Source organism: Uloborus diversus, chromosome 10, assembly GCF_026930045.1.
Source record: "Uloborus diversus isolate 005 chromosome 10, Udiv.v.3.1, whole genome shotgun sequence".
Lineage (NCBI taxonomy): Eukaryota > Metazoa > Arthropoda > Arachnida > Araneae > Uloboridae > Uloborus > Uloborus diversus.
The window spans coordinates 132,954,459-133,060,358 of record NC_072740.1 but is presented as its reverse complement, the minus strand read 5'-3'; the positions used below and the strand labels follow the sequence as shown (position 1 = coordinate 133,060,358).

Below are 105,900 nucleotides of genomic sequence, written 5' to 3'. Positions count from 1 at the left end.
CTTAACTTTGCCGGTTGACCCTTTCTTACCTTGTTTTTGATCCAGTTTTTTTCTTTAAAGCATTTTATCACACGTTGCACTATAGAATTGCATACTTTAACTCATTTAGTGATATTTCGAACCAACTTACCGGTACTACGAAGAAAAAAATCGAATTTCGAATGGTGTTTGTTTTTTTTTTCGAATACCAGCCATTTTAAAATTATAAGAACAATATTACGGAATAAATAAACAAAACATTAAAGCCAAATGATTTTTAAGAGTCAACGCAATGCAAAAATAATTTTAAAAAATGACCGTATGACAATTTTAATCTTGAATTTATCCGAAATTATTTCAGTGCTCAATAATTTTTGTGGCGTGTTATTTCTCTGTGTCTTCGTTTTTTGACCCATTTCAAAAAGAAAATAAGTCAATATTTTAAAAAAAATTACTGGGTTTTATTTAGAATGACAAAGATGATCTAAAAAAAATATTGGACTTAGTACTCGAATTCAGTTCCGCATTACTTCGGTTTTTCTGAAAAATTTTAAAGTGTACGAACACTTTTGGGGGCCACTGTATGTCCCAATAGACTAAGGAAAATTATAATGATTGACCACTAGATCATAAGTGGACGAGCATACGTTAGAATCAAAAATAGATAGATTTTTTTTGAACAATAACATTATTTTCAAACAGTTAAGTGGAATACATTCGGGAAAGTATAGAATTTAGTTTTAAAATGTTTTTGTTTTTGCAATAATTGCTGAAATTTTTATTTATACGAAAGTCCACAATTGAGCTCGTAAATGACAGACCACTGGTGTTTTTATCCTATACAAGATTCATCACAGAACTCATATTGTACTTAATTGAGCTACTTACTTAAATGCTATATATGCAATATCCACTATAATATTAAAATCTGTTCGTGTCTGTCTGTCTGTCTGTCTGAAGATCGATCTCCACGAGAACCGCTGCGAATCGAGAGTCGAACGAGATACCGATCAATTCGAAATTTTCCAAAGAAAACAATAGAACCAATCTCGTAATTGTACGACTTTAATTAGCGGAGATATTAATTAAAACGTTAATTAACATAACGTTATTCAGGAATTTTTATTTCTTTCCTGTTGCCATTTTGCGTATGAGCAAATAAAATTCTAATAATTGTTTTAAAAGAGATTTTTTTGGCTGCTGTCCAAATCTTAAAACAACGTTTCCATCCAGAATTTCATTTCAAATTAGTTTGAAATTGGTTGCTCTATTCGGATATAGTCTTTATTTTATCGTCTGTCCTTTTTTTATTTTTTACATTCAACGTTCTTAACTCTTTTCCTCATATAAAAGTTGTTTCTTTAGCTATGTTTATTGATTGTAGTGTAAGTTTATCATTCACCGGCCTCATATTTTGATACATTTAGGATGTGTGACTATTTATGTTTATTTTGTTGAACTTTTCCCCGTTACATGGGTGAGTTTTCGAATTGCAATAACTTTCTTTTTCTTTCCTGTTTCTATTTTTGAAATACAGTTTGTATCGTTAAAAGAACATGTTAAATTAAGATTGTTTGGATTTCTTTAAGTGAAACAGAGTTGAACAAAAAAATTGTTTTTTAGGATTTTAACTAAAGCTATCTTGGCATCTGATGACTTGGTATTTAATTAATGCTTATTGGTATTTATTTAGTCTTGGTGCTTTAGTTTCACATAATCAATCAAAATGTGTGTGTCATTTTATGTAAAAAGATGATCGTAATTGTACATAAATATTTCAGATATAGTCTATCAGATTTAATTCAGTTTAAAGTGACCAGAGATTATAGTTGATAATGCATATATTTTCTTCTTTTGTGCTAATTGAAAATACTCATAACTTGTATCATTGATAACTATGATTAACGTTAAAGAGAATTTTGACAAAAATATGCTCAACTGGTGTTTTACAAACCTTGCATTACGCGTATTTATTTACTTCTTAGCGCTTTAGAAACTGATCTCAGAGTAATACAAAAACATCAATTGGACATCTCTCTCATTTTTTAAGTAGCCCGTGCAACGCCGGGCACGCAGGCTAGTTACTATCTAAAAGATGTTGGATGCAGTTTTGAAATTTGCATTTTGAGAACTGAGTAAGATAGTTTAATCCTCTAGTTACATATAATGCATTTATATTCTTGCTAAAAATATAAGATTTTTAATTTCATACTTGGCCTGTATATGAATTTCTTTTTCATTTTATGCCTTAGTCATCTATAAAAACAGTTACAAGGAGACAAATTGATTAAAATTGAAAATTTATGTAATTGCGTAAAAAAAATCCAAATACAAAAGAACAAGTGCGGATGGATAGGAAATTTCTTAATTTGTATGAATTGAGAGTTAAAATTTCGATTTATTCAAACAATTCAAGATTTTACTTAAAATACACCGCCAGCTCAGTTATTCCATCCGAGGACTGCAGTTTCGTGCTTTTTAGCACTCATCAGCCCGGAATAGGAATCACATGAGCTGGAGGCAAAAAATCTCTTAAGGGAGCCAAGAGAGCCAAACAAACTGGTAGCTAATGGAGAATTAGCAAACTAGATGAGCGACCGCAACAATGGTGCGGTTCAACTCAAAGAGTTAAAGCTAAGGTATTTTGTAGTAAGTTACAAAAGAGTCCCTTAAGAGATTTTTCGCCTCCAGCTCATATGATTCCTATTCCGGGCTGATGAGTGCTATAAAGCACGAAACTGCAGTCCTCGGATGGAATAACTGAGCTGGCGGTGTATTTTAAGTATTTCTGCCTTAGCCCTGGCTTTAGGCGGTAACTTACTACAAAATTCAAGATTTTACCAAGAATTACTACCCACTTAAAAATAAGAATTCATAGTTATTTCTTAGATAATTAAATCCTGTTTTAATTTATTCCTGAGACTAATGCTTGAATGGAAACAGTTTCTTCCCGCATGAAACTGATGTAGGTAATAAAACGTGACATACTTAGTTTAGACGTTTAAGTTGGTTGTATTATGTTTTATGGTGTAACAGCCTTAATCACGGGACGCGGGAGCGTCCCGGCCGCCAAGAAAAACAAACGGCAGCAGCCAACAAAATCAAATCCGCCGCCAAGAAAGACGAAAGAAAATAAACGCGACTAAGTTTACACGACAGAACAAGTTGGGGTTTTCTGGGTTTTTCACCCATCTGTATCTCAGCCCCATGAAGACCCCCGGAGTTGATATTTGGTATACTCAGTCTCTGGTGGCCCCTGACGACGTAAACCAAAATACGATCCCCTGGACCATCAGGGGGAGGAGGAATTTAAGTTAGAAAATCGCTGTTCAAAAAAGTTTTCGCGTTCTTTGACAGGGCTATACAGCCTAGACGAAAAAAGGAATCAAGCTGAAATTTCGCTTCCTTGTGCCCTACTGATGTGCCTTTTGTGCCATTTGACCCCCCTCCCCCCCGCGTTTTTACCCCCATATTGTACCTTCCCGGGGTTCTGTCACAGATCCCCGGGGGGCTGTGGTTATGATTTTTGGTATACATATTCTTGGGGATCATTGAGTACATATACGAAAATTCAACCCCCAGGGACATAATGGGCCGGAGTAATGAAAGTTTCAAAATCACTAATTTCCCCTATTTTTTTATGTACTTACTTTCAGCTCATAGGGTTTGTTAATCTCTGACTGCAACTGCAAGGTTAGAACAGATCTAACAGTTATTCCAAAGTTGTCTTAGAAAATGAAATTCAATCAAGACTAAAACAGATCCAACAGTTGCAACTGGACTTTAAATCGCGGATTTCACAAATTTGCCACAGCGACTGCGCATGCGCGCGGACTTCTCATTGGGCTTTCTGCTTTAAGATTCCATGTTGTTTGTTTATATTTAAGCAGAGAAACAAACTAATGAATGAGATTAGAATGCTGCCCCCCCCCCCCCACCCCCCAGTTTTGCCGATACGAAACTTTCTGCTCACCAAGCAACCACTTCACTTTGAAAAGCTTCCCGCCAAACAGGATAAACAATTTAAAGAATGTATCCATATTTCTGAGGAGTTGAAAGTGGGAGGAGGTTTTAACGGAAGTAGGTGTGATGAAAGAGGAGAACAGGGAGGATGATAGTTTGGCAGATACTTGGCGGGCAAACTAGATATCATAACTTTCTAAGGCTGAGGGTTTTTTGGGTTTAGGATGAAGGACTTCTTTTTTCTGCGGAAAGGTTAAAGGTTTTCTTGGCAGGGAAATTTTTACAACAGGGTTGTTTTTGATGAGATAGGCTATACTGAGCCAAAGACTTTTAAAAAGTTCTAGTGCAACGATACAAAACCTGCGTTCCATGGGCCACATGTGACCTTAGGTGTTACTTGGGCTACATTCGGCAATAGGCACCGGTAGCATCGGTGCCACCGCAAGCGTTCGGAAACGATCGAGTCCCAATACATTTTCAATGGCACGGGTGCGACCGGTGTCTATTTCCGAATGTAGCCCTAAAATCATTTAATGATAAAAATATCACAATAAAAATAAGCAAAAGGTATTAAACACTAAATTATAATTTACGTATATACACTGCTCGACATTGACAATGCAACACCAAGAAGGAGTGGTCAGAACGTGATGAAATTTGAAAAAAAGACAGAGACAGCAAGGAATAATAAATGATCTTAATTTCAAAATGATAGGCAGAATACAGAGCGAGAACGGCGTCGACTCAGTAGGATGTAGGACCACCGCGGACAGCGATACACGAAGAAACACGTCTAGGCATAGAGTCAATAAGGGTGCGGATGGTGTCCACAGGGATGGCTCTCCACTCCCTTTCAACCAATTGCCACAGTTCGTCTTCTGAAAGAGGCAGGGACTGAGTCTGCAAACGGCGTCCAATCACATCCCACACATGTTCGATTGGTGACAGGTCAGGAGAGTATGGATGCCACGAAAGCATCTGTGTGCCTTGGAGAGCATGTTGGCAGTGCGAGCACAGTGTGGTCGGGCGTTATCCTGCTGAAAAATTGCATTAGGTAGCCCTTGAAGGTAAGGGATTGCCACCGGCCGCAACACATTATCCAAGTATCGTTGGGTCGTCATAGTGCCCTAAATATGAACTAGAGGTGATATGGAATTGTACGCAATTGCGCCCCAAACCGTTATGCCACGTTGTGGTCGTTCTGTGCCACGTGTGTGTGTGCCACGTTCTAATCCGGCAGTAACGTTCCACAGTTACTGCCGGATTAGATCTGTCTCCCCGTCGACGCCACACACGTATGCGGCGACTATCACTGGATAAACAGAAGCGGGATTCATCTCAGAACACGACATTTCGCCATTCTGTCATCCACTTCGCTCTAGTCCGGCACCATACTAAACGTTGCTGTCTATGTTGTGGGGTCGATGGCAATCTTCTTAGCGGGGGGCGCCGTGATTGCAGACCACGTGCGACCAAACGACGGGAAATGGTTCTGGTTGACACGGGAACATTCAGGGTATCTTATACCTGCTGCGGAATCGAGGAACAAGTGACTTGTGGGTCTACTACAGCTTGTCGGTGGATGCGACGATCCACGCGTTCTGACGTCACTCTGGCTGCCCCTGCACCCCTCAATCTTGCCACTTTTCGTTGTTCCAACCATCTTCGGCACAGCCGATGCACCGTGCTCGCATCCATGTGGGTATCAGCTGCGATTTGACGTACGGACCAACCTCCCCTTCTCAGTCCCATCACCATACCCCTCGTAAAATCGTCTACCTGCTGGAAGTGCCTTCGTTGACGTCGGCCTGGCATTCTCTCGTGTTACACGTATCCTCCAAGACAAAAACAAAATTTCTTCGATAATTCTCCAGTCAGAAATTACGACACGAATATTGCCCATTCTGTAAATTTCTTCCCTTATTTCTTACTTCACGTGCGTCGGAGAGCTGCGCATTTCACATCATTTACATAACTCAGTAATATACGTCTACTCTAAAATTTGCATACATTTCTCAACACTCCTTCTTGGTGTTGCATTTTCAATGTAGAGCAGTGTACATAAATCTAACGTACTTTTATATTATCTTCAAAAAAAAAAAAGTGACATCTTATTTGCTTCCAATTACATTTGTTAGAATGCATAATGTATGGGATGAATGGAAATACCTCTCTTTCATAGCAAAATAACAGATGAAAGGATGTTTAAAACCACAAATGTTTTAAGTAACATTCTACATAACAAATAAAAGTAGTTGAAACCATTTACCTTCACATTTGTAGATCTGATTTAGCCAAAAATGTGAGATCAGTAAATTTGGTAAATGACTTTTTTCAGTGGCATCCTCAAACGAGTGTGACACTTGCACTGCTGTTTTAAAACATAAAAAGCTCTCCCAAAGGTAGTTTAGAACTAAATTCTATGTTTAATACTATTCTGAAACCTATGCCGATAATGATGATGGTGACTTTTACAGCTGAGACAATTAGTTTTACCGATTAGTATTGAAAATTTATAGTGAAAGGAATTGGAAGGAAAATACAATTAACGTCATTGAGTATTTTATTTGTGCATTTTCTGAAAATAAGAGAATTCAGCTAGTAGAACCATTACGTGTCTTTTGTTGTCTTGTCTCACGTTTGTTGTACCATAAACAAGCGTGTGGGAGCATAAGTAGTTAAGCCAGTGAAATCCAAAGTATTTCTAAAAATTATCTACATAATTCACAATTTAAAATTAATTAACTTATCGCAGCTATAAAAGTGAACCTTCTAAATTATAACATCGTTAGAACTGGTTTTGTGCACGCACTACATCTGCAAAATTTGTATCCAAATTTCAGAATAACCTTAACCGTACCCATTAGTCAGTTGCAATACAAAAGATTCTTTTCGCAACTTTCATCTGTCATCAAGTTTTTCTCCAAACTTTGGATCAGGTGGGGAAACTGAGGGTAAAATTAAGCTTTTAAAGCATCTGCTAAAACCATAGAATACATTTTTTAATGTATTTTATGTACATTGAATTCGTAAAGAACATAGGTTAATTAAAAAGCAGTAGCACTTAACTTTATTGGATTGTATATGCTGAGTGATATATTCGAAACACAAGATTTGATTAGTGTATATTTAGACAAAAACTAGAAAATCGCCCTTCAAGGTGTGACGGTTGAAAATTGCTTCTACTTTTGAATGAAGCAATTGCTTGTTTGGGGATATTCTCTTTGGTAGTTGAAATTTGAACCCTATCTCCAGTGGATTACCCCTAAACTCGAGTAGATGGCGTTCAATGTTGACCACTTTTTAGTTTAATGAAAAATTATCATATAAGCTTTGTGCTACAATATGATTAAGGTGAAAAAACAACGTAAATAAAGCACAAATATTGGAAAAAATACAGCATATAGCTATTTCAAGGCTACAATGGAGCCTCTTCATCAGTGCAAAAAGCTCAACAATACAACCAGAAGTTGCGAGAGAACTGACAACAAACGGGTGGACAACGGTATTTATACCAAAGAGGGCCAACCAATAAGAATACAGGAACAAGACATCAAACAACCAATCAGAGAACGGCATGTACACTCCGTGCTCAAAGCAAGGGGAGAGACAGCCAATCAGAAGCCAGGAGACAAAAAGAGTGCGATACACCAAAGAAACAGGAAAGGCAATTATAGAAATTGCTTCCAAATATCATGAAAAAATGGAGTACTGGAAAAATCATTGACAAGAGAATGAGAATTTTTCCAAATATAGTAAGCTTCCCAGAAATCGAGGTCATAAACCGAAGAGCATTCACAAATAATTTTTGCAGATGAAAAATCAAAACAGTGACCAGAAGTCCAACAATGCTGAGCGATGGAAGAACGAGCAAGTTCTTTATGTTTAACGTAGTTTTCGTGTTCTTTCAGACAGTGCTTGAGAGCACGTTTAGTCTGTCCAACGTCACCAAGTCCACACTTGCAGGAGATGCTATAAATGCCCCAGTTGCTATGGCAATCAATGGGGTCCTTTAAGTTTGTAAATTTTATCTTATTAGCTGGAGAAAAAGCTATATCGAAACCAAATTTCTTCAAAATCTTTGCAACTTGATGACTAACTTTTGGATAGTAAGGCAAAACAATAGTATAGGAAGCATTGGAAGCAGAAACCTTTTCAGAATGAGAGGGCTTAATTAACTTATTATAAATTGAATCAATGATGCTAGGAGAATAACCACGATCGAAAGCCACTGCTTTAAGATAAGAAAGCTCAGCATTTAAAGAATTGGAGGAAGAACAGATGTTCAAAGCACGAAACACAAAAGCCTTGAATGAGGCCAACTTTTGGTTTGGAGGATGAGAAGAACATTTGTGAGGAGGTAGTGTAACAGCAAAAGGCTTACGAAACACCGACGTCATAAATTCATCATTACTTTTAGTAATAAAGACGTCCAAAAATGAAAGAGAACTATCAGTTTCCATTTCAATAGTGAATTGGATGCAAGGATCAATAGAATTTAGAGTAGAAAGTAAAAGTTCATTATCAACATGGTTTTGGTCAAGCAAAACAAAGCAATCGTCAACGTAACGAACATAGAACGAAACATTATGGTTTCAAAAACTTTAGTCTCAAAATAGTGCATATAAATGTCACTTAAAATAGAACTCAAAGGATTACCCATTGCTAAACCTTCAGACATACGAAAGTAAGTACCATTGAACACAAAAGTACTCTACTCAAGACAAACACGAGTAAGTGAAACAAGCTCATCAATCTCAAAAGTAGAAAACTGATGCTCTTGGAGTCGCAATTTAAAACAATCCAATGCCCCAATAACCGGTACATTAGTGAAAAGTGATTTCACGTCAAAAGAAGCCATCGTTAAACCATGAGGCTTAAAATAACGTAACTTCTGAACAAAATGAACTGAATTTCTCACAGTAAAAGAGTTGCTAACTAAAAGAGAGCCATCTATCGGTACATAAAATAATGGAGGCAAGGCACTTAGTATGCAGTCCTCGACATAAATACAGTTGTAGTCAGTTTTGACTCTGAATAGGAATAGGAACCAAAAGAGAGGAGAAGATAGAAATTAAATACTTAGCAAGTTTATATGAAGCAGTACCAATGTTTGAAACAATAGGCCTAAGAGGAATGTCGGGTTTATGGACCTTTGGTAGAGCATAAAACCTGGCACAGTGTGCAACAGAAGAAGTTAAAGACCTTTTTGAAGACTCACTGATGATAGAAGATTTCACAACATTTTTAATAAGATCAACCTCTCTTATACTAGGGTCTTTGTGAAGTGTCACATAAGGACCAACCTCAATTAGCTCATTACATTTATCTAAATATGAACTTTTGTCAAGAATAACAATTTGGCCACCTTTGTCAGCCTTAGTAATAACTAGATCAGGATCAGAACACAAACCTTGGATGGAAGAATTAGCATGCTTGCTAAAAGTATTTGAAGTCAATTTGGAATTAAAATCCACAGTATTGGCAATACTATGCCTAATCGAGTCCATTTGAGAAGCAGTGAGAGCGCTAAATCTAAAGGCTTTCTCAATTGGATCAACCAACTTAGGAAAAGAAGGTTTTGAACAAGAAGCAAAATTGTTATTAAGTTTGAGAGCATTAAGCTGATTTGAAGTCAAGTGTTTGGAAGAAAGATTAAGAACAGCATTCTGATTCACCTGAGGGAAAACATAGGAAACATTATTAGCATTATTTGCGAAAAGAGATTCCAACTTCTTATGAAGAATAGACCTATGCTTAGAAGTAGACTGAAGAACCCTGTTCCAACTTTTACTGTCAATCAAATCAAAATTAGAGATGGAATTAGAAAGTTTGAGATGCAAATAAAACAACTCATTTTCAATAATAGAAATTTTCCTACGAGTTTCCTGAATAAGAGCTCTTAACAGAGCTAACTTGGAGAGGAAAAGCACTTTGATAATTTTAGGAGATGAAGAAAAATTACATTTCAAAGAAATAAACTTGGGAATAATTATCTTTCGTTAAAACAACAAAGAAAGGACAAATGATCCAAAAACCTATACTTCTTCAGTCAAAGACTACAAAACCTGTTCACTTCAGACATAATAAATGCAAAAAATATGATCGAAAGGCCCGTTTAAGCCGAAGTTAAATGAAAAAATTTCATATAAGCTTTGTGCTACAATATGATTAAGGTGAAAAAACAACGTAAATAAAGCACAAATATTGGATTCTAATATTGCTGCTTTTATATATCCAACTGCTTTTATATATACTAATTTAATAACCTCATTTTTGGGCTAGTTAAATCTTAAATATCTCTCTTTTAAAAAGTTAACTTTATACAAGTTGATAGTTTCACCAAATTCTAGTATTCTACCGATATACTAGTTATCGTCATAAGAAACTCCGTAGTACTTTTCAACGGCATATTATTTTTTAAGGTTTACTGATTCATCGAACGAATAGTGTTGTGCATCCTGAATTAAAATGTAACATTGAAAAAAAAAATATTCGAACATTTTTTCAGAATGAATTTTAATTCCAGATATCACCGCAAATGTTTAAATTTCTAAATGATCATTCATGCATTTTCTGAAATATGCTGCAGCAACGCTTGTTGTCACTATCATGAAACATCTTCAAATGTTTTTCAACGAGCTGCCATTACTTCATATTAATAATAGGTGGAGATGTATTTTCTAAAAATAGAGACGTTCTCCTTTCTATTTTCTTAATTCTTTAGCTTGGATTCTTGTGTTGAATGCACATTCAGCAGAATACTCATTTTGCTTTACTCACCTTTTTTTTTAATTTTTAATAATAATTCTTTAAACTGGAAGTATTTTTTTAAACACCTTTAAAAAAGTATTTTTCTAAGTAGACAGAAGGTCTACAATGTAATATTACTGTTTCTTTTCACCCTAAATATTTTAAACCAATATAGAATGCCTACTTATTCAAAATTGTTCATGAAAATGTACATTGAATTAAATTATGTTTTAAATATTAGCAGTCATTTTTAAAATGTTACGTTAGTCACACTAATTATTTTATATCTACTGATACTAAAATAAATATTTTGCACTTTTTAAGTAGACATGACACAGATAAAAGAAAATAAAAAGTTTTGTTTGGTTCAATCATCTGATTTAGTTTTTAAGCAGAAAATAGTGCATTTTCGCGACTAACGTAACGTGAATATTTTCAGTGAAATAACCAAACTAATTAAAATACTTATCTTATAATGTATGCAAAAAGAAGTCAGTTTTATTGGGCCAACATCTAATCTTTTAGAATAAACATAGTTCTTTTAAAAATTTGCAAAAAATTTTACATTACACAAGAAAACTTAGACGCATATTTTTTGCGTATGCTAAGCCTTTTCTACAACCTCTCACGTTAGGAGCCAGAAGAAAAACACCGAATGAAATTTTTGCAAAGTGTTACTGGAATTATATACTATAAAGTATGCTGAATGAAATTATAGGTCACAATTAGGGCTTTGAGGGAAAAAAATTCCGAGGTTGAGGTTGACATTTCTATGGAATGACCCGTTACGTGACAAAAAGTTCTCATGCACAAAAATCTATTCTGTAAGTAAAATATTGTAGTGTAGTTACGATAAAAAAATAAATGCTCTGCTTTTGGAGGAATTTATGACTGTTGAACTTAAATAAGAAACTATGAAGCTTATTCCGCCAACCGCACGGAATCATTCCGCTTCAAATTTGACATCATAACATTTCCATCAACCGACGTAGCATAAAGTTCCGCAAACGAAGACGGTTTGAGGGAGGAGTTATGATGTCATTTCGAAGAGGAAAACTGCGATTTTTCTAGAATACGATCTAATTATCATGCCTCTTGGTGAAGCGTCTTTCAATTCCGAACCAATGGCAATTGGTGAAGTTCTAAACGATCGTGTTTTGCCCAATACATTTTAAATATCTTTGCTAAACTTTCAATACGAATATACACTTTTTGAAAACTTAATGACACAATTAATTTGAAATATACCAGTACAAGCTTCATTAAATAGATATGACGTCTCTAAATCACACCCCCGATAGACGAGTAGAGCCAAGTCACGAAAAGACTGGCGGCGAAAAATAAAGTTACAACTATGGCATCTGGCATCGCGAGGACACACACAAAAAAAAAAATCTTGCTTTAGGATATGAATTAAAATTTTGAAACCAATACCCACGGCTACTTTAAATTATCAAGTTTATCTTTTAAAATAATGGATATTGGTTATCTCCTCTTGAAACATAAAACGTGTCGTCCAAAACAAAAAGCGATTTTCATCATCTTACTTCACCTATGCGGTACAATGACAATAGGGGGTTGGTAAGATACGAACAGCTACAAATAATCATTCAAAATAAAATAAGTTTAAAAATGCGTAAAAACAGATGAAAGTGGTTCGACTAGTATTTTCTTCCGTCTCAAACTCTAAACAACATATTCGGAGCATGTTGTCCACCTTTCTCTGTCGAAAGTAGTTCCCCAGTTGAAAAAAGCTCGGCTGTATGGTTTTAGTGGAATAATTCTAAATTATTAGTTTCTAATGATAGATTCCGTGTGTCTAACAGACTCCCTAAACAGAGGCGGCGATTGGAACTCATAACTGGAAGGGGGGGGGGGGGCAGAAAAGAAACCGAAAAGCCATAGGTTTTTTAGTAGCAGCAAAAAAAAAGGGGGGGGGGGGGATAAAAAGGAAAAAAATTAGAGCTGGTTTTGAGAGCAGATCAGAGGTAATTGATAAAAATCTAACATAACTCACGGTTTTCTTAATTTTTTTATGAGTTATGTACACAATATTTTTCCCAGAAAAAACACTTGACATATGAATTGAGGCAGTGAGAAGCAAAGGAATGTTAGTGGCAACACTAAAAATTTGGAGATAACCAGTACAAATGGTAGGTGAACCTTCCCTCTGTCTTGGGGCTGCCCTAGTAGGTGCTGCTATACAGCACGATTTAGAAAAACTTTTCAATGAAAGCCTACCTACGACCTTATATTTAAACACGTTTTACTCAAAACTTGAAAATGTCCAATTACATCCCTTTGCTTCTCACTGCTTCAATTAGACTTACATTATTTACCCGAAAGTATGTGGAGAAGTCACAAATACTTGTTAATAACGTCATTAATTAAGTATGGCTTGTTAAAGTAAAACAATTGATTTACTAATATCTAAAAACAATGAATCCATAAGCTAAAACTTACTGCTTGTGCTTCATGATGTGTTTTTAATCATTTCTAGTTTTGGTTTCTAAACTAGAAAATTGAAAACAATTATCATAAAAAGTGGGTGGTAGCCCCCCCCCCCCCCAACCCTGCTTTGACAGATTTGATGTCGATGAAAGAGCTTCAGAAATGCTAATTATCTTCATCTCGCACAAAAATAGTCATCTTACCCTCCTTTACCCTATGTAATCCAAACTAAAGCGTTCGCAATGATATCGATAACCACTCCTGTTTGTTGTGGTAAAACTATTTACAACTACTTGTATGCGCGCAGAAGCATTTTCAAGTTATTCATTATGCCATACTTTAAGACATTAAAGATTTTACCTGTTAGCTTTGAAGATTCATATTTTGAACGTTAGCAATAAAACAGGAATAATACCTTCATAACATGAAGCACAATTTTAAAAAAATGCTGTTGTGAAGTCAAACAAGTGTTATACATTTTTCGGTTTAAGAAAATATTAATGTTTCATTAAAACATTCATTTGCCGTAGTGACAGAAACCTATACTATTTTGGTTGGTTTAAATACCTTTCAAAAAAACAGGTGTGTACATTTTCACCTCTTCCCATTAGCTCACCACAATAAAATTCGGCTAAGTATTCCATTCACGTTACGATTTAAGTCTACAAGGTTATTCCAGTTTTTTCTTTTATTCCTCTTGAAAATATGAAGGAACTATCTGCTCCATGTCAAGATATTTTAGTATTGTAACCGTCAAACATTTTCTCTAACACATCCGTTGCTTTTCCATGCATCATCTTACAGGTTGTATGTTTTAAAAATACCATGTCAACACCAACGTTTATGGCAAACATTTACAACTAATGTTAGTAACTGAACTATTGGAAATCACTATAAATGTTTTGAATTTTTACGTTTGACTTTTTACGTTAGTCATTCTGTATATAAACATTTTGAATTCAGAATTAACCCACTTGCATTTGTATAAGTTTTAATTATTTTCTAAAAAAGAACAAAGTGTGATGTTTGCTCATGGATTAAACAGCCCATTTTGCAGAAAATTCAGATGAACAATCAGATTTGCAAGACTTTATACGAATAAAAAACTAAAGTTTAAAAATAAAATATTTAATACAAAAATACAAATGTGATTAATGTATAAAAAAGTACAAACTGAAACATATTCACAATATTACAATGCCGTTGTTAGGATTTAAAATTTTTGGAAACCTGAACATATAAATGAGTATAAACAGTAAACTTACGTACAGTGTTAAAAGTCATTTCAAAATTCATCTCTTCAAGTAAAAACTTTGTGAAAGACATATTATAAATATTCTCTTCATTTCTTTGTACACAGCTCTTATAAACAATTTTATATATAAATCTCCTAAATCCTTCATTAAGTTCTACACGATTCTTTATCTTCAATTTTCTTCAAATGCGCTAAAACTTTCTCCGCACACAACTCAGGATACTTTCGAAACACATAATGAGAACCTTCAGCAAACGAAAGCAAAGTAAGCCAATCCAGTTCCTTTCCTAAAACAGAAAATTTTTAGTAAGTGCTTATTTTTTTAAGTTACATTTTACTACTAACCCCTTATGATAATAATACAATATAACTTACCATCCATACTTATGAAGTATCTAACAGAAAATTACGTCACTTTCACACGCAGAAAATGACGTCAATAATTTTAACCAGACGCTACTGTCTGTAAATTGGTTAAAATCATTAAAAATTATCAGAACTGTTAGTGGTTGTGTGTCAGTTTGTTCAGAGGTTAATGTATTTTTTATTACATTGCATAACATATTCAGGAAAATGCAGTACCTTTTTTCCTTTGCGCTAAATTGATGAATGAAAATTTAGCAATACTATTTTCATTGATTATTAACTTTTTTTTTTAACAATGCTGCTACTACAGATGCAATTTAGAATCACAACTCCTAAAATGCAAAGAGGCGCAAAAGAAGGTATTCTACCGTGCTAAATGCAAAAGTCTTATCTGCATCCGAGTTCGAAATGAGAAATTACCGTTTAGTTGTGTGCATTCATTTAATTGATACGGATGTGACTTTTTCAGAGTTTTTAAAAAAACCATTTCTCAATCACAAATGACCATAAAACTGTGTATTTAGGTAAAATATGTGATAAAGGATCTCTTAGTGACCGTAGCTTAATTTTCATAAAAAGTGCAGATACGACTTTTGCGCTTAGCAAGGCAGTATACAGTGACGTATATCGTTCGTTTGGAAGAACAGTGCCACAATACAAACTTTTAATTTTTTTTTTTCGCTTAAAGGGCTTTAAATGACGTTATCTTTGAGAAATAATGACATTTTTTGTTCCAACATTAACCACTGGAGAGCACAGCAAACTCACTTTTCTTAATGCGAATTGCCTGAAGAGTTCAATTTCAAACGCTTCCCCAGTAAAATTTCATTTCTTCGTATTGTGGCACTCTTCTTTCAAATGTGTGATACATAATTGATTGCGCCCTTTCTTTTGTTTTTGATGTATACCATGGCTGGAAATCTGAAGGATCTGTGAACAGTACGAGGGGCCCCGTACCAACTTCCCCGTATTCATCTTTCGCGGTCCGTCAATACCCTGGATGAGGCATTCTTACATCATGGGTGGGGAGACGGGGGAGTATTGAGATCCACCATGCTCTCCTTGAACTTAACTACAATGGATTTCTTTTCTCTGGGAGTAGTGGTAAAGAATGTTTATTCCAGAAACCCCTTAACAAAACGACAGTTGAAGAATTTCATCGCTGATGCGTTTAAGAAAATTAGTTCTAACCGGAATTAGTGTCGCACTATGTGTGAGTGTCAGGGACAGGTTGCAGAAATACATCAATGCCGAAGGTGGGCATTTTGAACACCTTCGGGACAAAATGTGTTATTATTTGCATATAATTAAACCTGTGATAAAAGTGTAGCTTTATAAGTAATTATCTACTGTCCACCTCTGAGAAGTTGAGCTACGGCCTTGAGCAAATCCATTTCTTTCAAGGGAGAGCAATCAGTAAGAGGAATTGTTAGGCGTAGAGTTGGGCTACCATTGCAACCCTTTTATTGGCGGGAAAATCCTGTACCACTTGCAACTTCTTACCCGAGTTATATTGTTCGCCAAATGGGTAATAACACTGCAAACTAAATTCGACAGTTCTTAAGCCATTTTTCCTCACCCCTATTTTAACAAATGGAATCGTTTAATCGGTCGGGCAGCGAAGCTCAACTTGCCAGAGGTGGACAGTACCTACTTTTGGGCCACCCTGTACTGTTACTGTAACTGTTGTTAAATAAATGCAATTAAAACTAATTTCAATAGTGGAAAAAAGCCTACATACCATTTTTTTTTGGTTTTATATATGAAAGTTTAAACTGTTTCATAAGCAAAAACTGACAAAGTGAGTTACATTACAACAATACTATATATCTTAACCCCCAAATAGAAATATACAATACCAAATTGAAATGTATAATGATAAAAATAATACATAATTTAAATAGCGAAAGCTTTACGTACAGTAAAAAATGGGTGTAACCTTACTCCGTAAATACGGTGGCAGCATTCTGCACTTTGTGTAACCTTATTCCGTCGGCTAGCTTCCTCCATAGCAATGAAGTAACTTAACTGATAAAACTGGTGTAACGTTATGAGCGATGCGTAACGTTACACCAGTTTTATCATTTGAATTACTCCATTACTATGGAGGCAGCTAGTTGCCACCGCTTTTACGGATAAAGGTTACACAAATTTTTTATAGTATAGATAATCCTGAAGAATTAACATATATTAAAAACATTTAATTGCAATGACAAATGTGTCTTTTTCAAAAGGGTCTTAGCTGATGTGGACTTCCTCCTGATAGTGACACTATTGTTTTCAACCCATTTCTTACATATAGCAGCTATATAAATGCGGTTACAGCATTTCGCCTTGAGCTATCTGAACTTATTGCAAACATTTTATATTAATATGAATGCGATACAGCATTTCGCCTTGACATGACAGAACTTATTGCAAACATTTTAAATGAATCTCCTGTGCACCTACAACACAAGTAATTTGTGAAATGCTGTTCTATAGGGTGAGGCATATTAACCGCCTGTAGTTGGAAAGTGCGCTATGTGAGTTGTGGTGGGGCCACGGTGGTGGAAATGGTAGTATACGTGCTACAGTAGTAGAAATGTCAAGGTGTGCTGTGAAGAATTTTCACAAAGGTGGTTTTTTGGTAACTACTCGGCAAGAACTTCTCATTTGATTCCAATTTCGCTAAAAGTTCGTGAGAAAATTTGAATTTTTATTGACTGCGTGCATGTAGTTCCTCTGATCTGAAAAATCAAATATTTTGCTTTTCTATAGATGCAAAATAAAAATAAAGCACTTTTTGAGGACCACACCAACGCTGTGTACACACCCGAAATAAAAGGCTACATTCAAACACTCATTTAAAAATATTGAGCATTAGAACTTAGAAGTTATAACGAAACACCGCAAAAGGAAAAATGTAGCTCATTTATCAAAAATGAATAGAAATATTAGTCAAATGTGTGCAAAAAGATTTTTTTAGAAACAATTTTCCCCAAAAGAATAATTTACTTTAGGATACTTTTGATTTCATGAGCAACCTCATCTCTCACTGAAGGAGAAAGAAGAAAAAATAGATGGCCCCCCCCCCCCTGTGGATTGTTTTTAAAACTATTAAATCCACTAACTGTAGAAGTCGGGAAGAAATTGGATCCAACTAGAAAAAAACTGATGGAAAAGACGGGACCCACAATGGGCAGTCGAATCAGTGCTGATAAAGAACCTCCTCTCGCTAATTCTGTTTTTACTTTATTTGCTGTCTCAAAGAATGAATTATAATATCAGGCAAACAGAATGTTTTCAGACCCTAATATGAAAAATCAAAAGGTATTTTGGGTCAGTTGCGATAAAAGGAAACAAACTATTACTGCACTTGCAGTAATTTTTGAAACTAAACAATGGGTGGGGGAAGACTAGGTACTATGCTAGGTATTAGGACCAAATGCACTATGTTAACCTAAAGTGTTGGGACACTTTCAAAAATTCATATTTGCTCCAGAAAAAAAAAGAGAGTAACTGTTCTGTAATTTTGTCATATAAACGGTACTGCAGCTTACAATTTCAGATAAAAACTAGATCACCCATGCATTTAAGGGACCAGAAAAAAGTTGAAGAACCCCCTTCTGATGTGAAATAATCATTTTTCTTCAACTAAAATGCGTACACACCTTTTCAGAAAACCTATTAAAGTATCTTTGGAATTAAAAACTATTCGCCAACACATAAAAAGATTAACAGTAGCTTTAAACCTCAAAATAATCCTTCAACTTTATAGTTCATCGCTTAACGCGTCAAGGAAACACGCTTCCGTAACCCTACTCTTTAGCGAGTGAAGCATTTTTTTTCTGCAATTTAAACTTTTTCGCCAAACAAACAATACTATAGTATAGTAAAAACGTTATAAACAATCACAATTGAATAATACGACAAATCAAATTATTAACTTAGATAAGTAACTATCTTCATCTATAAGAACAAACGTTGATGAAATAAGTAAAACAAAACCTAATAGAAAAATCCTACAAAATCCAATTATGTACCTTAATAACGAAAAAAAATCATTCAAAATCATTCAAAAATCAGTTCCCTGAAAACAACAGTGTAGCCGACCACGCATCTGAGCCGCTTGGCATGGTTCCTCACAGCTATCGACACTGTCGGTCAACACCCTCTCGATGAGTCAACTTACCCCGCCATCTATTAGGAATTCATAAAAATAAACAATTCATTCAACATTTAATTTGCAATTACAAATATTTCGGTCAATCTGATTTTTTAAAAAATAGCCTATAGCCTTTCTCAATAAATGGACTATTCAATAAAAAAAAAAAAAAACAATTCGAACCAGTAGTTCCTGAGATCAGTGCGTTTAAACAAACTCTCCAGCTTTATATTATTAGTATAGATTTGATGGAATATGAACTTATAAAGCAATTCGTTTCTAAATGCATGTGCGAAAAAGATATAGCAATTCAAAACTTGTCAACATTTCATAGCCAAATAGAGTTGGCATCAGATAAAAGTTCCAGTTGAATATCTTAAAAGCTTAAAAAGATATCAGCGACACATTGGGCAAATTTTCAACACTTGCCTGCAATCGCTCAGTGTTATTCCTGGAAAAAGGTATTTGTGTATGATCAATTACGATTGACGAGGTTGCCGATAGTTTTTTTGTTATTCAACTGGATTATTTAGAAGTTTAGTAGTCAAGTAGATATGGCAACTTTGGATTCCAGTTGAATATCGTAAAAACTTAGAAAGATCTGTGATCTTATGAATTTCATTCATTCTCGAAAACGCAATGAAGCATAACGAATTGTTCACAAATCTGTTTTTTTTAGGAATGACATTGAACGATTGCAAGCAAGTAAACTATCTCTAGCGATTGTCACCTATCCGAAATAAGTAAAATTCGCCTCATTAGGACACCGATATCTTTTTATGATATAAATCTTTAAGTTGCCACAGGAACTTAACTTAGCTACGAAATTTTGAAAGTCTGTTTTCCTTCACGCATGTGCAGCGAGAATATCATTGCTTCAAATGTTCATACTTCAAATTTTATAGAATTTTTATTAAAAATTTGTTTCTTTTGTATGCTGTCAACTTTTCTAAACGTTTATAAGGTATTGCAAATCTGCATGTTATGAACCAAAAACTCGTAAGCAAAATTTTTATTTTCCAACGAAATGCTTATACCTTTATGAATCTAGGTAATACTTCACGCAAATCTAAAATCATTGTGCACAGTTAAGTAATTTCTGAAATTTACCTCATATTCACAGCCATTTACGAGGAAGAGTGTTTAATAAGGATTTTTGGTTTCTTCAATTTGTTACTGTTCTTCTTAGTAAATGAGTGATTTAACGTTTATTAGAAAATGTCGACTGAAGTATAACTTACGTGACAAAGGTTACAGAGCAATTGGTTTATTTCTCAAGAAATTCTTTAAAATGCGATTATTTAAATGTCCAAATATTTTTGGACTTAGTGTGGAAGGGATTTCGACTCTTCTGCATGTTTCAACTATTGCATAGGTGTCATCATCGTTTGAAAATCACACTGCGAGAAAAGTTATTTACTTAAAGTTGAGTTATTTCGCATTTCCCCTTCCACCAAATCTACAAATACAAAATGACATGTTTCAAATAGTTGTACTTTTCACGTGGAAGGTTTATAAAACTATTAACTAAGAGCATATGATTACAAATGTATAATACAAAAACAGAAAAGAGTAAACAGCTGTAAGCTACTAAAAATAACTAAGCTTTAATTAATCAAGTTCAATTTAAAAATTTTGGTGCTTCATGCAAAACATCAGTACTATATATATATACACATATATATACACATATATATACACATATATATATATATATATATACATATATATATATATATACTGCCCATTTCATGTAAAAATTCTTTTCATTCCACCATATTTTATGAACTTTGAAAACACTTCACGCCGCTTAAAAACGATTTGTGCATGAATTGAAAAAAAATTGGATATATTTTATTTACAGCCCCTAAATTGATAATCAAAGTATACTTTTTTTGATACTGTATTTCAGGTAGCGTGAAAAAATATCTTCTTAAGAAAATTGTGTTTTAAAAAAAATACAAAACATGTGTGTTAATATAATGAAACTTTTAGAATTACCTGAAATAAGTACAATTCATTACTTACCAGGTCTTTCAAGTTCTCCATACTTGTCATAAAAGGAGATATTTTCTTGATGAGCATTCAGCAGTTCTACGACTTTATAACTTAATTCTCTTTCCACCACTTTATCATCTTCACTAAAAAAATAGAGGGTGGGGATTTTTCTTTTGGCTATCTCTTGAAACTGTTGCTCTGCCTGCAAAAATTACATTAAAATGGTCAGAATTATAACTCCACCTTGCTTGAATGCACATTAGGTCAAAAACATTTCTTGGAAAAATATGCATTAGTTGTAATTACTCATTTATTCCTACTGCCTTTGTATAACAATTTTTGCAATTATAAAAAAATCTTCAAGAAATGAGACTCGGAAATAAAAGATTAATCAAATTATAATATAATTTTAATGAAAAAATTTGTACTTTTTGAATAACCAATTTATCAAATGAAAATTAACGCACATAATTCTTATTAAGAAATAAGTAAAGCCTAGAATAATTATTACTCTAGACTTTAAAGTGCATAGTGAAATTCAGTGTTTTTGTGACAACGCCATAACTTCATCAATACTTGATCAAATATCATCAGAAAGGCATCATTTTTAAGATTTGGTACAGAAGTGGTGATTTTAATAGGAAGGATAAAGAGCACGATGGACGGCCATAAAAGTTTGAAGATGCCAAATTAGGGGCTTTATTGGATGAAGACTAGTGCCAAACAACTTTACCGATCTCAATTGATGCATTTGAGTCGAGCACTGCAGGAAAAACGGCCACAATACAAAGAGACACACGACAAGGTAATTTTGTAACATAACGTTCGACTACATGTTGCGTAGTCAGTCAAAACATACCTCGACACCTTGAAATGGGCAGTACTACTCCACCCGCTACATAGCCCAGACATTGCCCCCTACTATTTGTTTTTGTCGATTCATACTCTTGAGGATTAGCAGATCAGCACTTCCGCTCTTTTGAAGAAGTCCAAAATTGGATCGATTTGTGGATCAATCAAAAGACGCATCGTTTTTTCGTGATAGCATCCAAAAATAACCAAAGATGGAAAAAGGCCAATGATGGACAACACTTCGAAAACTGAATATGAAACTTTTTTTTTTAACAATAAAGCTAGAAACTTGAGAAAAAAATCCCTTAAAACTTATTTGTACACATATAAAAACATTTCTTTAGGTACCGTTATTTTCGAAACAAAACTTCTTTATGTTTCATATCAAACATTATAAATATTTCACTTTGCTCGACATTCCCCTTCAAAACACTAATATTTTGTATGCCTTTCTTCAAACATTTAGACATATGATTACTTAGTTTCTCCGTTCATGTTAGTTCATGGCTAGATATTGTGTGTTGAATTTCGGTTATGAATCCACCTTTTCAATAACAGTTACTAGCAGACAGTGGGAAAAAAATTCACTCTTTTAAAGAATGTTTTCGCCGATAAGCTCCTTTTAACGTCTTTTAGCTTCTATTTGGTTAGACCTTAAAAAGCCCTTCTGAAGTAAAAATATTTAATCGTTTTATTCGGGAAAAGGGATTTAACTGCTAGTGAAGAAAATGGAAGAGCACGAAAAACAAAATGAAAGAACTACGAGATAGGTTAGATATTGTAAGATAAAACTGTGATATATTAAGTTAACAAGGGAAGTGGTAGGCTATTACATACAGTATTTAACTATAATATCTTTCAGGCAAGAGTTCTTAGTAACAGAGTTCCTAGCGACCGAGTTCCTAGTGACCGAGGAGTACGACCAGTGACCGAGTTGGAGAACTCGTAACCACAGAAAGAAATTGTGTGAACGATCAAAGTCACAAATTATGCAGAAAAATTGTGTGACTTTGATCGTTCGTTATTATACTGTTCGTTACTATTAAAGCAGAAAATGCGGGAAATCTAATGCGTAGATGCGCTTTAGTGTTTCAAGATTGTCGGGAAAAAACGGAGGATTCAACTGCTATCCTTCAGGCGGAAGTTCCTAGTGACCGAGTTCTAAATCAGAGTTCGTTACATCCGAGTTCGTAATGAACGAGCTCGTAATATTCGAGCTCGTAGTGACCAAGGGTGACCGAGGAGTACGACAGTGACCGACTTAGAGAAATCGTAAGCGCAGAAAAAATTGTGTGAATGATCAAAGTCACACAAATTATGCAGAAAAATTGTGACTTTGATCGTTCGTTATTATACTGTACTAGCATTCCCGCACCCGGCATTGCTCGGGTAATGGAATTAGCAGGAGATAACAGTGCTTGGTGCACCTAGTTACAAAAACCCTCTATAATAATTACTTATTACCTATATTTTTTTCTAATTTTGGGGTGTCCCGGGACCCCTGGACTCCTTAAATATATGCTCTTGTCCTTAACCAATCCTTAACTGTCATTAACGATTCTTTTAAAGGATTGTTTTTTTTTTTTTTTTTGCAAACACAGGCCATCCACATTTTATTGTTATAACAATGTTTAAGCAAGAGAACTTCTTTGTATACAACATTTTTTTTCTGGTGCTAAAATGATTAAGCTGTTTGATGAACTGACTCTGGAGCAAGCTACATAAAATTGGCCGTGTGAAAAACATTCTCTTAAATTAATCCCTGCTACTTTATCATTTACTTTTACGATGTGAAATAAAACTTAAATGCTTTATATATTTTATCTGTGGTGATGTTCTCAAAAACTTCGTTTCCAGTTTTGAAAAAGTGAAAGCAAAAGACAGAAACATTATTAAATGACTTGAGAAAAGCCTCGAAGAATCACGTGAGAAACAAAAACAATATCAAATTTAAAATTCGCTATAGACTAAAAGTTGAGATGAAGTACTGAATAATGATTTGAATGGAGGAAAGCCTTCGAAAATAATTTAAATTTCAATTACAGGTTTATCACAGAAATTAAGGGGTTTTAATTAATTTCTCCCGAGCTAATTGATATTTCGAAAAGTCCTTCATTAGTGGATACTTTCGTAATCATGTGGACATGCCTGCCAAATTTCAAGTGAGGCTTCACCGGTATTGGCTATGCGTTGATATGTATATATATATATATAATCTCAGGACATTGATTTTTATATATATAGATTACTATTAAAACAGAAAAGACGGGAAATCTTTTCTGTCTTTATTGTTTCGAGATTGTCAGGAAAAAACGTAGGATTGAAAATAGTTTGTAGTGGCCCGAGTTCGTAGTGACCGGGTAAGACAGAAAAACCGAGTGTGACCGAGTTAGAGAACAACTCTAACCACAGAAAAAAATTGTGTGAACGATCAAAGTCACACAAATTATGCAGAAAAATTGTGTGACTGATCGTTTGTCACCGTCTATTAAAACAGAAAAGACGGGAAATCTAATGCGTAGATGCGTTTTATTATTTCGAGATTGTCGGGAAAAAAGAGGATTGAACTGCTAGTATAGAAAATGGAAGAGCATGAAGCACAAAATGAAAGAGTTACGAGATAATTTTATCTCACAATATCTAACCTGTGATAAATTAGGTTAGCAAGGGAAGTGGTAGGTTATTACAGTGTTTCCTATTAAAACAGAAAATACAGGAAATCTAATGCGTAGACAAATGTGATTTTGTAATACGTAACGCTAAAAGAGAAATGTTGTAAAAATTGATCTTATATTGATAGCAGGTTCTTCGATTCGAAAATCATACTTTATGCAAAACATCATTTATCAGAAAAACTTACTTCCCAAACGCGCGCGAACACCATTGTAATTGCTAGAAGCATTATGCCATCGAAATCATCATCCTTGATTGGTGATCTGAGAATGTATCTCATTATGAATTTTCCTGTTTTTTGAACAAATCGCCTTCCCACTGGATGTAAATAAAGGTAGGAATATAGCCATACCACTGCATATGGCTTCATTGTTCTGCAATATAAAACAAACGATTAATTGGCAATGCTGAAATAAAAAAATATTTTCACTATTGCTATAGTAGATGGAGTTCAAAATAAATAATCGTAAACTAAATATGCTATGTATAGAAAGTTGCAATGCACTTTTCATATAATCTACAGTTTTTTTTCAACGAACTTCACAGAAAAATAATCCTCTCTTGAAGTAAGTGGGCTCACCAAAAAAAAAAAAGAATTTTTTTTAGGTGAATTAAAAAATCAAGTAACAGAAAACTTATGAATCTTTCGTCGGATGAGCGGAGAAGCGAGTTTTTAATTGTCATGACGTCAATAATGTGACATTAAAATCAATCCATATCGTTTCGTTTTCGCGCACTGAAAAATGAAAATGACATGAGGCGAAAAGAAATACGCTGCATTGAAGTTTTATTTTAGCCTAAGAAAAATCAACAGTTGAAGCATTTGTGATGTTACAGGAAGCTTATGGAGGAGTCTGTTTTACTCTAAAGAATGACTCAAAATGTTAAAAGGTAGAGGAAACTGAATTTGAGATAAAGAAGTACCAGGCACTCTTGTAATTTCTGTAACAAAAGAAAACATCAAGACCCAGTGGTCTTGATGTCTGCGGTAAAGTTTGACAATGCAGATGACTTTGAAGCGGAAACACTATTTGTACAGCTCAAATTCAAAATAATAGAATATCAGAACTGTTTGAATAAAACTTGTCCCTGAGTCGGGAAAAATGAACGCATGCAAATTCAAAAAAAAAATAAAACTCGTTATTCATGAATGGGCAAATCAATTTAAATAGTTTTTCAGATATTATTTTAACAATTTATGGATCATTGACACATTGGAAAAATAGATTTTTTATATGGGTCAAAAAATTAGAATAATCTATTCATTCAATGTGAATTTTAAATGTAGCGAAAATATTTGCATACCTGTTACCCTATAGTTTGTCACAAATACGGAGCTTGGTACCCGGATAATTTTACGCTCTTTTAAAAGCCTTTTATTGCTCAAAATGGGTCGCCAAGGTGATAAATAGGAAAAAAAAGTTGCATATTGTACCATTTCTTAAAGTTAGAAAATAAACTATCCAACTCACTTCAAATGAACGTTTTACAATCGATGGTATGTAAGGTTTTAAAGGGATATAGGACTGACCAACTAAGAAGTAACCGAAGTAAACGAGGTAGAAAAATTGTAACATCTGGCAGAGATGAACCAAAATTATAGTAAACTGTCCAAAATAATCGTTGAAAAATGCTTCTTACGTCAATAAGTGTTGGACAGAATATATAGTTATCTTATCCACGCCAACTACACTTGGGCGGTTGCATAAACTGAAGTTTTAATTGCGGATCTACGAAGTAAGACCACAGATAAACATGAAGCAGAAACGTGCACGACTCTACTGAAGCAAAGATAAGCTCATACAGGGGCAACAAGGTTGGAAAAGTTACATTCAGTGATTAATCTTTTTTTGAAATATCTTTCAACCAAAAAAAGGTTTGTTGGGTTTGACGTGTAAAAAGAAAAGCGTATGAGAAATCTTGTGTAAGACGTTCTCTCCACTTAGACACATTCTTCTTGGTTTGTGGGTGCATGAGGGCTGCAGGAATTGGGAAGTTATATATATCATAAAATAAAACAATGCGTGACTTCCGCTGTTTATCAATAATGCTGCATACTTCATCTGAAGTACAGCAGTTACACATTTAGTGACACATTTTATCTTTCAGCAAGATTCTACTCCGTGTCACATCTCTAAATCGACTCGTTGATTTTAAACAGAAAGAGGAATTTCGGTGTTAAACTGGTCAAGCAACTCTACCAATCTCAATATGATCAAGAATTTGTGGTACCGTCAAATCTAAAGAAAGCGGTTCAAGACTTGGTGCCCGCGAACAAATTTGAGTTCGTTGCCGCTTTGAAGAGGGTATGGAAACAGTGTCAGAAACGATTGATGTAAACAGGTGGTAGAACCCGTATGAGAAAGGATTAAAGCATTCAATCCAGTAAAAAATGAAGCATTCTAGTACTGATATTGTTTCTTTTGAAAGTGTTTTCTCCCCCTTTAATTTGAATATTCTAATTTTTTGACTCAATGTAAATCTTCATCACTATAAACTTTTGGATTATTCTGTCTAAGATTATTTTTAATTGAGTATATTTGAAATTAAATGCACACTTTAAGGTCTAAGAAAGGTGGCACGTTCATTTAAATACCTGATTTGCACTTATATTTGGTTAGAATAAACTTTTTTCAAAAAGTGGGAAGTATTCTATTATTTTGAATTTGGGTTGTAGTTTAAGAGCTAGCCCCAAAAAATCGACTTGGCAACCGAACCGGAGAGTTTTGCTTGCAAAAGGCATAATGCATCCCTTAATGTCCCTGCGCATTGTCCGACACTTTTCCGGGGCAGTTAGGCGTGGGTGGACGCGTAAACATGACATTTTGCAATAATTTAAACCCGGTAACCGAACTGCACGACGTTTTGGCAACTGATTCGAAATAGTTTTATAAACACGTAGCAAAATTCTCAGACACCTTTCCGGGGCCGTTAAGCGAGGACGGGCGCGTGAACATGACTTTTTTGCAATCTTTAAAAACCAGTAACCGAACTGCACGACAATTTGGCACAAGACTCAAAATAGTTTTAAAACCGTAATTAAATTGTCAGACACGTTTTCCGGGCCGATCGGACGATGTTTTTTTTCGCCTATCAATTCAACACCGCGCACTGCATTTTTTTAATTTCAAAACCCACAACCGAATTGCACGCCATTTTGGCAACTGATTCAAGAAAGTTTCATAAACGCGTCGCTAAATTGTCAGACGACTTTCCGGGGCCGTTAAACGTGGGCGGGAGCGTGAAATCAATATTTTTGAAATTTTTTTATACCGATAACAAACTATGGACATTAAATTATGATAATTAGTTTTAAAAATAAAATTTAAATATAATTACATTAAAACTGCAATTTTTTCTATACCGATAAACTCTAACGTCATTTTGGCAATTTATTACAAATATTTCTCTCTTTTCTGTTCCATGTTGTGCAGCAGCAGAGTTTTCAGCCTGTGAGCAGAAGGATTATGAAAACGGTTACGGTTAGAATATAAGGAAGCTTCAGTTGCCTCGTGCGGTAATTTTTATTTTAAAAACTGTCTTTTATTAATTCATTTAATCTACATAAAATTTTGGTTGTTTATAGTTGATACCGAAAATGAAGACGACACCTGCAGCAATGACTTAATAGATGAAGAATCGGAAGATTTTGAATGCCAAAATTGTAGATGAAAATATTATTTAATTTTTTTTTTAAATTAACATTTAAAATTAAAAATTTTAATGTAAATATATTTAATTTTTTTTATAACTAATAATAATATAATGACCATAGTTTGTTATCGGTGTAAAAAAAACTGCAAAAATATCGTTTTCGCGCTCCCATCCACGCTTAACGGCCCCGGAAAGTCGTCTGACAATTTAGCGACGCGTTTATGAAACTATTTCGCATCATTTGCCAAAATGTCGTGCAATTCGGTTGTCGGTTTTGCAATTAAAAAATAGCGTGCGCGGTGCTGAATTGATCAAAGAAAAACATATCGTCCGATCGGCCCCGGAAAAGTGTCTGACAATTTGGTTACTCGTTTAAAAAACTATTTTGAATCTTCTGCCAAAATGTCGTGCAGTTCGGTTACCGGTTTTTAAACATTGCAAAAAAGTAATGTTCACGCGCCCATCTTCGCTTAACGGCCCCGGAGAGGTGTCTGACAGTTTTGCTACGCGTTTATTAAACTATTTCGAATCAATTGCCAAAATGTCGAGACAATTTTGCTACGCGTTTATTAAACTATTTCGAATCAATTGCCAAAATGTCGAGCAGTTCGGTTGTCGGTTTTGCAATTAAAACGAGCTGATGTGTGCATCACATGACTTCCTTTTACGCCAATTTAATGATAATAGCGCCTTGGAGTAAGCAAGGAAACACTAAATATCTTCACCTTTAGTTTCGTGCGAACCGAAGCAAAAAAAACGTTTTACACAGATTTATTTCCACATTATTGGCAATTTTAATGTGATTCAGTGGTTAACTCTTTAAATATCCCCAACATTAGCCGAATTAAAACCAGACTTAAAAATTAAAAAAAAAAAAATCGCCAAATTTTTCGCCAAGTTGGCGACAAAGCTTGGCGATATATCGCCAAGTGTTTGACACATTATAACACCACTTGAGTTAGCATTGAAATTAACAATGATTTCCCCCAAAAAGGTGTAAAAGACCCCCTTAGGAACATCCGAATGCAACCAAAAGGGAAGGTGCACAACTAGACCTCACTAGGAGTCTACGTACCAAATTTCACCTTTCTAGGACATACCGCTTTTGAGTTATGCGACATACATACACATATACGCACATCACGAGAAAACTCGTAATTAAATCGGGGATCGTCAAAATGGATATTTCGGGTGTCTGTACTTTCCTAGGCATATATCCACCAGTGTTTCGGGTCGAAAAAATTTAACATTGATTCGGGGGTGAGCAAAATGGAAATTAAGGCCGATTTTTGAGTGAAATTTTTTTTGCGAATACAATACTTCCTTTTTTTGTAAAAGGAAGTAAAAATTGGAGTGCGCGGTGCTGAATTGATGGGCGAAAAAAACATCTTCCGATCGGCCCCGGAAAGGTGTCTGACAATTTGGTTACGGGTTTAAAAAACTATTTTGAATCTTGTGCCAAAATGTCGTGCAGTTCGGTTGCCGGTTTTTAAAGATTGCAAAAAAAGTTATGTTCTCGCGCCCATCCTAGCTTAAAGGCCCCGGAAAGGTGTCTGACAATTTTGCTACATGTTTATAAAACTATTTCAATCAGTTGCCAAAACGTCGTGCCGTTCGGTTACCGGTTTTAAATTATTTCAAAAAGTAATGTTCACGCGTCCACCCACGCCTAACGGCCCCGGAACGGTGTCGGATAATGCGCAGGGACATTAAGGGATGCATTATATGCCTTTTGCAAGCAAAACTCTCCGGTTCGGTTGCCAAGTCGATTTTTTGGGTCTAGCTCTTAAACTATTGTAATAAGTTGTTATTTTGAAATAAATCAGAGCGAGAAGGCGCCTCTTCGCTTTCTGATTGATACTACCTATCACAATTATGTTTCCGCTTCATGGTCATCCACCATTTCTCCGTGGTCATGCTTTAGTAGAAGGTCATTAAATCGCTTTAAAAATGCTGCCGCAAATAATGAACTTTTTATTTGGATCCGCTTGAACTTATGTCCGCATGTGTGTCTGTAACCCGGTAAACCCGGAGTAACAGAGTTCGTAATATCAGAGTTCGTCCTCAGGTCAATATTTGTACCGTTGGATACAGGAGATCAAGGACAAGCCATTCCGCAATGTCTATACCTTAACATTCTGGAGACAAGGGGTCAGACATCCAAAAGTATTAAAATCATGAATTGTCAGCGGTCGCAAACGGAATCGAGTCACCACAGGTAGTGAAAGGAGGCTGGTGAGCGAAGGAAACAGGGTATGGAGCCTCCCTTAGTTTTTCCATTACGTTTCGAAGATAGTTTAGTTGATGCCGAAGGTATACAATAGTATATAAATTCGTCAAAGTTCGTTGATCGAGTACTGTTTTATCTTTTAGGTGAGAAAATATTGTTTTGCGGCTTTTCTTACCATACTAGAGGGCTTCGCCCCCGCTCGCAAAACCCCGTTTTCCACCAGCGGTGGCTCAATAACCGCCTGCGATGAGTTACATCCATGAGAATGTATTTTACGCCTGGCCCTTTTTTTTAAGGTTTGAAGGGGGTGAGACAGAGCGGAATGGCTTCTCCTGAATGTCGTGCATCTAACGGTAACAGCATTGACCAGATATACGTTGGCAATCAGGAGGAGATATGGTTAGAGACACACAGTTTAGCACAGAAATTAATAGTACAGATTTGACTTTCAATAAACAAGAGTAAATGAAAATCTTGTCTACCCAAGACAACCATTAACCCTTTGAACACCAAAGGTGAACCTTCGTCCCAATCGTAACGCATTTCATCTTTAGTTACAAGCTTTTGTTAATGTATAAAATAATCATTGCTAAAAGACCCCGACTGTGATTAGTGTAAATCGATTGCTACGGATAAAACGTAGGAGGCACAATGGTGAAATATACAGCATGTCCCCGTTTTACCTGCAAAACCTCTATTCTCGCAACAGTTGGTTCTACTTATTCCAGTTGCAAAAATTGAGGAGCTAAGGTTGGAAGCGGAAAAGAAAATTAGTGTAAAAATGCGAAATCTAACATTTTATACAGCCTCAATGTCTTTACATTTATGGAAATAAGTGATAAAGACAGTACCGATACAAGAAATTGACATTAGTAAGACCGATATTGACAGAGATCTGAAACGCAGCTTTTGTGACCTATACCACCTTACACTGGCAGTCTACCACATTTTTTGCGAAGCAATCTAGCAGCTAACAAAGGTTGAAAATTGTGTGATTTTTTTTCTTCCTTTTACAAAAAAGGAAGTATTGTATTCGCGAAAAAACTTTCACCCAAAAATCGGCCTTAATTTCCATTTTGCTCACCCCCGAATGAATGATAAGTTTTTTTTTTCGACTTGACCACACGTGGATAAGTGCCTAAGAACGTATAGACACGCGAAATATCCATTTTGACGATTCCCGAGTTAATTACAACGAGTTTTCTCGTGACATCTGTATGTACGTATGAATGTCGCATAACTCAAGAACGGTAAGTCCTAGAAAGTTGAAATTTGGTACGAAGACTCCTAGGGGGGGTCTAGTTGTGCACCTCCCCTTTTGGTTGCATTCGGGTGTTTCTAAATGGGTCTTTTGCCCCTTTTTGAGGGGAAATCATCGTTAATTTCGATGTAAACTCAAGTGGTGTTATAATTTGGCGGACACTTGGCGATATATCGCCAGTCTTTTGGCCGCCAAGTTTTGTCGCCAACTTGGCGATTTTTTTAAAAATCTGGTTTCAATTGGCCGCTGTTGGTGATATTTAGAGATAAAACTATTGAATCACATTAAAATTGCCAATAATGGGGAAGTGACATTAAATTGGAGTAAAAGGAAGTCATGTGATGCACACATCAGCTCGTTTTTTTCTTCTTCAAATCGTAAGAGCTCGCGTAGTTTTTACATTTCATATCATTTTCATCTTTTTTTTTTCAAAGATGTAGCTCTAAAATGGTTTTTGAATCAAGTATATGGAGGCGTAAATCTAACAATTTTTCCTTTTGAGATAGCTACAGATACGACTTTTGTGCTTAGCACGGTGGTGAAATTTAAATACTTAGGCTCAACGCTTCTCACAGAATTAAATACGAAAATATTTCTGGATTTTTAGGTTACAATTTCAAAGCTATATCACGTAATTTTTTACTGTACAATGCATTTCAAATATGAAATAATTTCATATGCTCAGGGAATTTGGGGGGAAAAAATATGATATACAATTTAGTAAAAAAGTTCCTTACACTGTGTTTGTATGTCCTCCTGTGTTGAAAAAAACATCAGCTTTGACTTCCAACTCAGGATCTAATATAAGTCTAAGAGCTGGATATATCGCACTGCTGTGAGCTATTATACAATCCAATCTGCAAAAATAAAAGCACCAAAAAATTTTAACGTTTCAAGGAAGAAAACTAGAATAGCGTAATAAATGTGAAAACAATTGATGCCCTGAAACTTCATAGTAAGACTATCTGTCACAAGACCATAAAAAAGATGAGATAAGTAGTGAAATGATGCCCACTTAAGGGAAAACATAAATAGCTAGTCAAAATTTGTACAAAAAATCAATATTTTTAAAGACGTATAACTCCCTCTTTTAAGAAATTATTTTTACAGTTTATTTCAATACAACATTTGTGCAGGGTAAGGCCCTTCACGGTACAGTACAAGCAAAACTGTTTTTATGCGGCCTTTTTTTATGCGTTTTTTTTTTTTTTTTTGATGCGGTTTATTAAAATTTCAATCAGGGAGGGATGCAATTGACGAAATTATTTTTAAAACGAGTGCGACGCTATATCTTCCAAATGACGAGATAGGCACCCTGATGGGAAGTCACCGTGACCTCCCAAAAATTTCCTTATTCGGGAAATTTTGTCCTACTACTCGGCAAAAATAATCACTTTGATTATTTTGATTTTGTTTAAAGATTCCCATTTTGTAAGTTTTTGGGTTATTTTATGCGGTCCCTATCCACCGCATAAAAACTGGTTTGGGTGTAATTGTTCTCTCAAACTTTGAATAAAGCATTTAAGTACGACAAAAGTAACATACAATGTTGTATGGGCTGTTCACACCACTAACTTCATGCGTGACCACTACATATACCCTTATCCGACACATATCGTGAATACATCACGATATGTATCTTTCTACATATCGTGATAGCAGAACCATGTTTCCTAATCAATTCCAAAATTTCTCAAAATCAGGGAATTTCGACCTCCATATCCAGTCTGATTTTGAATTATCTGGGTGATCATCCTCATCCACACTGTTGCGTCTTATGAATGTCTTCCTTTTAACTGTGATCAGCACATGGAAGCGCCATTACCCTTCATCACCATGTTAGATTACGTAATAGAACTACTTAAGAGATTACATAATAGCTTAGCCTTAAAAAGCACTACAAAAATAAATACAAGCATGGCCGTATAATTAAGTGTAAATTTTTTTAATAGTTGTAATAAGGAAATTAAAGTCTGAAAATAACAGCGCTTACATTTTAGTTAAGTGTTGCATAATTTTATTATAAAACTTTTGAAAACTTGTTTGGAACAAGAACGTGAGGTCACAAAAATGTTACTTCCGACAAAGACAATACCTCCATTGACACTTAAAAATTAGATTTGCTGGGGGGGGGGGGCGAAAGCATATTTTCAATGTTGTTCAATTTGAGAGATATTTGAGTGAGCGAGATTCTCCGTGAAGCGTCAACTTTCCCTTATCTGTGTTTTTGAATGAGCTCTGGCTGCTTTTTCCGTAATATTCATGAGCAACAAAATGTAGTAAAATTCGCTCATCATGATTTTCAAGCGCATGATGCTTGTTTGAAACTTTTTCCTTCTAAGTGATTTAAATATTTTTTTTTTGTTTATTTTTCTTTTCATTTATTTTTTTTTTGTTTAAAAAAACAGAGGGAAAATTTCGTAAAGAAACTACTTTGGTGCCAAGAATGCGAAGTAGGACATTGCTTTTAATCTAATTTTGAGATATGTCATATTAATTGAAATTTCTAACTTTTTTTTTCGTGCAAATTTAGTACTTCTGTTTTTCCATTGGTTTCTATTAAAAATATGCATAAGTAGAAGAAGCGTCCTTAAAAAAACATTTGAGTAATCAGAGTATATATTTGACCAGTGTTGTTTAACCTTTTTGACCCGCGGAACGGCGAAACCTTGAGAAAAAAATTTCCCGAACCGGTAAAGCTTTTTTTTCGGAAAAAAGTTCCGACTCGCAGAGCATCAAAATGTATGAAAAAGTGACGTTTAGACTGGAGAATTTCCCCCTTCCAAAATTTTTTCTTGCAAAAAAATTAATAAACTTTTGATTCGCGGATAGTTGTGGAAAAAGTTAGCTACCCGTTGAGTTTTTTTTCTTTTTTACCAAATAAAGGAATAAGTATAAATAAATCTATATATATAAAAATGGATGTATGTTTGTGGGTATGTGTGTATGTTCCTTATACAAATCCACAGTTTTCGTCGGATTTCTTCCAAATTTGGCACAAAGGTAAATTGTTGCTCAGGAATTTATATAGACGGGTTTTTGGAAATTTAAAAAGACCCAAAGAGGTCTAATTTCATATTTTGAGTCATAAAATTGCTCTTTTCTGCGCGAACGAATTTTTGTAGTTATAAATTTAGTCTAAATGAAAAGCCCGTAAAAAATACCCTAGATGAAGTTTCTTCAAAGATTAACTTTAATCGTTAAATTTGTGAACCTTGGTTCAAAGCAAATGCAAACGGTTATCAACATATAACCACCAGGAGCTATTTCAAATGCAATCAACAGAAAACGTATCCTGAACGATGGCCGTCAATGCCTTTTAGCGATGAGCGTTAAAGCATGTTTGACGAGAAAGCCGTAGATATAAGAAATGATGCTGTACATCGTTTCTTGAACTGCGACCTACGAAGCCAAGGGGTCCATTGATGCTTCTCATAGTTCTACGTAATTTGAATCCTACCGTTAAATTATAATTTTTAAACATTGTGTAATTATAAAACCCACAACAGTAAGGGTTGCGTGTAATTTTCGATCAGTGTTTTTCCCGTTAATAGCAGAGAAAATACAAACATGAGTAAGGTAATAATATTGCATTCAATATTGACGTACAATCTTCGACTGTTTCAGCATTTGACTACTTTTATTAAAACCACGTCTATTTCATCCTTACAACAGAAATTTAATTTAATGTTCTATGATCTTTATGAAACCAATTTGCAATATATAAACTTTCTTTATACTATTCCTTGATTTACGCCGAATCTTTAAGTAATTCGGTTCAACTATAACCGATAACCTAATTCGGTTTAATAGAAGTCGCTCCAGGCTGTCAAAGAACAGGGGTAAAAGTACTAACCTATATATATAAAAATGGATGTATGTTTGCGTGTGTGTTTGTGTATGTTCCTTATACAAATCTAAAGTTTTAGTCAGATTTCTTCCAAATTTGGCACAGAGTTAAATTGTTGCTCAGGAATTCATATAGGCTGGTTTTTGGAATTTAAAAAAGATCCAAAGAGGTTCAAGTTTATATTTTTAATCATAAAATTGCTCTTTTCGACAAGAACGAATTATAGTATAGTTATGAATTTGGTCTGAATGAAAGGCCTCTAAAAAATGACCGAAATGAAGTTTCTTCAAAGTTTAACTGTAATCGTTAAATTTGTGGACCTTGGTTCAAAGCAAATGCTTAGCAACATATAACCACCAGGAGATATTTTAAATGCAATCAACACAAAAAGTATCCTCAGTCATGGCCGTTAATGTCGGTAAGCGACAAGCGTTAGAGCATGTTTGGCAAGAAAGCCGATCGAAGAAGAAATGCTGTCTTTCAATAGTTCTTAAATTGCACCCTGCAAAGATACGGGGACGCATTGAAATCACCGTCGGTTCTACTTCAATTTGCTTGCGCATTTCGCTGATAAGTTTTCAAGTAATAAAACCGTAACAATAAACGAAAATTTGATCTGTATTTTCTATATAACCAGCACAGAAAATACCAAAATGAGATAGGTATTAAAAATGCATTTATTATCGAATTATTCAACAGTTTTAGCATTAGAATACTAAACTTACAATATTAAAACGACATCCTTGCAACGGGAATTTAATTTAATATTGTATTATCCTTAAACAAATCAATATGTATATGTTATTTATACTATTCCGTAATTTACCTAATTCGGTTCACCTAAGTTTAACAGAAACCGCTCCAGGTTATCGAAGATCAGGGGGTTAGAATACTAATATGGTAATGAATTGCAAAATAATCATTTTTGTGCATAGTAGCGTAGACTGAATTTATCTTTCAAGGGGGAGGGGGATAGTCATGGGGTTCATTACATGTACATAAATTACCATTCTAGGATTGCTAATGTGTGGTAAAATAAAAGGATGTGCACCTTTAGACCCGCAAAACCACATGGAAATTTAATACGGCGGAATTCATATAGTTTTGGAAGGGTAAAAGTTTAAAGTTTGAAAAAATGCAAAGAAATATTAATTTAAATTTAAGCTTTTAAAATGCATAAAATGTCTCCAATTTTTTTATGTAAACAAATTTCTTAATCGTTTAAAATTTTATATTACTTTAACGCTCGAAGCAATAGTACACCTGATAAATCATCTTCGCTGACTAGCAATAATTTTAAACCAGTTAGCTGGTATAAGGCAACTTTTGACACGAAGAGATTGCTACTGAAAAGGGCATGATGAAATATTACGCTACATTATAAAGTTTTTTCTTTTTAGTCTTCATCGTGAAGTTAGTTGAGCAAAACTCCATTCCCAGTTACAAGACTCTCAGTTCGATAACTTTTATTGTAAACAATCGAAAAATATTGTAAGTTTGTAACTTCCACTAAGTAATTCAACTGTCATTGAAAAAAAAATGCTGTAAGATAAAAATGGATACGTATCAGTGTAATAGAAGCAACTTTGTTCACAGTGGAGGGATAAGGTAGAACAATTTGTATCTGAGGTATAATCACTAATTGCAATACAATCATTCTTTAAACTTCAAGAAATCAAAATCTCCAGTGAGACTTAAGTTCTGTATCACGATCAATAAGTCAGAAGGGCAGTCAATTAAGTACTTTAAATGCATGTGAAATTTACCTATTTCCCACATAGATAGCTTTAGTTTGCATGCTAAAGGTTGGGTTCACTCAAAATTGTATTCTATTTTTCTGCTGGAAGGGAGACTAAGAATTGTATTTAGGAGCAAGATTTGAGTTAAATTTAGAAAATTTGAATGATTTAACTTTTTAGTATTTGGATTACGTTTCTAAACGTGGAAATACATTTCCTTCGTTTTGAAGCTGCGGATAAGGAGAACAGAATGTGCAACAAGCTTTTGTAAAACAAACAAATGAAATTGTCTATTATACAGTTGTAAGTAGAAACAAGGTTTTTTTTTTCTTTCTTTTAATTTCATGGCCTACAAATAATTCAAAAAAAAAAAAAAAAAAAATGACGTGGATAGTGACCAAAATGTGTTCTTTCTCTATAAGGCAGTTCAATTGACGGGTTTTATATGAAGTACACCGCCAGCTCAGTCAATTCCAGCCGAGGACTGCAGTTTCGTGCTTATTAGCACTCATCAGCCCGGCATAACACTAACTGAGCTGGAGGTGGAAAACCTCTTTTAAGAGGTTTTGTAATGTGCAGGTCATTACAAAATTATCAAAAAAAAAAAAAAAAAAAGTGCGTAAAGGTTCCATTTTTGGGAAAACTTAATGTAGTATACAATAATTAGATTAGTCAAAAATGTTCCATGAAACATTTTAGCTAAAGAACCTTTTTTATGTTGTGTAGATACTCGTATGTAGCGACAACGGCAATCAAATATTAATTGTCTTAGATCTATCTAGATATGGAGCACATCTTATATTTTTGCGTACTTTTCCAAAATACTAATTTTTAGAGTACTAATACCAACAAATACAGATATCACCATGCATCTCTAAAAGTATGATTGTAACAAATATGCCTACTCAACATTCACATCTCTCTGGCAAAAGACTAAACTAATTTAAGACCAAGATTGACTAACCAAATGAACGAGATTTAATTTTCTTTCTAGTTGATAGGCAATCAGCTATAATCTATGAAATTTCTGCGTGTGACCTATTCAAGAGAAACGATCACCAAACATACACATCCAGTCAGCAGTAAATGGTCAAAGCTTTCGCGGAGTGTGTATTTGCGCAGACTGCCGTAAAGCCTTGGTTTCCTAGAAGCGAAATCACCGAGCTTTGACGTCGCTGCTCGGCGTGACGCTGAAATCGAAGTCAAGTGATTCCGACGTGCCACTCACAACGCCGATTTTGCTCGGGCGCGCATGCGCAGAAGAATCAAGTTTTCCTCTCGGCGAGAAGCGACGCCGAAGGTCGGCGATTAGGAAACCAATGCTTTACTTGCTCCGGACGTGCAAGCGCCCATTGACCACACCGATGATTTTGATAGGGCACACATGAGCTCATGCATTGAAACGATTCTTTCGCTGGGCGCATATATGTGCTCATACGCCACACCGGTGAGTATTTCAGAACGCACGTATAAACCCCTTATACCCTCCAACGGTTTTCGAATAACACATATGCGATCATACAGCCAAAGGGTAAACGTATTTCGGTGTCGGCTGCTTGGATACTAAACGTTCAAATTAATAAGATTCTATTATATTGTAAAATGAATTCTGCTTTAGAATGCGATGTTACAATGAACTGCTGTAAAATAAAGTATTGTATTAAGATGCTTACTTTGAAATTTGAAGAGCTTTTAAAAAGTCTTTAAAAACTTGAGCCTTTTCTTCGACTGTGTGACGAAATAGCTGATCTTCTCCAGATAACCCAGGTAAGTATAAGGTTGCTATGAAACACACAATTCGTAAATGTTAGGCCGTAAGCTTTAAAAATATATGTAGAGTTAAACTGTGTTTTTATCAAACTTTCTATTTGGTATAAAATATCTGAAATTTTAGCTTCCAATCAACTTCATAATAAAAAACGTTAAGTCTTTTTTTTTTCAAATTTATAATATTTACAGTTATTAAAATATTGAAAAACAGATATGCAACCAATGTGTTTGATATTTAATTATATTTTTATAAGCTTTTTTAAATAAACATAAATTTTTTGAAACATTAAGCGATAAAAAATATCTTACAAAACAATTTCAACGCGCATTTATCTCATTTTTAGTTCAAGCACACTTTTTGCTTTTAAATTCACAATTATTTGAGTAACATTTCGTCATTCAGCCAATCTGCTCCTAATAAAATCTATTAAGTACTGTTCCAGAGTATTTATTTTTTCTACTCCAAAACCCTATGTTAAATGTTCCAAAATGGAAAATTAACTGCACTCAAAACAGCACTAGTCTTGCCCTTACAAAATATACGACTTACCCAACTTAGTAAAAGGGTTGTTATATTTGCAATTTTTTAAAAAGTTCCTCTGCTCTCTATAATAGAACACTACTTTTTAATACTTTATCTGTGGGGTAAGGTTGAGGAAAAGTGATAGTTAAAACTTTTTTTTTAAGAAAGGATCCTAAAATCAGACTTAAATTCTGTACCTCAAGGCCAGATGGACGTAAGTCCGAAAATTGCTATTTTCCGTGTATTTGTGCATTGTACGTGGACGCTTATTCCGCATCGAGCCATGGGAACGTCATTCTTTTAAAAAAACCTTTATTTTTTTTTTTACCAGGGTTAAAAGAGCGCGTGTCCCATCATTAGCATGCGCCAGAGAAAAGTTTTTCCTCTCTCCTGTAAAATTTCCATATGTGACTTACGTTCTTCTGGCTCTGAGGTACAGAATTAGCTTCAGTAAAACATTTGATGCATATTTAAGTACATTGGATTCATACATATTAAGCATAAAGCAGAACCATTTAATATTGATAAATTAATTTATCTCAAAGATAAAATTAAAAGAGCTTTTTTTGATACCGCTACATTACCCTAAGGTGGGATGAGGGTTAGCTAAAAAACAGCATATTTAACAGAAATATATGCATTTTATTTTTGAAGTAAGAACATAGTCTTGATTATATTTAAAAGTATAAAATGCTCAAAAAAATATATTTACGCATTTGACATTGTCAATCGGATAAGAAAACACTAGAAAATTCTATAAAAATCTACAATTATGCATTCGATTCGAAAAGCTGCCAAATTTTGCCAAGCTAAACGATATTCTTAAATTCATCGCCCTATTTTTTTGGTGCCAAAAATAGCCAACAAAAATTACATCAGCTTAATGTCTCGCCAATAACTTGACAAACTCAAGACCACCATTTTAAATACCGCTAAAACGGAAAAAACAGAAATGTTCAAAAAAGCAAGGTAATTTTAAAGGAATATTAACGGACGTAATGTCAAAGGCAACAAGATAAAAAAGTTCGTGCATAACATTGAAAGATGAACATCTATTTACGAAGTTTAACAGTAGCTTGCAGCACTTTATTAAGCCTAAGCATATCCCCAATTTTCCGCACTTGAAAAAACACCAACTAATAAACAGGATTCCAAATGCTTTTCTTGTAATTCTACATACGTTTGTTCCTCAGATGCTCACAAATCTATACATAAATTGACAGTTTCCCCTAGTTACTAATGATTTTAGAGGAAAGATCTCATCAATAGCTTAATCCTATGTATTACGGGCAATGTGCATCAACAAATATACTCTCTTAAAAAATGCCAGCGATTTTAACTCAGACTGAGTAAATTTTCACTCCTTTCCAGTGTCGAAAACGCACTTTCCTTATAGGAGTGAATTTCATTCCTTTTGCGGAGCGGTTATTTTCACTCCTTTTGGATAAGCTTATTTCACTCCCTTTTGATAAGTGTTTTTCACTCTTTTTAAGACTAAATTAATATCCTAAATGAGTGGTTTGCTTTCTGTTTTGGAAAGCCGCTATCTCACTCTTTTTTTAGAATAAAATAGGTAAAATCATTTCACTCTCCTTTGGTGAAAATTGTTTTTTAAACGTGTTTTTATGTGCTTATGCTGTGTATTTGAATTTAAAACTGTTTTTAAAAACTTATTTCATTTGAAAAAAAAATTAGTTTTTTAAATTAAAAAATGAAAAAAAAAATGTTTTTAGTGTTTCCGAAGAGGATGCACAAGAAGAACTGTATGGCAAATACGAAGAATTTTCTTTTTTATTAAAACTTTAACGGGTAATATTTCTTGAACTACTGGTACATCGTTACAAATCACCCACGTGCAATATTACGTACATTTCCGAATCTAAAGATTGAAATAAAACTAAAAAACCCACACAGTTCCAAATAAATAGATTTAAAATTTTGAAACTCTATATTGATATTCTCGGTGTGCCTTTTAACATTAATAATGTTTTAAAAGTTACATCAGTTCAAATTAATTTAAAAAAGTCACTCATAAATTGTGACAGGATACGTTTGAATTCAATTTTGTTTCTTCGAGGCCATTCATTAATTACGTAAGGACAATTTTGGCAATTTTTGACCTTCCCCTGTCCCCCTATGTAAGGGTATGTAAGACTCCCCCCCCCCCCATCTTAGGTAAGATTCTTTTTTTCTTCACAATAATAATAATAACAAATATTACATCACTGGGATCGTTCTTAAATTAACTATCATTTTTTTTAAATTTTTTTTTTAAGGAATCTAGGACCGAATGTTTTTTGACAAATAATTTTTGTATATGATGCGATAATAATTAAAAATAAAACATGCAAAACACAGTGCGATTATATTTTACACGTTTCATTCTTTGAAACAAAAGTAAAAAACAGCTCATCCTATAATACATACTTTTACCTTCCTGAAGCAAATGAAATATAATATTTGCCAAACCACTTGACCGCGGATTTCTAATATAAAATATGGGCTTGGAAAATATTACGTAAGAATGGATCTACCCCCCTCCCCCTCTCCAAGCAAGGGTATGTAGAGAATTCCCCCCCTCCCCTCAGGACCCTGAATTAATGAATGGCCCGTTACACATATGAATGAGTGTATTATACAAATGAGTTTATGATACTCTTTAAAGTTTATTATACACAAAAACAATGTTTGATTAATTTAAAATATACGCAGTGGTTGGAGCTCCGACCATCGGGAGCGGATTCGGTATCCGACCTATAGATTTGCGCATGGTCGGGTCTGTAACACCTGCCTAAAATATATATACAGTACACACTCACCAAAGATGGTAACGATTGTTTTCAAATGTCATATTTTTGATTCGATGATCGAAATAAAATTGTTGATGAAAGTTTCATTCATTTGGAAGAAAAAGTTACAAAAAGTTCGCCGTAACATTGCACGTGGATGATTTGTATGATATACGAGCAGTTCAAGAAATATTAACAGTTACAAGTTTTAATAAAAAGAAATTTCTTCGCACTTACCATGCAGTTTTTGTGCACTTCCTTCAGAAACCTCATTCGACAACAAATATTGTTAAATTCATTAAATGAAGACATTTAGAATGCGACATCCACTTGTTACTCGCGACCAACGTTGGGTAAGCCTAATGTGGAGGTATAGAAAATTCTCCCTAAACAAAATCACGTGACAGAATCGAACCAATGAAAATGTTTTTGAGTCCTTCTTTTAAAGAATGTTTTTATATTTCGCTCATCAACGGAGTGTTTTCGAATTTCACGCGAATAAAGAAAAGTTTTAGTCTTGGTTTTTCGTAATGCGTCTTTTTTCGATAAAGCTAGTACTCAGAAAGAATGAATGCACCCGCAATAGATTTCACTCTTTTTAAGAGTTATTTTTTCGCTCTTTTGAATTAAGAGTGTAGTTTCTAAACATTTAATTTGCGTCCAGTTTCAAAAATGAAACTTTAAATTTTTCTGTAGTCTAAATGCATAATTCTATAATGAAATTTATAAAATGTCTTAATTTAAAAAGAGAAAATTGATGTCTTTCAATGTACTCCCAACTTTACGCCATACCCTTAATGAAAGATTCAAGTTTTACTATTAGTATTGAAAAATTAACGGAACTAATGTCATATACCCCACCCTTGGCGACTTTTTCCTGTTGGCGCCATGAAAACGATGTATGACGACATATGTCATACATCGTTCTTAGCGATGCTTTTTTTTTAGCGCAACACGAAAAATTCAGATAAAAAACCATGATCAAAGCACTTCCAGAACACAATATATACAAAAACATAAAACCAGAGCAAAAACATCGCGAATATTTGCTTCAAAAATACCAAAAACTAGAAAGTTTTTGTACAAAGAAAAATTACTAGAAGGTATTTAAAATGCTTGAATTAACAAATTACTATCGCAGCTGACCAAAGAAATATGTACCAATTGAAACAAAAGCTGTTTTTCAACATGCATTTCATCGAACAAAAACTTTTCTCATACGCTACTGAAAAAGAGCAAAGCGATTCAATATGCGATGTTTAAAGCGGAAAACATCCCCAAAATATAACTATTTCGGCCAAAAAAAGCGCTTAGTTATTCAAACTTCGATGTGTGAAAAGTGAAAATGTCTCGACAAAACATCCCAAACATAAAATACCATACATTAATTTGCTATCCAGAAATGCTTTCAAAATACCTACCAAAAATATCTACCATATTTTACACAAAATAACACTTTATATTTTTATAAAACGCTAGAGTCAACTTATTTTCAGAAATTCAGTATCTAAAGGAGGCACGTTTATGGAATATGCCTGAATAAAACTTGACATCGATAAGAATTAACTTTTAGAGTAAAATAACAGTACTATTTTTGTAAAATAAATTTACAAACAGTAAAAATGAAGTTAAAAACTACAAGAAACCCTCAAGATTTTCTAAAAACATAAGGAATTTTGGAAGTGAGAGTTTTTTTTTTTTTTTTTTTTTTTTTTCTGAATTCTAAAAAGAGGAACTTACCTTTTTATTGTATAAATCCTCACACTCAATCTGAAACAACATATTAAATGATGGCGCCTTACAGAGACACATCCCAAGTTGGATTTTACTTTTATTTAACGGCCAAAAGTTTGAAGAAACTGCATTCCTAATATGTATTCATCGAAACACTACTGAATTCAAACCAACACAAAATAAGCTTTCCTATAAGGTATATTGCACGAAAAAACAAGAATCTATCTAACGTGAAAGGGCTGCAAGTAAACAAGTTTGAACAGATCTTAGATTGCCTTTAGGTTGCCAAACACAGGTTAATTTCACAAGGGATGCCATGCTTAAAAAATTATCGTCTCATTGGTAAGAAAAAAATAATTCAATTTTGTGCAAGAAATCGGATGTCGCCAAATGGGGGGGGGGGGTATATCGCATCTGTACCCTATCGCTCACTAATAATCCTTGTGAGGAATTTAATGCAAAATTTTCGTTTAAAAGGCAGGTCTCGGTTTAATGTTATATTAAACATGCCAGAACGGTCAACACTAATTTTAAGATGTTGGTGAAAAAAAAATTGAGTATTTTTATTTGATGTTAGAGTCAAAGCAGACAAATCATACTATAAGCTATGCAACCACAAAAAATAATTCAAAGCGCATCGAATTAACTTCGACATAGTTTTCGTCTTCATCACGTGATGAATGAGATTAATCAATTAAATGAAATTTCATCCACACGAGTTGAATACGAAAAAGGTTCGATGAGTTCCGAATATTAATTATTTCACACATTAAGTTGATATTGCTTGTCATTAACATTATCCAATGGAATAATGTTTGAAGTCTCTCAGTAATACTTTGATTCCAAACCAAAAACTTCTGCTTTTTACCATTGAGCAATAAAACTAACTAAAATGCTATAACAGTGGTCTGCCATGGTGTGCTTCAACCGTATAACCCCAAAGATATGGAGCAACCAATGAATTGAATCTTATCTGCGTTTTAAGCACTCTTGCATGCATATTTTAAAACACTATGAAGACTGAAAATTCTTAAGAATGCTTTTAGTTAACTCATTTGCTGCTCAAACCGTAATATAGAGCAAAGTGTAAAATATCAGGAGATATCTTTAGAAAAAACACATGTTTTTGAAGCTCCAGAGTTTACTATATTCTGTTTCAATGCAAAAAAACTTAATTTAACTTCCAGCAGTGCTTAACTTACTGCTGCAGTGCTTAACTTTCATCCAGCAGTGCATCTCAATAGATGATGCGCAGTTTCATATCCCATTAGAAACCTCAACTAGTAAACCAAACGGCAATCTATTCACCCGTGGATTGCTGGCAACTGAGTTGCAAATATTATGACATACAGCATTTTAATCAGTTTTACAGCACGATAGTTTTACAGCCTCATATAGCTAAAGTTGAAGAAAAAAAAATTACCTGGGAATGTTGGCACAATGACACGAAATCCTTTTCGGCTAAGCTCATTAATTAAACGAGTGAAAACTCGATAGTTGCCTGGAATCCCATGAATAAACATAACAGTCTTTGGGGGCTTCTCGGGATTAATGTCAAACCTAAGTCCATGTGTATCAATATATGTTACAGTAGCAAAAACTCCGTGTTGAGGGATGTAAATGAAGCTTTTGTCCTTTCTCCACTTTTCATAAATATGCTGACAAGTATAAACAGTAACTGTCCTTTCTGGAAAATTAAGTTTTTCCTTTTTAGGAGAAACTTTTTCTACCGAAGCGGGGCTGGAACCGACATGCCTGACAAATATCCGCTGATTCCATATGTGTGGAGGGTTAGTTAGTGACCTTGAACATTCTAGAATTGGTGCTGGAGTTTCTGTTGTATTTGGTGAATATCTTCTAAGGTTGAGGAATTTTTGGACCGCACACCGTGATCTCTTCAGCATTCTGAAACCTATGTATTTAAGAAAAACAATGTATTACATACATGTACAAAAAGTTCGTTTAAACAGAGTTGCACTTCATTAATACTAATATGTGCTTATGAATAGCACTAGATGAAACCGTAAATAATTACACTTTCAAAACGTTTATCAAGAGACAACATTTAACTCTCTCATACAAAATGGTTTTTCGTTGTTCAAACCAAATGAAACAGAATTGATTGTGTAAATTATTCAGTCAAAATCAAACGTAACCCTTTACTGGTGAGGTGACTATCTTATACTATTAGAAAGTGAGCGTAGTAATCTGTGTATGTATGTATGTATGCCGTTAACTTCTGCCGAATGCCAGAGTATATACAATCGAATCAGGTATCGATAGATTCGCAATTTTTTAGACAGTGTTTTGGCAGTTTTCGTTTTTCCACGAATTTAATTAGCGGATATACTAATAAAAACTTAAATTCTCAAGGACAGGGAATAGAAGGGTTCTAGAGGCGAGCCGAGTCAAATGTACTGATTACCAGGGTTCGTTGATTTAAATCAGCTTGATTGAAATCATGATTAAAGCCAAGTGATTTAAAAAAATTATTGATTTAAATCAATTGATTTGAATCAAGTGATTTTATCAAAATTATCAATTACAATCAGTTGATTTCATTTTTATAAATTAATTTTGCATTTTTAGAATGTTTTGCTCTTAGTTTAATTATACTGTGTTATACAATCTTAACTTCAAGTGGCAGAACTACATAGATCCCTCTTTCTGTGTGTGTAACAGATTTTCTAACTCTTGCAATATTGCTTTTACTCCAAAAACAGTTCAGAACAAAATAAAAATTAGCAGTTTTTTTTTTTTTTTTCATACACCAAGACTAACATAGTTAAGAAAAGTAATTCTTCAGCATATTATTTTACACTAAAAACGTACATGATGATGGAAGCCTTATCTTTTAGCAAAGCATAAAACAAATCACATTACAGTAAAACCTGTGAAGTTGACCACCCTTGTAAGTTGACCACCTGTCTAAGTTGACCGCTGTATCTAAACATTAAAAGTGTTTAGAAATCTGAAAAATTTATTGAATATTTAGAGAACTTATCCTAATTTTAAGAGTAAGCTGAATGTATTCATTAGTTCAGATTGCTTTATTACCAAGGCTTTTTGCCTTCTTTATCCCAGTTAAACCCCTTTCAGAACTTCTGTTGACTGTAAGCTGATAAACGTAGAAAACTGCCAAATTTTTAGAATTTTTCTTCTAAAAATTATGAAAATTATAATTCTAAGAAATAATGGTACCACTGTTTCCTAGAATTATAGTTGAAGGATTGGTAGTTGTAGCTTGGGGGGGGGGAGAACGTTTAGTTTAATTTGAACCATGCATGCATGCCATGCCACCAATCCATGCATTGGCATTAAAACTGGTCTAGTTATATTATTGAAAAATAGCTATTGCCATGAAATGAAAATAGGTACTTTACGCACAGAAGTAGTAGGGTCTGATTGGGGAAAGTGGTCAATAGGGTTAAGTGGTCATAAATCAAATGAAAAGCGATACATTCAAAATAAATGAAAGAATACGGGCAAATTTTTAATTTGATATCTTCAACAATGAGGAATTCAGTTTTGAACCACAAATTTTAATACTGGCATTACTTTATTTTCTGGAAAAAATATTTTTGTTTACTTATGAAACATTTTGCTGACTACCTAACCGGAACACCTGCCTTGCAGGGACCCCTGGTCAGGGAAATTGAGTTCGGCACAGTAGGCCTTGGCCGGGCTGTCATGCCACAGGGTTTGTGAAATTTTAAAATCTGTACACCTCTTTTAACTTCTTTGTAATTTTTTTTAATTTTTAGACGATTGCTTGTGCGGGTATCTTTAAGGATGTCTCAAGAACACGTCTACGTAAACAGCTAAGCTGGACTCATTTTATGTAATATTTTAGAACTTAAGTAAAATGGGGTAAAGTGTTCCTATATAAGCTAGGCTTAACATATAACTTTCATTTAAAATCATTCAATCTTCACTTATGAGGCAGGTGTCGTTTAAACATTAAGTTTACTAAACATGTACTGTTCGTAAGGTAAAATGAATGAAATACACTGTTAAAAAAACCCTGAAAATTCAGGTAGCTTTCTGACTGATTTTAACAGAACATTTCCGTATTGCTTCAAAACGTATTTTTACTTTACAACGGAAATATCACGGAAGGAAATAACGAAAACGGAATTTTCTCCATTTTTAGGGTTGCCGTTGTGCTGTACTTTGTTATTATTCTGATTAGCCTCCACGTTATGATAAACATCACCTTTCGATAGTTCTTGTTAAATCGCACCGTCACATTTTGCTAATTGGTATCTGAATTGTTATTCTAAATATGCTTTCAAAGACAAACTAGATAGTAGTCGTATGTCGAAATTCACAGAAAATTGAATACTGGCAGGATCAAATAACAGAAAATTGACAAATGAAGTTTTTCAGTGGGAAAAAAAGATGGTATAGTAAATGCAGGAGAACATTTTTTCGTTATGTTAAGGAAATCGTTTAACAAAATAGATAGAAAATCGAGAATGAAATTTCAGTTAAATACGGGAAAGTGAAAAATGGAAAAAATATCGCAATAAAAAAATAAAGAACGTAAATTCTGTTAATTCACAGAAAAATCAAACATTGATAAAAGGAAAAATAAGAAATAGAAATTTCGTTCAGTCACGGAAAATTAATAAACGGAAAAATACAACATTACGGAGAAAAAAGATATGTAACTTCTGTTAAGTCACGAAAAATAATTTAACGAAACGGAATATTTACGGAACTTTGCTGCCGGTACTTTTTCCGTTATTTTCAGGTTTTTTTTTTATACAGTGTACAACTGAACTTAAATTTGATATAGCATAACGAATGAATTAAATCAAAGTTGTAATCCTATAACATTTGAAAAAAAATCAGCATTGTTTCTGCAACCACATATTTCAACTTTTTCTAGTAGAATAATTTATGCGTCCCCCCTCTTCCCGCATCCAAAAAAAACTTTACTTTAAAATATCGGTAAAAAGTAGAAACTTAGAACTAGAAGTATGTCGCATTTATTGAATAAAAGATAAAGCTTGATCATTTTTTCCCTTTTGTCTCTTAATTAAGAAACATTTTTTCAGAATTCTATTTGGGTGTAACATTTTCTTATGTAATTTAGACATTAGACTATCTTTAATGTATTCCTACATAAATAAAACATTGCAAATTATCACATCTTCTCTGATGATGTTGATAAAATCCAGGCGTGAAATATGATTTAATTCTTGGTGAACCAACTTTCGATCATAGTTGACCATCAAAAATTTGTAATTTCTTTAAATAAAGTTAATTTCTTCAAAAGAACTTGGTGTGTTGAGCATTAAAAAATTATGGGTATTTATGATGGTTTTATATCAATATTTTGACCATGGCCACTTTACCCAACCCCAGGTCATTTATACCATATGAAAAAGAAAACGCCATTTAAACTATTTAAATTTTTTTCTTCCAAAAATTCAGCGCAGCGTATTTGTCATTAATGTAAGGTAAAATAACAAAACATTAGAAGTTAAGAAAACAAGTTCTTATAATTATTATTTACTTAATTTGAAAAACCTGGATTTTAGGACCACTTTACCCCACCAGACCATATAAGTACAAACTAATGACATTTAAGACTTACTCTTGCGTGTAATGTAACAAAAGATCAGAATATTTTTCATTACTGTGTTCGAACTTTTTTTTTGGAAAGTTTGCAAAATATTAATGTAAATACATCTAAAGAATGCATTTATAATAAGCACAGAAGTAAATATTGACAATATAAAAGACAAATTAGTTTGTGTTTAATTGATTTTATTTTTTATGTTTATAGGATGTGAAGGGAAAAAAAAATGATTCATGCTGCCTCACAGAATTATTTTTAATTTATCGAACTTTTTTTTTCCCCTAACGTTATTTGTCAATTACATATTTGTCAAAGGGAGGAAGCAATTTCCCTTTCATGCTTTAAAAAAAAGGCCTAGGCAGTACAAGTCTGCTTTCATCTACAGTTTAATTTCAATAAAATTAATCCATAAAAATTAATAATAAATAAAATTTCGCAGAAAGGAGTCATGATAAATGATTGGAATTTTATTCTTTTATGGGTCATTCTCTAGAGAACTTAACTTTTGAAAGCAAATATTTTTCATTTTCGAAACCTTTTGTTTTCTTTTTATTTTTACATGAAAGAGTTACCTACTAGAAGTAACCAGAAACAATGGCCCAGCTAAGTTCCAATTATTTTACTCATAAATAAAAAAAATTAAAAACTGCCTTGTTAACGGAAATTTAAAAAAAAAAGAAAAAAAAATAATGTTTCAAAATCGAAGCCATAATATCAAAGCAGTAATTTTGTTAATTGTGCAAACAATCAGCTATTTTAATGATTAGTAGGAATGTAATATTAAGCTCTCTTAATTAAAGTACGGCTTAATTAGTAGTTTCAAATGTATATTAACAAATAGTATTTAGTAAATTTGAGTATATACTGGCAATTTATAATTTTGGTAGAATGCCTATTATTGATGTATTTCCTCTCCATCACTTATTTTCACCTCAGAAATAATGACATTGATAAGGTCTGTCACGGAGGTGAGATTCACGGAAATGAGGAATTTTCCATTAATATAGGCCTAATAGATACAGTTTTCAGGGATTTTTTTTTTCTTCGTTGCTACAATCTGCACATGTTAAGCTTATAAAAACATGTTCACTTTTATTACATTGGCAAAATCTATCTTCTCGTTTTTCCACAAGTCTCGCAACTTCTTTATGGCTGAAAATAAACAAGGGGACTCCTTTGTATCATGAAAAATAAAATTTGATGTCATTACTGCCACGTGTGAATGAGGAATGGCATTTTGCGTTTAGGTAACGGAGGTGAGAATTTGTGACATAACTCCTTGTCCTACTAAAACGAACTAAAACACATTAAAAAAATAAATATACTTAAACAATTAGTATTTGAGACACTTGTGAAAGGAATAATCAATAAATAAGTATATACTTTTAATTAAACAAGTTATTAAGCAACATAGTCACACCATGACATGCCACGGAGGTGAGAATTCACATGTTGTGAACCAAAAATATACTAAAATAAAAATTAAAAAATTTTTGGTTGGTTTAAATAGATATATTTTTGATGAAATTAAAAATCATTGTTAAATAAATTGTTCCTTAAAATTTGTACTGTAAAAGCCGTGCGACAGAAAAGTTACACTTTTTGAAGAATGACCCTTATACGTATGGAAAAAAAAGTGTTGGTAATAATGGTTGATCCATTGATTAATTGCTGTCGAAAATATTTTGTGACGCATGACAGCATTTAGCTTGTGCCAGGAACTTAAACAAGAAAGGCACATGATGTAAACACGTGATGAAACAAAAATAATTAGTTTCGCTTTCCTTACGAGAAGCATTCGACTGCAAAATTGAGGTCAAATCTCATTTCCTTTCGCCTTTAAGGGAAAAGTTAAGCTTTGTTTAAATTAGAAAAAGGAAAAGTGTTCACAAATTATTCCCCTCAGGAATAGTATAGTTAGAAGTAGTTATCGCAAAATGAACCTATTTCAAAGTTTAACTAAATACGCAAACTATTACTCATAATGAGGTTAATCGTCACAAAAACACTTGACTACATCTCTTTTCAAAATATTTTTTTGAAATTTTTTGCGCAATAAGGAGCACATACCATACTAAAAACTGTAAATAATTATACTACATAATTTATTTCGGGATCACTGGGAGCTTTTTTTTCAAAATGTTACTCACAAATCGATGCATAAAAATCATAAATAGCTCTATGAAAAGTAAAAGTTGCAAAGCAGTAGTTTGGTACTAGAGATGAGACGATAAGCAAGTTGCCCGATTACTAATTAATCGGAGGCTTATAATCGGCTGATTAATCTGCAGGGCCTATTAATGGTCATAATTGTTTCTAATACTACAACTTCTCAGTCTTTATTTTTAAATAATATTTAGAAATTCTGTGAGCAACTTTTAATATTTTTGTTAATAAAGTTCCATTATGATAACGACATAAAGTTACGACGTGAAAATTCAAATATTTAGTAGCCTTGTATTCAGCAGACTCGTAACCAATTAGCTATTTCTTTTTTGTTATTACTGAACACCTAGTCCAAGACTAATACTTAATGAAAATATGGGTATTTTAAATCCCCAAGCTAAAGTTAAAGCGTAGAAAAAAGTATTAATATGTGAAGCATGTTGCAAGTTGCAACATTGAAAATGCGCAATCAAATTCAAAACAGAAAAAATAAATAAAAACTACTACTTCAACCATCAATTTCTGTAAAAAAAATAATGTACATGATTTTTATTTTAATAAAATGAGTGAAGTAATGAAATGAAGTAAAGAATTGTTTAGTGCAGGAGGAAATTTTTCAGAAGCAAGAAATAGTTTTATAACCTGACAATCCTGAAATACTTTTCTTTTTGCATAATAATTTAAAAGTACCCGGATTTAGTTCTTCATAATAGTGTTGCGTAAACCAGCTGTGAGGATTACCTTCAATAGTTCATCTAGTTTCACGCAAAGTTGTAATATTTGTCCTTATTTTAGGTAGTACTCTTTCATGCTACATGTTATATTTATGTAGCAAAAAAAGCATTTATTGTTATTAAATTTACTCATCTTGGTATATTTTTCAAAGAATACTTACAGATTATTAAACGTATCTTTAAAATGTTTTCCCCACCGGTTAGTCGTCGAAATTTAGTCTATTATAGGAACAATCGGCGAAGCGGGCCGATTAATCGGCAAATCCTTATTCGGTACCATGTTTAAATGGAGATTCAAATTACAATATATTTTTGAAAATAACCCAAAAAAACTTCTGGGTTTCAAAAGAAAAAACCCAGGTGGACTGGGCTTTGTCATAAGAATTCAAACCCTATTTGAGAGACAATATGAAATGTTAAATCAGAGCTTACTTTCGATAAACGAGATTCAGCAAGACTATTTCAGCCATTTTTTTAAATTAGGATTCTACAGCATCGCATTTGATAATACGAAGTTTTTTAGTCCCAACTAGATAGCACTGGATTGCATGGACATTAGTTCGAACAACACCCCCTTAAAATCAAATTCTAAAATTACCAATAATTAATGTTTAAAATGCAAGGGTATATTTTAGTTGATCAATTTAGACTATATAAAATTTTACAACGCTTCTGTAGTCAACAAACATTTATTACGCCTTCTCCCGAAAACTTCAGAATAGATTAAAAGTATTATTCAAACAATGCATTTCATTATAAAGGAATGTGGGCATGGCAACTTAGAGAATTCCCCCAAGCCCAAATATTGCCCAACTCAATTGTTTCGGTGAATGCACAAGCTTAAATTATTTAATTAACGTCATAATAAGTTTAGAAGTACTGAAATGCATTAAATACATTTGTAAAACCTTTTGAAAAGCATCCCGTGAAGAAATTATTAACTTAAGGCGAAACTTTGATGTTATATATTTAACTAAATAATTTGCATAAGGTAATTTAAGAAAATACAAAAAAAAAGTCCTTTTGACCTAACCGTAAATTGAATTAACACAAGTGAAATCATACTTAGAACCATAGTTTATATCAATTGGTTTATATTCAATTGTTATTGAGGGAAAATTGCTACCGTAAAGTGGGGCTACTTGAAACCACGAGAAAAAGGTATTTAAAATCCTTCCTGGTCCTATAAAATTCAATGTATAGACTTAAAAAACTTTCTCCATGACAGGTAGCAGTACTAGGTAGAGGCTGGAGCATGAAACAAAGTTTCTGCTATTCTTTCCTTTTTCTGATTGAGGTTATGATTGCAAGTTGTCTAAACAGTTGTTTTTAGTGTCTGCAAACTTTCACATGTAAGTTCATGGAAACATCTAACATCATCAAGGTATAGATAGTTTTACGTTTGCATTTTATTTCTTAATAAAATAACAGTGTTTCAAGGTTATAGCTATACAATTAACACAGTAACTAATATAAGTTAGTAAAAGTGCACTGCTTGCCTTAAAATGGGGTTACTTGAACCCAGCGTTCAAGCAGCTCCAGACCACATTTCATCACTAAATTATGTTAAGTAAGGCTTGTAATCTTTAAAATAAAGAGGCTAGTTACTATTTATACCCGTTTATTTGCAGATCTGGGGATAAAAAGAGTCCGAAAGTAAAAGAGAACCCCTTGAAGTAGGAAATTATGCGGATTGTTAAGAGGAAAAACTACAATTGGGTCCAGATTCAACTAATTCCGGAGAAATGTCTTAGAGAGTGGCATCAGCCCATTTTGACTTAAGTATATCAACTCTAAAAAGGAAATGAAAAGATCGTTCACAAAACAAGCCTGGGCATTCTGTAGTATTAAGTAGCGAGGAAGAGCAAGTATTAAATAATATCAGAAAATAAATTCACCCAAGCCATTAAAGTGAGGAGTTTTCATTCTTTCTTATGTTTAAATAATGAGTATTTCAATTGGTTTTAGCTGTAGCTCAATTATATTTCTATTTGAGAAATTATGTTAGTCTAAAAATATGTTTTTATGTTATACGTTGATTTTACATTAATTTATGTAAATAATTTCTAATTTATATACACTAGAATGTGTATAAGCTACAAATAACGCACTAGAATGTTACATTACTCACTAGAATGTATGTTTTGAGTTTTCTTTCAAAACCATTGGTCCTTGATACCACCATCTGTTTTACAGCTTTTTCTAATGAATTTGCTAAGTGGGACCAAGTAGCCCCAGCGCGGGGTTACTTGAACCCAATTTTTAAAAATAGAAAAAATATAGAGTTAAAATTGTTGTTTAAAAAAGGCTTAAGGTAGTAGCAGAACGTCTGAAAAGAGGTAAAAACAAGGTTATCAATTCACATTATGGGTTTAACCAAAAATTCAGTGTGAAACTCGCAAAAAATATGAAATTTCGGGTCCAATAACCCCACTTTACGGTATTGTTTGATATTTCGCGTTGTCTTAGGTTTTTTTTTTTAAGTTTTAAACGTCATTGTTTAAAATTTAAAAAATATATATATATAATAATGTTAAAATTAAATTAAAATAAGTTATCAAACTGTTCCTCATGAATTTTTTTGCTATCGCATTTCAGTAAATGCTGTCGAGTATCAAGAAAATGTTAATGAAGTTAATAGAAAGGAGCGGAAATATTAAAAAAACAAGACGCAAAAATAATTTCTATCAAAAGTTAAATCTGAACCTTGGTTGTGAACGAACTACGTCACAAAAACAAAAGTTTCCAGGAGGTGAAGTTCTTTTGCCTCAAAACCGGCATGCGAAATCCAGGGTTGGATACAAGTAGGGGAACGTGGGGTGCATTACCCTCCCCCCCCCCCTCCTCCTAAACCGCAGACAGTATTATCCACCGACATTGTGTTCAAATTCCTTGAATAAAATTAAAACTATTACAGTATAGTAGTGGAGCCCCAGAGCCGGATCTACGGGGGGAGGGGGGGCATGCCGGGGTTCTTGCCCTGGGCGGCTACTTTAGGGGGTGGCGAATTCGAATGGTGCTTCCAGGGAAGTGGCCAACCGGTCCGCGGGCCGGTGCAATCCCCCCCCCCCCCCTTTATGTGAGCTCTTGCAGTTTTTTTTTTTTTTTTTGCGCCCTTGAACCTGTTCGCGCTTTGTTCTTTTTTTGCGCCCCCTAACATGCGTCATGTCACTTCCGCTTCTTTTTAAACCGTATAGGTGGGATTTTATGTATTCTCGTGTATCTTGCTGACAATTGAAATTGATTAATCGAGTCATTTATTTTTAAAAACAGTGGCATATTTTTAAAAAGAAGTCTAGAAAACGAGGCAGCGAGCAGGAAGTGGCTCTTTACACAGGTTTTTTTAGGTGTTAGAGAGTAGGAGAGGTAAGCACTTTTAGTGGGACTGAACTGGTACATGTGTACTAGCCACCTTAATTGTTTCGTCTCTAAGTCCCTATAGTAAATTGAATAATTTACTGAATATTGATTGCTTCCTCGTTGATCAACTACTAGCTCCTGGTGTAAGCGCCGTGCTACCACCAATGGCGCAATAGCGGTTTATTTCAAATAGTGGCACATTTTACGATTAAATGCATGAATAAAAAAGCTTGTTATAAAACCATACAACAATAGTTTTTCCTTTACGAATGTTCTAACTCAACTCACCCTTTCCTTAGAACCGGGGGGGGGATGAGCCTGTAAATTTTGCCGGAGGCATTTACAAGCACAAGAGAGTGTTAACATATGGCTTTCCGTCATAGGAGCAAAAAGGAGGGAAACGGTCTTGTCCCCAAATTAAAAGAAAAAAAAAATACTGCTAACTTTGTCCTGTAGTATTTATTGTGCAACTATAAAATACGAGTATTTGGTGATTTTGGTGTAACATCTGACCGGTATTACACAGAAAAAAGCATTAAAATAACAGAAGAATACTTAGTTTAGGTATTACGAAGAGGGTCATTCTGTTAGTATTTAGATTAGATTATAGCTGAATCAGGCTAAGAACATTGACATTGAGAATTTCCTGCTTACTAGAATAAATGCTAAGGATCATACAGTGGTGGACAAAATTATAGACTCAATTTTTTTTATTTTGTTTCAATTACAACATGACTCAGTTTAAATTATTTTCATTGAAGTAAAGATGAATAGTTGAAGAAATAGTTCTAAAATTTGTACATCTTATCAATTAAATTAAAAAATTCATAAAATTAGAAAATTTGCAAATTTAATATTTTATCATTATGTGAAACCTGGACAAAAGTATAAACTCAAAGGTAAAAAATCCAGGATTACGAGAAAGTTTCGTTCGAAAATGTTAATTTAACGCCATAGAATGAATAAATGTTGCCATCAGTGATTGCTAAAAGTTTTGTTTTTGGAAATTTATGAGAAACATAAATGCATCGCTGGACAAAATTATAAACTCATTTTTTTTTTCATTTTTTCAATCATAATTTAATTCCGTTAAAAAAATTTTGCTCCAGTAAAGATAAATAACTCCCTCAGCATGGTAAAGCAGGATTGGCATTTCTTAATGGAAGATAGAACGCTGATGATTACCAATTAATACTGGAAGATCATCTATTACCTTTTGCTCATCTGATTCCTGGAGGTAACTGGTTATTTCAGCAAGATAACGCGAGTGTACACACAGCGAAAAGTACAAAAGAATGGTTCAAGCGCTGGGGTATCAAAGTTATCAAATGGCCAGCTCGTAGTCCGGATCTTAATCCGATTGAAAATCTTTGGGGGACCACGGTTCGCAAAGTTTATCATGATCGGCACCAGTGCCAAACCACAGAGGAATTTAAAAGGGCAATACTTTCAGCTTGGAACCATATGCCACTGCAGCTGTTGGAAACTCTTGTGAAATCTACATGCCCAGCCGCATATTCGAGGTAATTCAGAAAACTAGGGGCCCAACTCGTTTTTAAAAGTTTGTAGTTTACACTAATGGCTAGATTTAATGCAGTGTTAATTTTTAAAACATTTCAAATATTGATTTTTTTTTTTCAATTTATCCATGTTAATAGCAAAATTACATTTTCCTAAATCTGTGCTTTTGTTTTACTGAAGCAATTGCAAATGTAACTTAAACTAAAAAAAAATAATAAAATTTTTTCAGCTTATAACTGTGTTTATGCAGTATTGTAAGTTTGTAATTTTGTAATTCAGCACTGGTTCATTTTTGGATATTAAATGATTAAGTATTTAAATAAAATTCTACCAAACTTAAGAGTTTCTTACTTTTGAGTTGATACTTTTGTCCAGGTTTTACGTAATATAAAGATATTAAAGTTGAGATTTTTTTAATTAAATTATTTATTTTATAAAGTTTATGAGTTATACTGAATTTAGGACTATTTAGTCAGTTATTTATATTTTTTGGAACAAAAAGTTTTTTAACTGAGTTAAATTATGATTGAAAAAATGAAAAAAAAATGAGTTTATAATTTTGTCCAGCGGTGCATTTATGTTTCTCATTAATTTCCAAAAACAAAACTTTTAGCAATCACTGATGGCAACATTTATTCATTCTATGGCGTTAAATTTACATTTTCGAACGAAACTTTCTCGTAATCCTGGATGTTTTACCTTTGAGTTTATACTTTTGTCCAGGTTTCAAGTAATGATAAAATATTAAATTTGCAAATTTTCTAATTTTATGAATTTTTTAATTTAATTGATAAGATGTAATAATTTCAGAACTATTTCTTCAACTATTCATCTTTACTTCAATGAAAATAATTTAAACTGAGTCATGTTGTAATTGAAACAAAATAAAAAAAAATTGAGTCTATAATTTTGTCCACCACTGTATATTGAGATCTTATTTTAACACAAACTTTCAACGACATTTTGACAATTGGGATGTTGGCTTAGACCCATATGACAGTGATGCAACCAAGGGAGGGAGAGGCACGGGGCCCGCCCCTCCCCAGAAAGCCGAGTATATTAGTTTTTCAAAAACATTCCACATTGTTAAAGAGAACGCGCCTTGGGAAAACGAAATAATTTTAATTGGAAAAAATATAGAATGTTGGGAGGAAATCTAATGTCCTCAAAATGCAACACTTCGGAAGCCCCCTTCCAATAGCCAAAACTATTCCAAGAGCGTCTCAAATCTCGTTTCCAGGGCTTCAATTTCGCAAAATTACAGGGCACCTCGCCTTCTAACATCGAAAATCGTTTCAGATTGCTTTTTTAGGAAGTACAATTTTGAAAAACTGCTGAGCCCCTAACATTACCAATGTGGTCTACCGTCAAGTTTTTAGTACTTCAGTTTCGGAAAAATTCCGAACAAGGCCCATTAAACCTTTTTTCTCTAATACCATCCAATTCGTTAAAAATTGGATTTTTTGTAACAATTGTATGAGGCGCTTAGCACGCAGTCCCCTTAAAATAAAGGGAGCTGATGCTCCCGTGTAAAATCTGAAAATGAAAAAACTACAGGGGAGAGCTTTAAACCCCTCTTCATAGTATCACTAAATGTTGCTTAAAAACTTTGTCTTTTAGGACTTCTATTTCGAAATGTTTTTTTGGGGAGAGCCTCAGAGAACGTTCCCTAACATCAAAGTTTGTCGGTAACTGCGTTTTGGAACTACAATTTCAAAAAATTGGGAGAGGAATTATCGATTTCACTAGTTTTAAAGAAAATTGATTGGAAATAGCCCCCAAGTCCCTTCCTTTTCCCTAACGTCAATAAATATCGCTTATAATAACGTTTTTAAAACTTCAGTTTCTAAAAATTCCCTCAGAAGTCTTAACAAAAATTCCTCCCCGTAACATCACCAGAGACACTCGAAACTGCGTTCTTAAGACGACAATTTCAAAAATTTCTCCGGGGGAGAGTCCTTGGACCTCCCTATCAGATAGGGAAAATTTCAAACAGGTATTTAAAGGGGTGTGCCTTCTTTAAATACCTGTTGCTCTTTCCGCAAGTGTAGTAACAAAGGTTTACAAACAACTTGACCAAAACTTTTAAAATATACTTTTTAGATTATGTTAGATGTACTTTTTAACTTAAATTTGAAAACATGTTTCAACGCATTTACTATCTGCATTCTTTTTTTACTATTTGTAAAGGAATGTGTTATACAATAAATAAATATTTATTAATTTATAGCAATAGTTGAAACGCATCGCAATTCACCTTAATAACACTAATTGCAACATACTGACGAAATTTTGGAGCAAATCGGTTAAGTATTAATATAGATGCGAGCATTTATCAGGACGAACTGCCGCCATCTTTGATGACGTTAGTCTAGAAAGTAAACCAGATGGCAAATGTCTACCCAAACTCAAAATACTTTCCAGGACACCTATTAAACTTTTGTTAAAGCATTATCCTTGCTCAAACCTTCTACAGAAGTGTTGAGCATTTATGAGCGCTACCGGCCGCCATCTCTGATGACGTCATAGCAGGAAAATGTACCAGGTGGAAGACGTCCAACCAAGCTAAAATACTTTTTAGGACACCAATTGAACATTACTGGAAAAAAATCTCCCTACTCGAACTTTCCAAACGTGTACTGTCAGATTCTGGACTAAGTGGCGAAAATTAGAAGATTGAAAATAAAGCACCCGTATCTGAATACTGAACTCTTTTTCGAAAAAAAAAAGGGAGAGGGTTTTTGATAGCAATTTGTGTTACGGTATATCTCCGTTATAACAAAAGAAAAAAAAATTCACACTAATATGCTTAGTATGAAGTGAATTTTTAATCAAACCCTTTCGTACTTTACAGTTTATTAAAAATACTAAAATACAACTTGATAGAAAAATTTAAAGCAAAATTGATTTGTATGTGTGTAGGAGGCGGCATTTTGAAGCTTTGCCCAACCTCGGAAACTTCCTAGATCCGGCACTGTGAAGCCCTAAATGTTTTTAGGGATTTACTCGAGCGCGTCAGGTAAACATAGGGGAGATACCTTACATCATGTTTTGAGTACCCTTACCAAATGTTGGCCCTTTCTGTTGGTGGACGTGTCGACAGCCCGACAGATTAGTAAAAAAACAATTTATCATCAGTTGTATTGAAGCGCGACAGATTAAGATAACGTTTGTTAATTACTATATACAAAGTGTACATTTAGAAAATCTGTCGATTTGAACGTGACGTAAAGGTGTGGGAGGGTTACGATGTTGCAAAAAAAAAAAAAAACCGTAGCTTTGACATTCTCGAGCACGGTTAATTTACTTTAAAGAAAATCTAAGAATTACGAAGTATTAAAAATAGTTTATCAAATTCTGGAGCGTGTACATGCGTCGTAAGGATTACAGCTGATCAAAAAGCTACGGTCCTGTTAAAGCTTGACCATGAAGAGGTGGCTGTTGACTAGACAGTTGAAACTGAATACATCATTGGTTAGTACTAAATATGACGTGCGAGACTTTTTTTTCCCAGCGGTCTGAATAATAATACCCCTCAAAGTAATCATCAGATTTTAGGCTACCATGGCTGGAACATCAAGCTGAACATTCTGTATTTCAATGTGATTTTTTTTTTTCATTTTCAAAAATTCGCTACAAGCTTGCGTCACTTCCAAAACGTCAGTCTTTTGAATGGTGGTATTTTTAAGTTTCACTTAACATCCCCTTTGACTATCTGACGCGCTCAAAAAAAAATTCTTTTCTATTTTCTACTCCAGATATCCGCCCTCCACCGCGCAAATCGGCAGATTAACATACCTTACCAGGAAACCACACTATCAAGGAAATTCGGAAAAATCGAAATTGGTAGCATTTGAAAGAGCATCGTAAAACATGTTTATGGCACAAAATTACGTGCCCTCGCGAACCCCTTATCGAAATATGAGGTCTTAAAGTTTGCAGAAATTTTAAGTTAAGTCGCCAAATTTAGCGACTTTTGTTTAAAAATGGTAGGTACGGCGCGAATTCAAAATCTGCATCTGACAAAACATCTCATTGCCATTTTTGGACTTCACCAAAACACGTGAAAGATGTTTTAAGGTTATTCTTTACCCATGGATACCCATGGACTACCAGGGAGAGAGGCTCGCCATTAAAGTTTTTAGGGGGTTGTTTTCAGGGGTATTTTTCTCTCGTCTGGGGGAAGGGGCTTTTGTTTTTGTGGGGTCTTCAAGGTATTAGTGAGGGGGGAGGGTAGCATTATCGCCCTTGGGGCAAATAGGCACCCCTGCTAAACTTGTGTGCATCAAATTTAAGAACCACTATCAAGCTTATAAAGTGGAAAGTTTTTCCAGAAGAACAACTTTAAATCAAGATTAAGCTTAAGTTTTATTTTATTATTAATGATAAAAGCAGTCCCACCTCAGTCGGGGGGGGGGGGGGGTTAAAGGGGTTAAGGTTGACCTCTTGGTTTTTAACAAAAATGTATTTACATGTACTTGCAAAAGTGCAGTCTGGAAGGGAAGGGGGAACCACCGGGGAACGATGTCACCGGAATTTTTTTTGTAAAAACAATGCAAATGTAATATTAATTGATTTCAAACCAGCCTTTTTTTCTAGCGAGTCCCCTAAACGCCATGTTGAGTTCCCAGACACATTATTTCCAACTCTAGCTATATGTATGTGGGTGTGTTTTCTGTTGCTTTTCCGCATAAGCAATTTGTATAATTCTGCCGTGAGAAAGCAAAGCGTATAGTATCAGCAATTTTTTTTGCTACATTTTGTTTTTTACTTTAGGTAATTAAATATAAATTATTAAAAAACCTCTAATTCAGAAATTTTAATCAACAGATTAATGTAAATACAGAATAGAGCTAAAGTAAAATAAAAATGAAATAGTAAGTTAATTTGTATACTTAAGGCAATATAAACTTTAAAATAATTCTAATTCAGAAATTTTAATTAGCAGATTAATGCTGAATACAAATAAGAGAGAGTAAAATAAAAATGAAAGAAGCCTGTCGAAAGAGCAAAAATAATGCTACTGACCCTGACAAATGACACTGAACAAAATAATGATTAAAAGACAGAAAATTGTGGCACTAGAAGCATGTCATGAATTTAAGCCGAGTACAGATATTTCAACCGTCAAACTCCCGCGAAATGCAAAATCGCAAAGGTGTTTAAAATGGAGGTGGCCGAGTTTTCAATAACCCAGACTAAATACCAAGCATATAGTATCATGTCCGAGTATTGTGGTTGTAATAATCTGGAAATGAATAAGTGATTGTAGTTTGATTGAAACATAACTTGTAAAAGTTATTCCAGTATTTTTAAAAATGAATAAAAACATGCAATTTGGTGTGCATAGTGAGGGGGGAGGGTAGCACTATCGCCCTTGGGGCAAATAGGCACCCCTGCTAAACTTGTGTGCATCAAATTTAAGAACCACTATCAAGCTTATAAAGTGGAAAGTTTTTCCAGAGGAACAACTTTAAATCAAGATTAAGCTTAAGTTTTATTTTATTATTACAACACATCTTTCACACGCTTTTGCAGATGACCCAAAATGGCAATGAGGTGCCTTGCAAGATGCAGACGATGAAATCGAGCGGTGTTTTAAATTTCCTGCCAACTCTTTAAATCTGGCGACTTTTCTTGAGATTTCGGCAGACTTGAAGCCCCTATATCTCGAAAACGAAAAGACGAGGGCACAATTTATGGGTCAAAAAAATGGTTAAATATGCTCTTTCGAATGCGACCATTTTGAACTTTTCCCATGATTACTGAAGTCGTGTGGTTCCCTGGTTTGGTTCACAGACAAGTTGGAGCATCAAAACTATAAATATGACACGCTTGAGTATGACCATGTAACTGCTTTTTTACATTTATGAATAGCAGTAGACACTTTCCCTACCACTAAAGGGAGCATTATTTAACATTTTCATCTTGTAACCTAAACTAAAAAATCTAATAGGTCCCACAACGCTCGAGTAAATCCACATTTAGCATCATGGTCTCCCCTACTAGTAGTCTTTCCAATTCATTTTAAAAGTAGACATTTAAAAAACTACTTCGTTCCATTACATTTAAAATTAACTATGAACGCTTATGCCCCATTTGGTGCCTTATTTCTGACCGATTTTGGGCTGTTTATTGACGCCCAAGTTGTTTCAGTAATTTTCGATACTCAAAAACCTATATTCTTCAGCATGACCCCTCCCCCTTTTAAAATGGTAGCCTGACAGTCAAAGGAACAAGGCGGGGGCGGGTAATTAACCCGTAAAACTGGTGAAATAAGGTGAGGTGGCACCAGCAAAATTTAAACTCCTAAGTGATATTTTATTTTACTAGATTGCGCTGTGAATCCACACACTTTTTTTTTCAATCTAAATAAAGTGAGTGAGTAAAAAAGTTAAGCGTTGAGTGATTTTTTTTTTTTGCTCTTTGGATGCTGTATTCAACATTACTTCATCTTTAAATTGATAATTTTTCTTCTTTACGACGTATTAAATTTGTAATTTCGCCGTTAAATAGTTGCAAAATAAAAAATTCAAGATATGTACATTTGCATACAAATTTTTGTAGTTACGTATATGGCTTTATACATTTGTACACTTACGGTACTGTATCAGTTTTATTAATGTAAATAAGCGAAAAGTCATGGGAAGCCTTCCAGTTTTAACTACCTAACTTTTGTGAAGTACACTAGAAATATTATGTTACTGTTGCATATACCCCACCTCACCACTTACGTTGCAAAAAAATCACGAATTCATGAAACCGACCCCTTACTGTTAGAGCTCTAAACTTAGTATATTTTACAGGTGGTAGACCAAAAAACTGATCACAAATTTAGATGTAATCATATGTATATCAAATATCCAAGTCAATATGTAGGTTGAATCCCAGTGCCTTTAATACCTTTAGACGATTTACACAGTTCCCAACAGTACACAATGCAATGAAATTTTGCTGTACACAGAGTTTCAAAATGAAACATGGAGCATTCCCAAATTCATTTGACAGGTAAATAAACGCAGTAAAAGATAAGCAAACAAGAAAATTTTGTCATGCTTAATGATAAGCAAGATATATATCATTTCTAAGGAATATTGTCATTGTAGCTGTTGTCCGGATAATAACTGAACACAGGGGTATTCTCCCAACTATGTTATGGATTTAATAGCATTACTAGTTTCACGACAAGAGATTAGTTAAACACTTTTCGAGAAATTAGTGTGTTTTTAGAAAAGTACCTATTTGTTTCATTCTAAATAACTGAAACTTACTTTGAGTTCATCAGTTTGAAATTTAAGCTTTTGTCTTTCTTTTATTTTATATAATAGCCCATCAATTCTTACAAGCAAACATTAAGCAAACGTGGTCAGGATTTTCTCTATTTTAATTTTAAACTTTCAGTCATATTCTAAATACTATAACAAATAACGTATCATGCGGTCTATTCGGCGCAATGGATAAACGTACCTTTCTGTAGGAAAATTACTATACATTACTTGCCTCCGAAAACCAAATTCGAAATTTTATCTTGTATAAACAACATAAGTAACAGTTTTCGGTTTGCAATAAGTTTATTTCTGACACTTGTGCTTTCGAAGTTGAAACTGAAACACCACCTATATGTTTTACTAATATAACTTATTAGTAGAGACTTTATAATTTTGATTTAGGGACTGCAATTAATCCCGAGTTTGAACTAACAAATGATATTTTAAAATAAAACCTAAAAAACCTGAAGTTCTGGATTACATTATTATTATTTTTTTGAAAATGAAAGTGAATAACCTAGTGAAACGCAATTTATTCTTACCGGTTGAGAAAGGTTAACAAGTAGGTCATCCACGTGGTTGAATTTGGCACACCGAAAACAAGTTATTACTAAATTTAAAACAATGACTGATTTAGTGGTCTTTTTAGTGTATGCAAAATTTAGAAATCTGATTTATACAGAGTTGTCAAGGTCAAGACATATGTCAACGGCTCTAAATTATTACGGAATTTGCGATGTACTTGCACAGTTAGTGCTACACTGTAAAGCAAATAAAGCAACATATTTACAAATAATGTTACTTTCCTTGCCAGAAAACAGTTAATTCATTACAGAACTATGAAATATGTCAGTTTTTTTAAATTTCTGACAAAGCTTTGCACATTAGCATATTAATTGCCGCACTCACATAAATACTACGAAGTGTAATATAGCAATTACGATACAAATTAATACAAATTAAATCGATATCTTCTATTGTCTAACGAAAAATAAGCGTTAAAAACCACATATTTAGAAACTTTTTATAAACAGAAGACCAAACCAAATTTAATTAAGACCAAGGAAAATTATTGTAATTTTAAAAAAAAAGTTACAATTTATCAAAAAGTTCGTAAAACAAAAGAATAAACTTACTCAAACTATTCCTCAAAGTTATTGATAGAACCATGAAGTGTAATGTAAGAAGAAACTCAACCCTCAATCACTACAGCAAGTTCTGAAGTCTTGTCTTCCGTCAAACTATCTCGCAGTTTCCAGGTCATTATTCCCCCGGTCTGGTAAAACGGAACATGGTTGCTTGTGTAAGATAAGTAACTCGCCAAAAGACACAGATATTCTACTTTATCGCCAGCAACAGGAAAATTTTTCTTGATCGTTACCTCGTTAGGGGCGATCGCCAGAGCCCGTTATGTTGCGAGTTGCGACTGCTTAGTGTCCTTGACAGAGTTCATTACCGCTGTGAGATAATACTCGACTGTGACAAAAGTATCTAAAAGTTATCGGCCCGGAAGTCAGTTGGATACATAATCGTGATGATTGCTCCATAGCAATGTTGACGATGCGATTGAAAAACAAAAGTAACTTTTAAGCGATGATGTGCAATGTTTTGATTAACATTTTGTTGACATGTCTTATGCGTAGTTTGACAAGGGGCGTGCACAGAGGGGGTGGGAGAAGGGACACCTGTTGGCCCGAGCCTGAAGGGGGCCCGAGATTTTTAAAATATGTAAAATATATGGAGGGAGGGAGGCCCGTAAAAGTCATTTCTGACGGGCCCCAAAATTTCTGTGTACGCCCCTGAGTTTGGCTATGTACTGCTTAAATATATTTCATTTAATTGTACACATTCAGAGTAAATAGTTAAACAAAGAGAAAGCATATGCATAATCACTTCCTATTCTGACGATTATTGTTTACCATAGAAATGTTAGAAATCAAACATAAAATAGGCCAAATTTGCGCGATGAGATTTAAAAACAAAAGTAACTTTTAAACGATGATTGTGCAATGTTTTGATCAACATTTTGTTGACATGTCTTATACGTAGTTTGGCAAGGGGTGTGCACAGAGGGGGGAGGGGGGCACCTGTTGGCTCAGGCCCGAGCCTGAAGAGGGCCTGAGATTTTTAAAATGAGAGGTGAAATATATGTAGGGACGCAGGAGCAAAAAATATGGAAAGGGGCCCGTAAAAGTCATTTCTGACGAGCCCCCAAATTTCTGTGCATGCCCCTGAGTTTGGCTATGTACTGCTTGAATTTGTTTCATCAAATTGGACACATTTAGAGTAAATAGCTAAACAAGGAGAAAGTCATATGCATAATCACTTCCTATCCTGGTGATTATTGTTTAATGTAGAAATGTTGAGGATATGATTTAAAAACAAAAGAGTAACTTTTAAATGTTGATGTGCAATTTTTTTGAAAAGCATTTTGCTGACTGGCCTTGCACATCGATGGAATATTTTTCATTGAATTATAGTAGATTCAGGTTAAATAGAGAAACAGTGAGAAAGCAGATACATAAGCATTTCGTAACCGTAATGTAATGCGCAATGGTTTGAAAAAAAAAAAAAAATTGTTGCCAGGTGTTGCAAGCAATTTGGCATGCGTGGCGGCTGATCATTTTTCAAATAACATTCAGATTTATTGGTAAAACGATAAGAAAGCAGAATATTTAACTGGCTTTTTTTCCATTGACAATTCCGAATCACGTCGACATATTTTCATCTCTAGCTCCGGATAAAATGCATGTAACAAAAAATACCAGTAATCGCGTGAAACTAAGATAAACGCTCAATAAAAATATTGATAAGTCGCAAGATGTATTAATAGATGAAAAAAAAATTTTAAAAAAAATAGAAAGGAAGAAAATAAAGTGACTATTGACTGAAAGTCGTTTCCCCTCCGAAGTTAAGCAATACATTACCTTTTTCTCATATCTTTGTTATAGTAAAGACTTATACAGAAAGAAATAAAATCCCAGCTAGAATTTTTTCGCGCAGTAACCAGAGTATACCAATGTTTGCTATATATGCTAATATATATATATATATATATATATATATATATATATATATATATATTATTATTATTATTATTATTATTATTATTATTATTATTAGCAATAGAAAGTTTAAGCAAGTAAGAACGAAAATTTGAACCGAAAATTCCCAAACACCCTGGGGCCTCATGAGGGGGTTACTCCCCAAGGGCAGGGAAAACCGTGAGATGTTTCGTGAGTGTGTTTCTCATGGTTTCCCCTGCCCTTGGGAAGTAACCCCCTGATGAAGCCCCAGGGTGTTTTGGGATTTTAGGTTTAAATTTTCATTCATACTACTGCTTCAAATTTTCTATTGCTAATAATATATCTTCTACCAGTTTCAAAGTGCTGCCTATGGCGCCAATGGAACTTAGTTGTGAAGCTTACTTTATTTCAATTTGTCTGAATTGTCCATGTTAAAAAACACTGTTTATGTTAATGTTTCTTGGTGTTCCCATACTCCATATACGCCGCATACTCTCAAACATTTTTTAGACATATAGCGATTACCCTAAATTTTCAAAATTTTTCATATTATGACATATTATGTATATGATCGTTAACACATATTGTGCATAGCTGATTACTGGGAGTATACGCTCAGAAAAATTGCTGTATGTAGAAATATATATATATATATATATATATATATATATATATATATATATATATATATATATATATATATATATATATATATATATATATATATATATATTATAGTTGAAAATTTCACAACTTCATCAGTGCAGTTTCCAAGTTCTAACATCATGAGAATGATTTTTCCCATGAACTAGAACTGAAACATCGTAGTTCAAATACAATTCAAATTAAACAAAAAAAAAAAAAAACCTATACCATGCCCATCACTAGTCATTTACCCTAAAGGTTGCTCAATTAGCATTGGTATTCGAATAAGTTGGTTCGTTAAATTAATTGCAAACTTCTTGCTTGACCTCGGTTGAATCCTTTATGAAATTTTGTGTCAGCGAAATAGCAATAGTACTTCAGATACACATTTAAAAAAAGAAGTTTGTTTTGTTTCTTTAACTCATATGCTTATTTTTCATTAATATTTTTTTTTCAAGTTTAATTTGCCCATGTTTCAAAGAAGAAAAAAAGAAAAATTTCACTGACATTTATTAGGGCCAGATGAGGTAAAATAAAGTCTACAAAAGACAGGTAGTAATTGCCAAACCTTTTGTTTTATTGGCATGCTGATTTTTAAGAGTTTTTCCATAAAGAGTAATTTTTTAAACAATATTTTTTTATTTGGCAACAGTCTTTAAATGTAAATTATGATTGTTTTAAATATTCCAGAAAAGTATGAAATGCGGGTAGATAAAAAAGCTTGCTACTCTTTGATTTCTGAAACAAAAAATATTCCTGAAAAAACGAAAAATTATGTAAAAAGGAATTAAAACTTAGAACACTATGGCAGCTCTTTCCGGATGTTCCTATTGGATACGAGAAAACACGGGAGAAAATAGATTAAAACTTTCATGAGTCAAATTTTCTTAAAAAAAAAAAAAAGACTTTAGAATATGTTGATGTAGAATAAGTTTAAATTATATCGTATATACACTTGATCAGCCAATCGTAGAGGGAATTACTAATTGCTAATAATTACTATACATTATAAACTTGTTCGTAAAAATGTTTAATAAGGTGTGTGTTATCCGTTTTCCAACTGATTTTATTAATTTTAACAGTTATTTAATTTATCAACCTATATTCATTTTACTGCCTACTATGGGGTAAAATGATCATAAAAACAAGTCTACTGAATGCAAAAAGCGATCGATGATTAAACATCCTTTTCAGTCAAAAAGAAGTAAATTAAAAATTGTAGCTACTTTCAAATTGTGTCATGTTAATTTTTTTAATTAAATATTTTAAATGTTTCTTAGAAGTGTCACTTAAATATGGCTTAATTTACACTCTTTTTATCCCATTAACCTTACCAACAAAGAAGTTAAACTTATGGGAAATAAACTGTTTCATTGCATTAAGAATGTGTGATTTTAAATTTTAATTTGATTTTATAAATTATTTTTTTTTAATTTATTTTGAGGAATGTATCCCTTTATGACTCAATGATTGTGTTAATTTTTTCTGCTTAAAACTTGCATGCATGTACGTGTGCATAGAAGAACGTGTTCTGAATGCAAATCTTTTAACAACAACCCTTTATTTTACTAATATGTCTTGTAGATCTTCTTTATGCACCAATAGCTGCAGGTACTATAAATTATAAATATTACTAAAACTAATTTGAAGCATCAAATCAATACTTAATACAAAAATAATCAATGCAAAGTCTCTTCAGAACTAAAGTGAACCCATGCGACATTTGAGTTTCAAGAATGAGCATAAATTTTGATCTTTTCTTAATTACCATATTTTAAAATATGTTACTGCAATATAATCACTTTCAGTCATGTTGTAAAAATAACCAAAAACTAATTGAATAAAAAGCTCTTTTGAGTAAAGAAAGCAGGTAAATGCGATGTCTGGTGCCTTAAGAGTTTATCGGAAAATGTGTCGGATAAAAAACAATGAACTTTTATTTGTCCCTTGCTTCAATGGATTAAATAGTTGAACATCGATCAAAAAAAGAGGAGGACTGAAACGTAAAAATTTCAGTTTCCGTTCAGTCATCTTTAGCAAAATTACAATAATTTCTTGCGATTTTTTGAGCCAAAACTTCAAAGCCGATATCTTAGATTCAATGCAGAATTAATCATAACGAAAGAATAAGGCTATATCACGTTTTAGCGTTGCTTTAGACCAACGGTTCCCAACCGGTGGTTCGCGAACCCCTGGGGGTTTGCGAGAGGTTTTCAGGGGGTTCGCGAAAAAAATCTTGTAATGGCGGAGTTTTAACAAGACAGTTTCAAGCAAATTCTGCTCCTTTTTTATTCATTTTGTCTCTCGCACATTCGATACTCTTAGCATGAAAGTATTTGCATACTTCCTGACCTATTTTACATTTAAATAATTTAGTCTGTCATTGCGAAGTGCCGGTTTTAGCGCTTCCATTGAGAATGATAGCCCTGAAGCCATCCTGAAAAAGCTCTACTTATGAATACAATGTACACAGATGAAATAATTGAAAAGCGTTCATTTCCTCGGAAATGTTGTATCGGAAAGATTGATTAAACTTGATGAAAACATTACATGGGCCATATGCGAGCGTCTAAAATTATTTTGATGTTTAGTATTTCTTTACCATTTGAGTCCGGCGAATAGCTATCCCTCTTCTCTTGTATTGAGTTAAAAATGCATAGAAGTGAGACAACAATTTACTTCGAGCTCTATTGTCGAAAAAGGGAAAGAATGGCTAGCAACCTAAGCATACCACAGGAAGTATGAAAAATTAATTACTATAGAAAATTTTCGTGGGTGAAAGTTTGTCAGTGTGAGGTTTACGCATGAAAAAAAAAAAGAAATAACGGAATTTAACCATGCAACTTAAATAGCGCTATATGTAAATAAGAAATTTATGAAATTTGGGTAGAAAATTTCTCTTGTAGTAAGTGAGTTTAAAAATATTTGTTTCGTTAAAAATTACCTTTTGTGTAAAAATTAGAGTAAATGATGTGTATATTGAAAATAGCAGGGCTGCGGAGTCAGAAGGAAAATATCCGACTCCGACCCGACTCCGACTCCTGGATTTTTTAATGCCCGACTCCGACTCCGGATTTGTTTTTTAATTGTATTTTTTCAATTCCCTCTCCAAACAGAGGTTGAAATATTAATTCATTTTTATGAAAATTTCGCATTTTGTATTTTATTGTAAACCCAAGACGCATACAACGTTAGAAATTCAATTTAAAAATCAAATTTTCCAATAGTTACGAGTTTAATGCTTAACACGTAGATTTGATCAAATCGTTTGCTTTCAATTTTTGAAAGCTGTAACTTGAGAGGAAAAAAGCTTTTTTTCTAAGCCTAAGTTCTTGAGAGGGGGTGGTTTGCCCCGGGTGACACCCAAAGGTAATTTTACAGTTTATAAAGATATAAATTCTTTCATTCTAAAAATTTTTCCGGATATATTTTTAATTTTATTTAATCAATTCAACGAAAATAGGGCACATATACGTCAGGAGCAAATTTTGCACAAAATGCGGCAGTATACAAATTTGTACGAATAGCTTTTACTATACCTATATTTCTTCGCTAAATTTTTAATTTTAATTTTATTGACTGCTTTAGAATTAACCTTAAAATTAAGATTTTAAGATTAACTGCAGTTATTGAGTATTGTATCCAAGAGATCATTTACACTTATTTTGTTCCTTTTTAGTGAGAACCAAGCTTATAGAAATAGTCTTAATAAAGAAAAAAAATTAGATTATTTCATCGGATCTTTTGGATTCGAGCTTTCGCGCCAGAACGTATTTGAATTTGCCGATCACTCTCAAAAGTTTCCACCTGAGCTACGGGCCTCGACTTACTAAATTGTTACGTTCCTTTTACTATATTATAACTGAGATCGAACAAAACACTATATTTCTATTTTTATTTGAAAGTGATTACTTGAAAATGTTAGGCAACGAAACCGTTTGCTGATAGTTGCTATTAGTTAAGTTAAAAAAGCAAGCAAACCATACGGCTACAGAAAGTTCGGTAAGCACTTAAGCTAGCTGATTGCCATAACGGCAGTTATTTCTCATTAGTAGCTTTTTATACATGTAATCGAACCAATTGGTAGTCAGTTTTTAAAAAATGCAAGGAGAGTCAGTGAAAATGGAAGAAAAAAGAAGCCCGGAGTCGGAGTCAGCATGTTTTCTAACGACTCCGACTCCTTTACTTCAAAATCAGTCCGTCTTCGACTCCGACACCGACTCCACAGCCCTGGAAAATAGACGCCTCTATTATTCTCAATATACGCATTTTACTCCGCGCTGATAGCATAATTACAAGAAAATTTTTCAACAATCAAACGATTAATGTACGCAGTATATCTTTATCAAACAGCTAGGCTCGTAGTCCTTTTTAAGAAGACTTAAACCTAGAGATCTCTCTCGTTTTACTGTAAGAAAAAAGTTCATTTCGTTTATCTGAGACATTTACCAGAAAGGTATTTTAAATATCATCCTTTAATTGACTTCTGATTTAGTGATAATTTTGATAAGTGTTCCCTTGTGTCAGAAAAATTTGAGCCAATCTTTTTTTGAACCTCTTTGTTCCACAAATGTCCCATTTTCAAAATTTTTTTGAAGTTGATTGAAGCTCAACACAGAATAATCACTGTGTTTATTGTTTGGTGAATATATTTTGTGTTTATTTTTTAGCAACCATTTTAGTTCGTAGCAGTATTTGTAATTCTATATTTTGTAATTATGTTTTTGTTCTTGTTATAAACTATGGAGCAGCATCAAACTAAAAAAAGTCTCCCAAATTTTATTGTCTATATGTGTGTGTGTGTCGCGGGCGTTTTTTTTTTTTTTTTTTTGCTTGTTACTTATTACCTAGTACCCAAGGGGTTCACCAACTTCTTTCGGAGTTTGGAAGGGGTTCGCAAGAGGGAAAAGGTTGGGAACCGCTGCTTTAGACTATTCACATTGTGGCATAGTACGCTTTCTGTCAATGGATGCCACTGTTTCCCACACTTTTTACTCATTCCCACGCTTCGAAGCCAGCTACATCGAATTCTTTCAAATCCATAAAATACTATGTTCCGCCCCCTAGCTGACCTTTGGCCGTTTTGGCTCAAGTTTAACATTCCGTTCCCAGGATGGCCACCTGCATCCATGGACCAGCTGCATCCTTGGGAAAAGAGAGGGAGAATCTCCGTTTGTTTTCCAAGAAAAGGGGAGATGAATTTTGCGGGGCTGGGGCGCGGCTGACTTGGAAACGAAGAGAACGTTCAAAAACTTTGGAGAGGTCAGTCATGTTTTCTGCTGACTCTCCAGAAATCTATCTAACTACGGATCATTTCTAAATCTTGTAAATAGCTGTGTAAATAAAATAATGTTAAGTTTACCCTGGTGACTTCTTGCTTTACCACTCAGCATGCCGCACGTACTACCAAAACGCCACAACATGAAAGCGGCTTTGTACTACCATTTGGTAAGCATAACCTTACAGCCTGAGTTGAACACGTGATTTAATTTAATTCGACCATGATCAATGATCATGTTGTGACTGGAAATATACTTGATACAGAACCATGTTATTTGACCACGACCTTATTCTCCCATGTTGACAGCGACTTTCCCCTTTGCGGATAGGAAAGTATCACTCTGTGATATAAATAGCACCATTGAAATTGCTACTGCCTGGAGTTGTGTATAAAAATTCGCTATACATTTCCGACGTTTTTTGACATATTGCACGTCTGCGCTAGGTCAAAAAAAGGTCAAAGGGAGGATTTAGGATCAGGTCGAGGGAAATAGCGTCTTCCCCAGAGTAACCGCGTGATGAATGTATTGACGCAAAAGGAAGTACCCCCTGCCTTTCTGGCCTAAGCGTTTTTGCTGGAAAACTTTCGCAATGAATAATTCATTTTTAATATTAGTTCAACTTTACTAAATACTAGCTGTTGCGTCAGGTCTTGTTTGGGTTTTAACCTCAACATATCAACCCGTAGAAACGAACAAACAACAAAGTAGAAGACCTAAGCCTGGCCGCATCGTGGAGAGCAAAGTTCGGGAATGAAGATCACGTAAGGTAACAGCTAGTCGACTTTACAGAATAAATCAATGCTTTTTTTATAAACGAAGCATACCTTTTTTTTTATAACAAAACCTTTATATCAGTTTGGAATCAAATAATTTTTCATAAAAATTCAGGATTTTTGTTGAAATTGTTTATTTAACTGTACCATTGATTCAGCAGTTTTGCCGCAATAATTCATGGAAGGATAGTTTCCCTCAAAGTTTGGATACACCATTTAAGTTCCACAAAAGTCACATATAGTTATGATAGTTATGTGGGCTGTTCACACCTTGACATACATGTTTGACCAGTACATGAGGCTTAATGTGACCCCCTTCACATTTCGTAACTACATATTGAGTACATCGAAATTTCCTTTCGTTATCAATCTCAAATTTCCCTCTGCATTTCCTTTTCGATTGAAAGCAAATCATCTCGATCATTATCGTCATAATCATCAGCAGAAATCTGTGACTCATCAATGTTCAGTCACTGAAAGAGCTGGTGTCTTATACACACCAATATACTTACATTACCCTTCATCACCACGTTCGACTTGAATGTATTCTAATTGGTGAAAGAAAGAACTGAAAACATAAATAAATGCATGAAGGTGAAGTAGCGTAATGAATTAATTAACATTTCAAAATAAGTATGTAAACTTACCTGCAAGTTAGATGCTGTTGAATTTTATAACAAAACAATTGTAAATTAATTACATGAAGTCACAAAAACACCTGCCTTCCGACAATGACTTACAATAACGTTACGGTACATTTCGCGAGTTTTTAATTCTATTCTATTTAGAGATATTTAAAGCGGGATTTGCCCACTCAGCGTCATTACTCTAATTTACCCTAAATATAGCGAAAACTCCAATATGCGCTGGAAGAAAAGATGTGTGTTTTCTGTAATTAGCATTTTGCGCCATATTAGGGAAGCCAAAAATTTGAAAAAATTGCCAAATACCCCTGGTTTCGAGAAATTGGGCGGAATAGTTAAATAATAAATCAGTAAATTTAATAAGGCATACTACCATGGGCAGGTCAATGGCAGTATCTACAAAAAATGAGTTTTATAGATATTTAAAGAAACGTTTTTAAAAAACAAAATCACAAACATCATTTACATATTAAAAGTTAGGCCACAGGTTGAAAAAATAACGCTTTGTTGACAATGGAAACCAAATAAATATAGGGTAGGTGGGGGTAAAGCCCCGCGCGGGGTAAAAACCCGCACCGACTTTTTGACCTGACTGCCTTGGAGTGAGAAGTTTACTTTTATGTGGTAGGTTTGTCCTATTAAAATCTAATGTGTCGTGAAAATTTGTCTTTACCAGGCAATCCAGACACGAGAAAAAGGGGTAAATCTGTTTTTTACTACTTTGATCTAACTTTTCTAAAGTATTATTTGAACATTGGAAAATGTAAGATTTGAAAAGAATAATTAAGGAGTAACACGTTGATACTGTTGCGTTTAAGCTTCACCTTTGAGTAAAAATAGTTATTCCAATGTCTGTTTATGAAAAACGCTCCCTGTTGTTATCAAAGTGTCAAAATGGGGAAAATCCCCGCAGATGTTTTGGGGTAAATCCCCGCAGATGTTTTGGGGTAAATCCCCGCATCTCGAAAAGTGTGGAGATTTGCTCCATTGCGCTTAAAATTGTAATTTTTGAAATTTTATTGACATTTTTGTTTAGCATGCATTTTGTGCAGTTTATTCTACTTTAAAAATAAATTGTCGGTGGACATTTATTCATAAAGATTTAATTTGGATAGGATTTTTATGTATAAAACCTTACGTCTATTTAAACTCAAATATGTTTCTAATAATATAATTTCCTTTTTTTGTTCATTTACGTACGTATGATTTTCTGTTTCAGTACTTATAAAAGAAAACAATTTGAAACCGTGAGAAATGTCAAGCTTATTAAAGCACTTAATTAATTGCCACCGTTTCTGCGTTTTGTATGGTAGACATTAAAAATCGGTTCAAATAGATGGAATGAAGAAATCTCTGAAAAATGGAACAAAAGTGTGGGATTTCAAAAAAGATAGATTTCTCTTAACTTTGAATAACAGTGCTGGGAAAAACCGAAAGCTTATCCCTATGCGCAATGTGTCCAAGCTAACTCCAATATGCCGAGAAGGAGAAGGCTATGTAAAAGGGTTTTTTTATTAAAAAAATATTCCAGTAGCCAGAAAATTTACTGAGACACAAAGTCATTCGTTGTAAATGAAGACATAAATTAAAAAATTGTCGTAACCTCACAGGACAGCATTGTTTCACAACACAATAACTGTTTTAAGAGATTAAACTGGGAGAAATATATGTTACGTAGGTATCTATAGTTGCAGTAAAACTAACCTGGCTGCTTCGCGTCGTAATGCTGTGATAAGAATCAAGAGAGCCTTCATTATGCAGCCAGGTTAGGTTTGTCCCAGCTATACATATAGCTTAGCTTCAGTCAATTAAGTTATTTTTCATAATGCGGCTGTCATATTTTCCCACGTTACTGAATCCATCTTTTATGGAGACGAAATCATTTTTGTACTAGTTTTAAAAATTTATGTTTAAATATATGAGATATTCGAGTTCAATACTGATGAATAACAATAAATCAATGACACTATAGGGGTTGTCAAATGTTTTCATCAAGCAGTCACTCTTAGTATTCACATTTATCTTGAATGGGGTAAAGACCCGCATTGCGGGGCTTTACCCCATTTTATGGGGTAAACCCCCGCAATTTTGATTTTCAACTAAATTGTTTATTTCTGGATAATTACAAATCAGACAGAGTTTTAATTCGGTGGAGTTATAGTTAATAAACCGTTCTACGATCCTAGTTAAAAAAAGTGGGAAAAGCTATCCTTTCTTGACCATGATATTATAGAAACTGTAAATCGCGGGGTTTTACCCCCACCTACCCTACTTGTAAACTAAAGTATAATAAAAGACAGGGAGTAAAAGGAAATTTTCTGATATAATTGCCCAGGGCAGCATAGTTGTCCAAACTGGATGCTAAAGATTGCCGATTAATTCTTATTCCAATTTGATCGTAGATGGAGCATCGGTTTAAATCTTATTGTGTAAAATTCAAAATGCATATGAGTTGTTGATATGAAACGCATTCTGCAAAAATAAACAAGTGCAGTCCTGCCCCACAGAGTATAATACATCGTATACACGAAACATTCTACTTGAAGAACAGTTAGTTTTTGGACATTAATTTTTAGGTTTTCTTTTACTGAGAAAATCCGCAACTTGCACTTTTTGTTAATCTGTTTTCATGAGCACTGAGAAAGTCTTTCTTACACTGAGCAAACAAAATGATTAGGAATTTGTGTAGGGTAGGTGAGGGTAAAGCCCCGCGATTTTCAGTTTTTATACCACCATGGTCAATAAAGGGCATATTTTCCCATTTTTTCAAATTGTAGAATCATTGCGTGGGTTGTTACCTATAATCCTTCCAAATTATAGCTACATCTGATTAGTAATAATTGAGAAAATTACAATTTAGCGGGAAAACAAAATTGCGGGGTTTTGCCCCACAAAATGGGGTAAAACCCCGCAATGCGGATCTTTACTCCACTCAAGATGAATGTGATTAAAAAGGGTGACTGCTTGGTAAAAACACTTGAAAAACCTCCTTGAACCATCGGTGTACTGTTATTCAGCAGTACCGAACTTAAATATCTCACACTTTAAAAGTTTATTTATTTTTTTTTTAAACTCTGTCACAAAAATAATATTTTCTTGTCCACAAAAGGAGGATTAATTACCCGGGAAAAAATGACAGCCGCATTATAAAAATTAGTTTAATTGACTGAGGCTATAATTTAATTGAATATGTAGTACCCAGTGCTTTAAGTAAACAGTACACTAAGTTGAGTTTTCTAAAAATGTTATTGCGTCGTGGATGGGACCGTGCCTTGCTGAGGTTACGACAATTAATTAATAACGTCTTCATTTCCAATGACTCTTCCTGTGTCTCAGTACGTTTGCAGGCTTCTAGATGTTTTATGTAAAAAAAACCCCTCTACACACCCTCCCCCTTCTTGTCATATTGAAGTTATCTGGGCCACATTGTGCAGGGATAAGCTTCGAGTTATTCTATTCAGTTTAACTCGAAATGATAGGAAAATCTGTTTCTTCTTTGAAGTCCCAAGCTCTTGTTCCATTTTTCAGAGATGTCTTCAATCGATATTTTTGAACCTAACTTTAATGTCTATCATACAGAACGAAGAGATGCCTGCAATTAAGTTACGTGCTTCATTAAGCACGACATTTATCGGTTCTGAATTGTTTTTCTTCTGAAGGTACTGGAACAAAAAATTAAACTCACGTAAATGTTCAAAAAAAAAAAAAAAAAAAGAGAGAAAAAATTATTACATAATGAAAGCAGATTTTAATTGAAATGAATGTAAGATTTTTCCTAACAAATGTTATCCAAATTAAAACTTCATGAGTAAATGTCCACCAACAATTAATTGTTTAAGTTGAATAAGTTGTACAAAACACATGCTAAACAAAAATATTAATAGTATTTCAAAAAAGAGACAATTTTCAGCCGAGTGGAGAGAATCCTTGACCTTTTGGAGATGCGGGGTTTTACCCCAAAACAACTGCGGGGATTTTCCCCATTTTGTCACTTTCTGAAAAACGCGCCATGTTGCTTTTAAGCAACCATTAAAATAACTGTTTTCACACGAAAGTGAAGCTTTAATGTACCAGTATTAACGTGTAATTCATTGATTTTTCTTTTCAAATTCTACATTTTACAATGTTCAAATAATGTATTAGAAAAGTTATATCAAAGTAGTAAAAAACAGACTTATCCCCCTTTCTCGTCTCTGGAGTGCCTAGTAAGGACAAAATTTCATTGATCAATAGGTTTCCATAGGACAAACCCAGCACCTAGAGGTTAATTTCTTACTCCAAGGTGATCAAGTTAAAATGTCGGTGCGGATTTTTACCCCACGCGGGGCTTTACCCCCACCTACCCTATATGGTAAATTAAAAATTAGTTACAAACATCATTGTTTCAAGAAGAAATGAGAAGTGAACGGAATAACTGACTATTTCAAATAAGCATATCGTATAATCCTCTCAACATCGAAATTAATTATTCCAATAAAAGTTGTTTTATTGAATTCTAAACTAGTTAACTATATCAAATTTATAATTTTTAGAACGAAATCCTTTTGCAATATTAACCAAATAGGTTAATGTTCAGTTATTCGGAGTTTAAAGAGTTTATGTTGCTACTATTTTTATCATCAGGCACATTATCAATACAGATTCGTTAAATCGATATCATACATATTTTTTCAAGTTAAGCCTGAAGGAGATTTTAACTTTAATACGAATATTTGTCTGGGTTTCAACTTTTTCAAGTTTCCATAGATACTGATTACGGGAAAGTTGTTTAAAATAGGGGTTTCTAGCAGTGGCAGAAAACATGTGAGTCAGTTTGTTCACAAACCAGACAACATTAAGGAATTACTGCGTCAATAAATGTTTCACGCCATTAATTTCGTCTGACATTTATTATCTCTTCTTTAAGTCCGATTTTATTACTTTTATCCGATTGTCGGCAGATTAGAGAAGTTTCTAAACAAATGTAATGATTTTCCAGGTTAAAAATCTTTTATGCTTGACAGGTACCTTAAAACGTATTTGGTAATTTTCTCTGCTGCAAAAGACGTTTTGAATGTTAAGTTTTTAAATTGCTGCTTAGTGATTAGTTGAGGGTGATTGATTGTTTTTGCTTTCAGGGGTTGTTAGAAAAATCTTCAGTCATGTAAGAAATTTCATTTTTTTTTTTTCAAATTGTTTTGCTCTAATCACTTCTTTTACAGCAAACACATTTTGTTAAAATTTTCTTATAACCATTTCTTTCCGGTGGTTTCAATTGAAATCAGAGAATCTGCCGGAGCTGTTCAAGTAGGAAGAATAATAAAACATGAGCCTAAACTTTCAACAGCCAAATGGGACTATATTTTGGAATTCGTACTCAGAACCTCAATTTCCTGAAAAGCATAATGCTATCATAAGAGTTTGAAAACATAAGAATATTGTGTCAAGAATGAAAAATGATATTTTTTATTGAACTGTATTGTTAATATTAGTGGGCATTTCACTTTGGGTAGATGGAAAAAGTATACTAAAATCTTCAAATTAAATTGCCAAGAGGGAAGAGGTAGGAAAATACTATAAACATGAATACATGAAACACACCGCCAGCTCAGTCAATTCCAGCCGAGGACTGCAGTTTCGTGCTTATTAGCACTCATCAGCCCGGCATAGGAGTGACTGAGCTGGAGGTGGAAAACCTCTTAAGGAAGCCAAGAGTACCAAACAAACTGGTAGCTAATACAGAATTAGCACTGACCAGACGAGTGACCGAAACAATGGTTCGGTTCAACCATTAAAGCTATAGGGCGGTAACTTACTGAATATACCTGCCTTTGCCTTCAAAATTTATGTTGAACCGAACCATTGTTTCGGTCACTCGTCTGGTCAGTGCTAATTCTGTATTAGCTACCATTGTTTGATACTCTTGGCTTCCATAAGAGGCTTTCCACCTACAGCTCAGTCACTCCTATGCCGGGCTGATGAGTGCTAATAAGCACGAAACTGCAGTCCTCGGCTGGAATTGACTGAACTGGCGGTGTATTTCATGTATTTCTGCCTCAGCCCTGGCTATAGGGCGGTAACTTACTGAATATACCTGCCTTTGTCTTCAAAATTCGAGTTGAACCGAACCATTGTTTCGGTCACTCTTGGCTTCCTTAAGAGGTTTTCCACCTCCAGCTCAGTCACTCCTATGCCGGGCTGATGAGTGCTAATAAGCACGAAACTGCAGTCCTCGGCTGGAATTGACTGAGCTGGCGGTGTATTTCATGTATTTCTGCCTTAGCCCTGGTTATAGGGCGGTAACTTACTGACTATAAACATGAGTTGCAGGAACCAATTCGTTTACATGGCACGAAGTGTCAACGTACATCTTCGAGAAAATTAATAGAACAACATATCAAAGAAATCTGGTAACTGAAGAAAATGATAAAGAAACTGAATCTCACATTTAATATGAGTAGTGGTAAAATCCAAAATGAAAATATGAACAGACGAAAGAGATTTATTTATTTATTTATTTATTTTTTGTTAATAGTGAGCTGCGGCAAAATTACATGGAGCCGTTACAAGTCGCTTTTGAGACTTGGTCAAAGGGACTGGCACAGATTGGAGTCCTACTAAAAGACACTGTCCGACTTTCGAAGGACCAGGAAAGGTCAACATTTTCTGATTCAAGTATGACCTCCACCTTAACAACCTTATTTATTTATTTATTTTGCATTTTTCCATTGATTGTACTTTAGCTTTATTATAAAATAATGCCCGAAAAGAGCGTTCCAATATTTCCGTATTGTTAGTATGGAAACCAAAACGCAGTTCTTTCAAATATCTTAAAAACTAATTTCTTCATGCGCTGCGCTTTACCTCCCCACGGCAGAATAATGAAAAATTTGTATCATAATATGATATATCAACTATAGGAAAAAAATTATACTTGAAAAATAATGGTTTGTACATGTTGCGGGTGTAATCGTATGGCCCACAACATATACTTTTTATTTTTTTTAATTACAAGAAATCGTTTTAGAAAATAGAATCTTCTTATATCATGCGTAATGTTCGAACATGTAACAATTCTGAGTCAAAGTTTGAATTCCCGGGAATATATGAGTAAACATGGCTCAGGTTTGCGAATGGATTCAACGCAAGAAAAATATTAACGCTATTTTTAGAGTGTTTGAAAAACTTTGATTGTGTTCATCATTTCAGTTAAATCCACTTTTTGCATTACTTATTACAGGGCTTAATTTCTAACAAAAGAAGTACAAATGCCCTACATTATACTGAACACATATTTACAAATTTACATATAAAAAACAAAAGAGCACGTAAAAAATAATTGCACGGGAAAAAAAAGTATAAGAACTGAGTTACATAGTAGTTGAACTGTTTCCCAGGGAGGTATCGTGAACTTTTCAAAATTGGAACGTTTGAATTTTTCTAAAAGTGGGATGCAATGCAACAGGAGAATTACATTTGTAAAAATGCCTCACCTATGCCCGCACTTATGCACCAAATGCTCGCATATGTATCAAAAAATGACATTTAATTAGTAGCATTTATTGAACAAGTGGTATAAATAGGAATTATAAAACAATGAGTACTTGATGTTAAGATGGAAAATAAGTCAAAAATTAATATAATTTATAGTGTACTTTATATTAATTTTCGAAAGATTTTCGAAGATCCGGATCTTCCGTGATGGTACTGTACAAGGAATAACTGTGATTGTGGTTAAGAGTGACATTACTCGTCGCCAGAAGCGGCGAATCGGGGAGGGGGCAAGGGGGCAACTCCCCCCCCCCACAAACTTTTTTCATCATCAAAAATTGCCTCAAAGTTAAGATTTCAATTTCAAAACATTCTGGGTGATGTTACCCGAATATTACCGCCAACAAATATTGTTTAAAATTTCATTTTTAAAGCTTCAACTTTTAAAATTTTCCAGGAGAAAATCCCCGAGCGCACTTCATCCTTTCTTTAAAGTCAAAAATGACCTAAATTTGCGCTTTAGACTGCAAACTGAAGATTGCAGTTTGAAGAAAAAAAATTCAGGAAGAGAACGTCGCTATATAGCGTAAAACTGCGTTTTTAAGACTCCAATTTAGAAAAAAAAATCCGGAGATCTTTTTCTGAAGTACCCCAAAGGAAGTTCAAGACTGAGTTCTTAGGATTTCATCAGTTCAAGAAAAATAAATACAGGGAGAACTACCCAGCCCTTTTGTTCCTCCTTTTGAAATAACGTTTTAAAAGACGTTTAAAAAATGCTTTAAACTTCTAGGAAAGAACCCCAAACCCCTCGTTCTAACTTTACTAAAGATTTTTTTCCCTGAAGAGCCTTCCTTATTCTTATATTAACAAAGACAGTTCAAACTTCTTCGTTTATATTATTTAAAAATTATTATACTTTATTTAAAAAAAAAAAAACATTGCGGGGACAACCCTGGAAACTCCTCTCCATTCCCCAAACGTTGACAAAGCTCTACTAAAACGGAAGTTTTTAAAATTACAATTAAAAAAAAAATTGCGCGAGAGAACATCAAAAGCCCCCCCCCCCCCCCAGTCACTCAAGATAGCCTAAAATAGTCTTCACCTTACTGAAAAAAAAAATTGTCCCCTCACTTATAAGCCCCAATCGCCGCCTCTGCTTGTCGCTGTGTTCTGAGAGAAAAAAAAAATGAATGTCTAACCTTCAGTAATTGAAAGAAGCTGCCTATTGTGTAGCAAGTTACGTCACAAGTGTGAGTTTTTCTGCTAGGAGATAACACTGAAAGTAAGGCAATAGCACCAGTAACAGACAAGGGTCCAGTAACAGACAGTCATAAGTTTGGATTTAACTAAGAATTTTAGGCGGGTAAAACTGATGTTGCTGTGGCCCATGAATACGGTGTAACCATCCAATGTCATCAGAGTGAATTTTATGAGCCAATTGGTACTTACAAGGCAGTGGTGGTGAACAGCCATCACGAAGTCAGCTGGTGTTTCATGTTCATTTGAGCGAAATAAGGCTTCAGTTCTAAAATTAAAGAACTTTTGCACATTTTGAAGAGTAAAAGGGAATTTAGACCATTACTCATCCTTTCCTTATCCTATCTGTTACTGGATATCATCAGATGTTTCGGTGTCTGTTACTGGGAGCCGGACCTTTTTTCGAAATTGAGCAAATAAAAATAGAATTAACTAATTTACAGAAACCAGAAGCAGTCAAACGTTAGATGAGATGTAGTTGCATAAGAGAAACATAGTTTAAAAATTCTAAATACATTAAAATGTTTAGAAAATTGAGTTAACTTGAGAGCGATGTCTTAAGCATGTGTGTTACTGGTGCCGTTACCCTACAATAGACCTATAGTAGAAGGTGAAGTCATTTCAAACCAAACTTTCCCAATAAGAAAAATATACATGTTGATTCAACACTCGAAGTTATGATTGAAAGCTAGATAATGATAAGAAATTCTCTTCATGACTTGAGTCGCTCTTTTCTTCGTTTGTGGTCTCATTATCTTGGAATTTTCGAAAACTACAGGAATTCTTAAATTGTCCTTTCTGACACAGAAAGGTTATCTTGTCCTTTTGAGTGCGTTATGAAAAGTGCTTAGTATTTTTTAAAAGATTATCTTATTCAACTATGTACAGTGTACCTAAATCCATACATTGTTACTGAAATCTTAGTTACGTGTTCAATTTAAAAAAAAATAAACAAATTGTTTTGTTTTTTTCACAGTTTCTTTGTTTTTCTTCATTTTTTTTCTTTCTTTCTTTCCTTCTTTTATTTATGTATTTATTTATTTATTTTTTGGCTGTTGTTCTTTCTTTGTCATCATACTGCAGTCAAAAAAGGAGAAGCATAACTACACCCTATATAGAATACAGATTGTACATAGTACGTTCCAAATGTTCGGGGACAAGCTGTATAAAACTTTACCCAGAATACCCGAGTAGCATCAACACATCGGCCGATGATCGGCCGTTCATCGAAATCCGATCAAACTTTGATCGGTCGATGATCGGCCGATCATCGGATTCCGATGAGTTTTCATCGGAAATTGCTCCAATATGTCTCATCGGCAATAGTAGAATCCGATCATCGGAATCCGATGAATTTTGCTCCCTATACCGATGAGATTTGGAGCAATATACGAGCAGTGCTGTTCAGAGGCGATGAATTTTGGATGAAAATAGGATGAGATTTGGAGCAATATACGAGCAGTGCTGTTCCGAGGTGATGAATTTTGGATGAAAATACGATGAAATTTGGAGCAATATACGAGCAGTGTCGTTCCGAGGCGATGAATTTAGGATGAAAATACGATGCGAAGTAGTAACAACTACGATATAGGGACAAGCAGTAGGAAAAAAAAAAGTGGGAAGAAAACTTTCAGGGGGGGTATTTTCGGATGACGTCATTTGGAACAATTACTTAATATATATTATTTTTTTAATAACGTGTTTAATGAATTTCTAATTTAACGTAAGTTCAATCTTAGTCGCTCTAGCCGGGAATCGAACCCTAGACCTCTGGAATACGAGATTCATATGCTAACCACTACACAAGTTATGCTCTCTCCAAGGTGGAAAATAATGTATTAAATCGAAAATCATTTGTGGCGCCATCTATCGGGTGGCAAGGCTATGACAGATTTCTGAACGGAAAGTGAGAATTTTATTCAAGGAATATACTTACGGCGCCAGCTAGTGAAGAGTCGGAGTCGATCATTTTGTCCGCAAACCGAGTCGGAGTCGGTAATTTTGGGAGTCAAATTGAACGGAGTGGAATTGTTTTGGAGATAGAGAGAAATCATTCAAGAGCCGGAGTCTCATTTTGTTCGCAATTCCAGTGAGGTAATCGGCGTTGGAACCGTGGAGTTAAAGTTGAACTGATTTTGCAGCAAATTGGAGTAAACCCTTCCAAAATCCAGGAGTCGGATTCGGAGTCAAAGTCTCAGTCATTTTTCCTCCGATTCTCAACCCTAAATGTTGATCCGTATAGCCTTACGTTTGATAAATAGTCGGATATTCAAATAATAAAACTTATCCTATTTTAACAGTTGGGAGATTTCCAAAAATTTTAGATTGGGATAATTTTTATCGGAAAATTTAAACGACCTACTTTTTTTAAGATGAAATGTAACTCGGCAAATTTTCATCGGAAAATTTGATCGTTACGATCTCTTTTTCCGATAAAATGTAGCTCGGCAAATTTTCATCGGAAAATTTGATCGTTAAGATCTCTTTTTCCGATGAAATTTAGCTCAGCAGATTTTCATCGGAAAATTTGATTGTTACGATTTCGTTTTTCGATGAAATTTCGCTCGGAAAATTTTCATCGGTAAATTTGATCGTTACGATCTCTTTTTCCGATGAAATGCAGCTCCGCAAATTTTCATCGGAAAATTTGATCGTTACGATCTCTTTTTCCGATGAAATGCAGCTCGACAAATTTTCATCGGAAAATTTGATCGTTACGATCTCTTTTTCCGATGAAATGCAGCTCGGCAAATTTTCATCGGAAAATTTGATCGTAACGATATAGTTTTCCGATAAAAAACAGCTCATCGAAAACCGTTCTCGGATTCTGATCGCAACGATATCAACGTGCAATACGCGATGAGTTTAGGAGGAGTCGATGATCGACCGAGCAAAATCCGATGAGTTAATGCTACCTGGGTAGCTTATATTACCGAAGCAAATCCACCTTCAAAGGATCACCTTGAGCGACTATGTACTACTGCCAATATTCAAATAATAACTTTTGGAAACACTCCTGGAAGGCATTTTTTGCAACGTCCTGTGATGCAGCTTTATCTTTATCTGACGAAAGAAAGCGGCGTCCCTGCAAATATTTTTTCGCTGGAAATAGGTAAAAGTCACACGGAGCTAAGTCCAAACGAAACATTATGTTATTTGTTTGTCACATCAGATAATTGACCAACCAAAGTGTGCATCCTCAACATGGAAATCTCGCATTCTTCACCCACAATGCAATTAAAGCAGCAGCGCAAGAGGTCTTACAGGAGGTTTGCGAAAAATGGCTTCCAGGAGTGCTTCTAAAAGTTATACGAACGTTGGCAGAAGTGCATAGTCGCTCAAGGTGACTATTTTGTACTTAGATGTGCTTCCTGAATGTGAATTATTCAGGGTAAGGTTTTATACAGCTTGTCCTCGAACTTTTAGATCATACTACGTACGTATGAGTTTTCAACTTACTATTTCATATCGTTATTGAGTGACGCAAGTTTACGCGCATGAAGAAATCACAAGAGAAACTGAGGAGGTGTTTTCCAAATGGATATTTCGGTCATCTATCTGTTTTTAGGTACATGTGCATGTACAGAAGTACCGAAAAAAACTTGTGAACTTCAAATTGGGTGATCGTAAAATAGAAATTTAGGTCGAAGTTTTTTTTTTTTCTTTGTGATTTCAATTCCCTATTCGTAGAAAGGAAGTAAAGTGAAATGAATAAATGATTCTTCTAATCCCTGACAATCTTAAAAATTTACTTCCGTTTGATTTTTTTTTTTTTTTTTTTTTTTTGCCATCGGCCATCGCCCATTTGGAGAAAAACAGTCGGCCATCGACCATCTTTGAACAATCGGACAACAATCGGCATCGGACCATCGACCAAAAAATGTCATCGGTCGAGCCCTATAAAATGGAAGAGTTATATTTGATGAACTGTTATGTAATAATGCAAATGATTATCACTACCATAAAAACTTTCTCTAATGGAAACAATTTTGCTAAGTTTTAGAAAAGAAGAAGAAAAAGAAATTTTTGGGCGTGAAAAACATGTTGAAGAAAATAAAGAAAATTGGAAATCTCATTTTATGACAATTTTTCCTTTAATGTGATTTTATAATTCATATTCCTCGAAATCAATATTTTCATTTCTTCTAATTCAGTTGCCCTTTGAAAAAAATCGCTATTTTCGCATTCTCATTGCCATTTTAAAAGAAAAAATCCCTTTTCCAATAGCAATATCTTTTTTCTGAAGTACAGAACTTTTTTAATGCTTTATCTAAAGAAAAGATAATGGTGATGAAATTCATTCAAAATTTACTAACAATGTTCCAATGTTAATTATCCATCTTTCGGTCTATTACTAGATAATTAGTTATTTTATTGTGTTTCGTAGCTTTATTTAAAACGGGCAATGTTTTCCTAGATGTAAAAAGTATAGTTTGTTGAATTCTTGAAAGACTGTCAGGGAAAAATTGTAGTTCCATTATAGCGGCAAGCTAATGATTTTTAAATGAAATGGAAACGAGGAGAGGCAAATCATCATTATTTTATTTCTCCCTTATGAGTTAGAAAATCTTTTTGTGTTTTATTACAGTCGAACTCTTTTATAACGAGCCCTGATTTAACAAGAACACGGATTTAATTAGGAAATCAGAAATATTTGGTTGGTACAATGTTAAGTCAATGGGAGTAAAAATCGTTTTCAACGAGCAGACCCCGCTTAAAGCGAGCAATATTTTTGTGGTTCGCAAATTTTCTAGTAACTTCCTGCTCACCGTATCCTTTTTTGGAAAAATTCCTTTCACATTTTGAAGTCAACCTAAAGTTATAAATGAGTCATAAATCCTGAGAGCAAGTGATGATAGCACATTTTTCAAAATATTGTTACTAGTTCCGTGCAGCTTCAAACTTCTTGAAATTTCCACACAGTACTTGAGAAAACACAGGATATTTATTTACAAGTATGTACAAAAAATGTAGTTGCAACTGCTAAATCAATCATAGCAATTAAACAAATATCAATTGACATCGTAAACTCAACGGTTACTAACGTATTTACATCCAAATACGCAAAAATACAGTTCAAAGGCTTCACAAAACACAGCTAATACATGCTCCCCAGCGCACCGCTGACACGATTCACAAGCAAAAACTAACTCGAGACTAACTCATCCCGCCGTCAGCTGTGGCTATTTATAAATCCTAGATAAGTTTCCTCAAAATTCGAAATGTGTGCTTCTCGTATTTTCTTTTTATTCATTCACGAACCTTATCAATGAAAAATAGGGGGACCGTATACTTCAGTCGAGTGTTCGGGGGTTGTATGTACATTACAAGAAGCTATTTACAGGTTACGTTACTAAGATAATTTTAGTTGCAAAATAATGGAACAAACGCCTAATTTTGCAAGATTACAACGAAATAATCACAAAAATTATTACTATTTACAGAATTTGTAACAATATTTTGTAAAGAAGCATTTGAAAGCTGTACATTTACTAGTGCCGATGTATTTGCTTCCGAGGATACTCTAACTCCAATTCAAACTAATATAGAAGAAAGTGACCGTCTTCGTGCAGCTTTTCGTTAGACTCCCATTCCGCCCCTAGGCAGATTTGAAATCTGCCGCCCGCTCCCCCTTAAAAGAAGCAAAAACTCAAAAACACGCAAAAAAGTGTTCCCGTAATTTAAACTGTTAAGTTTATGAAGAAATGATGACGTTTCATCAGGGGCGCCCCAATGGGGGGGGGGGGGTCACATCGATCTCCCAAAATTTTCCTTTTTCTGCAAATATTGCTGACGAAAAATTTGGAGATAACATTGCAACATATTCTTCTTTCTTTTTTTAAATTTTTAAAATTGTTTTTTAATGATATCTAACGTTCCTCCTCATTAGAGTTTCGTATGTATGATATGCGTGTAAGCTCGTGTTTTATCATTCGGTAAAATTTGAATTTTCCTTCACCCAGAAATTTTAGCTCAATGCGCCTATGTTTATATTATTGAATTTTGTACATTGGTTCATGGCTCTTGGGCAGGTTGTCAAGCGATCCACATAAGACCAATTTAAATTTACAATTATCAATTAATACTGCATGGTTATTATTTTTTCATGTCCGTCGTCAGCTTACGTTCGACGAGCTCGACCGGTAGCGCCCGGTTAGTTAATCACGTGACAGCTAATGATCACGTGCTCCAATTCACCAATCAACAGCTTAAAATGGTAACCGGTGAGGTAACCGATAGATGATAGAACGTTTGTAACCGGTTACTTACCGGTGGAGCGATGAGGCTCGTCGAACGCAACCATAGTTTCATAACGTAGGTTCTCTTTCATTCTTTGAAGTTTTAAAACATTTCCTTATAATGGCAACGCAGTGACTTACTGAAAAATGATATAGACCTATAAGGGATAATATAATGATAAAAATGGGGAGCTAAAGAGTAACCGGGATTCGTCTCGAATGCTAAGCATGTTAGTAAGTTTCACAGAAGACAGCAGTCTTATTTTCAGAAAAAAAGACTAACTTCTTTGTTGTAAGCCATATCGTTAACAATCGTCTAAGAAACAGTTGTTAACGTTTGTTATCGTATGTTAACAGTTGTTATCGCTCGCTCAAAAAGACATTTTGATTTTAGGAAAAGAAGAAGAAAAAAACAGAAAAAAAGCGATTGCATTCTGAATTAATTCTGTTACCTTTTTTAAAATTTACTTATTACTGCTCTTTTTAGCAAAACTATTTTTAAATCGAAATTCTAGCTTAGTTATTTAATATATAAATAGCTGAATCTTTGATGAGCACTGAACTTCAATGTCTTTGTGCGTTTACCATTTTAGCAGTTGTAATCTTTATTTATAACAGCATCTTTATCCTTGTTATTACCATTATTTTTTCATCTACGAATCAACGATTTGAATAATTTCCTCTGTTATTACGTTTACTCACTTGTATTCTTATCGCTCCTCACTGTTCGATGGTATTTCATTAGTAAATTGTAACTAGATTACTTTGTAAAGAGTCCAAAGTTTCCGCTTTTGAAAACTGCCTATTTGAAAATATATATATATCACGTTTAAAAAATTTCTGATGACTCTTTTTTGTTTTTCGGTTTTTAATTTAGCATGTTTCCTTTATTAAAAATCTTTCAGCCTTTTTTGTTCGTCACTCATTTTTATTTGCACGTCCGAGGCTTAGTATTAACAGAAAACAATTTTTAAACATTAATAATGTAAAAAAGAAAATAAACGTCAATCACTCAAGGAATTAGTACTAAATAAACTTTAGTACTGCACTAAAAATCTTAGTCTTTAACTCTAATCTTGTTGCGACTTCGGGATAAACGCAACGACACTTTCTGAAATTGACACCCCCTTTTTGTCTTCACTTAATATTTTACGCTAATCTACAATTACCATGATTGAAAAAAAAATTGATTTTCATATGATGTGTGAAAATAATCATTATTAAATTACAAGAAAAAATCGTCTCTGTGAAAAATGAAAGAATGCTAATAATTTACTTTCAAGAGTAAAAATTTCAATAAAAAAATGTGTGTCTAAAGCAAAATTGGCCGCCCCTGAAAATTTTGCCGCCCTAGACAGCTGCCTACGCTGCCAATTGGGGAATTGGGCCCTGAGACTCCCAAAAGGATTTACTTTCTTACACACACACAACTTACACTCTCTTTTACGCACTATCATCGGTTTTGAGGCGTTATTCACCGCTACAATGCGGCTACTAAGTAGCGGCAGTTTTTTTTTTTATATAAAAAACTAGTTTGAGTAAGTGATATGTATCCCTGTATATATCGTAGATCAAATATTTAATGTTGTCTTTATAATGATGCAATTGTTTCCGCCAAAGTTAAAATATATTTGTTTACTGAACGGTCAAGATTGTTTATCGCTTTCACTATGCAGTGGTTGGCATTCGCTCTTTTTTTTACGCTGTGTAATTGGTTGATAGCGAGTCACAGGATCCATCGTCACTGCATGGCAAAAAAAAAAAAAAAAAAAAAGAAAAAAGAAATAGAAAGCTAAATTGTTGAATAAAACCACGTCTCTGGTAATAAATGCTATCGTCTACCTTTTTTTGCTCGTAAAATACAGGGATTTTGTTTTCTGCTAGTTTTTTTTTTTTTTGGGGGGGGGGGGTTAATACTTTTTTTATACTTGTTTTATTTCTGCACGTTTTTTGAATGATCTTGATCTTGAAACCCTTAGCAACGCTATTGCAAACACGAATGATTAAATGAACTAATTTAGAATATACTCTTTTTCATTTTATCGGCTTTAAAAGAAACATTTTTTTTTCAAAATAAATATTGTATTTTTCAAAACAATACCTGTCTTTAAATATTTCATTTTCCCATATTTCTAACTGCAGAGATAATTTATTTTTTGATGATTGTTTTACGTATTATTTGGTATAGCCTTTCAAAACATTATGATTCATCAATGTTTTTTCATATGACCTGTATAGTAAAACAAGAAATCTTAAACGATAAAATTAAATTTAAACTGAATTTAAACTTCTTTGGAAACACAAAGTAATCGACTATAGAGCATTGATGTTTGAAAAGAAAAAAGAAAGAAAAATGAATCAAGAAAATAAAAAGCAATGTTTCAAAATGGAGCTGAAATATTTGATTGCGAAAACTTTGTTGCTTTTCAATCCTCCAATGTCAGTCAGACAAGATTTAAAAAAAAAGGATTGTTGATTCGAACAAAAAAGAATTGTTATAGATTTATTGACTCAAGAGTAAACTGTTAGAAACGAAAAAAAAAAGTAACCGTGTTACTTTTGCTCTATTTCTCCTCGCTCTACCGCGGCTCGGTGGTCTAGGGGTATGATTCTCGCTTAGGGTGCGAGAGGTCCCGGGTTCAAATCCCGGCCGAGCCCAAAATGTCGTTTTCGTTTTTTCATCTGAAATGTGTAATGTATTTTGCAATTTTACTGTCATATAGTATTTCAATGTGTAATGTTCGCTGAGGTGACTATTTTCAGATCAATACGATTTCCTTTATTTTTTTTCCCTTAACAAAAGCTATGTATGGTATTACGGTATAAGTTAAAGAGTCTATTTATTTTAGCATTTGAACTTTTTCAATGTATTACTTAACTAAGCTTGCAAGAGCTGTCAAGAATTAAATAAGTACTAGAAAGAACTAATCAACTAGATCGAGCTGAATCCAAATATCGTCACCTCAGAGCAACAATAATATATCTTAGAGTTATTTATGGGATTAGATATCTTACTGTTGCTCTAGGCGACAATATATCTCAAAAAATAACCAATTCCGAGTTATAAACGAATGACTTTCTTAAGTGGAGATTTCTTAAGATTATTATTTCTATTTTAATAAACAGACATTGTGATTCTCTAGCATACTTTTAAATCGAAGTGTTTCTAGTTTTATGCTGTGGCGATAAGAAGCTATTCTTATCTCAAAAGCAAAACAGATTACTGATTAGCTATGAATAACATTTTAAATCGGGAAAAACATACTCGTTGTAGATTCTTCATCATAACCTTCTTTCCAATCGGCGACTAGCGAGTTTACATACAAGAACGTGTCCTAATGAGATTAAAATACATGGATGGATTAACACTTAATCCGGACACAAACCTAATCCGTAATAAATTACTTTTAAATAAAAAAAAGAACCGCCTTCAAAAAATACCCAAGTACTAAAAAGCAAAAAATAACTGATTACACTTACATTCTATTTCCTACCCAAACATAGAAATGAAATTTATTTTACAATTCCAGTACAAAAATCAACTAAACTAAACACCGAATTATAAAATAAACACTGATTTAAATTACTATACGATGAATTATTTTAAATACCTAACTAATTATATACGATCTCTTAATTTTTAATAACCTTTTGAAGTCGGGGCCTAATATAAACTACTACATAAAGTAACTGACAACCCACCGAATCCTGAATTAAACACTAATATAACTATACGCGAAATTAGTCTTTAAAACTAAACCTACTCAGTTACGTTAGGTAGTAGTTTATAGGAGGCCCCGACTTCAAAAGGTTATTAAAAATTAAGAGATCGTATATAATTAGTTAGGTATTTAAAATAATTCATCGTATAGTAATTTAAATAAGTGTTTATTTTATAATTCGGTGTTTAGTTTAGTTAATTTTTGTACTGGAATTGTAAAATAAATTTAATTTCTATGTTTGGGTAGGAAATAGAATGTAAGTGTAATCAGTTATTTTTTGCTTTTTAGTTCCTGGGTATTTTTTGAAGGCGGGTTTTTTTTTTATTTAAAAGTAATTTATTTTTTTGCTTTTTAGTGGCGTAAGTAACACGGCGAGCGTCTCGGAGACTTCCAACGACTGTGAAGAAAGGCTTTTTCAAATGCGTAACTATGTACAAAAAAAATTGTCTTCATCATTTGTTCAACTTTATCAACGTTTGCTTTCCGAAAGCAAATGCATGAGTCACTTAAAAAAAAAAAAAAAAAAAAAAAAAAAAAAAAAAAACGAAATCATTTGTGAAATTGTAAATTTTAGAATTGTAATATTGTAAATTGTAATTTATGTTTTTCTGTTTTTCAATTAGTGTCATGTAACTCGTGATACAAGTCTCATGTTTCTTCAAATGGCCCCACTATAGATGAAGATTAAAAATTCCATTAGAATGAATTTTGTGTTTGCTTCAGAGAATCCTTAATTCAAAATTTTCATTATCATTACTCTTAATAATATATATTTTTAGTACTTTCTTTAACTATAGGTAAAGAAAGTATGAACCTTTGATTTATGGCCTTTGTTTATCAATGGATTTTATATTTAATCGTTTGTGAGGGAAATTGCATGAAATTTTTTGTTTTACCCTTAACTTTTCCCTAAAGAACAAATAGGGTAAATCAAAGATTTGGAACCTAAGTTAGACCACCCCTAAGCAAAACCACCACTAAACAAAAAAAAGCATAAAATCCGATTCACTAAGTGAGACGATATACAAAGTTAAAAAGTACAAATCGATTTAAATGTGATATATGATACTTGAAGAGTTCCCTCAATTTCATCAAACCTGAACTTGATTAACATTAGACCGCCGAGGAACTATGCTGTTTCAAACAAAAAAAAAAGACTTTTCCTTATCGGTATAGGCAGGGGCGTGCACAAAAATTTTGGGGTCCATCACAAATGACTTTTCCGGGCCCCTCTCCATATTGTTTACCCCTATATTTCACCCTTAGTTATAAAAATATTGGGCCCCGTTCAGGGTCGGGCCAACAGGTGTCCCTCCCCCCACCCTGTGCACGCCGTTGGGTACAGGTGCCTTCGAGTATTTATGGAACATTGTACAAAGGAAAAACAAATCCAACCAGTTCAGAACCTGCTCCTTTTTTTGACGCCTTCTAATTAATATAACACTTATTTTAAGTTGAACTGGCGGCATCGTGAAATAGTAAATCTAGAATATTGGTCCAACTTCAGAAATCATACACAGTTATAATGTATATTATTAAAGAATATAAATTAAATCGGGGGGGGGGGAGGGGTGTTCTGTATTCAATTCCACCTCAATTGAACACTAAATATATTTAAAAATTGAAATATTAAATCAAGAACTTTATATTTTAGTGCCTAAATAAAGTTAGTTATTAGTAAATAAAGTATTAAGGTAATTGATTCAACTATTAAAATAGCAAAATATATTTAATTTACTGTTTTGCTACGCAGTAATAAATACATTAGTAACACCTATAATAAAAAATTACCATGCGGCGCAGCGTTGAGAAAATTAATCATCCATATGCCGCAAGAATTAAATATCGTTCAAGAGAAAGCCAAAAGCTTTTAGGTGTGAAAATACACCGATCACAGCAACACCACGTACACCATGACGTATGAAATTTAAAGTTTCTTGGATTTCTCCGAGACCCCTTATCAGATCCAGACCAAATTACAATGGGACCACCTGAGAAGTATACCCTTCCAAACAAAACAAAAAAATTTCCAAATCACTCCAGTATTGTTGGAATAATTTGAAAACACACATAAAAAGCCGCAATACGAAATCATAAGCTCCTTTTTCGAAGTCGGTTAAAAATTATTATTAACAGAAATAAAATTGCTTTTCTTATGCATGAACATTTGAGGCAGTGAAAAGCAGAGGGATGAAGAGGCAAAACTAAAAATTTGGAGATAACCCGTACAAATGGTAGGTGAACCTCTCCTCTCTGTCTTGGGGCAAGAGATAGTACTACATCTTTGGTACTACTAGGCCTGGTAGAGTCTGTTTTACACCATGATTTTGAAAAACTTAAAAAAAACCTTTTTAAGGAAAGCCTACCTGAGACCTTGCCTTTAAACGGGTTTTACTCACAAAACTTGAAAATTTTCTCTTTCATTCCTTTGCTTCTCACTGCCTCATTTAAAGCTTTTGTTTCTCCCCTGAAAATTCAATGATTTGTGTTATTTTCCTTTTAAAAGCTATTATTGTTTCGAAATAAATCGTTTATTTTTACGGAAACATTGAACCCAACAACGTAATTATAGACGTTACAACAATCCTTTTATTACTGCATAGTGCTGGGAATGCCTGAATACCAATCAATTAGTTGAAGCGATATCGAAAAAGAAGCAGCTAGATTCTGAGAGCATTTTTCAATTATTTAGTTTAATTAATATATAAATATGGTTCTTGTATGTTCTTCATGCGTTAGTCTGTCAATTAGCATGAACCTCTCTGGAGGCCCTTTCAACACTGGATGAATATGTAACGATGAATGAGACCTTTATGAAATGCCGAGAACTTTCAATTTCGTTCATTATCGTCAGAAACTTTTATCACATTAACCTAATTAATATAAATTTAAGTCATTTATCTGTTCCTAATTACTGAATTATAATAAGCCCAATTTCAATAGTTTTAAAGAAGTATTAAAGCACTTCTTATAACAGATGTCAAAGAAATATTTCAATACGAATTTCTATCTACAGTGGACTCTCGATAACTCGAAGGCGTCTAATTTGAATATTCTTTTATCTCGAAGATTTATTTGTTTCCAACATAATTTAGTGTTTTCAATGTACGAAGGTGTCTCTATATCTCCAATATACTCCTTTTTAGTCGACATTTTTACGAAAGTTTCGTTTCCATTTTATACATAAAAATTCAGCTAAAACAAGAAAAAAAAAGTTCTTTTTTGTTTTCAAATTGCATTACTTTGCTTATCAGCTTGTGTGAAGGCGATAATATATTTACAATAGTGCTCCTTTATGCACATAGTGTTGCAAGATTACGTTAAAAGTAACCGATTTAGCAACTTTTTGCCGTGGACAACGACCTAAAATATTAATTCTTTTGAACGACTTAAAGATATTTTTGCTTAGTACTAATATTTAATTTTACGCAAACTACAAGTATTACAGTCTATCCATTATACACTATTCCTGAAAAAGAAAATAAAAATTATTTTTGAGTAGGCTGGGAAAAAAACTGCCGATAGCTCAAACTACCGATTGCTCGAAGGGTTTAGTAGGCCCCTTGGGACTTCGAGTTATGGAGAGCTGATTGTAGTTAAATGCAAGACTCAATTTTTCATTCTTAATGACTCTTAGAATGCATTTTTCTAGAAAAAGGAATTTTTATGATTTGTATTTAAAGAAAAAAATGTGCTTCGTAATCTGATAACTTGTATTACAAATGCAAAAGTATTACTGAATCCATGAGTATTAATTATGAAAGGGATGTATTTGAAATATGTTCGAAAGTAGTTTCCTATCGAATTAAAAACCGTTCATTCATTTATTTATTTTTTGACTCAAAATATTACTTTAAAAAAATGTTTTTAGATAACTCTTAACATTGATGGAGGTTTTTCTCGCGATACGGTTGTTTTATATTTAGGTTGTTGGTCCTGACACGAGCTAATATTTCAGTCACAGAGTCACAAAATTATTTTGAAAATATTTAAAAAAAAATCAAAACGAAAATGTACCTTCTTGGTGTTTAATACATTATTTTTTATCATTTGTGCATATAAGTATTATTTTCTACCGGAAATAATAATTTGGAAACTAGAGGATTAAAAGCATATCTCATAGGGTGGTTAAATAAAATAACTCGACAATGTAATCCCAATAGTCTTATTTCACAAGAAATGACAACAAAATTTTTCATGGAAGTCATTTTTGTTCTCTAGCGTGCATTTTACTCTCTTTATGCTATGTTTTTGTAAATCATGATCTTTCGTAGTTTAAATTTGTCTCATCGTCATACTTGTCTTATAAAATTACTCTCCAATGTTATTTGAATAATCTCACGCCCTAAGAAAAAAAAGTAATGCTTTGATGCTAAACTTGAAAGAAGTTAAAAAAAAATAATAATAATAATAATTTGAATTTTGACATCTTGAATTCAAATTATGTTTTTCGCAATCACGAGTGTGTGTATGTAGGCGTGTGTGTTTGTGTGTGGGGGTATGTGTGTTTGTGTGTAGGGGTATGTGTATGTATGTGTATGTGTGTTTGTGTCTGTGTGCAGGCATGAATATGTGGGTAGTTGTGTGTATGTGTTTGTGTGTGTATGTATTTCTGTGTGTGTGTTTGTGTTTGTGTATGTGTTTGTGTGTATGTGTTTGTGTGTGTGCGTGTGTGTGTGTGTAGTTGTGTATGCATGCGCGTGTGTGTAGGACATGGATGCAACCTGGAGACGGCTTTCGCTATAGGAGCAGCACCGTGAGGACCCGGTCGACGGTGATGGTGCGGAGGGTGGCGGTGGGAAAATAAAATCAAAGGACATCAAAACAGTCAAATGAAAGCAATAAGCAATCGTGATTGCTCAAAAAAAAAAAATAAATAACAGAAAAAGCGTTGCATACATACACGTTGATTTGGGAATACACGGATTTCTTTTTTCAATGAAAAAAATGTGAGCTTATGAATCTGAAGACATTCAAAAACGGCAGGTTTTCATGTAACTGCGAAACAAGTGCATTTAGTTTTTGCATATTTTCTGCTGTTTTAAGATGTTTCTCTTTATATTTTTCATCTTACTGCTAGTCTTAATGAAAAACCAAGTACACACTGTCAGATAAATTACGGCAATCAGTAAGACATTTGATAAATTTACGAATAAAGAAAACATATAATTTTTCTTCATGCAATGATACTAACTTTATGTGAAATAGTGTTTTAGTACAAACATCACACATTGTGGAATAAAAGAGTGTATATTTTACATTTTTTTCACTTTGCCTTTCATTCAAGTTTTTTGTCGCGATAAACCGCAAAACAATAATTGAAAAATTCAAAAAAAAAAGAAAGAAAGAAACATCCAAATACCCGGCCGGATTTCTTATGCCTTTGAATAAAAACTTCGTGATTTCATACAGGTACGCTCTGAGCACAAATATACTCGTGAAAATTAAGCTTCAGACATAAAATAATCGATTATAATGCAAGAAAAGGAAACTAAATAAAACTAGAAAAAAAAAATGAATTTCCTTTGTTGAAACGTTTTTTGCGACACATAAAGAATGGCTTATTCATATTCAAAAATCAATTTGCATTAACCTTAGTGGGATCAAATCCTTAAAAACGTCCAGCAGGTCTTGCTTAGCTGCGGAAACTCTGTCGATTCCTTTGTCATGTTCACGAATAAAGCCTTTAAATCAAAGTAAAAAAGAGAACAGTCAAATGCATGCTGACAAACGAAATGTAGCTTAGCGACGACTACTCACTAAAAAAAAAAAAATTTCACTCGGAAACCCTAAAACTCTGTTTTGTAAATAGTTTAACACAATAGTTAAAATACAAATTTCTGTAAGGAAACTGATGAATTGCAAAAAAAAGAAAAAGAAAGGAAGAAAAAAAAATGAAGAGAGAAGGACAAAGAAAAAACGATTCTTATCATGTGCGACACAGGGCAATAAATTTCTGTAAAACTGTTTTTGTCGCTGCTGCATAAGACGCGTAAGAAAAACAACATTCAGTGTGCTATTTTTAATGGTACTAGATAAACGAATAGAATGATTAGCCAAATTTTAATTAAGGTAAAAACGTAAAACATTTTCAGCCAATTGCTGGTGAAAATAGTTCAAAGAATTTATAATCTTAAAAGCAGCTTTGAAATTTTTGCTGATTGGGTTGAACGTCTTGAGCCCCTGAATACGTTCGAAGCATAGATATAAAATTCAACTACGAATTTATAAAATGTATTAAGCAAATAATTACATACCTTTTTAAACTTTAAAAAAAAATCTCAAAATTACTTCAGAATGGCGGCAATTTAAGGAGTGTGTAGAAAAATTTCCCAACATTCAATGAAACAAATTGTAAAGTAATGATACTTGAAATCATTTTACATGTTACAGAATGGTCTGAGTTACATCTGGCAAATGTGTGATCCACAATATTTTCATAATTTTTTTAACCTACTTTCAACGCATGAACTATTTTTAGGAAGACAACTACGCAAGTGTTTCTTCTTCGTAAATTGAATAAAAGGAAATTTTGACAAGGAGCAATATAATAATTGTAAAGTTTAACTATGAAATTGAGAAAGTTCAAAGAAAAAATACTGTTTAAAATGATGCCGTTAATTATATTGTTTCTCTTAATTTAAAATATCGAAAGCGAAAAGAATAAATTTAAAAAGTTAAACTATTTTTATATGTATATTTACCAATTTTAGTGGGGACTGTGAACAATCACAGAGGATTATACAAAATCACCGGATTGATCACATTTACCGTAACATACATAATGTTTTCCCTGAAACTTGCAACCGTCTCTTTTTCTTGTTATAGCTTTGTCTTTACTTTCTCAGCTTTTCTAGTTTTAAAATCATGAAAACAAAATTAAAGTTTGACTAAATATCAATTAGAATTGCTGACGTGTTTTTCGGGGTAAACAGGAGCTTTTTTTTTTCTTTCAGTTATTAAAAGTGAGGAAAAGAGAAAATTCATCCAGCGTTCTTAGTTGTGTGATTTTATTTATTTTTTTAATGATTTTTGTTTATCTTACAAAGGTAAACGTTATATTTATAAGTCTTATATATGTATAAGGATTAATGTATTTAGGAATAAAAATGTTCTTGTGATTGCACATGAAATCTATATTAGCATAGTGAAAAATAAATAAAAAAAAACTTTATTTCCAGGCTGATTAACTTTACTAACATGACTTTTTAACATGTCTTTTTTGTGTAAATGTCTTATTTTCCTTATTTAATAACTTATTTAAATGCATTATTTAGTTTTCCATGCAAATGTCTTTTTTGTTTTATGACTGTTAAAACCTCGTCACTGGCTTCCTTCAAATTCTAAAATTTCATAGTTTTTTTTTTGCAGATTTTGAGACTTTTTCTTTAGCTGTTTCGTTTTCAATAATCGTTAGTAATGTTTTTAGCCCAGCAAAAGAAAAAAAAAAACATTATTTAAGGAAATAAAGTTCCTACTAATGCTTTTAAATTTTTTGTCTACGGGAGAATGAAGTCCTGTAGATTTAAACTATTTCTTGATTTTGTAGTTAAGAAATTTTCTAAAGTTTTGTGACAAGTTTTTTATAAATTGTTTTCATTTCTTTTAAGGATGGAGAAAATGTATCACTTTTTAATTCTATATAAGCAGAAGCTTTTTTTCAATGTTATTTTTTTAATGAGTCTCTGGTACAGTTATTTAAAAGCGTAGAAAAACTCGCTTCAGTTTTCCGTGTTTTTTTTCTTTCGGCTCAGTTCTTACGACAGTTGTGGACGACGCAATAAAAACCAATTTCATAAAGAAATTATAAGTGATGTTTCAATAACTTACTTTAAATAAATCATGTACACAAGCAAAACAAGTATTCTTAGCAATTGAAGGAACTAAAAATGACTAAACACTTTAAATATATAAATGAGTTAATTTTCTATACATTGATAAACCTCCAAGTAGCAAAGATAATTTCAAATCCAATTACTTGACATCATATTTAACAAATAGTTGGTAGGGAGCGTTCTCTTAGAAGTGATTTATTTTTAAGTTCAGATTCGAGATGGATTGATTTCGGAGAGGCAAATAAACTTATCATGTTTAAATCTCGTTCATGCTGTAACCACCACTGGTTTACATTGTATGGAACCCTGTGATTAATGGTTAACTTAATGAGTAATTATGTAAGGGAACTCATTTATCATTGGATCTAATTTCTTACATCTGAGATAGGAGAGCAGAAACCTTACTAATCTAGTTGGGGCTCGTTTATGTTTCAAAGTTTATTTTAAATACTTACTGCATGGATATTAGTGATTAATATAGTTTTGATGAAAACATAGAGGTGACGTTTTTTATTATATTTAAAGAAAAGAATTTTTTTTTTCTCAACAAGATTCATAAAAGTACTTATACATTATCAAGATTCGCCTTATAAAGTATTATTATTATATTATATTAGTATTATTAGGAAAAAATACTAATTTAATCTATAAAGAATCCTTGGAATCAAATATTATAATGTTGATTTTTGAGCAATCACATTGCTTATTGTTCTCATTTGACTGTTTTGAATTATTATGATTTTATTTCCCCCCCGCCTCCCTCTGCAGCACCACCGTCGACCGGCCCCTCCCGATTCTGCTCCTTTAGCGAAAAACGTCTACAGGTTGTGTCCATATCCTACACACACGCATGCATGCATACACACACCTATACACACACACACACACACACATACCTACACACACACCTACACACACACACCTATACACATACACACATACCTACACACACACACCTACACACACACACACCTACACACACACACACCTACACACACACACACCTACACACACACACATACCTACACACACACCTATACACACACACACATACCTACACACACACCTATACACACACACACCTACACACACACCTATACACACACACACCTATACACACACACACCTACACACACACCTATACACACACACATACCTACACACACACACACCTACACACACACACCTATACACACACATACCTACACACACCTATACACACACACCTACACACACACCTATACACACACACACCTATACACACACACCTACACACACACCTATACACACACACACACACACCTATACGCACACACACATACCTACACACACACACCTACACACACACCTACACACACACCTATACACACATACATACACACACACATGCCTACACACACACCTATACACACACCACCACACACACACACCTATACACACACACATACCTACACACACACACCTATACACACACACATACCTACACACACACACCTACACACACACCTATACACACACATACATACACACACACACACACATACCTACACACACACACGCCTACATACACACACACTCGTGATTGCGAAAAACATAATTTGAATACCAGATGTCAAAATTCAAATTAATTTTTAATTTTTTTTTTGGTCTATAACATTTTTGCTAATATGTAACCTTTCAAGCGATTTCTCTGTAAGCATACAGGAACTTCAGGTGTAACCTTACGCAGAAATGAGTGAGACGTTACGCTATAGTTACATTACCGCGGTTTAACATTCCACAAGCGATGTGTAACTTTACACCAGTTGTATCAGTTAAGTTACTCCAGAGCAGTGAAGGCAGCTAAGCTGCCACCGATTTTATGGCGTAAGGTCACACGAAATGTTTTACAGTGAGCAATGTAAAATCTTTATCATTACTAATAATAAAGCTGAGACTCTACCTGGATCTCCGTCTGTCTGGATGTCTGGATCTCTGTGACGCGCATAGCGCCTTGGCCGTTCGGCCGATTTTCATGAAATTTGGCACATAATTAGTTTCTAGCATGGGGGTGTGCACCTTGAAGCGATTTTTCGAAAATTCGATTTTGTTATTTTTCTATTCTAATTTTAAGAAAATTTTACCGAGCAAATTATCACAACGTGGAATAGTAAATTACGGAATTATCATAACGTGGAACTGTAACATGGACGAGCCATTTAACATAGTAAATTGGCGAAAAATTCAGCATCCATTATTTGTAAATATACAGGCGAACCAAATGACCTTTTAATGTTCTACTACGGGCAAAGCCGTGCGAGTACCACTAGTAAGGAATAAAAAAAATATGTTGTCGATTTTGTACCTTAATTTGGAAACTCTTCTTATGCCAGTGACAGTTATTATTGATCATGCATTTAAAATGAAGCAGTACTAGTAGAACAGATGATTGCTCCTGTTTCCGTCTTACACCGGATATGACGTCACACTTTTCTCTTGAAAACCAAGATGCGATGAGAAGTACTTCTTTGGAATCACTCCAGGTGAGGAATTTAATATTGCACAGTTTATATGGTATCAATGGAGCACCTTGTATATACACATAAATATTACACGAGTTAAATGTAATAGAAATTTGTAAAGTAATAAATTGAAGAACTAAAACGACAAACTTAACAAACAAAATTGAACAGGAAATATTAGAAAGACAATGACGCATGAGACTACATACATAACAAAATCGATGTTGGTCTAACATAAAGCATTCTTGATTATCTTCTTAGTTATTCTTATGTCTTTTCTGCCTTTTGGATTCTTTAAGCTAACGTCTACCAGATCTATCATTCTTACGGAGTTGCTTCGGATTTTCTCACTGATCTCACTGGATTACGAAGTTACTTCTACTTTCAATTATTTTTCAAGAGTTCACGAATACTGTCCAAGCGCTATGTTCTTCCCTTATCCATTCCTTTTTCTCCTTTTTATGTAAGGTTAAGAAAAGATCTATTGAAGGTCTTGAAATTTTTTTAAGCTTCAGTAAATCATTTTTCTTCTTGAAAAGTGAAAAATTGTGTTTGATCTGCTGAAAAATAGAACTCATTTGGTTTTATGTAATTTATAGATAACAAAAAAAAAAGAAAAAAAGAAAAGAGTTTGAATTTTGACACCTTGAATTCAAATTATGTTTTTCGCAATCACGAGTGTGTGTATGTAGGCGTGTGTGTTTGTGTGTGGGGGTATGTGTGTTTATGTGTAGGGTGTATGTGTATAGGCATGTGTTTGTGTCTGTGTGTAGGCATAAGTATGTGGGTAGTTGTGTGCATGCATGTGTGAGGGGGGTATGTGTATGTGTGTGCAGGCATATGTGTTTGTGTCTGTGTGCAGACATGAATGTGTGGGTAGTTGTGTGTATGTGTGTGTATATATGTGTAGGGATCTGTATGCATGCGTGTGTGTATGTGTATGTGTGTGTATATGTGTAGGTGTCTGTATGTATGCGTGCGTGTATGTGTATGTGTGTGTATGTGTTTGTATGTGTGCGTGTGTGTGTGTAGTTGTGTATGTATTCGCGTGTGTGTAGGATATGGATGCAACCTGGAGACGGCGTTCGCTATAGGAGCAGCATCGTGAGGAGCCGGTTGACGGTGATCCTGGGAGGGGGTGCTGGCGGGAAAATAAAATGATAGGACGCCAAAAACAGTCAAATGAAAGCAATACGCAATCCTGATTGCTCAAAAAAATACAAACTTTTACCGCGCTGAATATTGAAATTGATCAGTCCAAGTTACTAAATTGCAAAATCATTTATTACATTCCCTTTAAATGATGCCCTTGTAAAAGCAATATTGCATTCAATTTCACAAACCACGAAAATTATGAAGTGACTATTTAAATAGCCAAAACTTTTTTACGTCGCTGCACTCTAGGTGCTGCAAGAATCGCATGTTAGAGGTATTTCATTACTCAAAAATTCTATTTTTACATATTTTAACAAATAATTAATGAATTAAGCATAATTAAATAGTGAATTATCTAGAAGCAAATTATAATTTGCAAAACTATGGTAATTAATCACTTCATTAGAAAGTATTTAAGTTCAAACTTTTTTTGCAATAGGAGTTTGAAAGTTAAATTTATAAAATGAAAAAGTGACGAGAGTGACAGAACTGACTCAAAATCCTAGGATTGTCTAAAGTCTCGGTTGATGCCCCGTCTAGTTTTTGAGGCTCACAAAAAACGCAGCTCGAGTAATCGGGGGAAAAAGAATGGTCTAGACTCTAGAAGTTACTAAGCTTGGCAACAATTTGGCAATGGCGCGTAACAATTGGAGCTAAAAATGAGATTCCAAATTCAGTGACGACTTGGCGATTTGTTAATATTTTGCAAAGCTTTCATAGAATCT

At 33.8% G+C, this 105,900-nt stretch overlaps 1 protein-coding gene and 1 non-coding gene across 2 annotated transcripts; one reads left to right on the top strand and one right to left on the bottom strand.

The window, feature by feature from the left end:
- Positions 1-14,305: 14,305 nt before the first annotated feature.
- LOC129231795 (uncharacterized) lies at positions 14,306-65,863 on the bottom strand. The gene is made up of 7 exons (XM_054866170.1): positions 65,763-65,863; positions 45,411-45,899; positions 38,845-38,953; positions 32,320-32,439; positions 24,625-24,811; positions 20,943-21,114; positions 14,306-14,688 (listed from the first exon to the last, which is right to left on the bottom strand). The coding sequence occupies exons 1-7, from the start codon at positions 65,794-65,796 to the stop codon at positions 14,549-14,551; spliced, it is 1,251 nt and encodes a 416-aa protein (XP_054722145.1). The 5' UTR covers positions 65,797-65,863; the 3' UTR covers positions 14,306-14,548.
- A 26,685-nt stretch (positions 65,864-92,548) lies between these two features.
- On the top strand, positions 92,549-92,620 carry Trnap-agg (transfer RNA proline (anticodon AGG)). Its single transcript has one exon. It is a non-coding gene; the product is annotated as a tRNA-Pro (tRNA).
- The last annotated feature ends 13,280 nt before the right edge of the window (positions 92,621-105,900 follow it).

Bases quoted from the DNA above. Each gene is read 5' to 3' on its own strand.
- LOC129231795 (XM_054866170.1), bottom strand. From the start codon at position 65,796: ATGGTTCTATCAATAACTTTGAGGAATAGTTTGA. The intron at 45,900-65,762 runs GTAAGTTTATTC...TTAAATACATAG, and splicing joins AACTTTGAGGAATAGTTTGA to GTTTCAGAATGCTGAAGAGA. The intron at 32,440-38,844 runs GTAAGCATCTTA...TTATTTTTGCAG, and splicing joins AAAGCTCTTCAAATTTCAAA to ATTGGATTGTATAATAGCTC.